Consider the following 126262-nt stretch of genomic DNA (forward strand, 5'->3'; position numbering starts at 1 on the left):
GTTTGTGCAGATATTCTTCAGTTGTGCATGCTGTTAGGTCTGGGTGGCTGATGTCAGACGACCTTGCAGGTGAATAGACTTGATGTGGTGCTCCTGAGCTGGTGTGATTACATGTGATTCGTGGTTGTGTTGCTGGTTGGATGTACTGCCATATTCACAGAAAAGAAAATGGAGATGGTAGTGAAATGAATGTTCAGTTCATGCTGCAGTCAACATGCTGACGGCACACTCGATCAAGACTGCTGTTTAATCAGCATCTTGATATGCCACATCTTGTAATTGGATGGATTATCTAGGAGAAAAGAGAAGCGCTCACTAACACTGATTTTAACAAATTCGTGAGCCAAATTTGAGAGAAATAAGTCTTCTGTGTGCATAAAAAAGTTTTAGATTTTTGTTTCAACTTGTGAAAAATGGGAGCAAAAACAAAAGTGTTGCGTTAATATTTTTGTTCAGTGTATATCTTTGGGCTTTGGACTGTTGGTTGAACAAAACAAGCAAATTCAAGGTAATCAGCTTTTGCTCTGGGAGTTCATGATAGGGCAGATTTTTTTGACATTTATAAGCATCAAAGTCTAATGAAAAAAATGTCAAATTTGGAAACTGTAATGAGCTGTAGCACTATGTTCTTGATATGTTCCTTAATGGCAAGCTTCACGATGAGTCCAGTGGGGTGCGGCACGTGAGGAGGATGTTTCACCCTGGACGTGGGCTGGGGGGTCCACGAGCCCGCAGGTCTAACATGCACTTCACCAGCAGCACCACAGGGGGGCTCTCCACCAGCCAGAGCTCCTCACAGAGCTCCAACTACAGCAGAGAGGCCATGGACCCCATAGCAGGTCAGTCACACAACACACGCATACACACACGGAGGAGAAGTCATGGTGACATGATACGCCCATGCTGTCATGTATGATACAGGCTCCCTCTGAGGCTCACAGCTGCAGAACAAGAAGCTGTGGAGCCTGATGTGTGCCAGACGACAGCAAACAACCTATATACTTGACATCAGCACAGTGAGGCAGAAGACAAATTCAGTATCTCCCAGCTACAACTGCAGGAGGTCTGACACACAAAACACTGGTGCTCAGTGCTAAACTGAGCGTGTGGCATTTTATCGTATCATTTAATGAGTTGTCTCGATATAAATTGTTTCTCACACATGCATATAAATTAGCTGCAGTAGCGAAGATGTTATACATGCCTCGTCTTGAAAGAAGTGTGGATAACACAGTAATGTGTGGGCAGAGTTGTTGCTGTGGCAATTCCTTGTTTATTCTGTTCCCAATTTTAATCCGGTTCATTGCTTGGCATTCGCCATGTCAGCTCCAGCTGTGCCATAATGAGGGTCTCTGTTCAGTCCGCCTCACAAACAGCCTCCTCACTAATGACCCGCTATACCTGCTGGGCCGTTGACCCAACTGGTCCAGTTATAGCCCAACAGCCCCACTGCTGAGTGGGTGTAACACAGTGAACATGTGAGTAACAGTGCTTTACTTTTGATTATGGATCAGAGGCGGCACAGCAGTCCCACTAGATTCTTGTTCAGCGACATTATAGCTCATAAACACTAGTTTTAAGGGATAAACTATGTGTCCAATTTGACTTATTTTTACGTCCAGTTAAACTAACACATTTTTAAAAAGGTCTTCCACTGTTGCAGCTTTACATTCGGAGTATTTAACTAGTGAAACATAAGTTAATATTCATTATGAGGGAGTAACAGGAAATGCAGTGTGCTACCGTTCAAAAATACATCTACAAAACAAGACATTAGTCATTCTCAGCATTTTTTGGCAGCTGATCAGTTGGAAATATTGCAGGGAGTAGTGGAACAGTCAGGAGCAGCTACAGTGAGCTGTTAGATGAAGAGCTGCAGGCGACAGGCTGCACACCTCCAACTTAGCGATTTACCCAACTCCTTTCACTCTGCCCTGCAGTCAGCAGACTCATGCCGTGTGCGGTGTAAAATCAGATCACGGTTGCTCACAGACTGATGGAAACAAGCCAGTTATTGTTTGACTTCTTTATTAAAACCACAACAGTTTGTTTCACTGCCCCCAGAACTCTGTAACCTGAAGTATTAAATTATATTAACACCAGAAAGTGCAGGTATTGCCAAAAAAACTGACTGAAATCTTTGAAAATGCCACTTGAAAGATTGTTGTGTTTTAATGAGAGCCAACTGTTGGGTGAACTGGCTTTCTGAATAGACTGAGCAGGATTGAATTGACAAAGTCTTTCCTCCTTGTTGTAATCACCATTTCTGACATTAAGCCCTTGTTTTCTTCATCTCATTCCTCCAGAGCTTCTGTCCCAGTTGTCAGGGGTGCGGCGTTCGGCGGGCGGCCAGCTCAGCTCGGGCCCCTCGGCCTCCCAGCTCCAACAGCTTCAGATGCAACTCCAGTTGGAGCGCCAGCAGGCCCAGGCAGCACGTCAGCAGTTAGAGACGGCCCGAAACGCAACTCGGGGCGGGGGCCGGGCCAATGCAATCCTCAATACCAATTCAGCTGCCGCAAACCCCAACCCCAGTGCCAACCATAATACCAACCCCAGCCCCAACCCGGGTCCACCTGAGTCCAACACACAACATACTGCACATAGCTCCCAGTTTTTACTCAGCAGGTGGGACTGTTGCTCATTAGTTTTTGCATCTACTTTAAATGTCTTTACTTTAGAGTCACTTGGATGTTTGACCTTCACTGTGCAGAGTTTATATGTCTGCAAAGGGTAAGTTCAGTATTTTCTAACCTGGGACCTTTTTCCCATGGTGTCTAAGTGACTCACGGGGACAACAATTTCTGAAATTTGTCCAGTGTTGAGCAAGAACGTTTCAGCCGGCGAAACAGGCTTCAAGAAATGACTTGGGGCATGTTGCACCATCAGTGTAAGTCCACTAAAAGTGCTTTTTTTTTTGCGCGACTGACATGCTCAAATTATAATTCCAAGTGTCTGACAATTTATGGAAAGCATCCCCACAGAAAGACCTTTTTATTTAACCAGAAACAGCCCCAAAATCGCCATCACCAAAACCACCAGACTCTGTTTAAGTAAACAGTAATTTTAGTGTGTATGGAGCCAGTCATTTTCACATCTAACTGGGTGAATAAAGGGCTTATTTCAACCAAACCAGAGTTGGTGATTCAGATGTTTTTTCTGAGTTTGTTTTTTTAAGTGTCAACTTTGAGTGACATTTTTCATGATGTTAAAATTACTGTTTATTTAATGGAGTCTGGTGGGTTTGGCAGTAGTGATTTCGGGGCTGTTTCTGGTCTGGCTGCAGCTCTCTCGCTCAATACTGGACTATTTTTAAAAATTGTTGTTCCCATTAGTCACTTAGACAAAAAAACACAGGGAAATAGGGGCCAAGTTAGAAAATACAGAATTTATCCGTAAAGCTGTTCTTATTTTATTCTCCTCTGTTTGATTTTTAATACATGTGTTGTCCTCCAGTTATCCCCTTATCTCATTACTGTTCGACCTCTCTCCCGCAGGCTGAGCGAACCGCGGCTCTCTGAGGCAGAGCGGCAGGCGTGTGAAGCCCAGTGGGCCGACAGGAGCCTGTTTGTGACGGAGCTGCTGCTGTCCACGCTGCTGCCCGACGAGGATGCCTCGGCCTCCTCCTCCGAAGACGAGGATGACTGTCACGGCACGTTGCGGAATTTCGCTGACTTCGAGGCCATGGGCTGTGTTGAGGTCATGACCTTGGACGTGGCGCTGGAGAATCTCAACCTCAAGGAGACGACCCCGGCTACCAAGACGACGAAAACGACGACTAAAACAGCACCTACGAAGAAAGAGCCTCCCGCGCCGCCTCTTTGATGACATGGCCACTCCCTCCCCTCAAACCACCATTGTATGTGGCCGACTGACGAGTCGGGCCCAACTGCCAATGGATGACAAAAAAGACTGCAGTTCTTTTGGCTTTGTTTTATTATTTTTTTTTCTCAGTGATTGTCATTTCAGCTCTGTCGCTCCCCACTCAACCCCATGTTTATTACGTTGTGTACATTGAATAAAAGTAGTGAGACGAGAGAATGTGAAAGCAAGCAAGCGTGGTGGGTGCGTGAGAGAAAGAAAAATAACTATATAAATATATTATAGAAAAATCTATATGAAAGTTGATAATCAATTCCACATAACCCGTGTTTCCTCTAGCAGATGAGCAAAGCGTAGTTAGCCGTTTTAAGAGACAAACACGTCACACACTCACCCAGGGAGAGGAGGCAGACGGAAACCTCTCCGGTAAAAACGCTGCTGTGTATTTATAGTTATTAATTAAAGAAGTGCTTGGATGGTTTACCACAACTTAAGCATGAGCTTAAATCACCATGTGCCCATTTTTAACTGCACAGTCACAAGATGGGGAGGTCTTTCTCTTTTGTTCAGACACCTGACTAACTGTAAATTAACGGTGCTGAGTGCCACACCACTGGCATTTCTACACCACACACACAGACACACACAAACAGACTGATGGCCGCGTTTGGTTACATTCATGTCCAGTCTCAACCACCCCTCCCCCTTGTGTGACATCACCTGTTTTGGGTCATGTGACCTTGCTTTATATCGACTGTGGGCACTTTGGTTTTGAATTGCATATCCAGTGTCCATTTGTGCACACTACAGATGCTCTACATAAAGGCGTGACACAACTCGGAGGCAAAGAGAGATGAAACGATCTCTTCAGTGTGACCATTTTCAGGCCTTTTCTAACATGGAAGAAACACGACCTGGTCTTCACACGGTTGTTTTTATTTTTGTTTCTCTTTGTTTTTCCTCTCTCTCTTTACATGGAAGACCAGACGCTACTTTCTCAAGCTTCCCGTGATCTGAAAATTAATCTTCTCTCCATTACTCATGAATGCAAAGATTACTCATCATGTGACTTGAAGGAGAGAATCCTGTATTGCTCTTTCCATTAATTTCTCTCAGTCAAAAAGATCTTTGTATGCCTCCACTGCTACCTGAAGAAATGCAATGTATGTTTTTGGCTCAGCGAACAAGCCAAATCACAGGGTAAACCTTTCAGTTTGGAGGACAATAAAAATGTTTTGGATGGAAATTAACTAACCCAATCCTGCTCTCTGGTTTGTGTTTTTACTTTTCTTTTTTTCTTTCTCAGTTGCTAACTTCTTGGTGAGCATGTACAGCATATGGTAAAAATAAACACCTATCTTACAGGTCCAATTCAATCTCAATTAGTGTTGTCATCTCCTGATGCATGTCCTCATTCACAGCAGCTGTGTGACATCAGATTAACACGCTGCACTATATTAAGTACAGGTGACTATAACAGATAGCTCTTACACTTCCTAAAATCTCTCTGCTCATCGTCCTGTGACAGTCTAGCCACTGTATTCATCTGGAATATGAGAAGAGAGGAGGTGATCAAAGTGTTTACATGGTCATCTGACTCCCTTGAGTCTGTTGAGAGCAATCAGCTTAACAAGCGGCTGCAAGTGGTGCAGTAATTAATTGCGGCCTTTCTTGCCCTGGGTTTCGCCTTGCAGAGACCGTCCTCACTCAGTGCTCTAGTTAGCTAGGGCCTCATGGAGACTGAAGGGAAAACCTGCAGGCCTGAGAGAAGTGCCTCACTAATATAATGTGTAGATGCAGCAGATGATTACATGACATCTTTCAATTTGTTATACTGTATACAAGGACAGCAGAAACTACTTTGGTTTCTTAATGGTCATTTTAGAGGCTGTATTTTGTTGTGCTGTTTAACTGGAGGCTGCTGACGAGCCTACCCTCCCTGTGTAAATTGGAAACACCTGTCAGCATAATGCACTACAGTTCAGCAGCACCACAAACTGCAGCCTCCAAACTGATCACACAGTTAAATCAGCACCTCAACGTTCATGAAGATAGGGGTTTTGCAGAACTGTTGTATTTGACTGCCTTAGTTTTAGCTGTGTAATATAAACTCACCTGAGTTAAAAATATGTGTACAGATGAGCGGGGTACTCACTGGTGTATTTTACGTCACAGAACAAAACGTAAGTCTTATAAGTTTGTGTTGAACACAGACATTACTTACTGAGTTTTAGGACTCATTCCTGCACTACTCTGTTGATTCAGATTTCTCTCTAAAACTGAGTTCCCTCTGAGGTGACTGAGCTCAGCCTTAGAGATAGGGCAAGGAGCTCAGAGTAGAGCTGCTGCTCCTTAGAGGTGGTGTCAGAGGTGCTCTGGGCACTGGGAACACCTCGGGGTCCCCCAGGAGGAGCTGGAAAGCATTGCTGGGGAGAGGGATGTCTGGGGTGCTTTGCTTGGCCTGCTGCTGCTGCAACCTGGCCCTAGATAAGCGGATGAAAATGGAAGGATGGATGGATGAGATTTTGGCTCTCCACTTCCATCTTCAAAACACCAAATCCTTTTGGAAAAAAGGTGTTCATCACTGTAGTAGAGTTTCAGAGTCTTGTAGAGTTAATGCCAAGGTGTACTGCAGCTGTTCTGGTGGCACATGGTGGCCCAGCACCTTACTAAAGGTATATTTACTTCTATACGTACACACTGTGCACTGCTTTTTAGAGCTTAAAACCTCAGGCATCTTCTTCTGATTGTGTTTTACTGCCAGTATAACACAAAATATGCTATTTAATTTTAGCTAGACTTTGAAAACATGCTGGAGGATAGATTTCACTTTAAGAGACCTGCTTTCAGCAACATGCAGATTCTCCCTCCATGAGAAAAATCTGTCTCAAATGGTTGTGAATGTCACTCAGAAACAAGGAGGTTGGTATAATTACATTTGCTACATGCTGCAAATTACTGAATGTTAAAGTTAAAAACCTCAGGATGGCTTTAAGTGGACGTTCTGTTGTCAATTAGGTTGCACACAAGAGCCACAAATAAAGAAATCAAGCTGAAGAAATACCTTTCACAAAGCATGAACAACATCCCTGTTAAGTGAAACACTGCAAACCCCCCGTGGCTTCAGGGAGCTTATGGTTTCCATTTCTTGTTCTTGGTTACTGATTTGACCAACGTGAAATGGAAACCATTATCCCATTGAACATAAATGGTGTCACTTGCTGTGTGCCAGCATCAAACCAGCATTTTTCAGGGTCACTGTAGAGACTTCTTAAATTAAAGCCAGCACAGACAGCCACAGCGCTGGGAACTTAAAAGTGCAATGTGTGCCAAGTCACTGAATTATCATCTGAGCCCCAAAACCCTAAATAACAGCAGCCTGAAAAGATCTGGCACGTTCATTCAGTCTTTAAAGAGGTCGGTTGCTGTAGGAAACCAGATGCATGCAAAGTAGGGGGGAAATGAGCAGAGACACAACCACAACACTTAATGTATTGGGGCACAGCAGTGTATAGTTACACACAGATATATAGCTGCAAAACAAAAACTCAATATTGGATGTACACAGTGAATATTTAAATAAGAAGACTGCTTGTTTCTTGTTAAAGTAAAGGAATATTTCACTGTATCATGAAGAATGGGATAGTTTATAAACATTTAGCCATTGACTATGGTGTTGAGAAAGTGGGATTTCATCACATCAGTCAAACCAGCATGAGACACTGGGGTAACAAGGTATTTCTGTACATACCAACACAGTGCAGCACCAGCACTTCAAGTACTAATTTACATATATTAATATCTTAATAGCATCCCTCTTGACTACATATCTGCCATGCAGCCTTTAAGATATTGAAATGCTCCCCCATATGTTAAAAAGAAGATTAAATCAAAGGAGGAACACTGGCAGTTCCTGGCAAACTGCATGACACACACATCCTGATAGCTTTGTCATTGTATACAGTGGCGTATGGTAGTTAAAACAGGGTGTCTACAGATATAACTGAGTTAAATTAAAAACTTTTTAAGACCATCTTATGTGAAACTTAAGACCAAATCTGCAATGGAAACACACATTATGTGTGTGTTATGTGTAAGTACTCTTTCCAAGTTAACACACTGATGTCAGTTCAAAATGAACAGTACAGAAAAATGACAACAATTGGGTGAGTGTAATTTTAATGTGTTTAATATTAAAAGAAAACAAAATTGTCATTGGGTCTGTCAGGCTTGGGAAATTTTTGCGGTAATGTGACTGAAAATATTTAAGATTCATTGAATCTGAATTTAAGACAATTTAGGACTTTTTAAGGCCTTACATTAATAAAACTTCATTTTAAGGACCTGTAGACACCCTGTACGATGGGCTCCAGTGCACGCTATCAGGCACATATCGTCCCATCACATGATCAGAGACCTTACACTGGAAGGCATCAACATACATATTACCCAGCAGTCATTATTACATATCTGTATATGACAAAGCAAATAAGAAATACGGGAAATTATTAATTTAATCTCACATTTTTGATAGTTTATTTATAGTTAAAGAATAAGCATATAATTTTGTTATGGATGTCACTGACTGTATGTTGATAAAAAAAAAGCTAGATTTTTATCATCTTGCTTGTTTATCTTGAAGCAGTGATACTCAGCTTATGGCCTGTGGACCAAATATGGCCCACGATAAGGTGCTGGGAGGCCAGTCAGTCTTTTTTTTAATTCATGATGAAAATGAATTGATTGACACTAAGAATTTTTGGTTGAATTTTTGATGTAAATAAGGAGCCAGGGTGCATAAAAAGCATCAGAGGGGAGGGGAGGATCTGTATGTCCTGAGTACACCTGACCTGTGCGGGGTTGCTGTGACTGCATTTGCCCTTTGGCAAAGATGAGTAGGGACAGCAAAGATCAAAAGGTTTTAAGATATTATATACTGGAAACTTCAGTTAGTAGCTTGGGCTATTATTTGCTTAAATCACTGAACTCAACAGGCTTATATTCAGGACAGGCGTCTATATATATATTGGACAGGCCTTTAAATTCTTTTAGGCAAAACTGCTGCTCATTGAAGTTGAGAAATACAATCAAATCGTTTATTTGAATCAGCATGAATAAAATATGCATAAAATTAGGCTTGGAATAACATCAGTTATGTGTTAGTGCACTTGTTTTACCCAGCATACCTCCTGTTGCTATGCAGAAGTGACCTTTGGACAATGCAAGTTGAGTTTCTGTGTTTTAAAGGATGTAATAAAGCAGTAAAAGCATCATGTCTTCAACTCACACACATCTTTCTTAAAAATAAGACACAACTCAGTGAAGTTTAGGTATTCTTTGTAATTTTAATTCCCATAATTTAGTTTAAATGCAGACATTTCTTTCACTAAAATCTTAAATAAAACATTACAGTACGATATATGCAAATCAGAAGAGCTTTAAGATTTTTGTAGAAGCAGGCTACAGTTTCTTTTGATTTTTTTAAATTCATTTATTTATTTATTTATCATTTTATATTTTTTTAAACTTTTGAAGGACCGGACAGTTAAATAGCAGTTAAACAGTAAAAAGACAACACAGAGCTGTTTAAAGCCTGCAGGCCAGCCAAGGAGCACATTCTATTACACAACAGACCAGAAAACTAGAGACAGCACGCCACATCCAGATGAAGGTCTGAACTGATGCCCCTCCACCTGTGTGTGTGAGGTGGCGCTTGGTTCCGTACAAACAGGAGAGGGCGCTATTACACCAGGGCAGGTGGAGCTACACGACCACAGAGTGACAGCGATGTAGTTGCACCTTCACAAGAGACAGCTTGTATTGCACATTCAGGGAGAAAGAAATGGCACCTTTCTGTTTCCCTACTTTTTCTCTACGGAGAGGTCACGAGACGGTTTGAATGCGGTAGAAGCACAGTAACTCCCTCAATGGCAATCACACCATTGGTCAATGGATACTGGTCAGCTGAAACGGACTGGTCTAACATGCTGTCCCTCTCTATAGGGAGGGAAAGTGTCAGACTGCGCCATCTAGTGGCTGCGCTCATACATAACCCCTTATTTATTTAGATGACATTACTTTTACTGGCACAGTTACTGGAATTATTGGCTTTTGGGATACAATATTAACTAAAAATGTATCAATAAATTTTCCTTTTTATCTATAATTGAGAATATAATGAGGTCTGCTCATTTAAAAAGGCCCTGTAAAACTTATTTTCTCAATCACAGTCTTACTATGAGCAATTGTGTCCAAAATGAGTACACATTTTCTGCACGTTACAACAGATTTCATCACTTTACATGACAGATTAATGTGTTTTTGTGCTTTTCACACTGGTTTAAAGTGGTGATGTCACATATTTCCATGCACCAATCAGAAGCATTTGAATAAACATGAGTTTTCAAATGTTAAAGCTCCCAAACTTTCATTTTAATTATAATTACTTAAAGTTATAAAGACATAAGTCAGATTTCAGGGCTTTAATACACAAATAATAATGCTGCTTTAATATCTGCCGTGCAGCATTGGTTGCTTTATTAAAATTTGATGAGACATTCTGAGCCGTCACTATCAGATATGTTTAACGCCGTCACCAGAAGACCATTCTCACTTTCCCTCCCTATCTTGAGCAGTGCATCCCTTTTGGCCTATCAGGACTGAGAATGCATGGAAAAACAAAAAAATGAGAGTGTGAGTTACACGAGGGCGGCCCTGCAGAGCACGGTGACGCAGCACGACGATGATGTCTGAAGCTGGCTGACCTCAGTCCAGTTCACCTCATAATCCAACATGAGGGGAGTGGGTTCAGACTCATGTGATTGCTCACTTAACTTGCATCAGCGTCTTCTGTCCATATTCTAAATCAAATATAATTTTAATCATTATAATAAACACATTTGGATTTGCTGGCATTCAACAACAAGGTTTAAACTGTGCACTTGTGGCTAAGACTCATGGGAGCTGTAGTTTTTCTCCACCAAGGAGGTTTTTGGTTCAGTTTGTCTGTTTGGCAGGATTACAGCAAAACTACTAACCCAAATTTTATGAAACTTGGTGGAAGGGTGTCGCATGGACCAAGAAAGGGCCCATTAAAATTTGGAGTGGATTCACAAATTATTTTCACTTTGGTTTACACTGCAAGAAAGGGAATCTGGCCTTGGAATAAATGCCATATATCTTAAAATCCAGTAGATGGTTTAGAATATGAACAAAGAAAGAAGCTACTTTTTTAACTTTCCTGTTCAGTTTAGCTTATTGCCCTCTGTAAAACAATAAAATGTGCATTTTATATTAAAGTTAGCTAAACTCGCTCGCTTTGAAGACAACAGGGACTCATCTGATCTTCTACAGGCTGTAGATATTTTGGGAAACAAGGCTCAACCTCTTTTCCGAGACTTTAAAGTTCATTTCCTCCATCTTTGCTGTACCACAGTACAAAGAGCATTTGAACACACCGGCCCTGCGCAGCCCCCTGTGCAACACACACCCTGTGGAAGAATGAAAGGGAATGAGCTTCAAGAGTGGTTACCTGCCAAAACAAGGAAACAAAAGTCCTCATAGTCCAGTTATCAGTTACCAAGTTTTAAGATTTAAAGTTTCTCTGCTACAGAGATATTTTGCTTCTAGATTTTCGCCTCCAGTGAGCAGTCGTCCTGGTTTTAGCAAGATACCATCCTGCTCTCACAGCTCATGATCGAAAGCAGTAGGGAAACAAAATTACAAAGTGTTTTACATCTAAAATTCAAAAATAAAAATGGTAATTTAAAAATCTGATCTATTGGCAACCGACACATCAATCTACATGTTAGAAGAACACACTGGGCTTACAGGAAGTGTGGCACATGGCACCAGTGAGGCGAGACACTCTTGTCATAAGTTTCTCAGTATCACAGAGATCTTAGAACAGCTAGTCCCTGTTTTCCAGTTTCCCAATCGACCCCCACAGTGTGTCCTCCAAAGTGTCTGGAAGCTCACCCAGGTTAAAACTAAGATATGGTAGAAAAATATATAGTCTTGATGAAATTTCTCTAAGTCATTCTCTTCATTACTGAATTGCACCCATACATGTAGTGTTAACGCATTGTAGTAGCAGTGTAAAGTGACAGGGATCATGATTAGCACTACTGCTACGACAAAAAACAAGTCACCGCGCGCACACTTGCTCTCGCTCTCGTTCTCTCTCTCTAGACACTTCAGGTTTTTTTTTTTTACTTGCACTTAAAAATTCATGGTTAATATTTTGTCTTTCATTGGCATCATTAGGCAACAGTTATTTTTTTTCTCTACAATATGGTTACGATGTAAACACCACAGTACTTAATTATTTTACTGTATCTGCACAAAGTAAAACACAATGTTACAAGGCAAGTGGCTACTTAAGCATAGATTTGTTCATGAGAAAACAAAAAAATGAAATTAGGAAACACACCACAAGAACAAGAAAACAAAACAAAAACCTTGCAACACCTGGCATCGAGTTTGTTCAAATAAAAAAAGCTTTGTTCATCTACAGGTCGGCTGACCCTGTTAAAAAGCTGGTGATGATCAGTACTATCCCCGCCCCCGATACCATCTCGTTTGAACATCATGATCCTAAGACAGAAGTCTTGTGATATTTTCCTGACATGAGCGACCTCGAAGCCTCCAACTGGGCTCCGATTCCACCCTCAACTTGACCCTATGATATCTACCTAACCTTCAGCACTTATTGAAACACAGGTGATCAATAGACTAAATGCTTCTACACTTCAAACAATAACCAGCCCATTTTTTTGAGGAGCTACACGTGTGGCCGGGGTTGAATCCCCCCGTCGTTCCACCTCTGCATAACTGGCTGAGTTATAATACAACATGTTCTGATATGACACATAATCGCCGTCTGACTCGACAAGGCTGACCAGGGGTGTGAGACCGAGGCTCAGGGCTACAGACACAGATGGACCCTGGAATAAGACTTGTAATCCGAGCGGCGAAACAGGGCAGGAGATCTGAAATGACCCGAACGTGGACAGTGTAGAGGTCTGTCATTGGCAGGGAGCCTTCAATATGAGGAAACGACTCCAGTAGCTGAGCTCTTTATATGAAAACAAAGGCAAACGGATGAAGATATGTGAACGTTTCATGGGACTTTATGAGTGTGTTTTTGTCTCTGTTCAGTTTAGTGTTTTGGCTTCTGCTGCACATTAACCTCCTCATACTCTCAGGCCTTGTTCAGACTGCCAGCCAAAATCATTTCGTTTAAAATTGCATCCAGATTGATTTAAGGAAGTGTGGTCAGCAACAAACCACACGAATGTGACTTCTGCAAATCTGATCCGAAACTCATTTGAAGGTGGTTTGCAATGCCATTCCACTCGGATTTCTACAGATGCATCTCAGTCGGGACACTGTGGATGCTCGGATCGGATTTCAAAGTGTCTCTAAATGCAACACAAGATGACAACATCAAATCCAGAGTGAGGCGCTGGGCTAAGTTCAACACAAGGCGCAACAGTCAGAGGACAGACATCGATATTAACTGTCCAGAGGGCGAATTGATGGACCTCCACTTCTCATGCTTCCATGTTGGACAGCCGCATCATCAGGGTTGCTATGTAGCTCCTGATGCCTACGTCATTACCACAGCAACCAGTGCAGATAGATTGGTGATGTCTGGACACAAAAATCCGATCAGATGACTTGAAAAGTGCAGACAGTTAGTGTCAAGATCTAAATTGAGAAACGAATCTGATTTGCCTGCAGTCTGAGCGTGGCCTAAATCTCTTAAATGTCGCCATCTGAATTAGGGCCGGGCAATATATTGATATTATATCGATATCGGGATATGAGACTAGATATTGGCTTAGATTTTGGATATCGTAATATCTTAAGTGTTGTCTTTTCCTTTGTTTTAAAGGCTGCATTACAGACTATTCTAGCTGCTCTATAATTTAGATCCACATTACTGATGATTATTATATTTTGTGAAAGCACCGATGGTCAACTCTACAATAAATCGCAATATCAATATAGAGGTATCTGGTCAAAAAATATTGTGATATTTGATTTTCTCCGTATCGCCCAGCCCTAATTTAAAGTATTTTCTCAAGGGGGAAACCTTTAACTTAAAAACTACTGAAAAATACTGTTGAATTCACTGATCCGATAAAATCCTTAAGATTCTGTTTCCTCTGTTGAGAACGGGTCCATTACTTTAAATCTAAATACTGTTTTCTGATCAATATACTTCTGCCAACCTCCCAAAACAGCAGCTTGTCACTTATGTGTGTTCTTAGTGTGTGTATGTGTGTGTACTGGGATGAACCACACTTTATATTATGACATCATGAAGAGGTTAAGAGCCCCCCCTCCCTTACTATGTTAAAAACAACCCATGACCCCCCCTCCCGCCCCCCCGAACTCTTTAAGGACAGTATTTACAGTACAAATTACAGTATATTACATCATTAAAAAATATGAGATCCATCTCTAAAAACATACAGGAGCTCTTGACAAAAATCAACTCTTTAGCAAATCAGGTTTCTGTGGTATCATGTGGACGATAAAAAAAAAAAAAAAAAAAAAAAAAAAGCAGAGTGACAGTCCCACCACCCCTCTCTGAGGCGTCCTTTCTGTTTGGCCCTAGTTGTACCTGGCTAGCATGTTAAAGGTGACATGATGGATGGGTTGGTTTACCACACGCACATCTTTTCTTCTTTTTTTTTGTAAATTTAAAGCAAGCTGCAATACAACAAATCACACTCAATCCAATACAACAATATGTACAGGGTTTTTTTTTCTGGCATTTTGGAACAATATTAATGAGCACTTGACTGACGTTGCTGCCTGAGACTGGAGGCAGAACGATCAAGTTTTACTGCAGTTTAGGTGTGCAGGATTAACCGTTTGATTTTTAGTCGTGTGCTGTCTTTTTTTTTTTTTTTTTAAGTCATGATTTTTTAAATTTTTTTTTATGAAGAGACAGAAAATGGCCGCCACTGTTTCTCAAACAAACATAATTCTTGTTAAGAGTTACTGGAAATCTCCTTATTATTGTCATATGTACAGCAGATTGAATGGTACGGTGAACACGTTGGTTACACGCCTTCTTATGCACCCCAAAAAAAGAGAATAAATAAAAACCGATCAGAAACTCGAATGAGTCAAAAAAAGATCTCTGGACTACGGAGCCAGGCAGCATATGAACCAACCCTCCTCACATCCACAGTACAACCAAGTCCATCTGTAACCTCTGCAGCTTCCTTGCTTCATCTCTTCCACATCACCCTTTCTCCCTCTTCATTTCCTTTCATCTGCACCCCTGACACTCGAGCTATGATTTTTACCCAAGTTTCCCTCTCTCTTTCTTTCTTCCTTTCTTTCTTTCTTTCTTTGACTCTCTCCTCCTCCTCTTGTTCTCCCTCCCAGCCGTGCGCCCTCAGACGTAGGGCAGGATGCCGTAGACGAACAGGGCCATGATGGCGGCGCTGAACAGGCCAGCCACAGGCACTGTGACGAACCACGCCAGGAAGATGTTCCTGAAGAGGCGCCAGTCCACCGCCTTCTGGGAGCGGATCCAACCAACAGCCACAACTGAGCCCACCTGGAGGCCGCAGCCAGGGAGGGAGAAAGAAAACAATCAGCAGCAGCAGAGAACAAAATATTTAAAGTTGGCAGAGTCAAAGAGGCTGTGAAGAGCTGCAGGTTGTTCAGGCTTTTCTTGTGCTGAACATTTCAGATAATGTCAGTTTGTTTTTATAGGCATCTGTGTTCCTGCCTACTTCTTATATATACACTGAATGTTTAGCCATAGTACTTGACAGGTGTGTGAACTTATGTTTGTTGCCTGGCTTTGCCACAGAGAGTATTTTTTTTTTTACAAACTTAAAGGGTACCTTTGGTATTTTCAATCTGGACCCTAATTTCACATATTTTTGCGGTTAGGTGACATTTGGGAATTGGGATTTTGAAATTGGTCCATTATTGAGTGACAGGGTTGCAACTGGCAGTGGGCAACACTTGGGGCATTTGTGCACCGTCAATTTACATCCATTTAAAGTGCTTGTTTGTGTCACTGACAGGCTCAGATAAATATTCTAAGTGTCTGACAACATCATGGAAAGGATCCCAACAAAATAAAACTCACAAAAACCACCTTAGTTTGTCTCTTCAATTACCAAGGCACAAAGGCACGAAAGTAGCGCCCAGCCCCCGACCTTGTATTTTCCAGGCGGTTAAAGGTGTGGCATTTGTATGGCCCCTAATTTCCAGGGCTGGTACCTGCAGTTATTCCACAGGCTAGTTAATAACATGTCAGACAGGAAATCCAAAGTGTGGGATTTGCCTATCATTCGTCAACTACAAACATCACGCATCATCTGAAACATGGAAGTAGGTACATGCCTATTAGCCACTTAGCACAATCATTACTGCTTTGCCGACAGCGTCATTAACAGGCGGCTCGCTCAGTGTGTGACGTGCACTTGTAGATAAAATATAGGCCTATATTAATGAAGGTTCATTAGTACGGTTTTGTATTTCTCTGTAATGTAGCACAGTGTTAACAATGTTACTGATACTATTCTTTCTCACACCTTCAACTCAAACCATTGTGTTGCCCCACCCAAAATATATCATTTAATAATTAAATTAATATCGTAAACATGCGGACGACTAGTCGACTAATGACTCTAAATGACGACTATTTGTTGACTAGGAACATTCTTAGTCGGGAGCAGCCCTAGTTGAAATAAAAAAAATAAAATATGCTAAAATTACACACTAAAATTACTATTTATTTATCTAAATGGAGCCTGGTGGGTTTGGTGATGGCATTTTTGGGCTGTTTCTGGTCGAACAAAAAGGATCTTACTCTTTAACAAAAAGGCCAGCCTCTGTAGGAATTTTCTCCATAATGTTTTCAGACACCTATAATAACAATGTGAGCCTGTCAGTGGCAAAAACAAGCACTTCTAGTGGACGTACACTGCATTGCAGACTGTTTTTCCACTGCCGTCTGCAGCGCCCACCTCAATACTGGACCAATTTCCAAAGTTGTTGCTCCTATTAGTCACTGTGACACAAAATTATGGGAAAATAGGGTCAAAATACAAAATACAGAACTTACCCTTTAGTTAAAAGTATGGAAATTATATTATCAGCAAATGTATTTAAAGTATCAAAAAAAATACTCAGAGAACAATTTCATATATTTTTAGGACTCTAATCTATAGGAATGTATATCTTGTGATGATAACACTTGAGTAAATGTACTTAGTTACATTCCCCCACTGATTATAGTTGAGCAGGTCAAAAAGATCTACATGTCAAGTACAAAAAAAAACAGGTGAATATCTAAACAGAAAAGCCTGTAAACAACCGTCAGCTCCTCAAGAACAGTGTTAGTCAGAGCAAGCCTTTATAAAATTACTACGACCTAAGTTTAGTTCTTGGTTGTTGATGTCTGAAATCAGCAGTTCTGGTGAATAAGTATTTTTTGTTAGAGTTTTTTTTTAGCTAATTTCATAATTTCTGCTGATGTCAGACATCCACAAACGAACTCTTCTCTCACCTTCTTTCAAGTCTTTAAATCCAAGTAGTACTGAATGAGAATTAATTTTGGAGAAGACACATTTCAGACAGCTCAGTGTGCTGGAGTGGCATGTGCAGTGACTGGTTCCAGCTCTGTTTGTGACGCTGCAGGTGGGCGGGAGTTAGACTGTGCCTGCTCTTATACGGCCAGGGAAACACGAGATGCCTTCTGTCACACTCACGACTAAATGTGGAAGGTCAACAGAGACCAGTGTCGTTTGTGGTCGATAATTCAGTCTTACTCAAAGTTACACTGGTGCCAGGCTGCACAAAAATATCTTTAGGGAAGGAAATGATGTAGGCTGACTGTCTTTTTCTTCATTTGGATAATTAGCATTATTCTAAAAGCCTGTGAGGAGCAATACCTTAACTTTGTGATCAAGATGTCTGTTTAAAGCCTATTGTAGTATTTCAGGCATGCAGCAGCAAAGCCTGAACTCAGCATGACCTCCATGTTTGTGCTGCTGACTGCCTGCAGAGCTCTTGAAACAATGAGTCACTGCACATAATCTCACCAGGGCTGGGCATCAATTCAGTTTGATCTGCACAGAAGTAAAGGAGCCAAGTAACATAAAAGAAAACGGATGAACTGAATGGATGCCCGTCACTGCTCAGACACACTCACACTCTCTCTGGGAGATGTTTACAGATGTTGTCGGCTACTTTCCGAAAAACTTCAACGCCACTTCAAACTGACCTTTAATTAATTAGTTTATCTTTAAAACTCTGATTTCGTCCGACAACATCTGCGCATCTGCCTGACACAGTCGCTAAATCAAATCACCACCACAACAATATGCCTCTAACCATCAGTAGATTTAGCTTTTGTGGCATAGCAGGTAATTATCCAAGGTTTTAGGGAAGCGAATAGGGTATGTGGAGGTGAGAAGTGAAGATAGGGCATGGGTGATGAGGATGTTGTTTAGATAAATTGATCACCAGCAATTAAATACCAGTTTTGAGTCTTGTGCAGTTTCCCTTCAGCAGACTGATTTTAAAATATTAATCTAATGTTTAAACATGATGCAGCTAGTATGTAGTTAAATTGTATCCCTCGTTTTGACCTGTGTCACCATGTGTAACTTTCCCTCTTCCAATACAAGCTACCAATTTGAAGGTGTCCGTTAGATATGTGGCTACAGCTAGCAGCCAGTTAGCTTAGCACAGAGACTGTAAATAGGGGAAAGTTACAAAATGTGCCTCCAAGCACCTTTACACCTCACTAATTGACGGCTTGTTTAATCCGTACAAAAACTGAAGTGTAAAAATGATTTCACGGGGGGTTATGTATGCGCCACACAATTTCATGGCCGAGAGCAGTAACTTCCTCAGGTCTCCACTGGTTGCCTGGAAACTGCTCAGACCCAATGAAGAGTCTGGCACATAACATCCCTGAAAGGATGTTTTTAGCAATCTTTTTGTATGGATTAACCAAATGACAGAGCTCAAGGTTGGTCTTAATGGAAATTCTGTTCCGTCAAAAAAGGAATCTGACTACAGAAAAATGTCATACTTCAAATCTAATTAGGAAAAAAATGTGAAAAATTTGGCTACATGAAAAAAGGGGAAAGAAATAGAAAACAAAAATCTCAGAATGCTACATCCTTGGGAATCTCTCTGCTTTCAAAAATACAGTTCAACAGTTTTAAACTTGTGATATGCTGCTCTGTATCTAATAAGCTTGCATCAAATTAAAATTTTTCATACATACGTCTTTTTAGGAAAAACCTTGAGGGTTTGCCGACTGGAGGAAAACTGCAGGTTAGGTCAAAACAGCAACTTCGGGAGTTGTGATTGGCTTTGGCAATTGACAGCTACAGGTGAAGCCATGAAGTGGCTTCACTACCAATGACACCAATACCTTGCAGTGGGTGGAGCTTATTGGGATGCCCACATTTGATGCAACAAGCACTGTTAGCGCACTCATTACTTCAATGCAAAATCCGCTGTGAAGACAGATGAGTGGAGAGACATAGAGAAAGATGGAGAGGGAGAGGTAAAAAAAGTGGAAAACAAGTGTGGCAGGTGGGGTCGGGGGAGGAGGAGGCTGGTGGTGGGGGGTGGGGACGGGGCAGGGTGGGGGGAGTCTGCTTGCAGCCAAGCACAGGAGGGTGGAGGACCCACACACCAAACCATGCCAGTGCTGAGAGGGCAAAATGGAAGAGAGATGGTGGAAATGAAACAGAGCATGAGACCCCATGTTGATGGAGAGGGGTTGGGGCTGGAGGGGTCCGTCGTGTCTTCCAATGTGCCTGGATCCAATGTTCCTGAAAAGAAACAGGGGAGAGGGGCTGCACACGGCTGCCTGGGGCTGTCCGCAGCGGGCTGGGCACGGCTCAGATTGTTTGATTGTCTTTTGATGCAGTGAAAGGAATCTGAACTTTGCTCACACAACCAGGGAACAGCCATTGACTCAGATTGTCTGTCATAAATATGGTCATAAACGAGATTATCTGACTGCAAGACTATTTGATTTGGACTAAAGTGGTGTGTGTGTTTCCAACCCGAAGCCCTGGGTGGCAGTGTGAGCTCCCTGTCCCCTGGAAATGCCTGTGAGGGAGTTGAGAGGCCAGCTGGAGGCCCACTCAGTCATACCTTGCAGTGCGTGGTACTGACAGGGATTCCGATATTGGAAGCTAACACGACTGTGAGTGCAGAAGCCAGTTCAATAGTGAATCCACTGTGGAGGAGGGAGGGAGGGGAGAGGAGGAGGGGGAGGGAACAAAGAGACATCCTTCATTGTAATGTCTGGGATGTGCTGCTGATGGCACGGTCCACGTTAACAGAAATACCACAGTTAGGACATTCAACAGCTCTTTAAAGTACCCTCAACACACACACACAGGAAGCAAAGTATACAGTAATCATACTCTTATCTCTCTCTGAAACACACACACACACACACACACACACACACACACACAAAAAGACAGCATTTCTATCAGGTCCTAAGTATGGTTACATGTGTTGCACAGTTGTGTGTGTTTCTGCCTTGTGCTGACTAGGAGACACTTCATCTGACGCCATGCTCTGTTTCCAGAACATAATTCGCACTTTGATACCAGACGCACTAGAAGAGAAAATGATTTTTAGACATCTAACCCCGCCATCCCATCATTTGCCCACTCCCTTGGGATGTTAAGTTAAAGACTGTAGTTGAGTTATTAAGACAGAACAAGAGAGAAAAATGAAGAGAAACTGAGTGAGAAAGCAACTTGACACTGAATAACTAGCTGCTGCTTCTTTAATTGAAATTACGTGCTAAATAAAAAAAATATAGCAGCAAATGAAACTATCAGCGACACTGAGGTAAGGATCTGGGCACAGACACTGTTCAGACTTAATCAGTCATGAACAGCGAGGGCCAATAACTTTCACAGCAGTGTTCTGACGATTTGTCTTGAGCCAATCTTGAAAATCACTTGAACCCATCTGTAAGAGGCCGTTTGTCCTCACTGCGTGTGAAAAAATAATTAAGACTGGTGCATGATGTCCTGGCAGGCTGGAAGGTTCAAGACGGTGACCAGGGAATGGCAAAGTTGGTTTAAATCTGGCTGGGGATATTTGCTGTATCTCTCTCTCTCTCTCTACTCATTTCCTGCCAGGTCTTCACTGAATACTCTCGAGCAAAGTCAGACAAAAATCATCAAAAATGTCACCAAGACCAAGTCATAACCGGACCAGACAAGACAAGACAAGACCAAGATTTTGAGGAGTGGAGAGTAAGTCAAGGCCAAAGTATGAGCCCAACACTACGTTACACACGATAAAATGTGGAACATGCAAACCATAGGCACTTTGCAAACTGATCTGACAGATCCACATTCCCATAGAAACACCTACAGAAACCAAATGAGGATTCTTCTTCACAAGTGCATCATGAGAAAATGTCTTGATAAAATAATCAAAAGGCCATGCAGGGGTGATTTTATATGTGGGAATCTTTCTTTTATTATCTGTGAGGAGTGGAAATCAACTTAACCATCTCCCAATGCTCATTTTTCTACAGACTATTTAGTGACATCTCTTGAAATTAGTCCTTTTTGTCCGAGACCAAGACAAGACTGAGTAAAAGTGCAGTCAACACTGAGACAAGACCTTCAATAAGTGGCCCTGAAACTCATCATCCGTGTGTAACTTTGATCAGAAACTGTGAATGGGGCTTTTGATTTTCTAATTTTCCTACTGCGACGAGTCCAACTATCCTCTGTGAAAAAGGCCAGACGATCAGCAAATAGCAGTCTTTCTGAAGACAGGTCATATTTTGTCACCAGAGCAGAGCAGAGCAGACGCCACTCAATCCACCTCTAACTCCTACTGTAAACATTTGTGGAGCGGGCCAATTATATAAGTGTGCCACACGGGATGAGCTCATCACAAAGAGACGTGGCGAGGCCAGTTAGCCCTGAGGCAGCGTGTCTCTGAGACAGTTCAACAGCAGCGCTGGCCAGAATGATGAAAATCCATATTTCAAGTTTCAAGTAAAAACAGTTTCACTGCTGCGACACACTGAAGTGTTCAAGTGTCCTCTGCGCCTGCGAGAATATATGCTCAGCCACAGTGCTCTGACACACAACTCCACCTACACACCCACACAGACACACTCTGCTGTCCTTGCCCCCAAAACAAACTTCTTTGTCAGACTGATGCATGGAAACAGACACTGGAGGAAAGAGAGCTTTAGAACAGTGAACCAGAGCAAATTTGTCTTTGAGTCCTGGCAAAAGCCTAAGCTGGTGATGGAAAGAGGGTGATTAAGAACGAAAAAAAGGAGGCACACAGCAAGAGAGAGGGGGCAAAAGAAGGAGAAATGAAGAAAGAGGGAGAAGTAATGAGAGCGAGAACAATCGCGGGGCTTTGGGGGGAAGAGAGGGAAAGATTTAGAAGTGAGACGGCGATAAAAAACAAGACATAAAAATGCAGCGAGGAGAAAATGGGAAGGAATGAAGGAAGGGAAAGAGTGAGGGCAAGGAGGAGAAGAAGAGGGTTAACCGCAAAAATAGAGATTTACAGGAGGGCAATAGAAAAAGAAGGAGGAGGACGGAGGGGGAAAAAGAAAAGTGAAAAAGAAGGAGTCAGGCTGGCGTCCCTCCCTGCGGTTGGAGAAGAGAGGCCAGGGTTCCCACTGTGGCTTTGCCCCTCCCTCACCCTTCCTGCTCTACTTCTCTTCATCCAGTATGCCAAACAACTTCCTGTTACCCTGTGTGATGTTCCTGCCAGGCAACAGAGTACACACACACACACACACACACACACACACACACAAAACTGGCTGGAACAATTAGACCTTAATATACGTGCACGCACACATACAGTACATTCACCACATAACGACCTGCAGGCACAAAGCCGAGCTTTCTCCAGCTGACATGATACACACAAACATCCCTAAGGTATGCATGCACACACACTCTTCAGCTAGCGCGTGGGAGGACGAGGGGACAGCAAGAGAAGGATACAGAAAGAGAGAGATCGATCTCAAGGACAGAGGAGCAGCGGTAGTTAAGGATGCGTGATGTCCGCTGCTTAGGTTGTGGGACGAAGTGTACCCTCAGGCTTTATGTGCTGTGGTCCAAAAGACTACTTATTTATTCATGTTTATTATATAATAAGTCAAAGGGTAAAGGAGGAATGTAGAGTCTATGGCTCCTACTTCATTCTCTATGCAAAGGGCTATTAAAGAGAAAATTAATGCAGATGATTTATGCACAGAGCAGTAGAGAATTAGTTCTGGAGAAGTTTAAGTTCAAGTATGACTGTGTGACTGCTGTCTAAATTATATTATTCAATTAAGAGATTGTGATATATTGATTATTAAAGGAACAGTGTGCAGGATATAGTGGCATCTAGTGGTGAGGATTGCAGATTGCAACCAGCTAAAACTTCTTCCAGTTAGAATTCCCTCAGTGTTCATTGCTCAGGAGGTTTTTACCACGAGCCAAATTATCCGCAGAGGTCTCCTCCTCTCATAAACAATCAGACCAGGTGATTAAAACCAGTAAAAACACTGAATAAAACAGTTTAACGTTACAAATCTGTGCGATGTCTGTCGTGCCAATCTATGCGACAGTGTTGGAGAAACAGATGTGCCGCTAGCTCAGCTCCCGCTAAAGTGTGCTCACTTTTTTTCTGATCCTTTCAGGGGGGGTTTTACCAGGAGTCGAATTATCCGCTGCTAAATCCAACATGAAAACACACACATCTAAAGCCATTATTTGGTTTATGCGTTCTGACTGATTCTCATTTTCAGGTGATTATACACTATATACTATACATTACACACACAAGAAAATTCAATTATATCCCCCCTAAATCCTACACACTGGACCTTTAAATAGATTAACATAGGTTTTCCCCATAGATGTAAAAACAGGAGAGAAAATATCCTTTTAAAAAAGTCTGCCCTGTGGTTGAGAAATATTATAATTCACATTTATGCTTTTCCAGGTGCAGCTGTCAGAGAAAACCCAAGTGCAACACTGCAATCACAGTAAAATGTGTTTTGCCTGCAGCTGCAGCTCTATTTGGGAAGTCGACAGTGGTTAATTAGTGCACGCTGGAGACAAACACCCTTGATTAGTCAGATAAATTTACTGTACCTGTAGACAGGGAGCATTCGAGGCAACAGGGCAGGTGCTTTAAATGTGACTGTGCTGCCATGTGGATTCATCAATGTCAGCTGAATAATGTGTTCAGTAACATTTAACAGCCTTATTTACGACATTGTGTGTGCACATCAACACTTACCCGGACGGCTGTTGAACTGGGCGGACCTGTGTGTGTCGGCATGCCGAGGCTTTTTGGAACAAGATGGAAAGTTCACCTCCGCCTCTCTCTCATCAGAAATTTTCTTTTTCACTCATTTTTATAATACAAACACAGACACACACACACACCATTCTACCCACTCTCCCATTGGGGGCTTTCTCACCTTGAGGGGGTGATGGGAGTCAGGTCTTTGCCCATGGTCTGGATGACGCGGCGGCCCCACACCCACAGACCGGCGCAGATGCCTAAACCACCGTAAAACAGCAGCCAGATGGGAGTGGCAGCATCCTGCATCACACCGCCCTGGTCGTAAATCATCCACAGCGCCACCAGGGGCCCGATGGCATTACTGCGAAGGTGAGAAAACAGATTATGGCCTCAGGCAGCTCTTCAAGTATTTATGCTCGGCTGAACATCAAGGACAAAATGATGTAGCAGAAAAAAGCTGGTGCAGAAAAATTACCTGCGTGTAATCTAATCAGACAAAAAGCTTCAGGAATAGCAAAATATATGATCAATAATATGACAAGTGTCTTTATGGGATGTTGCGTATTCTGTGAGCAGCAGGAGGCAGCACCTGACATCGTTGCCTCCGTGGGCGAAGGAGCCGAAGCAGGCGGTGAGGATCTGTAGGAAGTGGAAGAGCAAGAACACCTCAGGCTTATCCTTCTCCTCATGGTCCTCCTCGGCCAAGTCGTCCAGAGGCATCGGAGCTGGAGCCCCTTCTTCTTCCACCCCCTCCAGCTCCGTGGCCAGCTTCATCTCCACCCCACCTTCCTCTGCCTCGATCTCAGCCTCCGCCACAGCGTTACAGTACGACGAGTAGCTGTCGTAGCGTACCCTCTTCTTGGAGTAGGACACACTGTTGCTCCTGCCGCCTCCCTCTCCTACCAGCTTTTCACTGTCATCGCGTGACTCTGTGCGCATGAGCGGCTGGACGGGCATGCCACATATGGCTGCTGTGTAGCAGGTGTAGCTGTTGTTGCGCCGCAGCAGGCGATAATTGTTGTCTGGCGGGCCGGCGTTGGAGCCGGAGCGATCGCTGTCATCCATGCGGCCCAGGTGGATTTTGTGAAGCAGGTCTTTGTACAGGCCTGAGTCCTTGTGCACTGTGTGGTACACCTGGCCATCGCTGCGCATGTGGCCGTCGAAGCTGAAGCTGCCATTAGAGATGGGTGACTTGAGGCAGCCGTTGGTCATTGAGTGGGTCCGGCCTAAAGGAGAGCAGACGAAGAGGTGATGCACAGTGTTTATGACTTAAGGAGAAGCTGGATTTCTAAATTTGGCACTGTAAAAGGGACACTTCTGTATTTTTCAGCCCTGATGTAGTGACCAAAGTGACTCATGGGCCACTGAAGTGTCTTTTAGTTTAACCAGAAACACCCAAAATTGCCATCGTCAAACCCACCAGACTCCATTCTTACTCTTTATTAAAAAGGTTAATCTCTGTGCGGATCCTTTCCATAATGTTGTCAGACACTTAGAATAATAATCTGATCCCATCAGTGGCAAAACAAGCACTTTAATGGATGTAAACTGGTAGTGCACAATTCCTCTGAGTGGTTACACTGCAGCCTGTTTCACTGCTGCTGGCTGCAGCCCTCTCGCTCAATACTGGACCAATTTAAAAAATTGCTCCCATTAGTCACTTAGACACTAAAACATGGGAAAATAGGGTCCAGGTTGAAAAATACATAAGGTTCTCTTTCAGGCCAAGAGGGATCAATCAAGGAAAATATAAAGGAATGGTCATGATGACAGTGACAGCGTTGGAGGAGCCAGAGTTTGGTGTCAGTTCGAAGTCATTGGGGCAGGCACTGCAAATAACACTTTAAGCCACCATATATTTATCGTTTCAACTTTGAAAATCCTTCCACCAGAGTAAGTATCACATTTCAAAATGTCAGTGAGCATCGTGTTGTGTGTGTGTTTTAATCTGTTGGAGGGATTTTTCAGTCAAAGTTGAAAGAACGGAGATATGATAGGATAAAGTGTGATTTGCAGTACCCGCCCAATTGACTTCAATAGAACTGACACCAAACTCTGGCTGCTCGAACGCTGTCACTGTCATTATATTTTCCTTGAGATCAGTGAGGAACTAGACTTGCAGCCATTTTTAGAGGGTTCAGTTCATTCTTTTTTTTTTTTAGGCTAAAAATGTCCTTTTTTTGTACTGAAAATTTGAAACTAAATCTTTTTAACTCAATGATGGGTTAAGAATTAATTATTGGATTTTAGTTGCAATTCAAAATTCTCTTGTAGAGTCACCAGACAGATCAGTCAATTGTAAATAAAGAACTAGAATCAGGGTGGCTGCAGACATTTTGGAAATGAAGCATGTTATACTAGAGAAGAGCTGTGCAACTTGTTTTTCATTGAATTACAACAAAAAAAGTTGTGCGACCTCATGCTCATTAAAGTCATTTCAATCACCATTAATGTTACAGTTTAGCTTAGTCCAAGTTTTCTTTCTAAAAATAATAATAATCCAAGTTTACCGTACACCCTGCCATTTGGCAGGACGTTGCCTCCATTAGCCAGGCTGGTGAGCTCTCCGCTGGAGTCACGGGTGTTTCGATCACTGCTGCCCCCGGTAAGCGGCAACACGGCCTCATCTGTGCCCTTGGCCCCTGGTAGCTCTTTAAAGACAGGGCTCTCCTCCTCCTCTTCAGGTATCTTGTCCAGACTCTCGTCAGAGATCCTGGACAGAGCCTGCTCCTTCTTTAAACGACCTGGAGGACATTAAGTGAGTTTAGAGAGCATCCCGAAAAGTGCTAATCAGAAGAAAAACATCACAATTGTATTTACATGTTGGGCTTATATTTTCATGTGTCATTTACAGTATGATAGTGAAACATACAAAATTCAAATGCTGATAGAAAAAACTGAGGCTTTGCTGAAAAGTATCTGGGTGATTTCCAATTAGGGCAAGCTGATGAAATCTGGAGTTTCATAAGTAAATCACTCATTTGGCACAAAGATCAATTGTTTTCAATATTATTTTTTCATGCATGTTTTTGCTGAAACTGCATCGATCCTCTGCATTAATATCAAGTATAATCATAATAAGAAAAAGTCTGGTTTCAGGTCACAAACAGAAAACTATGCAGCAACATTCCACAAACACAATGAAAGCCATCAGCTGATCCAAACTAATCCCAGTGCTGACAGACCTGACGCCCCTCCGACTCCTCAAACCGCCAACAGCCACAAAACAAACACATGAACTCAGTTATCGCCTGCCTCACCTTGCTGGATGCAGTAATATCCAGATTAGGACCGATAACATCACCGATAAGCATCACAGGCATTCAGAGGTCATGACACGTTGAGCAACAGGTCAAGTCTGCCGTGCCCGTGTGCAGGGTCAGAGGAAACGTTCGAGAAACATTTCATCTATTTTAAGCCTTGATGTGGATGTTACCGCTTCAATAACAGCACTTTTTCATTTAGTTTGTGGTTGATAAATCCACAAAGACCGTGTAATATTATCTTTGTTTTATAATTTCATATCAGGATTAATCATGTCTTTGGGAATATGACAGGCATCTCTATCTATAAAGATTTAGTGGAGTGATGACGTCCTGGGCAGATAAGTCAAACTACTTCTGTGTGTGTTGTAATCCAAACTTCTCTGTTCTTTGTTGTGACAGACAGTCCGGCTGCAAGTACATGGTGGTGCATGGGAGTCCCTGTGTGTGTGTGTGTGTGTGTGTATCCCACTGGCTAGCTAATCATCACCTCTCGGCGGGGCACTCATACTGATCACTCTGCCCCAACCCACGGTGGTGGAACGGTGTTGCAGAAGCCTAACGCCCACCCTCTAGTTGCCCCACCATTAACTCTGTCAGCACTGTTGCCACCGTTAGCACCATTAGCATGGTTAGCTGCTAGCCTCCAGCTACACCAGTCTCCATGTTGAGAACTGTTTGCAGACAACTTGAACCAGACTGGTGATGCAATCACTCCAGCCGCAATAAAGCAATCTGCTACTTAAGGCGAATGTTTTGCCAGGGGTGTAAAGTGAGAGACTAATGGCCCCTTCCCTCCTTTCTACCCCCCTACTTCCAGCCACCTTGCTCTGACCATACTCATCTTCAAACTCAGCCTTCATTTTGGTCTTAAGTTTTGTGACTGCATCTTGGTCGGGTGCAACAAAATCAGTCTACAGGGAGACAAACATATAAACACCTGGCTTCTGTGGTAGTTCCTGCTACAATAGATGCGTCCAAGACCACATTTTGCCGTGATGACACACACACACACACAGACTCACAAGGTAAAAACAATACCAGTCGTTGTGACGTTGTCGCAGCTCTGCATGTCTTACACAGCTTTGGCTTGCTGCAGTAAACAGAAGCTCTCATTTATCCTGCATGACATTAAGTTAAATTTAACAGACAGGCTGCTTTGCTTATGTCCAGCACTCTCTCAGATATTCCACCAACTGCTCTTTCCACTGTTGTATTTAATGTGTTGTGTGTTTTAAACGCCGTCTGCTTCGCTGCAGGCCGATTTTCCCATTAGGGAAACAATTCCTAACGTTGATCTGAAAGCTTTCTACACTGCGGGCTATGATCTTAACCCCTTGCATCTGGCCAAATAGCCGTACGCCTAAAATAAATCTGAGTGTCTAAGGAAAGCAACTGGAGCACTACACAGAGTTCAGAGGGTTTCTTTAGTGGCTTTAGTGGCTCTGGCAGAGGCCAGCCAGAAAACACATCCGCTGGCATTGCTCGCTGGGTGTCAGAGCACAGAGTGTGCAAACGGAGGCTGAGGCTCTCTTGTAAGGCCCGGGTGAGAGTGTCAGGCTTTCACATGGCGTGAGAACGACTGGACACACACACAGACACACACACGCAGATACCTACTTGCTATTTTCCTCCTCATCCAGGGACAGACGAATATCCAGACCAAAGCTGCACAGATCAGCGACTCAGCTAAAGTGATGAGGAAAATGGCCCACACTGGCAGCATCTCTAACCCGAGCACTGCAATTAATGAACACACACACACACACACATGGGTGTAAGAAAATAACACCTTGCAGGTAGTTTCCAAGTATTATAATCAACTTATACTCTTGTCACACCTTTGAAAGGAATTTGCAGCAAGCAAACGACATTGGCACGGTGAGCCGTTACGACTGACACGATAATTTGATCGTACATTGGTGTCAGACTGAATAAACTAACATAATAATCTCTTTTAGAAATAACTGCCCTGCAGCACTTACATGGGGCTCCAGTGTACAAGATGGAGAATGTGTTGATCCCAATGGTGGTGGCATAGAAGAGGGGCAGCGCTCGCAGGCCGTTGGGGACAGAGTCATCCTATAGAGCAAAAACACAGATGGATTTTTAGTACAGTTGTTAATATGATGATGAAAGAGTTAAAGCTTATGCTTGACTGATGGGTCATTCTAACTGTTAATTAATCTTTAGTTTAATTTCATGGTGATATGATGTGTTCACATTGTGTCATTTGTTTTAGAAAATCCAAGCAAATTTCTAAAAAAAAAAAAAAAAAAAATTTACATGCGAATGTTTCAAGTCAGCCTTTGTGCCAAATTTAAGAACATTCCCTCAAGATGTTGAGATATCGCGTTTGCAAGAATGAGACAGACAAGGTCACAGTGACCTTGACCTTAGACCACAAAATTCTAATCTGTTTATTCTTAAGTCCAAGGCAGACTTTGCGCCAAATTTAAGAACATTCCCTCAAGATTAGGGATGCACCGAATATTCGGTAACCGAATACATTCGGCCGAATATTGCAAAAAAACACACATTCGGTATTCAGTGGAATAAGTTAAAAGCAAGGCCGAATAATAGCGGCATTTTGATAACGCAATCAAACGGCATGCCGTGACGGGCGGAATAAAATGTCAGCAGTGTGGCGATCCGTCCCTCACTGCACTTGCATTTGTGACTAAAAATAGTTTTGAGCGAGCAAAATAGGCTTAAATCATTCAGCACGCTGTGTGAGCAGCCTACAGATTTCAACCAGCAGCAGAAAGGAAAGGCGAATCCCACCGATTGTGGGTTGAACGGGGGTCATAGACACAGACAGTAACGTTAATGTATTCCTGTCAAATACGGCGGCCATTGGCTTACCAGGCGACGGAGAAGTCGGTTCCAATAATATCCTCTTCTTGGTGTCATGACTGTCCAGTAGTACCTGAACAGCCGAGCCGTGGCGGCACACAGGTATGTGACGTGTCAGAGGAGAAACGAGCCTTTCACATTTCTCTCTTTCTGGCAGTAACGGCCCACAGACCTCACCGCACTTTAGGGACTGTTCATTACTTATGAAGGGACTTGTCAGGGGAGGAGGGTGGCTGGTTGATTTTTATTTTATTATTTTATTTTGATCCCCCCTATGTTCATCACTTATTGATGCTGTTTTTGAAGTATGAATAAGTTAATAAGTAATTTATTCCATTGAAATATCATTGATGTATTATAGAAAAGTGATTTATCTTTTCATAAATGACAAAAGGCACATCTGCCTCATTTTCGCTGTGGTATGGTGATACTACTCAGAACCATGGTATTTTCATTGGTATCGCACAGTAGGTCCCAATTTTGGTACCGTGACAACACTAATCGGCCACAAATTTCAGCTTCGGCCACAAATTTTCATTTCAGTGCATCCCTACTCAAGATGTTCTTGAGATATCACGTTCACAAGAACGAGACAGACAAGGTCACCTTGACCTTTGAACACCATAAACTAATCAGTTCATTGCTCAGTCCAAGTGGATATTGGTGCCAAATTGGAAGACATTCCCTTGAGGCGTTCTGGAGATACAAGGATGGGACATACGTACAACCTGAAAATATAATGCCTCTGGCTATGGCTAGTGCTAGCATGGAGGAATAAACATGGCAAATATTCTCGAAACTTCAGCTTCTTAAATGTGAGGATTTGCTTTTTTGTCATATATGTATTAAAGTGAATCTGTCTGGGCTTCAGACTGATGTCAGATAAAAGCAGGGTATTTGAAGATGTCGCTTTTGGAACCTAAAATTTCCTTTTTTTCTGACATTTTACAGACAAAACAATTTTAAAAAGTTTAGGCAGATTAATCAATAATAAAATCAGTCATTACTTGCATCCTCATCAGTACTGGGACAAACTGTGCCGCTACTGTAATACAGATGTTGACTACATTTGTTGCCTGGTCCTTCAACTTTAAACTCTCTATTTCATGTCAAAGATGATCCAAATTATATGCGAGCATCAAATACAAACAGGGTCATTCATTAACAAGTTCACTTCAGATCTCCCATGATTGTAAAACAGGACGGTAAAGTGTTTCTGTGATTGATCACTGATCGGCCTTCTTACAGTGTTTATTGTGTTTTTGTTACTTATTGCTGACATCTAATAAAACCATAACTTCCCAATGAGGTCAGAAGTTTGGCTCAGGTCAGCTCAAAGGTGATGAAATCCACAACAGATTGTGATCAGGTTAAACTAGAACAATATGACTGACCTGATGACACTATGATTCACCTGTAAAACATTGATTTGTTTGTCCTTATATTACACCCTCCTATTGCTCAACCATAATCTTAAAAAGTAATTAATCTCAACACAGCACACATGACATAAAGATGAATTATTCCTGATGCAAATAGCCTGCAGAGACAGAGATGAACTCATCCCGAGTTTGACCCAGCTACAGAGCAACAAATCGTCCTATGAGTCATTCAAACATAATCCTGCAGTCGTGACCTCAGGATGAGCCGCAACACTTTTCTCTTCCTGGTCTGCCAGAGATCGGCTGTTACGTAACAACAGATCTGACGGTGTTGCCAAATCAAATGGATTTTTATCTGGGCTGAAGTTCGTTGGACAGGTGTGTGTGTACACGTGCACGTCTGTGTCTAGATTCTTGTTTTTAAGCTCGACCCACTCTGACTGTCCACTTCACGGACAGTCGTAAAACAGTATTTTTTTATTACTCTGTATTCCAGTGCCCTGATTTAAAAGCTTACGACCCACATGTTTATAAGATTAAAATATTATTGAACCAGTAATACAAATAAGAAGCTATGAATTCATTGAGTTGGGGATTGGGTTTATTTGTGTTTGTGTGAGTGGGTGAGTAAGAACAACAGTGCAGTAATGTGAGTCTACCTTGTTGAGGATGAAGTGTCTGATGAGCAGGAAGAGGAGTCCAGACATGAGTCCAGAGAGCAGGGGGGAGATGAACCATGATGCCACTGGAGAGGGAGGAGAACAGAGCAGCACTCACATTACAATCACCCATTGACACACAGGGTCCCCACACATCTTCATGGGAAACTTCCACATTTTAAAACAGACTGTTGTACTGAATTGGAAAGACAGAAACAACCTCTCAACATCCCGGTGACATCATCTACTCTCTCAGTACATTTCAATAAGAAGACAAATAGCATTTCACAGATGTTTGGCTCCATTCATTACCACTTATCTACCCTAGTAACATATACATACAACACATACACACTCTTACCCTGGTAACTACCTCCTCCTACTGCTGCTGACACTGATGCCCCCACCTACACATTCATCAACTATAGAGAAGCCAGCCCTCAACATCTGCCAGACCTGCCTTTTCCAGGTCTTCCATGACTGTGGGAAGCATCGTGAGGCAGCAATGACTGTTACAACTGTCTTTTCTTCCCTTTGTTTTTCCTGCCATGACTCATCTGTACTTATGCAATATCCTAAACCTCCCCGAAGTACCTTTAACTCTTAAGGAACAGGCATGGACTTTTATTTTGCAGGTTAAGGAAGCAACAGCCAGAGTTTTCTCCTCTATCTGAGAGAAAGTCTTTCACTTAAAGTATGTCTTGAGGCTGCACTGCACGCTGGTCTGTTGAGACTCCTAATGGTGAGGAAATTGGTAACTCTGCCTCCTCTAATATGGATTACTGGCTGTGTAAAATGGTCGAGGGAGTCATCCTCGCCGAAAACAGACTGATGATTACAGTCAGTGTTTTGCAGAGCTAAAAACCTCTGCTGTAGCTGTGCTGGAAATATCTCAGTGTGGCAATATTAAGTTTATATTCTGGCAATGTTCAAAAGTAAAGTGGCATTTTATTTATGTGAAGATTGTTGTCTGTGTGTGAACATCTCAGATATACATATGCAGGCATGAGGATATACAGTGAACATTGCAAACACACACACAAACACAAACTAGTCCTTACCGATCTTGACAAGCTGCATCCACTGTACGCCTTTGGTGCCGATGGCCACCATGGAGAAGCCGATGGTGGCGCCAACAATGCAGTGAGTTCCAGAGATGGGCAGTTTGAGGAAGGAGGCGATTAGCTGCCACACTGCCGACCCTGGGATCAGAACAGACAAGAAGCTCAGATGTTTTTCATATTTAATTATTTCCCACGAGTAAAAGCTTTCAACTAGACAAATAATAATATATATATATTTGTTGCATCATTGTGCTTTTTCTTTCTCTAAATATAAAGCACAAAAAAAAATTCATACTGCGCTGTAATTTGTCATTTTTAAAAGATTTTTTGTGGCATTTTTGCCTTTATTTGACAAATGTCGAAATGAGACAGAGGGAGACAAGTATGACACGCAACAACAATCCCAAGCAGGGATGAGAATTGAGAACCAGTTCCAGCGAAAAACCAACTCCAAATTGTGGGATCCTTCAGAATTAACCAGAACCATGAGACATGATCACATCACTCCAGTTTTAGCCTCATTTCACTGGCTCCCAGTATGCTAAAATAGATTTTGACATTTTACTTGATTACATTTAAGGCTCTTCATGGTCTCTCTCTCAGCTATATCTCTGACCTCTTAGTAACGTACACGCCAGGACGTACACTAGGTCCTCTGGCAGAGGTCTTTTGTTTGTTCCAGACGTCTGGCTGAAAACTAAAGGGGACAGAGTGTTTGATTTCAGGGCAAAGAGGCTCTGGGACAGTCTGCCTGAGAAAATCAGGTCGGCCGAAGTCCCTTCTTAAAACCTACTTTTGTCGGAAAGCCTTTCCTGATTTTACTTGGGTTTCAAGTTCAGTTAAACTGTCTTATTTTCTCAGTTGTACATTGCGAAAAACAAAAAAGACTTCAGACTTATGTGTCCAACAACAAGAAGTCATGGCTGAGAGGAAGAAAGAAACAAAGAATGATGACAACAGTGCAGCTTGTAATGTCTCTGAAATGATCATTTCAAGTGACGGTGGATGCAACACGGGCTTATTTATGAGTGCCACTGCTTCCCAGCAAGTCTGTTACCGAGGGTGAATATCTTAGTTTATGATAATGCTGAAAATCTTACCAATTCCCATTCCTAGTCTCAGGTTAGAATCAAACTTGGGACGTTGAAGTTATACAGCACGCACTGTAACCACTCAGCTACCAGACCACTCTGTGTCATTTTTGTGTGCAAAAACTTAAAGTAGTGACATTGTGCTACTACTTGCGGCGTTCTTCACTGGATTGAAGCTTTTTAAGATGACAGCACGTGACATCGTACGTGCTTTCTGATCTTCTAAATTATTGTTTTAGGTTTGAGTTGTTTGTAAAGGTCGGCACAGGTGAACCTGTATTTTAAGTATCAGTATAATGTGAAAACAGCAGACACATTAACCTCCATGAGCAGACTAGTTTCCAAAAAATGGAAAAAAGAACACACACACAGGTATACTATAAACATAATCACACAAAATGCTTTGATCTAAAATTGCTTAATGAGATACAGTAACTGCAGTGCTTTTAACACGTGGGATTATACATCTTTAACAAAGGCGTATTCTGAGATGCAGTGAAGCCTACTGCAAAACTGCATTTGCAGACAGGCGCTCATAATGACAAACAACAGAGAATAACACTTCATTTATCAAGACAAAAACCCCATAGGGTCTGTGAAACAATATTTTCCCACATGCCAATTTATTCTCAGGCAGCAGAGTCCATTATTTGAATAATAGGACCTCAGTGACTCATTGTCAGGCTCGGACATTTTTTCAAAGCCCTAAATTAGACACTGACATATACAGCAAATACTGCATTGTGCTGTTTCTGTGAATTCCAGCGAGCAAAGTGAAAGTATTCTGCTTTTATCTCATCAATTCAAGAAGTAAAAACTTCTCATTATGTAAAAACAATAAGGCGGTGAAAAAGCGTTTCCTGTTTGAGATTAAAAAAAAAACTGTTCAGTGTTTCCCCAACATTCACTCCCAGCAGCACATCACACCTGACTTTTCAGTGAAACGGGAATCCCCTGTGCATAATGTCGCCTTATTTATCACCATTTCCCAGCAGTCACTCTGTCATTAAAATGGCATTGTCTCAGCAGGAGCTCCATTGTTTCCTGCTCTGCACCATTCATTTACTGAGGTAATGTAATGTTGGTGTGTAAAACTGCTGTTTATACACAACAATTCGTGCTTGTGCTTCATTGTAGATGTGTTTTAATGCGAAGAACAATGACAGGCCTTTCTCTGGAAGTGTTTACAATGATGCAGCGTTAGTTAATGCTTCACATCTTAAGGTTTATCTGGGAGTAAATTAAACTTGTTTTCACAGTGTTGCTTTGAAACTTTGCAAGAACAAAACAAATTTCACAACATTTCTTATGAATCCAAAAAAAGATAAGTGGTTAAAAAAACAAGTGCAGATGTTCCTGAAATGAACTTTTACCAACTAAGACAAAAACAGACTCTGCTATAGTTGTTATTTAGCAGCTTAGTTTGGGTTTCTGAGCAAAAGGAAAAACAGTTAAAGCCACAAACAGGTTAGATGAATGGAGGCATTTTCATGTAGCATGTAACATGTGATCCTATGGACATGTGGGGTTAGTGAGGCTGCGGCGTGGACTCTGATCACAGCAGCTCAGAGCATTTCAGAGCTGTTTGTGAGGTCTAGATCTAGATTCACTATCTGTAATCTTCCAGGAGAATGTGTGAATGTTACATGTATTAAAACAGACATGCTACTCTTTCTGTCCTTGGATCAGGATATGAAAATAAAAACCTGAGTTGAAGCAAAGTTGCCCAGCAGGTGTTTACAGGAGAAAACAAGCATGTATTCAAATTGCTATTAAACATGCAAAGCGGAGGGAACAGCAGAACCTTCTGCGAGGTAACTCAAATAAATTAAAATACATGTTAGAGCTAAAATGGTAATTTGATTTATTCATTAGTCGATAATCTGAAAATTAGGCGGCAACAGTTTGGATAATTGTTTATTTGTTGCATTTGCATATAAATGCCAACATTAACATCCAGCTTCCTAAATGTGAGCATTTTCTGCCTTACTTTGTTTTCTATCATCGTGAATTGAATATCTTTGGGTTTTGGAGTGTTGTTTGGACAAAACAAACAATTAGAAAAGGTCAGCTTCAGCTGCAGGAGCTTCAGATAGACAGTTTGCACCATTCATTCGTTGCAGTCCTAATATCCCTCTATCCATAATGCTCCAAATACCATCAACATCAGCGTTTACCTCGAGAGATATTTCTCTTTCTCTGCACACACTTCAAAATGTTCACATCTAAACTGTGGTACTCACAGAGGTTTCTTTTGATATATATATTTCATAGCTGCATCTGACAATTATTATCATCATCAGATCACTCTGTTCATTATAGTTATGACAGCTTCTTGTGAAAAATTAATGTCTCATTCTGTCCGACCAGCAGTCCTACACCCAAAGATATTCAGTTTACAATGGCGTCAAATAGAGAAACAAATCAGCAAATCTTCACATTTTGCCCAACTGATGTTTCTGTTACAAAACAAAGCTATTATTGCATCTAAAACCTTTTCTCACTTGTTATCACCAGTCTGTTTCACTTCATGATGGAGCAAAGAAGCAGCAATAACTCATGTGTCAAAAGTGGGACAGACATTACAACTACATGACTTACTGGATTAAGGCTGCAACCAACGTTTATTTACATCATTAATTAATTTGTTTATAGTTTATTTCGACTGACTGACTAATGATTTTGCCAATAAAATGATGGAAAATTATGGAAAATGGCCACTCTGATTCCCAAGAGCCCATGTTAGAAGTGTTGTCAAACATATTTATTTATTGATATTTACTGATTTTGAATATTTGAAATAGTTTCAATGCTCATTTTTGCAGTATCAATACACTGGTACCAGCCAAGCTCTGTCGCTCTGTCTTACTGTTAATGTTTACTACAGTCATTGTACTGTTCTCTGCTACTAACCAAAACATTTTATAGACTTGTTATATTTATCTTTTAATACAAATTTTACATTTTATGCCATCAATGTAAATGTTTCCCTGTGGTATCATATCTGATCTTGAATATCAATATTTTTGTCAAAGTACTGCATCAAAGTTATAAATTCCAGTATCATAGCATCTTCAAACTGCATGTTTTGTCCGACTAACAGTCCAAAACTCACAGATATTCAGTTTAAAATCATATATGACAAAGAAAAGCAGCAATTTCTCACAACTGTGATGCTGAAATCAGAGAATGTTTGATATTTTTCCTTGAAAAATGAACAATTGATTGATAAAATTCTGTGATAGATGTAAAATTTAGTCCGACTTACCGAACATGGCGCTGACCTCCCCTGCCATGAGCACAGGCACGGTATCGTTGTACAGGCTGACGTCTATGATGCCCTTTCGAATTGTCTCGCCCACTTTGGCCCCCAGCAGCATTGAGCCCAGTGTCTCAAAGATCGATGCCAGGATGCAGGCCTGCTTCAAAGTGACCACGCCGGACCCCACCGCTGTACCAAAGGAATTGGCCACATCATTGGCACCCACTGAAAAAGCCAGTATGAAGGCAATGATGAAGCCAAGGATCACCATCCACAGATACGCCTCCAGATCCATCTTGATGTGACTTCACGGGAAAAAATCCAAGTGGAGAAAAACAAAGAACTAGCTTAAATATTCTTTTTTTGAAAAAAAAAAAAAAAAAGTGCTCTGTGCGCTTTTAGCGGAGGACTTAAGGTAAGTCCGCTCCTTTTCTTCGTCCCCTGGTTATAAAGAGTTCGAGGGGAGAAGCACAGCCGCTAACTAAGCGTCTGAAGCTCAGTCCAAAGATTGGAGACTAGTGATGGTGGGTGCAGGGAGCATTCCATAGCTTAGTGTGAGGCAGCGAGTCTGCACGATCCTTCACCTGCCAGAGAAACGAGAGAGAAGAGACACAGACACAGATTACTATCATGAGCCATGATGACTCTTTTTTAACTGCAGCCACATCTGACAACACCTCCCTGAGACTTCCTCAGAAAACCTAAAACAAAGGAGGGGAGGGACCTTTTGGGAGAGAGAGGAGGAGCACTTGTGAAGACAACCCCCCTAGCCTCCCAAAAAACCGTGAAGGATTCAGGATGGATGATGCCAATGAAGAACTGGCTTTGATGAAACAGGGCACAGTGTACTCCAGTGGGGAAAGCTGAGGACATCTCAGATAGCCACAATAGGACATCACAGTCTGCACTTCAAAGAAATCAAATCAAACCGTTGAGGAGGGCCTGCTGTTAGCGCTGCTGATACTATAAAAAGACCACAGTATCCAGAGTGAGATATGAGCAATGCTCCCAACATTAGAGCACATTGTTAACACCTTATCCCCAACACAACAGGGCGGCTGATGTCTCTGCCAAACCTGATTTTATTTCACAGGTTTTCTCTTTGCCACACGTCCAGATAGCCTCTGACAGGAATATATAATTTACTGATTATTAGACCACCAGAATATTTCAGCCATTATCACTTTCATGTCTGACACAGAGATGCCAAAACCGATAACTGGCAGAATTACCAAGGATATTAAAATGTTTTACATCACAGTATCCTGAAATGCCCTGAAGCAGCGTGATCGTGCTGATCGTACTGAAAAAGAAACGAGAACCAAGAGACAGTTTCAGTTTCACAGCCTGGTGGATGTTTGCATGGCAAATTGCATTCTAATCTTTGCTTATTCAGCTTCTGCATGACTGCAGCGGTGCTCGCTGGGCGACAGTCAAAGGTGCACGCCAGTTTAGTAACAAGCTTTGGAGAACAAGTTCAAACAAAATCGAAGGCTTTGCTGCAGTACAAAATGAAAAAAAAAAAAACCTCAGTGCATGGATTTAAGTTGAGACTGCAATGCAGTAAGAACATCAGCAGTGTTGTTTTACTGCTGCGAGAGTCATTAAAGTGCACTTTTTGGGGAGGGGGAGTTAGGTAAACTGATATTACAGAAGAAAACTGTAACTTCAGCATCTTTCCAAAACAATAAGCTTTACAGCCTTAGAATTTTAAGGCTTAAATCACCTAACTGAAGATCTCTACGGATCTTGAGGGGACATTTCTATGTAAATTAGCAAACCTGCTGCTCATTTACAACCTTAACTACTGTGACATTCACTAATTAAGAGGTAACCTAAAAATGAAGGGATGACAAGAGATTTCAAATGCAACTGACTGTAAATTACAGCTACTGAAAATCAGCAGGAGTCTCTTGTGACTGGATCAGTGGTTTGAGCTGAAATGATTAGTTGAGTTACAGAAAAGCTTTGCTAACTGGTTGGTAATTGGTGCTAATTAGTTTCACATCATTGTAACTGTAATATCTTTTGGTTTAGACTTGGCTGAGCAAAAAAAAAAAAAAGGCATTTGAAGGCGTCATCTTTGTCTTTAGGAGATTGTAACATTTAATTTTCCTAAGTTTTGTCAGAGATGTGGACTCCAGTCACAATTTGATGACTTTAGACTTGACAAAATGAAAAAAGACTTGCAATTTGACTTGGACTTTAACACCAGTGACCCATAAATTCACTTGGACCTGAGCCTTTTGACTTGAAGACACTTGATAACCTCACTGAAGTCTAAGTAAAAGTATGCTAGCACTTCAGTCCCTGTTACTAGCCCGGTGTGGCTACACATTTTGGCAAATAAAGGCCTGTCTCAATTAGAAACCTGGTCTGATTACCATGCAGTTCATTTTTCTTTGGATATATAAAACCAGGTTGTTAGCCACCTTGAATTATGTGTCCATTCCTCAGTTACCCTGCAAGTTATTCATATTACCTTAGTCCGTAAGGGTTTTCAGATCAAAAGAATCAAAAGGGTTTTTCATAAAAGTAATACTCATACTGGTTTAAATAACCAATTTGATTGTGTTGCTGAGTAACAGTTTTGTGTGAAAGGAACTAAAGGCCTGTTCCAAATATAGGCCTGTTGATTTTAGTGATTTAAGCAAATAATAGCCTGGGCTATTAATTTAAGTTTAACGGTATTCCAAAATTCTTGAATCAATTAATACTATTCATTTCCAGCAAGCCTACACTTAATCATCCAGATCCACTTTGTCTGAGGCAATCCGACAGTCGGTAATCCGATGACTTAGTTAACGTACAAAAACTGCACGGTGGTCAACAAAAAAGGAACTGCAGTAAGCTAAACATGTGGGTCAAAAATTTAAGACTGAGACATAAAAACTTCCAACAAACTTGTTTTGACAAATAAATACAAAATTTAAAAAGCATTCATGACTTTTGCAAATGTAATATATCATTAGTCTGTTGTTCAATGGCATTACATTTGGCAAAGAGCGCATTACAACCTGTTTAGGACTCTAAAGATAAAGATCAGTCTTGACTTGTGACTTACTTGAGACTTGCAAAACAAGATCTTGGTCTCATTTCTGTTTTTTGTAGATTAAATTATTCATCAATAGTTAGTAGTTTAGCCCTGATAAAATATTAAGAGTGATGAGTTCATCAGATAGGTCGAACACATCGGGCAAACAGCTTCCCACGTCCCTGTAAACCTCCACAAGGCTTATTTACATCGCAGCAATGACAACATGCTTTTGAAACGGATGATGAGGCCACCAACACTGCAGCCTCTGGTGGTCCCTGAGAAACCTCTACACCACAAATGACTTGGTCTGGGTTCTTTCTCCTCTTTTTCTTTTGTCTCTGCCACATAATCAAAGTCATTTCATTGGGGGTTAAAGGCAGCGCATTTCCTTCTATGGTTAAGCCAATTGTTAATGGGGAGCATTAAATGTAAACAGCTTGCAGGCCGGACTAGCACATTCTCTCGGCATGAACCGGCTGTGTGCTCCTCATCGCGTGGGGGCAGGCAGCTCCTTTCTAAATATCCTGCGGCAAGTTATGGCTCCCTCCTCCCGACCAAGAACTCCATCTGGAACAGTTGAGGTCACGTCCTGCTATCCTTTATCCTTTGTTGAACCACAACAAACACATTAAGAGATGATAATAATTCGTCTTTTGATCACGTCTGCGTAAGACCGCCATTTAATCGGGATGTAGTAAAGTGACACTCAAAATTATTATTGTCAATAGTTAAAGTCTGATTTTTCCTCAGACACTCAACAGATCCCAGGACAGTTCTTTTCTATATAGATGGAAAGAGAGCTCAGAGGTTGCTGAATCTCAAAAAGACTGAGTAAAAATGATGTGATCCTTCGCTGATCCCTGAGGGGAAATTCTCTTTTCACCTGCTTCCCTCCAGAGAGAGATCAGAGCGTAGGATCAGAGCGAAAGGATCACAGCCCCTGGACTTAAAACTTCAGAGTGCTCAGACAGAAATCTGAGACTCATTGACTGAAAGTCCATAAACTGAAGTCATGAACTCACGTCCATCAAGACAATTGCTACTAAAAGGTTAAAACTAAGTTAATAATTCATGGCCAAACATAACAACCCTTGGTAGGGTCTCTATCTGAAGCTCTGAAATTCAATTGATTCCTTAAGTGCTTCGTGTCACGTTAATTTGGCTCTTAAGTAGAGTGGTTTATCGGAAACTTTAAAATGCTGTTTCATTGAGTATGCACTGATAGGCAGGCATTTTCAGACTTTTAAGTCACCCACATCATTTTATTTCTTCACCTCAATTCATAATCTCTTCATTTGAATTGTCTTTTTGTTGGAAAACCTTTTGAGAAGAGCAGAGTAAATACCACAATTGAGAGTCACTCCACTGACAGCAGCAGACCTTCAAGGACAAACAGAAAACGCTCTCAAATGTTTAATCCGGGGAAACACCTCCGCCACAAGAGCACCACATTCAAATATGGCCCTCCGTCATGCAGACACCAACCAGAGACTCCTCAGGGGAAACAGTCAAACTAGACACCAGAGAAAGCAGAGAGCACATCGTTCAAGCGTGAGGAGGAAAGATGAGCATGAGTGACTCAAGTGTGGGTGTGTGCGCCCAAGTATCGGGCGTTTTTAATAAGGTCTGCAATTTTCTAAACAGGGAAGCTCGACATGACAGCTGCAGCTGACGCCCGGTCCATCCTGAAGACCTCGTCCTGCTGTGAACACATGAACACCAGCTCACATGCCGCCGCTCCCAGTTGTGCACATAAAAACTGTTTTCTCCAGAGTGATGTAGTCTGGCGGTAACCTGTGGAGTCCTCTCACTGACTGCTGTGCTACAGAGGATTCAAACAGCTCCTCAGTCCTCCAGGAATGTTAAAAAAGTCACTCCAGCTTCAGCTTTTGTCAGGGTTACAGGATACGATCAGTATATAAAGTGAAACTAATATGACTGCCTGGGGGCCCACAGACCAATCACACAGCCCTGTGTTGTACACATCAACCTTCACCCTAATTATCTGTGAAATTTTGAGATTAATAGTTTTCTCTTTCTCGGGGAAATTAATAGGGTTTTTGATATGGTTCTATGAAAGCTAAAGTGCCTCAGTAACCTCCAGATTTGGAAAAATATAATAATTAAAAAGCTAAAATTAACCCAGTGCCTGTAGGTAAATCTTCTCTGCATTAAAATTATTTTAAGTATTATAGAAGCAGTGCAGGCCATGAGGGGCCAGTGCCTCCTTAAAGGCAACGGCAGAAGTATTTCTAATATTTAGGAAGCAAAAAGTAGATATTTTGGAAAATGTACTTATTTGCTTTCTTGCTTTCAGTGATGCCACTGTCATGCTGCACTGTAAATGAGAAACTACAGCCAGCAGCTTCTAGGCTTAGCTTAGCATGACAGCTGGAAACAGGGAAACAGCTAGCCTGGCTCTGTCCAAAGCTAAGATAAGGTAACCAGTACAGGTGGAACGATACATTGATCTGGATCGATATCGATTCAATGATCAACGACCCAATATCAATGATGCAAAGTGAAAGCATTCATACATATCATCTTTAAGATACAACTTTAGTTTGAAATTCCCATAGCACATCTGCTTCATCATTTCCATCCAACCAGTGCAAGCATCTTCGCACCAGGTAGCCGAGGAAAAACAATGAGGATATTTACTGATATGATCTCGTATCGTTCACAGGCCACAGAGTCGTATCGTGGCAGACTTTGTGATATTGGCAAATATTATTTATTACCATACAGACATGAGGAGTGGTATCTATCTTCTCATCTAACTCCTTTAACATGTATGTCATCCAGGAGGACAGGAAACCCGCACAAAAAACAGAAATACTGCAACCTCCCACATGAGGAGCTCTAATTAATCCTGGTGGGGTTCAGGTTGGTTAAATATGCACAATAGGTTGCCGATGCCAATATGTGACCAATAACCGATGACATATTGACATATTCCCTTTTTTTTCCCCTACCTAATTTTAGCTATCGTCAGGTCTCTTCTGTAGTGGAATTGACATAATATTATGCATGTATATTCTAATCACGATGGCCCATTAGCCGATGGATACCAATGACGTGCCCATATTATGTTGCATCCCAATCAAATATTCTATTTAAATCTACTGTATTTAAACAGCTTGCAATTTTTCCATGCTTTTTATGTACACAAAATTGAACATGATGGACTGCACCTCCTCCTCCAAATGTGGTGACTGCAGAGACACAGCAAAAACTGGCGTTTCTTGGACATCCCTTTCATCTGCAGACCGCTCAGCCACCAACCTATGGACATTCTCCAGACTGCCAAATATAACCACGAGCAGGCTGCATTCACATCCAAGCTGTGAGACGCTGTCGACAAGAAGCTGGCACTCTGCGAGGAATCCTCCAAACTGTCCTCAAAAGTACACCACACTTCCAAAACAAACACCTGTCTGCTGCTCTTAACATCTGCTGTGTTCGCTGCCAGGTTTGAAAACACATCACGGTTTGAACGTGGAATACACAGCCTGGGAATGTTTGTACACTCTCACAGATGAGAAGGTATATGACCTTATGACCTTGAATAGCAAATCCAGCCATGTTGTGCTACATAAAGCAACCGTTCAGAGAGCGCAGTCTAAGATTTATGGGTGTGATGCAAGTTAAACAGGGCTCTAATGAAATGGGTTTCTTGCCAATAGACTGGCTGTATTATCTTCAGTATGCAAGAGGAGTCCTCAGCATCTCAGGCTACACCATCAAGCTGTGTGACTAGTGAGTGTTAACACTGCTCCACTGAATGATTCATCGGGACCTTGAAACTTCTAAGAGTTCAAGCGTTTTGAAAGCAACACATTATAAAAGACTAAAATACATTAAAAAAACGAGTTGCATAAAATGTTATACAACCTGCGTGAAGGTTATCGCTTCTCTTGCCGTCTTTATTTCTCTGTGCCAATCACAAAATCATCAAGACTAGCAGATATTGAGCGTGTCGTGTGTTTACTCTCCGCTGCTTATATTTGTAATATACCTTGAAGGATTATTACACCCAGAAATAGAATTTGGTAACATCTGCTCAGTCAGGGTTGCCAATAAGAAAACAAGCAGAGGCAGCAGTATAATAATGCCGATTCACCGGCGGAGACCATAATGGCTTTTTGCTACCTGGGTGAGAATGCACAACATGATTATGCCGCTGGTCATTGGGATGCAGAAAAATGAGCCGGAGATGAAACAGTAATGTTGAATTTTATTTGAAAACCTGGCAGCAATGATTACTTTACCCGAGGGAAGGAATGGCTTTTGTGCTCAATAAAATAATTCAAGAGAGTTGTTTGAGATGATGTGCAGGCAACTCACTAACCGGGGGACAGAGTATGTCTTGAATATTTGGGGAACTTAATGCGTAGTTATCAACTGCTGAAAAGGAATTTCATGGTTGATTATGATTTCTGATACACAGCAAAATAAGGGTTCGCTTAAAAGACCGGCGCTGCGCATTTTTATAAAGATGACGGACCCACTTTGTTTCCTTTTCGAGGGGCAGCAGCTCTGACTTTATCTTTCTGGAGGCATCTGAATCACAGCAAGATTACTGTGAGTCAAAAACTATACTACGACAAAGTTCAGCTGTGATAAACACTGGAGATGATCAATGGATCAGGCTAAAGTGTGAAACAAACAGCTTCTCTTCTCAGCTCCGGTGAAGATTTTATCACGTCCTACACAAAAATGTGTCGCGACTGTTGTCCAAGGTGCTGAACCCGAGACCACCGGGGACGCAGGAGCCGTCTGAAGTGACTGCTATTGTTCGCACTTTGATATACTTTACGACTCCAGGAGATATTTGACTTTATGTAAGAAACATATCTAACAACATTATAGTGTGAATACTTTAGATTATACTACCTGAGCAATTTCAGATGTTCATGATAGCGATGTGTGCATTTAGTCGACTAGCTAATTAAATGTGCTACACTATTAATTAAAATTATAATTATTTTCTGCAATTGCGTTCACCCAATAATTAATTTATTTATTTTAATTTAATTTATTTTCCTCAATGTCATTTGGTGACTTTTATTCAGTGAGTTGTTGTCGTGCTTTGTAGGATAATGTGAAATGTTCATGACCGCACTTTTCAGCAGCATTAAAAATAAAATTTGATTTTTGAAAAATGTGATTAACAATTTCAAAATAATCTTATATTTCATGCGACATTTTGTCATACAATGTTTGACTTTATAGATTGAATTGCGCTAAATTTTGACTGTTTTCTGAGTGTTTTCTTACTTTTCAGACTAGTTGACTAGTTTGAGTTTAAACTTCCATTAATAAGTTGAACATTTCTTGTTTATGATAGGACTTTAACTGACAAATCATATGTGTTTTGCTGTTGTTTAAGTGAAAAAGTGCAGCTTTGTGAGGTCGTACATGGGCGCAGGATTGCTTTGAGGTTAATGCTAATGCCAGTAAACTCACACCAACACTCAAATGACTCAACTCTAACATTAAACCTGTTATTAACAGTTCAGTAATGCTAGCTTTGTGATGCTAACAGTTAGCCCTGCCACTGTGAGTGTGCAGCCAGGGTGTCTCCCACAACTGTCCCCAGCACAGAGCTCACACTCCTGCAGCAGGAACAGTAGCCCCTTTTACACTGCCAGATTTTCGGCGAATGTTGGGCTGTTTTGCTGGCGAGCTGCGAGCATTTAGTCGGACTGGCGAATTGATCCAAGGTGCCCAATTTTCTGCCGCGTAGGGGTAGACATATTGGCAAAACCTTTTTGGTTTAAAAAGAACGAGGCAGCCTTCCGCCACGGGAGAGGCTGTTGATGACTTGTGGGAGGAGCTGTTGATGACGCCGCACGTGTGACCCACTGGCGGTGGGCGGTGACGCAAACCTACTACACTACAGTAAAGTTGAGAAACTGGGGAGACAAAGAATTGTGCGCCCTCCTTGTCCTCGCAAATGAAGAGGCCATTAACCGGCAGATGACGGGGACGGTGAAGAACGGGGCGGCTTACAAGAGAATCGCCGAAGGACTGACCAGCCGCGGCTTCCCTCCCATGTCACTGTTTACGTCACATGCTGAGCTACACGTTTTGTTACTTGCTCATGCCCCCCATTGCCCCGAAAAAGGCACATCCTGTATAAACAAAAGTAGGCAGGCGGCATTTTGCTGCACTCCCTGATTTTGTTTGTATACTGGCAATGCTGATCGAAGACTGATTGGGCTTTCCTGCAAATTTGCACAATTCCTGTTTAAAATGGACTAGTGCTTGTGTCATGATAAGCAGAGAGTAAGTGGGGGGGGGCCTAACTAAGACAGCATTTCCTTTGACCTCTCTACTGGCCCTATAAAATAGCCTAGGTAATTTATTTGACTGTAAAATCCAACACATTGCTGGTTAAATATATATGCACATAATGGTGTGTGTGTGCACTTCATTACTAGTAAGTAGCGTGCACTGGGGTCTATTGTAATTACCTTACACCACTGACTTAAGTTTTCCTTTGTGACTTGTTGAATACTCCATCTCCCACTATTCACACCATGTCTCACTGCATTCAGCTTCATGTCATCTTCTAATTTTGCCAATTACTCAGTGAAGATAAAAGACAGCCTTTCCTATCTGTAAGTGGCTGTTGCTCAGGAGGTAGAGCAAGTCGTACACTAGTCATTAATGGCTCAAAGCTCTGCTCCTCCTGTCCACCTCTTGCTGAAGTGTAGCTTAACAAGTCAACACTGACCCCTAAATTGCTCCCAATAGGCAGGCCCTTGTCTTGGCATAGCAGCAGTGTGTGAGAGAGGCAAACTGTAAAGTACTGTGTCTGCTAAGGTAAAAAGGAACAATACAAGTGCAGTGCGTTTCCCATTCACCATCTTATTCTCAGCTTGAAATGAACTGCTGTCCTTTTTTTCAAAAGCTACCCTAAATAAAAACACTTGAAAGTGGCATCAACTATGAGGCAACATACTCTTGAGGATTATTTCTGGCAGACACTGTTTCTTCCTGTGGGTGTCAGGTGGTAAAACAGTACACACATAATGAGGGCACTGACACAAAAACACACAACATGGGCAAACAAGACTGAATTAGGTCTTCGAGTTATTGATGCTGGGATGTTAAATAAGGGTGTCTTAGAGGACACAGTCAGGATTTTAAAGGGGAAGTTGTGCAATACATGATGAGAATATTAACAGTTTTTTGACAATTAAGTGAAGAGCATATCCAGCATCGCAACCTGAGCGGAGCGTTTTACCTGTTACAGCACTGACCTTTTGATGCATGACTCTAAAGGGAAACTACTTACTGCCATCACTTCTCTAACTGTTTGCTGTCGCTGCCGTACAGTGCTCATTAATCTGCCTGAGATGCCACTGCACCACAGCCACAGCTGGTGCAAAACACTGTGTCACGAGCTACAGTCTGCATTGACACGCGGCTGCACTATCCACGCACTGATTCAACTCTCCCCCCCCTCCTCCTCTCATCAACTTACCCTTCATCTCTAGGCACTAGCTGAAAGGACCAGAGCTAGAACATGCACGCAGCGTCAGATGATGACTCACAGCAGCATCATAACCAGTGCAGGCTAATTGTTACACCTGAAGCATACGCAGCTGCAGTCCGTGCCTCCAAGGACACCGGGTTGCTCACATCTACCAGATGGCTTATAAAGTTAACAAAACAGAGAGGTATGTTTAAGACAAAAGAACGGACACAAACAGACAAGTAGGCCTGAAATCAACTCCACTCACCTTCATGTCTCCTCACATCAGTGGAGGGTGAGAAAGTGGTGGAGATGAATGAATGTCAAAGACAAAATGACAGTATGAGGGAGAAAAACACACAGACTGAGAGGAATGGCAGGCTGGAGAAGAAAAAAGAATGGACCGGGAATAAAACCGGGGGGTGAGCACGTGATATGATGGGAAATAAAATTATGAGGAGAGAGTGGAGGAGAACAGGTGATGACAGGAGGAGAGGAGTGAAAGGAAGGAGGGAATCAGCAGGTTGTGGTGGTGTTGCAGGAGAGAGAAGGAGGGAGCTAACAGAGAGAGAGCAGCACAGCCAGCTGAGTCTAGACTGCCTCTTAAAAGGAAAGTATCCGCATTCACAGCACACGCCGTCCAATGACGAATGCCGGAGAGGCTGAGGTGCGCCGCTGACTGGCTGTCTGTGTGCAGAGAGGATGGACAGATGGAGAGGAGGCAGCCAATGACTGCGGAGGAGGATAACCAAACGAGGGGAAGAGGAGAGGGAGGGGAGGGGAAGCTGTGTGTGGATGTGTTGTGCAGCCGGAGAAAAGCATGCCGACGGATCAAGGGCATTCGGAGCACTAGCATTCCCTTGGTTACTCTGGTCAATATAATAAGCACCTTTCGGCACCTAAATACCGACACACATGTCCAGAAGGAGAGCAACAGTGTGAGCTCTGGATTGCACAATCATCTGTGATGCTTGTTACTGCATATGATGAAATGAGCTGAGCCACTTTGGGCCGTTTTTCTTGGTAACACAGAGCCCCGTCACACACACTAGCTCAACACTGTCATCTGGCCTCGATCCACTGATCACTTTCTCTGCCACAATCGTCCCTTTCAAAAGACACGCTGGACAGTATGTCTTTATGTGACTTGGTTTCAGCAGGCAGAGACGGCGGCTCTCGTCGACACAATGAAGAGTGCGGATCAGATCCACTGCAGGCTCAAAGCATACCCAACGTCTACGTCAACCTCAATTAATTAGCTGTTTGGCCTTAAATGTGTTATTTAGTCCACAACCTTGAGATATTCATAGTGGAGAGAAGAAAGTTTTTTTTTAACTAATCAATTGAAAATAACTGTCATATTTGCTGAAGCTATCACTATATTCTGAAAGAAGTACATGAGACAGTCGGCAATAAAATTCTGTCCCTCCTCCTCTTCCTGCTGCTTCTGAAAACATTAACTGGAATCAGACCACAGCGAGGTCAGGGAGGGACTATCAATCAGAGCTGAGGTGTCTCTAACGCAGCTGTCAGTCATGTCATTCGCTCTGTAAACTGCAGTCAAACAGTCAAACTAGGCAGCTCTGATCAAATATGAATCAAGGTTCTGTTACTGCATTGCCTGTTTCTCACCTTAAATGTTTTCAGAAACATGTTTTAGTGCACTGTTTAGCTGTAAAATGAGAAAATTCCCATTTTACAGCTAAACACTGCACTAAAATGTGCTTTTGAAAACACTTGAGGCAAGAAATAGGCAATACAGGAACAGTCCTCATCCGTATTTAATCAGTGCTGCCTAGTTTGACAGTTTGCCTGCAGTTAATGAGCGGTGACTGACATGATTGACAGCTGTGTTAGAGGCTCCTCGGCACTGACTGTTTATTTTCGTTCATGTGCATTAAGGCCATTAGAAGTTAGGGATGGACAATATTGGATTTTTTGATGATATTCAATATGCCAATACATAACAACCTTTTTGGCTGATAACCAATACCAAAATCAATGTATCCACTTTTTTCCCCATCTAATATTAGTATTCATCAAGTTTCTTCTATTGTGATAATAACATCATATTATGCATGTAAACTCCTATTGTGAGGGCCCACCAGCAGATGAAGACTTGAAATACAATGCTTTTCAATGTATGTTATGTTAATCCATTTTGCAAAATAGGAAAAAACATATTGGCCAATTCATTTTAAAGTTGATGTTGGCTTTTACTTATAATGTATCGATATTATCAGCATGTTGCCTGATTCCTATGACGTGCCAATATTATCGTGCATTCCTATTAGAAATGCTACAATGCAAATAGAGTAGGCAAAAAATATTATTTTTTCTGAGTATCTGTCTCATTGAGTGCTGTGTGAACGACAGTTTCAGCCAACATGAGAACAGTTATTTTTTAAATAAAAGTTGCCGACTGTAGCTTTAATCGCTGCAGCTCTATCCTCAACCCCCTCTATTAATGCTACAAGAAGCACGGCAAGACAGATACTACACACTACCTCAGACATTTTGACAGGCCTTTCTAGTGAGGTAGTCTGTGAGAGATAAGACAAGAGAAAAAGGGCTCTACAGGAAAAAAATAATAATATCACAATATTATTGACCAAATACATACATACACATACACATCGTGACATCACTGTAGGGTTAACTGTTGGTGTTTTTAAAGAATATTTAGGAGATTTTTACTAAATAATCATCAGTAATGTGGATCTAATGACTACGTGGGTAAAGGCCAATAATAGTACAGCTGGAAATTACATCACTTTAATGTAATACAGCCATTAAACCCAAGAAAAGACAACACTTACAATATTACAATATCCAAAATCTGAGACAATATCTAGTTTTATGTCACAGTCCATATAATACTGATATATTGCCGAGCCCTAGTTGAAGCTGTTCGCTCCTAACTATGATTGGAGCACAATACTCAAATTCTTCTACAAATTTTTCAAGTCTGTTTCTTGCTCGACCTGCACATAATCCTGTTTTGACTATATACACTTAAAATCATTACTCACGTACACCACTGAAGCTAAGGCAAAGTCTGGCGCCTCCGGTTCAGTTCAGGTCCTGTTCCCTTCGTTCTCACATACTGTGGAAAGACTACACTCGGGCTGATAAATTCATTTGTCCGGTGCCGTTCAGAGGTCGGATCTTGTGTTTGTTTGAGTTCCTGTGGCTTTCTGCTCTATTGTCTCTCACTCATTCTCTCCCTTTCTGTGCCCCCCCAACTGGCCCTGCCTGCTAAAAAGCCTATCTGCGTCAGCTGCACCTGCTGCCTCTGACTCTGTGCTTCGCAGCGGGGAGGCGCTCTCTCCTAGAACCAAAAACACACACATACACAGACACACTCTGTACAGTGTTGAGATCAGTCAGCCTCCATGAACAGGAGGGGGGTCGTTTAAGAATGACAACAACAGCGTGCATGACTGCGAAGAGCATGTCGCCCTCAACACTGTCTTCAAAGGCTCCTCACACACAGACACACACACATTTCCATAAATCCTCTCACTCATTCTATTTTCTCTCCGCCGCCGTGGGTCTGCATTGCAGCACTAAATCAGGTTGTCAAGAGGCAAGTAACTCTGGTAATCCTTCAGATTGCTTCTGACGGCCATTACAAGCACACAGGCAATCTGTCAAAAAAGGAAAAAGAAAGAAGTGGGCTTGAAGCTAAATCATTAGTTTTCAGTGCTTTTTGGCTGATTTTCCCTGATAGCTATGAGTTATCCTCATCCCACTGTCTCCTCACCATCACTTAAGTCCCAAGGCTGCAGTGAAACATCTCAGGACTTGAAACTAAATCGCCTCTTAACTTCATGCTTTATGAATATTCATTGTCCCTTGGCAAGTTTATTTAAGTTTCACACAAGAACAGACAACATGCTGTGACTTCATTAGTTTCAAATCTAATTTGGGGGGTGAACAGTGTGTGTTAAGCCCCTTTCTACCGAGCAGTACGGTTCAGTTCAGTTCGATACGCATTTTTCCTGTTTCCACTGTGAACAGTTGTGGATGGTATCAATGGAACTGTTCCGTACCACCCTCATTTCTGGTCCCCCCTCTGTTGGGGTACCTAGCACACAGATCTGGTACTAAAAGGTGGAGCTGTGAACACTGCAGTCTGTTGACTGGTCAATAGAGGACGGTCACTGTGCTCAGGGCTGAGCTGTGGCTGGTTTTGTAACCACTGTTCATACCATGGTGAGTTTTACATAAGTAAACTACAACTATAAAAATAAAGGATGTTTTGCTCTCTCTCACAGCAGCTGTAGACTGAGAAAAAAAACTGAATTCACTGGGTCAACTGCCGGCAACTTTTAAGGTGGAACGTTTACTTGTAATGTTACTCAATGCATGAGTTGATGTGAATCCATCAACGCACCTTAAATTTCAATATGACAACTTTGACAATTACTTTGGTTGTTTTTTGTGTCTCTCTTGGATGACACAGACTTGTAGTAATGAGTGGATCTCCAAACGTTTAAAAATATATATATCAATTTCATCCGAATTATGTGAACTGCGTATATTCTAATCCTCGCTTGGAGGAAAAAAAGCATCGTGGAGTGTCGTTCCTGTGGGCGATGGCCGGCTGCGCTTGCTTGAGAAGGACTTAAAGCACAAAGCCGCTATTTTTAAATATCCTATTGAGAGAGATGCTCACTGCAGCCTGAGAATGTTGGCGACCAATCTCGTTCTGCAGACAATAAACGAGACATCTGCAACGAAAAACAGTGAATGGAGCAGTGAGTGACAACAAGTCCGCCCACATTTAAGGGTACAGTTTACGGTGGTAACACTAAATGGACCTACCATGTCTGAAGGGTTACTTTTGGTTCCAAATGTACCATACCAAACGTGTTTGGTGGCTTTAATGTTTCAAAACAATGGACTAAAATACAGTAAGTACAAGCTGAGAACTACTGCTTTCATGTAGAATTTAAAATTTGAGAAAAACATCATAGTATACTGTAGATAAGTTGTTGACTAAATAGCCCTGTTTTGTGTCACTGGCACTCTCAGCACTGCCGACAGAGACAAACAGCAATAAATCACTCAGTAACTATCAGTATCGATGCAGCAGAAACAAAGATAGCTTTTATCATTCCACACTGACTTGTCGAACTTGATCGCAACTAGCTCTGACATTATGCACACATGGGAAACAACACTCTCATGAGATCGAGGTGGACACAGTTTTTAGAGCCAGGCACTGCAGTTGCTTTACACTGACTGCTAGATCCAGGGCATGATAGGAAACGCCTAGCTTTCACATGATCAAAGAGCTGATTGGCTCTTAGTTTTGCCCACAAACACGACCGAAAACCCATCTTTTTTGTGTAAATGTATTATTCAATGCTAGATTGTAGACCAGGGTTGGGGCCCCTTTTACAAATTGACAAGAGGCCAGGAGCTGGTCCCAGCAACTCCACACAGGTCAGGTGTACACAGTGGCATTTCTAGGATTTTAGGACATTGGAGATTTAGCCCATACCTCTGTCAAAGGGTCCAGGGGATCCTCATCCTCCCCTGGCTGGAGCCTATCCCAGGGCTGACGCAGATGATATTCATGCTCACATTCACACCTACGCACAATGTAGTAGTGGTTAGCACTGTCGCTAACCAGTGCACCACTGCAAATGGTAGGGGAGGCCGCATTTGGCCCATGGGCTGTACGTAGAATGTCACTGTTGTAGAATCGTAGTCTCCAGTTTTGCAGATAAAACCTTTGTTGCACAACATATCTTGTGTGGTTGATAACAATAATAAAACAATAATAATAAGAAAGATAAAGGTTATAACGTGGTCTACAAACCACAGGTAGCCTACAGATGGATCTAACAGGATGAAAATATTTCTGTGACTTCCTGTTTATTCTTCAAAGGCTGCTGGAAACTGACTTTACCCCCTGCTGCCGCCTGATCTCGTCCACTTTCCAGGCGAGACGCAGCTCATCTAGAACAAGCCTATTCTTCTTTATATTAGAAGCCTGGCGCCTACATTACCCACAATGCAAATCAGCCGCCAATAGTGTCTTTTTAAGACTTGGGTTTGTTATGCTAACAGCAGCTAATGTAGCCTGGAGCTGCTTGCATCGAGTATATATCAGGAGAGGGCTACAGAGGTCTGGTAACCTTTCTAATTCCACATCCCCAAATTCCTCATTTTATTTTCAAACTTGTAGCCTTCTGCCACCACTGGCGCCAATTATCAGATTCCGAGCTGCTCCCCTTAGAGCGCCATACAACATTTCCTCACACACGCAGTAATGCTCCCCACGACCTGTAAACAGACTTGTAAAATCTGCACACATCTATTCAATTACATTCCCAGTCTACCAATTTATTATCCACTTTATACACATAATATCCCATCACTGTTCCTAATGAGATCTCTGCCACATTAGTGTTTGCGGCCTAGATGTCAAAGACTTTGCCACTCCATCAACTTTGATACTTCCTCTGTGGATTAAAATGGAGGCTGGCGAGCAGCCTTCTTCGAACCAGCTTCAACGGATGATAAAACCAGAGAAATGTCAGCCTCACCTTCCATCGACTGGACACATATCTGAGCCTTTAGTAACACTAAAGCAGGCTGCGTTACAACAGCAAACAATCGAGCCCCCCTCTGGCAGTGTTGAGTAAGCCTTATGTTTAAATACTCTTAAGGTCAGCTCTCTCTGGTTTCAGTGGAGACTGTGCACGGGTTTGACTCCCTCACCCTGAAATGGCAAAGTGGCTGAAGCGGCTCCTCCCTGTCCGAGCGTCTGTAACAAGTGTTTGAAGTCACTAGGACAAACACACTGTGTCCTGACACTGTTTGTGTTTGTCTAGAAAAGAATCATAAAAGGACAGTTGTTTACAGAAACACAATGCGAACAGCAAAATACATTTTACACAGATATGATTGATGATACTGATTGAACATTTAGAGAGACCTGAAAATTCATGGCTTTAACAAGCAGTCTTTTACCAGTAAGTTATTAAATCTGGAAATGATTCTGTAGAAATGTCCAGCTGAGCTCACACATAAACACACACACACACACACACACACACACACACACACACACAATGCATAAAACCCACCCAGGCTAAAATAGCAGCAACACAAAGGATGCAGTGCCCGAAATAAGACTTTTAGGCCAGCAGAAACTATTAGTCACCTCTGAGAATAAACCATGCTCACAACAGGGATCCTAATTGACCAATCAAAATGTGCCCCAAAGATGAATACAAAGCCAACTACTTTATTACTAACAGTAAGGGGCCCTGTTTTGTTGGCTAGCCTTCACATCTTAGGACTACCAACACAATAAGCCTTGTTACATACCAACAATAGCAGCTTTTTGAGGCTCTAGTCCGGCTTTCTTCTCTTTCTGCCATCTGCCTCCATGTTCTTGGGTGTAGGAGTCATCTTATCCTTGACCCTCTCCCTATTTTCCTCACCCCCCCCTCCCGCACTCAGCTTTAGCTGGACAGTTCCAGTTCTCTTCCACGAATCGGCGTAGGTGCCCAGCAGCAAAGCCTGCCCCCTTCACCCCTGTGCTTCCTCCTCTGCTCAACCCCTCCCAATCTCTCCTCATCTTAGGTGTGGAAGTGGAGAAATGTTGATCTGGCTCTGTGCTCGCGAGGCCCTGCCAGGACCTCCAACCTACCTGCCTCTTTCTCAACTGCTGAGACTGGTAATCTACTGTTGGCATGCTCTCTGGTATTAAAATGTGTTACTGGGGCAAAGTGGGTGCCGGTATTAGTGAGTGCTGGAAACAAGGCACAAAAAGGGCAAGGGAGACTGTGAGAAAGGAGAGGTACCAACATGACTAATGATGTTTTCGGCTACGTCTGCACTAATGGGGATGAATGCATTGTGTCCACTCTGTTTTGGCCTTGTGTCCACACCACTCTGCAGACTGTCTGATGAAATCTTAAGGAAAAGTGTTTGGTCTTGTTTGAGCAACAACAAAGATAACCTTTTTGAAAAAGCTGACATGTGACAATTATGTGACTACCCTCTGTTACATGATCCATCTGAGAATGTGGACGAGCTTTAAAAAGGAAAAATGGGGCTGAAAATAATGCAAACACTCAATCGTAAACTTTCATTTCATAAACATAAAGTATAAATATCCTTTTAAACACCTACCGTCTGGAGACACCATAGTTTTAAGGCTTCAGTTATACTTATTTAATACGGCTTTTGACTCTGATTTACAGAAAGATTACCATAAAAAACACAACTCCAGGTCCTCCTATTTTAAAAATGACTAAAGGACAAGAGTCTATTCAATTTCTACGTATGTTACGTGTTCATATTCATGTGTTTTTTTTTTATAGTAGTAGCAGTTGAGGACAGTTCTACATAGTGCTAGCTTGCTAAAAGCGGAACAGCAGGTGGTAAAAGGTTAAGGTATTAGATACACAAACAGAGTTTAATGTATCTGCATTGGTGTGGACGTAAGTATACAGTGTTTGCGGACAGATTTCGGGAGCTAAGGATTAAAAAAAACAAGCTGGTACACCAATAGCAGATATTTTTCATGCATACTATGCTATGAAAATGCATGTTTGTTTCTAGTTTGATGGACATTTGTGACCTTGGATGGCTGCGTCCCCACATGTGTGGTTAAAAGATGAGGACAGGAGGGGGAAAGAGAGAGAGAGAGAGAGAGAGAGAGAGAGAGAGAGAAAGCGAGAGAACGCCCCTCCTAAGCTGGATCTAGTGGCCTGTGCCCTCCTGCTCTTAATCCTGGCTTCCAGCACATGACCCAGCTAACAGAATTATGGAGTGCTTTGATTAGACCTGCTGCTGCGCGCATGTAGTGGGAGACGTGACGGGGATGGTGGAGGGGACATGGGGTCCTTTGCCTCTGCTACCACTGCTTCTGCACTGACACATACCTATTCACACACACACACACGCGGCATTAACCATACATTTGACCTCAGCGTCCATAGCCTACACACAGCGGAAGAAAAGACACGAGGCCGGCCGGATTAGGCCTGCGAGTCAGTGAGTCAGCGGATTACCCCTGTACTGTTATTCTAGGTGAAAACTAAGAGTAAAGTGGGAAAACGTGCTGCTGGCATTAGCCGCAGCTGACAGAATGACACTTAAAGCAGTCATAACAGGGGAGGGGAATTTCACATGACGACTTCAGCAGTAGGCCATAATCGCATCAAGGGGTCTCGCAAGGGAGATGTTTATTTTTAAGTTTATGAACTGATGGAAAAAAACAATCTTAAGGCATATTTTTGAGGATGCCAGTGATGGGAAAAAAACATCCTGTACAGGGGCTTGGTACTGAGAGTCTGACTTCTGTCTGGAACAACAAAGAGATGGTGTTTCGTTTTAGCAATATGTCAATTCTCCCTTTTTACGAAGGGAACAAATGCCTTTTTAATTTTTGCTCCGATCACACAATTGCATATTCATGTAAAGCCTAATACATAAAGTTAAAACAAGAAGTCGGCACTATACTTGTGTTTAGATTTCCTGATTTAAATCTTATTTATTTTGTACTATAGTAATGCAAAGTTACAGTTTATCCTCTCTAGGGATGCATGATAATATCTGCACACCATCAGTATCGGCCAATACTGGCCTTAAATTGAAATATCAGAATCAGCCAACATGCTGATAATATCGGTACATCATCGGTATCAGCCAATATAAGCTTTAAAATCAGAATCGACAAACATGCTTTGTCTTAATTTGCTAAATTAATGAACATTACATAGAATAAAAAGTATTGTATTTCACATCATGATGAGTAGCCACGCATTACATGATGTTAATTCCACTACAGAGACTTGACAATCACTAAAATTAGGTAGGGAAAAAAGGGAATATATCGATGTTGGTATTGGTCATCGGTCGAATGAGTTGTTACATATCGGCATATCGGATATTGGCAAAAGAATCTAATATCGTGCATCCCTGATCCTCTCTAAAGTGAAGGCAGTGTTTTACTAACTGTGCTGAAACTGGGTTATATTATTTGGCCTTGTTCAATATGCATTTAATCACTGAATATTGTACGTAGAACTAACAACCTTTTCACTGTGCTCCTGCAACAGCATGACAAAGGGAGTGAAATAAAGCTGGTCAGATTTGAACACAATACTGCAGAGTGTAAACAGTGGGGGAATTCAGCACAGCATGTCTGCCCTGTGGGAGATGAGCTGTATGTTGTTCCCTCTAGGGAATATATTTCTAGAGTACGTCCTTACAATGTTTGCACAACAGTGAATGCTCAAGCAAAAGCAATGAAGGTAAACCACAGAACACAATAACACAAACTTGTGACAGTTTTACAGATTTAAAATCTCTCTGCACACACAGGGAATTTTTGAGGACACAGAGTCAATGTTAAGGTTTTTAAGCCTTTGAAAATATTGTGTTGTGCAACAGCCGCATCCATTCAAGCTGAGAGATTTCTGGACTACGAAAAACTCAGTTTCCCTGGCAAAAGATTGATGGAGATAGACAGTGATGGTTGGGCCAGTGCCTGACATTGAACAAATCTGTGCACCAACAAAAATCACAATCTTGAACTGTGAGCAGAGTAAAAATACAGCCTGGCAGGAGAGTCAGATCCACGCTGCTACAACTGCTACAACTGCTGCTACTCCCTCTGAAGCATGAATGAGTTAATCTCGAAATGACACTGTACGCACTGTGTGACCAGTGTTATCTATCACATGTTTGCCAGTCAGGTTGCACACTTGCAGCACATGGTGCGCACGCACACACGCACACACACACACACACTGTACTTTTCAAACTTGAAAGGACAGGTGCTCATTTTTGCATTCATGTAGCAAGTTTGCAAATCAGGTTAGAATCAGATGCACCTTATGATACAAGTAAAACTTAATGGTTTTGTCCTCCAATACTCAAACAAATGCAATAAAGTCACTTAATTAAATTTTATTCTGTCCGTCGACTGAAATGCTTGCCTTAACACCACCACCACTATAGACTATTAAACAAAATGCTTTAATACAGCTGTTGCAATGACTCCAGGGAGAGATATTTTGGGGCACAGCATCGTCTGAGGCTGTGTGTGGCATGTGCTACTTTCTTTGTGCCTGGGTGCTGTCGCAGCATGCGCGACGCTGAAAGAAACTCATTGTGACAAGTGGTCTGCTGGTGTTCCGGTGATGGAGGGGAGATGGGGAGGAGGGTGGGGTTGCCTGGGTCACCTCTAATCCTGCTGGGATAAATCATTTCCTTGAGACGTTCCTATCCATCGCGTCAAATCAGAACACCGTCTCGCCCCACCAGGAGGGGGCACACTGATGCTCAAACCCCGTCGTTTCTCTGGCGTTGCATTAGAATTTTAAATGCGTTTACTATAAAGGCCATTTAAAGCCTAAATGCTCCATGTGCAGCGTTTGGCACAGCAAGAGGTCACTGCTGTCACTTTCAGTTTGCCTTACTGCACCTCCTGTAAGCTGCAAGCTGCACTTGTTTTCACTGAAAACTTGCTGAGTTATACAGTTGCCCCTACGAAAGTAATTCACTATTTCATACATGCTTGTATATTTTATTTCCCCACCGACATGACTTTATAATGATCCAGTCATTGCCGCTGTATGAAACACAGATCCATTACAGCGGGAATGAATATGGAGAGACCACTTTGTGTCTTCAGCTTGATGCATCTTCTCGTCTTACGCACTTACCGCTATGTTTCAATATGCGTCTTCGCTGCTACACATCAGATGATAATGAGGTGCACAATAAAGCTGCAGTGGAACAAATAGTAGGAGCTTCAGATGGTGACAAAACAAATCAGTGGGTGTAGCAGCTCCAGACATTAACGGGGATGTAAGGATATTACTTTACTGCATTTTTTCCCAGACCAATATTGTGGTTTAAATTGGTGTCATAATCTACATATTAAAAACTGCAAGCATCTATTTGTGGTGTACATAAACAACAATTGATGGCGATGTTCCCATGTTTTAATCATTTAGACACGAGTCAACTTCTAAGTAAACCTGCCACTATGTTCAATGTTTCAGATGGGGGCGCTATCCTGTGAGGACTGCACTGAGTTACGGTGGTCAAGCAACAGTATTTGGACAGGCTTATCATAATAAACAACTTGGATCCATATGACTTGGCAGCCCAAAGATGGATTACAGACCTCGATGCACACCCAGACACTGCAAACTATCTTGTTTTTGGACTGAGTATATGCACTTTGTAAACAGAAGTAACAGAGCGTGAACCTCAGAGACAGTACCCCCGTCTCACACAGCACGACGTACCTTCACATTCTCTATTAGCGATGTCACAATAAGAGATTCTGATATCACAATTAGTGTCTGAGGAAATATCACGCTTTCCTGGTTTCCATGGTTCAGCTCTTTGGCTTGTTTTAAAAGGGAGCATATTTTATGGACTTGGCAAAGGACTCTTCAACAGTTGGTCGTGCAGCAGGATCAGAGGTAATTACAGGTTTAAAGCAAATTAAAAAATAAGATAATTAGCTTAATCCATGACAAGGAGAGAGAGTGGGGGCTAGAGCAGACTTAATTTAAGAATATTTCTAATATAGCTAATGAACTCATATTTATCATCATCAACTATATCCAGTTAGTTTTTATAATATAACAATTGACTACTTAAAAATCACTTATAATGGAAAATTGGCAATGGCCTGTCCTCCTCAACTGATATACCCACAAGGTCTCTAGGGTGAACTGTAACAGGTTGTGAAATACTCCTGGGAGTTTATGATTATCGGATAGTGGATGATTATCTCCAAGAAGTTGGAACGTACCCCTTTGCAGTCACGTTTTGAAAGCACCCTTTGCATGCTGAAGATCCATCTTTCACAACAACTCCCTGGTCATTTTGTAGATATCCAAAATGCTCCCACACTGCCAATTTACGGCGCTTCTTTTTCTTGCAAATACAAGGCTAGAATATCAGCTCCTTCTGACGTTCTTACAGCTCTTCTTCAGGCTTCACGCTTCAGGTGAGTGGATCCACTCTCTCACACACAAAACCACCCGACGCACTTGTTGAGTGACTTGCGAGGTTCGTTTTCACGGGGCGAAATGCATTAATCAGGACACCGTAGATAATGTAGCTTCTACAATTCATATGGTTATGAAACCATGATGTTATGTAACAGCGGCTGTGGCAAAAACAGGTTAATCCCGACATCCCTACTAATAAAAATAATGTCAAACTATTTGAAAGTCACATTCGACAATGTGTGTTGACACTTGACGACAGTTTACAGTTCTGCTCTTCAGCTACTTCAGCTTACGTTAGCTTCACAGACTGACAAGGGCAAACTGCTTCACAGCCCCAAATCCTGGAGGTGTCAATTCGACGATTGTGAGTTGTTGAGCTTAAAACAATGGGTACATTTACATGCACACTAATTTTCTCCTATTATTCTGAATATGACAATATATTGAATGAAATACAGGTCATGTATCCGAAAGTAGCATATTCTGACGTGGTATTATTTGGGCTGTAATAGCATTATTTGGATATGTATACAGTACTTCTGGAATATGCTTCTCATTTGGGGTTTTTACCGCACTTTACGACACACAGCATCTTGCCTGTTTATGGTCGGTTTTGTGCGTTGTCATGGATATGCTGGACGCAAACCAACTTGCCAACAGTTTGCAGCACTGGTGTGGAAATGCCTGCCCCAAAGAAAAGCTAACATTTCTGGTCGGAGGGAGAAACACACCTACTTTTAAACATTATGAATGTCTTGGATAGCAACATTTTTTGGATATGCGCAAGTATCATAACATCGAGGCTGTGTGCACACCGTCAAACAAGTCTGCCAATAGAAAGAGCCCTTTTAAAAATCCTATTTTGATGCAAAGGAGCAAAATGACAAGTGGCTTCAGACGTCCTACTGTTCTATATTTTGATGTGATAAACGGCATGTTAGGCACATTAATTGGAGTGTGCATGGCTGCATGTAAATGGGAATATTGGTGGAATATTCATTTTCATAATAATAAAAGGCAAAAACTGGAAAATATTTATGCATAAAAACGTGGTGAGTGACACCAATTGCATGGAAGTTTGACTGGGAGATTCATATGTCTGCCCATCAGCTATCTGTCGCTATAACTGCCCAGCTAACTGCTAGCTTTATATAGCTTCATGCATACACAACCTCATTAGCCTGAAACATTCTTTAGTCCTTAAACTTTCACTTTGCAGCTCATTAAAACATTTTAATCATGTATGCACTCCTACAAATCTTAAATTTCAATACAAAAATGTATTCAATAATGATTCAGCCTCAGTCAGAAGGCAGAAAATTCACCCTATCATATATTTTGCAAGTCACAAACAGAAGTGTTTATGTGAAAAGATTATGTTGACAGGTTTGTTGACCACAGTTCAGACTGAAGCCGGTTATGCCTTCTCGGTATTACTGGCCGGTGGTGGGGGTCACTCACTGAAGAGCCACAGCTGTGCTGGAATGTGTGAAACATTATGAAGATGTCATCACCTGTTCAGCGCAGGGAACCCTGGATATTTTCAACTATACTTAATCCTTGTCTCCCGCAGGTTTAAAGGCCTGACATTACCCTAGAAAAGCATCTTAGCCGAAGGACCTTTTTATTCCGCACACACTCCACTTTCAGTGTTTTCCCCAGGGGTTCTTGTAGTACAGAAGTATTTTTGGTGCCAGTGCATTTTCCAGGCTCCGTTCCAAAAACTGTGCTCATTTCTCTGTTTGGACTGCCACAGATCTAAAGAGGGCCGATTATACAATTTACCATTATTAAAAAGGAGGGAAACTAGACCTTATAAGATCACTAATCATATCTTCCACTCAGTTTGAATACGCTGATTAATTCCCCTTTAAAAAGGAAAAACCCTCTAATGCCGTGTTATTCAGGCTCAGCTTGTTACAGCGTACATGATTCAGCACAGCCATCCTGTGTGATCACAATAGTATTTCCTCAACACTGTACAATTAAATGTCTTGTAAATGAAACCACAGACGTAATTTACTTCTGCAGTGCATTAGTGTTTGAACTTTCACATTATTGGACAAATCCGTTACAGTAATAAATTTGGTCTGTGCCTGAGATGTTATATACAAAGTATGAGGTGTTGCCTTAACTGATCACACTTATTGGATGTTTGAGGGTCAGTATCGCTTCTTAGATTTCTCCATAATGTAACCAAACATCTACTTTACACAGGGAAACTTCTATTATATAGTGTGTTGATACAGAGACACCAAGATGACTGCATACCATTGCAGAAACCATGTACGTGGTGATGCTGAGAATGTGTGGACAAGTTAAGTTTACCATGTCAATCACATCAGCTAATGCTGCTGACCAGCACACTGAAAAAATCCTGGGTTATCAATACCATAGTAAAAAGTGCAAGCATGTCAGCAAAGATCTTCAGTTACAGTCCGGACATGCAGGAGTGCTGAGGGTGCTTAAGGGTTTTATTTCTGATTGAGAAGATAACTAAACTGTCAAATGACATGTCACAGTGATTATATAGTAACCCGTTTAAGTGTTGAGGTGACAATTAAGTATTTAGAAAGTCTGATTTTTAAATTATTTGTTCAGTAACTAAGCCAGAACTCGACACTATCACTATCACCTGATCTCTTGAGGTCCTGTCCAGACAGATGTGCGCCATACCTTCATTTCACTCTTATCTTAATCTGTCGTTTACATTCATTCATGCCATTGTTCCACCTTGCTTGTTCCCACCTACATAAGGTGGCCCTCTGGGTAGATACCACTGAACCCTCACTGACAAACTGCCCCCACCTCGCAGGCCTCGCTGCTTTCTGAGGTGTCACATATCCACCACTTGCTCTTGTTGCTAAAGGCAGTGGGGAGGAGGAATGATTTGGCTAGAAATAGCCAGTGTCACATGAGTGTGTGCAGTGACCAGTCAGCCAGCTGCTCATCCTTACATGGAGCCCGGCCTCATCCGTACAATCGAATGCAAACAGGCGGTTACACTATCAACACAACAGTGTGGACCTGCGCAGACAGGTCGATCATTCATCTCCTGGGACTTGTCCCACCCTTCACTGCACTTAGAGGAGAGCGGAGTTAAAAAGGACACGTGAGCTCAGCCCACACCTGTTTAAACATTAGGATTTCTACGTACTTTCATGACAACAAAAGAAACTTCATAGCTCCGTTCCCCATCAGAGATAAATGAAAAACACATGCCTTGTTTATGCCTGTACAATTAATTGAGAAAATATCTACACATAAGTAGTTGACGTTTAAACTAAAATCACAAAACTGTCTCCATCAAACTCCATTTTTTTCCCAAGACAGCTTCCAGCACAGTGGAATTACCAGTCTTTAAAGGTCTTCTATGGGAAATTCAGACTGTAAGTTGTCTGCACACATTTTCAACAGCAGCTAATGGTGCTAACTCTACAGTGCTAAACAGTGGCAACAGTGCTGACACAGCTAACAGTATAACCAAGGGGGGAAACTGAAGGGTGGGTGCCACACTTCTGCAATGACGGCATCTCCAGTCAGTGGTAATCACTAGGGTTGGGTAATGGTCACATTTGAACCAACACCAGTACCAGTACCAGTACCTGTACCTGTACCGGTACCTTTTTTCAGTCCCTCAGTCCTGTCTCTGATGTATAACAAAAATGTATTTTATGAACAAGCTACAGGGATGACATAGTAGACTACAAAGCAGTTCTCCTGCTCGGCTTTTTTCTAAACTATCGCGGTAGATAAGCACTGCAGTGATAGTTTTGGTTCTCTGGGAAGTTAACGGAGCAGCCATGCAGCTTCATCGCTAGTTTCCAAGCTTCAGAGCACCTCTGGAGTTAAACCTAGTGGCTCTGCAAAACTCCACGGCCGGCCTCGGAGCTCCCTGACTGGCCTCCAGCCTTTAGGGCACTTTGCAGCACATCCGCCTCTTGTCTAAACCTGGCGTTCTTAGCGCTCTTACATTTCAACATTCGGCACAGATAGATTTAACAGGAATAAGTACTCTATTGCACTGACGTAATTGGGTCAATACCAAGCACTAGTAACCACAGTATAAGCGCGGTGCAGAGTGGCTGTGATGAGCTAGCCAGTGCCACACATGCACTTACATGCATGCGTGGCTGGACTGGTTTACAACAAACCACAGAACCACAAACCACAGATCACACACACAGGATACCATGACTTCATTCTCTGCTTAAGATGCTATTACTCACTATATCTTTACATAACAAATAGCGGTTCACCGCTACATTAATGCTCTGGATGTCCCATACATTTAAGGCCAAACCGTTCATGAGCGAGGTGGGACTTGCTATATGGAAATCTGGAGGCAATCTGTAAGTAACAGACGCATAGATTTGTATCCACCAGACACAAAAATAACTACATGTGTCGCTGAAATGACCCGACAGACCATCCCGAATGCCAAGAATAACTCTTCCCAAGCTTCTCTCAGTATTTCCAATAGTGCTTTGCCATCAGAAGTTTTCCTAAACCTCAAACTGACCCCAGGCCTTAGTGGCAAAAATGACTCATTAAAGTCAGGCAAGCCCTGGGTGCTGCTGAACAAATGTACTTGAGAAAGAAGAACAGGAAAATAATGTCCATTCTACCTCCCATAAATAAAAGCACAATGCCTCACAGTTCAGCAGTAAGCCTGTCATTAGCATAGTTAACACCAGGCCAGCACCCAAACAAGAGACGCTCTGTGTGACAGCGCTTTGATACGGACCCTGCCGCTTACAGAAGGCCACCAGAAACACTACAGAACGGCTCTCATGACCCGAGTGGAGAGGACAAACACAGCCAAAAACACACAACAGGTCAAAGAAAACCATGCAAATGCCATGAGCAGTCACACATTACCTAGGAGTAATAAATGACTAATTGTTTGTTTACAAATTGGTATGGGTTTCCTTTTTATGAGAGTAATCTAGAGACTTTGTATTTAAGGAGGCCATAACTTAAAGAATAGAGGTTTTCCTGTATGCGTCACCCTTGCCAATTTAAGTGAGGGTCTCTCGCTTCAAAGCAACCAAGAGGGGGGAACTACCGGGAAGCCTATGGCCGCCAGCGTGATTAAATAACTGAGTCAATGCTGACTTTAAATGCTGATATTTGTCAAGAAGACAGAAGAAACCTTCAAAAATACCGCAATCGTTCAGTGAAGACATGTCGGTAAAGAATCTGAGCATTATGAGCTATTAAGGCTCACTTTAGGGTCAAAGAAGAATGCAGGCCTACGTGACAGCGGTAACAGGAGGACAGAAGACTATTATGGGATGCCAGCATTTTTATCGGTTGTACGCTTGCCACTAGACAGGAGTTCCCTGAAACCAGCTGCATACATATACATGTGTGCAAACCACAAATATTTAAGTGTATAAATGCAGCCTCAAGTATTTCTGAATCCAGGCAACTTAGATCTGGTTGAATACTGAGAAACAAACACTAAAGCTGTGGTTGTAAAGTAGTCTAATTAAGAGCTGAAATGGTTTTGATTATTTCCCCGAGCTTTACTGGTGCCCTGACCCTGGAGCAGCGCTGAAATTAAATCATCAAGAGGCCCACGGAAATGTGATGTCTGAAAAAACTGCTGCTCTGAAGTTTGTTTTCAGCATCTTTCTCCATCACTGTCTGACGGCAGCTTCCTAATGTGCGCTCTTCCCGGTTTCCTTGAACAACAACACTATCAAACCTCTCACGCCAACCTTTCCTGCTCTCTTTTGTCCGCTGCGCTCGTTTTGACCCGCCACATGAAAAGACACGTTATCAGCGCCTCATGATCAATAACCTGCTTAACCAGTTCCTCAGCACTAACATGGATTAAGCAATACTGTTACAAGCAGACAGACACGCAGCATGAATCGGATTCCCACTCTATCTGTGCTATCATGTGATGTTGCCATGGCGAAGGAGGGCTCAGACATAACAGTGTGATTGTGCTCCGAGGGCGAAGTGGGCCGATCAGAGAGACAGACTGTTCTCTGACTGTGACACCAAAGGCCCTGGTGCCAACTGCCTTTCCGCCCACAGAGACAAGAGTCACACCCACTGGCAGAAGGGCCAGCCTGCACGGGGCCCTACCGTCATGGAAACCAGAAGCCACTCCTGTGCATTTTCCATACATTGCTTTTTCTCACGTTAATCCACAAGAGCAAGGTCGTTTTTTTGGTTTTTTTTTTGTTCCACTTCTAAATGCTAAAGCCGTCTGTAGTGTAGCATCAGCTGGGCTAACAGCTTTTATGCTACGCTGTAGGGCAGCAACTAACAATTATATTCATTACTAATGTATCTGCCAATTACTTATTGATTCATCAGCTAACTGTTCAGTCTAAATAAGACATGAATACAGGTCTGTGAGACTAAGGAAAATATTTTCAACATTCCTTTACTGAACAAACTGAACACAAAAGGAACCAAAAGAAAGACTAGACTAGAAGCTAAATCAAAAAATACCTGAGTGTAACATCGCAGTCTTTCATGATGCGTTTACTGGCAAGTTAACAATGCAATGACAAGAAAACATTGTGCAGCCCTAACACAAACTCCACCTGATGATGATGTACTGGACAAATTAAACATTTGACTTGATGATGGCACTACAGGGAAAATTAAGGGATCAGTCGGATGTGATCCATCCTGAAGGGAGCAAGTATGTCTGAATCTTTCAAGGCAATCCATCCAACAGCTGTCGACACATTTCACTCAAACCCACAAATGTCAACCTCATGGTGGTGACAGAAAAAAAGAATGGGAAAGCTGCACACTCTGATGTATTTATTTCAATCAACGTTTTGACACTCTGTCTTCCTCAGCATAAAATACAGCAGTCACTCAAATGGCATGTAACTGGGACAGGTGCTCTGAATCACAGCAATCAACTCTAGAGGCCAATCTCAGGGAGGCCTGAGACAAAATAAGTCAGCTACAAGCAAAGTCAGAGGATCACCAAAGCCATTACGACTCATCCTCTGGGGATCATGCAGGTCAGTACAAAATGTCCTCCTAATCCATCTGATAATTGTCGAGATATTTCAGTCTGGACCAAAGTAGTGGACTGACAGACATTGCCTTTCCTAGGGGCCATACCACTCGCATGGCTAAAAATGTCAACAAAAACAGAGAAAATCCCCATCAGAATTTCTGGGAGCAAAGGGTGAAGTCTTTGTTTTGCCTGACAAACAGTACAGAGCTAAAACCAGACCCATGCATTAGATGATAAGAGGCGAGACACTGCAGTGCAAGAACATGGCTCCTAAAGGCATGTTAGATTTAAGACTTTTTAATGCCACATGAGATTAAACTGAAGACCAATTTCACCATAGCTAATTGAAGAAAGCAATTACTTAGGGTTGGAGACATTTTGGCCTAATTGTTTATTGTAACACAAAACATGACTTTTGCCTTGTGGCGGAGACAAGGGCAGAGCAGAACTGGGAAATACCTGACATCTGTTAGTGAGTTTTCTTTGTGTTTCTCACTCCACATATGGGATTCCAACCCCTTCATTCCCATTGTGCCAAGATTGAAAAACATTTTGCATAAAATACACTCAGCCTCGAGTGCATTGCCATGCACCAGTTTCAGCCCTGTTGGGAAATCTTGGTTTAAAAAGTCAGTGTAGTTGAATTTGCACTTCCCCATGTTGTCCAAGTACAATGACAGCTAGCTAGCAATCGGTAGATCCTCTGCTTTGAGCATCCCACCTGAAAACAAAATGTGGGGGTTGTTTATCTGTTGATGTTCATGCAAGAGGCCTTCAGTTTTTTTTTCATTTTTTAGATCAAATGTTACCAATTATTTTTTGCGATTTTACAACGTTAGGAAAAAATGGTCCAAAGTGTTTTCCTCTCGAATACCTGACACGTTTGCTTCACTCCACGAAGGTACGATTCATTAAAATATGGACTCCATACGTCCATACTTGAGGAAAAAATGGTCCATTAAATCCTATTTCCCATGTCCGAACATTTTTAAGACTTTTAAAAGGATTGATTCAGCACATTTTAATTCCAAATAAAGCCTTATTTTTTGGTTAATAGACGTTTTGAGAATCCATGGGATCCCTGAGGAATGCCAAAAATACGTTTGAGGTTATTTGGAAACAGTGTCTCCATGACCGAGTTTGTCCGTCAAACTAAAATAAGATAGCAGTACTAGCCACAAAACTGAGTACTGTTCAAGCTATATCTAAAACACATGTCTAAGATAAACAAGAAGAGGCAGACAGCATATATTTGGACATTTGTGTGTGATTTCAGTTCTTAAATACTAAATTGTCGCTACTTTTTCTATCGACTAACTGGTTACTGAATATACTGTTCCAATTCTTTGTCCCTGATTATGAAAATATGGCTTTTGAACCGCGAACTATGCACTGCCTCAGTGATAAAACACTGCACATAAAGTCTTTGCGTAAAAGGTACACCCTGCGTTGACGGAGGCTGTGAAGTAATGTTTTGTGACCTGCCTGCTCACAAAGGACATTCTCGCCACTCAGTGAGAGGCCTTGGGTGAATTTAACATTGACCTGGAACTAAAGGTGGAGTCATAGATGGCAGAAAGTTCTTAGAAACCGAAGCTGCCTGTGCACGTGTACCGAGAAAGCACACCTCCATGAAAACTGGTCTGACTCCGCTCTCTCAGCTCTGTGTTGAACATGAAAACATTACACAATGTACACATACCTCCCTTCCTCCACTGACAGCTACCTTCAACACAGAACCTCCAAAACACAGGCTTAAGCTGCCTGACTTAACTGCTGTTTAAATATGCACTGCTCTGTGTCTGCTATGAAGCATTCGGATTTATGGGTTAGCATAAAAGAGAGGCTCTATTGACGGTGTGGTCTAAGCTGCGGCTGCACCCTGCCGCCACGGAACTGCCAATTTAGTGTGAATCACTCTGCCTCGATTGTTTTTTTTTCCCAAAAGGATTACACTCACAAAGGGCAGGTCAAAGTACAGTCAACATATAAATTGAATCTGTCCCCACTGTGTCTGTGAACCCACCTTAATTCCACAAGGTAGTGATAGAAAATTTTAATTAAGGCTCAGTCAAAAGGAGGGCAACAACGGTAACATTAGTGTTTTTTCCTCTCTACCAAAGCTGCCTGATGAGACAGCATCACTGCAGCGACGCTTCCTGAGGTTCAGCACACAAGTCTGACTCAAATGTTTCTTGGAAAGCGAAACAGGTGGCTTCAAATGCAAAACAGGAGATTAAAGTGTGTGGGTGCAAGAACTTTGAATTTTCATAAAGCCCTTCAAGAGTGCCACAAGATTAAAATGTGTATGAAGGGTGCGAGGAGCTGCAAAAGTAATCTAAGGCCATTTAATTTCTTCATAGACAGGTGGGTTTCTAAGCAATGCACGGATCATAGGAGAGGGAGAGGCTGTCGTTGCGGTCCTTATCACACGAGCTGGTCAACAGAAGCCCCAGATTGTGCACTCATGTGTTCACCCGAGCATAAAAGGTGTGTAAAAACAGGGAAGTTATTAATCAGCCTATCTTATCATAATGCGATTTCATATCTTCCTTATAATCTTTATGGCTAGACAAGATACAGCAATCACTGCGAGTGTGTGTTTCCTCAGGTTTACGAGCACCCGCTGTGTAAAAGCACTGATGTTACAGTGTCTCAGCAACGCTTTAAAGAGAGACAACTGACAGAAAAACATGTCAGGCGGCGCACCAGCATTCTTCTTTTTCTTCTCTCTCACTCTCTTATCGTAATATGCAGATTAATCATTAACTCGCAAAACCTATTCTGGCTGCATGATTGCTGTGTACTTCCACTGCCCATAGGATAAGATACGTTTAGTGTGGGTTAGGGCACATGTAAAGAATAATCTGATGATTGCGTTTGACATATTCCAGTTGGGATAAGAAGGGCGGTCAAAATAACAGGAACATGTGACAATATAATGTGATTTCTAACAATAAAGGCGCAGACTCTTTCAGGTGAGCTAGAGGTCACCCCGAGTCACATCACCCTTTATGGCAGATTGTGTAGGCTCTACATTACAGCAGCAAAACGTTACTAAATACATCTATTTCACTGCTATACCAGAGTGCAAGTTTGAGGTACTTGTGCTTTACTAAAGCATTTCCATTTTGTGCTTTCTTCATTCTCCATTCAACTACGTTTTAGATGGTAATATTTAGAGATGTTCTGACTCCATTCCTGTCTTCCTCATAACGATGTTTGTGTATCAGCCGATACCAAGTACTGATCCAATATCACTGCATTAAAAATAAATCAACAGCTGTATAATACTAACCCTTAAAAAAAGCCTTGCATACTGTACATGTTGCCTTTTTACTGGTGTCAATATTGCTGACATTTTGCAAATGGCTAACATTGAATGATTTACCGAATGTCAATCTTTTGTTTCGTCGCTCTTAGACAGTAGTTAAGTGGCTGCACCGTGCAACTTCCTGTAGGCTACTGTTTTACACAGAGAACAGATTTCAGGGAAAACTGACATTTTATCCGAGTGTGAAACTACTTTTGGAGCCTATCCCAACTGACACTGGGCGATAGGCCACCCTGGACAGGTCACCAGACTATCACAGGGCTAACAAATACAGACAGACAACCATTCACGCTCATACCTACGGGTCTACCTACCTATTTAGCGTCACCAATTAACCTATCCTGCATGTTGGAAGCCAGAGTACCGGCCCATGCTGAAGGCCCATGTTCCCCCACCCTAGGTTCGAACCCCCCAACTTCTTGCTGTGTGGCGACAATGCTAACCACTCTACCACCGTGCCGCCCGACTTTCTACTGATTGTATTTTATTCTATTATTAGTTTTTAAATGTTCAAAATAAATATATCAAATCAAATGGTGTCAAATCAGGTTTTACAGACTACCGTACTCGCCAATACCAGATCCAGCATTTTAGGCAGCATAGAAGGCATTTCCAATACTAGTAATGGAACAACACTAGTAATACTGTACTTTTTACTCCACTACATGTGTTTGACAGCATAATTAGTTACTTTACACATTAATATTTTACTTAAAGAAACATGATGAACCTAAAAAATATAATACACTGTTATAGTGAATTACCCAACACTACATAGCAGTAGTCAGTAGTTATAATGGCACCACCTACGTCAGCTACAACAGCAAAATTCACATCCACAATAATAATCTAATAGTAAAACATCTGCATTGGGTACTTTTACTTTTGCTAAAAAGACGGTCTTCAGTAACATTCTCATCACTTTTTACAGTGTGGTATTCCTATTTGTACTATAGTACTTTATCTGAATACTTATTTTGCAGTGTCTTCCTGTTATTCTTTCCACCCCTCTGTGTATGTTCCAGTGTTTGTGATTTTTCTTTCTTGTTGGAAAACAGTTATCTGTGATGTGACAAAGGAAGAGGCTCGCCCTGAACAAGCAGGTGGGACCTCAGAGGCAGGAACATACTGAACTGTCTGGCTTCACATTGCAGATATATTTATATCTGTAGGTGAGCAGATCAGGTTTGTTTCCATGTGTTTGCCTGGCTGGCACTGAAACAAAGAGCCCGTCAAGGTAGACACACCAGCAGCAACGTGACAATGACGGCTCAGTGAAGTGACCCGAGGCACTTGAGAGATGTTTGGGAAAGGCTAGTCCCAACTTCTTATTCTTTTTGGGCAATGAGGCGGTAGTGGCAGCGCACAGTGCGCATGCCCAGTTGTCGACCCGCCTTGTCGTCAAACAGTGTGTGAGAAGGCTCAACAGAGTGAAATGAACTCGCGTGATTAACAGCGATGTGATTAGATGCTCGCTGGAAGCTGCGCTCTGAGCCAAGTGCTCGCCTTTTTTTGGCTTCTCTAGTTTCCCACACTGGTTCAGACCGGTGAATACACCACTACCACCACCACCACACTGTGAGCTGGTGCTATCGGATGTGTGGTCTCGCACACACACGTGTAGCAGCTCCATTGACTCGCTTAGTTGCGTGAGCAGTGGCAACAATATCACCAGCGTGTTTTAACAAAATGTGGTGAAATGCAACATTCACAGTGTTTCCTGTCCACGCGAGGCTTTAAAGTGCGTGGCTACGAGCTGCAGCAGCTGATTTAAACACAGAGGAATTTCTATTTTACGCTGTGTTCACACTTACCAGGCCCGGTTCCTCCTTAAACGCAGCACGCACGGACGCTCACCACAAAGAAATGCGCACGGAAAGTGACCAAACAAGACACAAACCCCGTCGACAGAGGAGGGAAAAAGACGCACGGGTAATGTGTTTTTTTCTGTCAGACAAAATGTACTTACCAACGAAATAGGACACCACAAGGGGGGAAATGTGCCGTTGCTCTCTCTCCGCCTCCACGCCTCTATCGCTGCCTGTATTTTCCCAGAACCGTTTCTCCGTGGGTTGCGTCGAAAATGTCACAGATTCCAGCAGTGGCCGTCGCCCCCCCGGAATGGTTGCCCTCGACTCGGAGGAGTCATGCGACCATGTTGCCGTGAATGTCGCCTGCTGCTGCTCTCATCCGGGCGTTTGGTATTAAGCCGTCGTCTGAGCACTGCTGAGGATGACAGCTATGGGATGAAGGAGGGAGGGAGGGGGGTAGCGTGCGTGAGACAGGGAGGGGGGAGTGAGAGGAGTAGTGGTCAGTCGGTTGAGGGCATGCTGACACCATATAGGGGGAGAGGGGGGGATACAATTAATATTATTAATGTGTTAAGGCAAAAAAAGTAAAAAAAAAAAAAAAAAAAAAAAAGAATGCATTTACGCACGTCTTAATCTGATTTTATTATCCATAACGCATCCAAGTGGTCACTATGTAACACCAAAATTAAATTTAATAGCAGGAATATTTGTTCAACTTTGCTTTGAATGACATACTCTCAAAAATCTGTCTCAAAAATCCTTCACGAATAACACTACTTGGTGGATTTTTACGCAAACAAAAGTGACCCAGCCATAAAACAGCACAGTGACTGGGTGTTCTTCAGTAACAAACACACTGTGCTGTTCCCTCCTCACACTTTTATTGTAGATTATTTTTATGGCTGAGACGTGCCGAGCACTGGAATCCGTTTTAGCCAGTCATTTTGGTGGCAAAAATTAAATAAATTATATATATCGGAGGTTGTTGGACCTGTATTTGCCGTGACCTCGCTATTTTTCCACGCCTCATATGTCAAATGTGGTTTGCGTGGGAACATCATGATCACTGGGTCGACGCTAATGTTTAATCCTTTAAAAAATATTGCCAGCTATTATGGCTGTGGCCACGTGCGTAAGGCATAAATGTGTTACGTAACCGGCCCAGCCAGTCAACAACAGTGGGTGGGAGAGAGGAAGGAGGGGTCGTGTGGAGGGTAATTACACCAGACTGAAGTGTATAGAATATAAATACACAAATGCAGTTAGTTTCATTGAAATGCGTAGAATAATTAAACAACCTTGAACTTACCCTTAAGTGGCCTCAAGGTTTCTAAGAAAAAGCCTTATGAAATTTGATGGTTATGCAGCAGCACCTGTGTGTGTGTCATATGAGAAATAATTTCCTTTTTCAGTTGTAAACACACTTGTTGAGACATGACTTTGTTTCCTTCAGCCAGTGTTTAGGGTGTAACAAACGACTCTTACTGACTCTTTATGCGAAAGTTTCACCCATGCCAAGCTTGGCCTACCTTGTTATTCCACACTGGATCTCACAGCCATATGCACCCCCTCAACCTGCACACCACCACAGCTGTAACATACCACAGGACAGCATCAGGAAGTGCTGGTCAGTGTTAACCATCATGTCATTGAGGGGTCTGGGAGCAGATTTAACATACTGATAGAAGTCTTTTAATGCCCATTTATATAGTCAGATATTAAGTTTTCAAACATTTACATATAATTTTTAGAGCCATAAGTTCCCACATCCCACACACTCCATCCCCTGAAGGACTGACCAACACTCACAAGCAGGAAAAAAACTAACAAAATGTCTGACAATCTTCATACAGCATTTTGGTTATCAGCAGCAGGTGTTTAGCATCTTTTTTCAGAATCAGAAATACTTTATTGATCCCCGAGGGGAAATTATTTGTGTTACAGGTGCTCCTTGCAAGAGAGGAAAGATACGTGAAAATATAAGAAATTTAACACGAGTATTTACAAATATATAATTAAAATAAACAGGAATTAAGTATAGAAATGTTCAAAATAGTCCAGGAATCGTTGCCATACTTTATGGGATTTATTAAACAAGCCCTGAGTAGTGCATTTAAGCTTTTGCAGCCTCAACTGAACCATCCCTCACTGTGGATCAGATAAGTAAAGGTAATAACAGTGTAGATGTACTCAGTTACAAGTAAAGTCCTGCATTCATACCGAACCTTCCAGTAAAAGTACCAGCATTAAAATGTACCAAAGTAAAATATTTCTTCAGAAGAATGATCCATTTTAAAATCACAGATATTATATTGCTGAATTAATTAATATACATATTACTTTAATGTTTTTATGTCCAGTATCTAAACTTTGCTTTAAATAACATACCCTCATATCAGAGTTGGAGAGCAGAGGTGACCCAGCCATAACACACAGTACAGTAACTGAGTGTCCCTTTACCTCAAACTCATTGTGCTGTTCCTTCCTCATTCTTTTATTGTGTATTATTTTTACGGGTGAGACGTGCCGAGTGGTGGAATCCTTTTAGGTGAGTCATTTTGTTGGAAAAATTAATATTTTTCTAATTAGCTGGTAAGGGTGGAGCTAATTTTAATTACTTGTGATTCTGCTGGGTGGCGATGACAGTGGTTCTCAGACTTTTTCTGTCATTTCAGGAGCTGAAAAAAGTTCATCGACTCCCACCCCACAAGTTTTTATCAGTCATGAACACTTGGGAAAGCAATTTATAAACAAGGATCCATGTTTAATTTAAGCGAAATAAAGGACAGCATCAGCAAAACTCTTGTTTATTTTCCTTACCTAAATTATATTTTATTTCACTGCATACTTTGTCCCTGTTCATCCATTCCCCACCTGCACTGGCTTTATGCCCCCCAAGAAAAGCCCACCCCATAGTTCGGGCACCAATTACCTATAATAATATATATCATAATTCATTATTTGATTCATATTTTGCATAATTAATCTGAATCTACAGCATACTGAAAGCTTTAAAATACATGTAGTGGAAAGAAGCGTGAAAAAGAAATACTCAAGGAAAGTACAAGTGCCTCTTTACTTGAGTAGACATACTTAGTGACATTCCACCACTGACCCTCACCTTATACCCAGCAGCAATGTACAGTAGGAAGACTAGATTACAGATTAGATTGAGACGACTTGGTAAAAAAAGAAGAGGCCACAGCATAAACCTGGGCTCGAGAGAGATTCAAATCACGACATGCGACACCAAAAACTGCCCACCTTGCTTCCTGGGTCTGTGATTTATATTTACAGAAAGGTTTCCAGAACCTTAGTCCACAACCTGTTACAACCTGGACAGACCAACATCCACTTATTGGGATTGCTGGGGGTTGGTTACACAGTTGACAGGCTGGATCAATTTCTGGATGGAGATGGATGAAGTTTGTCTCTTAAATTGGATTGAACTGTGTCTGACACATATGCAGATTGCATGGATGACTCTCAGGTCTCATCTGTGATCCTCTCATTAAAGTCATCCTCCCATTTTTTTAAAAGACTTTTTTAAGATTTATTTTCTTCGTCCAAGTGCGGCAGCCCTGTTCAGACGCTTGTAAATGTAACTTTTTTCCTCACAGCCGCACTTGTTAATCAAACACTGAAGGGTCAACATCTTGTGCTTCAGATGTACTGTCTGCTCTCTGACAGCCACACAACAAATATCACAGCTTCGTCACAGTTACAGGAAATTGATCCTCTTTGTCTTTGCTTTCCTGGAGTCTTCTCATACCAACCTGAGTATCCATTGGCGACAGTGCTATTTACTGTACAGTCTGTGTTGTTACAATAAACACGTGGATCAGAAACATTTGCAATATTGTTCAGCAGCAGATCGCACGCATGTTACTAGTGACAACCAAACGAAAGTTTCTGGTGTTACGCAATTAACCTATGGACTGGCAAACAGTAAAAGCCATTAATTAAGTACCAGCAACTTAGCTTTTGTCACACGGGAGTACATTCTGTATAAGCCTCCTGTCCAGGCAAGTCTGCTTGGGTGCGGTGTTTACCACATTTTCTGAATACCCTCCCACCACTCAAACAAAACTCTTAATGTGTCCTGTCTGCTATAATCTTTATGGCTTCATAAAATCAATAATTGCTTTGACGTCATCATTCAGAATTATGTGATAGCTGCATGTTTTTTTTCAGAGCTTCATGAATACAAGTTGAGTCCACAGATTTGATCAGCTATTATCACTTTTCTTTTTCTTTACTTAATGCCTTCCTTTACAAATGCTCCTGACTCGACTTTCCTGAACTTTTTAACACCAATATGCGGGAATCCAATTACATAACCCACAGTACTGTGAGTGTTTAGTCCTTCGATGAACAGTTGCCATAGTGTTACTCCCTGTACACACCTCGCTTACACCACTGACTGTAAAGATAGCTGGCTCATGTTAAGTTTGTTAGGTCACACAACTGCCAACATACACAAAGACCCTGCCCCCCGCTTACATTTTCTTCTTATTTTGCCATGTTTGGGACATTATAGGCACAGCGCTCCAGACAACATTTGTATGTGGGTCCCATGTGGGTAATAAGTGTGCTAAAATGGGCCCTTTATGGGATCGCCCGTGGGTTCCATAATGGCGCCATGCCAGTTGCCCACATAGTTGGGTTCAATCAAGTGGGCCCCATGCAGGCTATGTTAGGGCTACCTGGCTACGAAGTGGGTATGGGCACAAAATGCACATCTTATCTATGGCCCACTTGGATAAACCCCCCTCCACCATGTGGGCAGTTGGCATAGGGCCACTGTGGAAGCTGTGGACAATCCCATATAGGGCCAGTGTTTCTGTTCATTTATGACCCATATGGGCCCTACATACAAATGTTGAGTGGGGCTCCGGTGAGGTTGAGACGTTACCTAAAAGTAGTAACCAGGTGGCAGAGTGTAAGCAGCATGCATCTAAGAGGAAGTTACAGAAATCATGGACACAGCAGCAGATTGAACCTGGGATTGGTTTGCACTTTGACTCTGGCTGGTGACACTGTTTACTAAAAGTAACGTGATGTGTTAAATGACTGAGCGTAAAATAAATGTGGGTTATCACGTATAAAACAAGATTTTTATATAGGATGAATTCATAAATTGTGTGGGAGATTTATATAAAATGTTATTTCACATGTGAAACATCCCAAAACCACATATTCCTGTTGGTAAATTAACTGTGAAATTTTACAGTGATACCATAAATTTCATTTGTGATTTTTCTTCTGTGTCTATGCTGAACATCTCTTGTCTTCTGCCCCAGTTTCTCCGCCCAGATTACCTTTGTCAATGACATAAAGTTGACACTGAACATATTAAACACTGACAACAATACCCACATTTCTTGTTTTAATGTTTACACAACTAACAATTGTTTTCATGATAGGGACAGACTGTGGTTTTGATTAAATATTGAGAAAGTAAACAGTAACTTGAAGTGTGAGACTGGACACACATTCCAGTCCCGAGTGTCAAAGTCACATGCTTTGTGCACCCACCCCAGCACTCTTCTCTCAGTTGCATATGAATGTAATTTGAAGGAGACAGGCAGTTGTCTACATGTTTTCCCATGTGCCTGTTAGACCAGCCTGTTGTTCCTTTTTCTTCATCCAGTCAGATATTTAACATACACCTAATTTGTACATTACATTCTGAGGGGACACCTGATGCTTCTTTTCCTCTTTCTGAAATTCCAAGCATTTAAAATGAACCCTACACAGCTCAGTTAATGCACCAAATATTTGCTGCCATCTAGTGGCGGAATAGGAGGTAGCTGTGACACTGCCTGCCTTTCATTTTTTATCATTTCACCATTGGTATTTTTCAGTTATGAAGATTTGATGCAGATGTTTCCACCCTATATTTCATCCCTTTAACTCTGACCTAAAATAATCTTGGTACCCATTCACAGAGCAGGTTGTTGCTTCACATTCCCTTAATCATGACAGAACTAGCAGATTACAATTACATTTATTTTGTAATTTAATTCTGCAACTCCATTACATATAACTAGTTACTCCCCAAAATGTTTAAACATACTACAACTGACAAAATGTATACTATTGTGCATACATATCCTCCAATGCAATCATAGAATGTTATCAGAAAAGGAAAATAGGAAGATGTGTCCTTTAAGTTTGTTATATGTGTACATATGGCTAGTCCCAGGGACTTCCTGAGCTTAATTAGTGACCTTTAGAGATGCTGTTACATGGATTTTGTTACTTTTAGACACAGCCAGGTTAGCTCTCCCTTTAATTTCCCTGTGTTAATGTGGTATGGATCTCCTTGTTTAACTCTCAGCAAGAAGACAAATATGCATATTCCTCAAAAAATTTAAACTTTAATTTTCACAGTTTTTTGTACACTAACACTGTGACTAGTTGTAACCCGTGTGCATTCGGTGGTATCCATGTTTGGATGCTCCATCCAGAAAACCTGTTTCCACTGAGTTATCTTCCTTTCTTTCACACACAGAAATGTATATTCATCAGCTGAGCGGACGGACACAGCAAGTCTTTATATGTGTCTTTTTATGAATTATATGTAAGGATAAAGGTCTGTTTTTTATTCACTTCATTAATCTAATTCTTTTTCACCTTAACTGTGAGTAAATGTATCCAAATATAGGGTAAGATGGGGGATATGCCCAATCAGATTAAGATACCCCCACTAGGGTTGTGAATATAGACAGTTCAGGCAGTGTGGTTGCATTGGGGCCAGTGGGATGGGGGGCCTTGCAAATGATTCAGATCGCCACCTTAGAACTATACCTTTGAATAAACTATATATTTTTTAAAAATGATTCAGTTCAATGAGTAATTTTTTACTTTATTTGATATTGTTGTTATATACAAGTATGCAATGATGATTGTTGGGTAACGTGTGTTGATGATGCCTAAGGTCAAGTCTGTGTGACAAGATGATACCATATAGGAACTACTTGAGGCACAAAATCTATCAGGACTGACAAGCTGAGCACATCTACAAGTCCAGTGAGCAGTCATACCTTCTAAACAGAAAAGTGACAGTAAGAAAGGACAAGAGAGAAACTCACAGGAGGAAAAAGTAGCAAAGCTCCCTAATTAGATTCATTTGGCTTTTGTTATAAACAGTTGCCAGTGGTGCGTACATGTCCGCCTTTTAACTCGTAACTAACTTGCACTGGGGCCCATCATGAGTACCCTACACCACTGGCCCCCACCCCCTTAATTCCTCTCATAACCAATATATGGCACTAGATCTATTCCCAGCACATGTATTGAATTACTATGCTACAGTGAAGTGTGACATTTCATCTGGATTATTTGCATTCTTGAGATTTATTCCACCAGAACCACTTGAGGGTAAACTGAGCTAAGTTTTTGTCACTGAAAAGTAGTGATCTATGTTTTTATATTAAGTTATGCATAAAAAAGCATAAAAGTCTCATAAAGAACAGCTACAGTGTGGAACCTAATGTGAGGTATAATCTAAACAAAAGACAAAGATCCTTGTGTGCACAGTTGCGCTCAGGAACGTCATCATCAGCCTCAAAGACTGGACGGTTTAACACCACCACAGAGGAGGACACAGTTAGTTTGCTGAGTAATTTAGGTGAGAATGAGGTTCACTTCCTGTTTCACTGTTTCGTATATGAAGACATGAAGAATTAACTTCTTGTGCCTGGATTTCTTTGCCAGGCCTGGGATAGAAGGCTGAGTATTCTGTTTCTTGACTGAGTAGTTAAATACTATGTACTTATGACTGTTATTACAATGTCACTCTACTTTACTCTTATTTACAAGACAGGGATTTCTTTGTGTCACTTGGCAATTATGAATCTGTGCGAACAAAAATTTCAATTGGAGTTCCTCAAGGGTCCATTCTTGGGCCTCTTCTGTTCAACATCTATATGCTCCCTCTTGCTCAGATTATGGAATATCATAACATCTCCTACCATACTTATGCAGATGACACACAACTTTACATAACAGTGTCACCAGATGACTACAGTCCTCTACATCTGCTAAATAAGCGCATTGACGAAATCTATACGTGGATGTGCCAGAATTTTCTACAACTAAACACAGACAAAACTGAGATAGTTGTTTTTGGCCCCAAAGAACAAAGATCAATAGTCAGTGCTCACCTTGACGCCATGATGCTAAAACCTACAAATCAAGCCAGAAATATTGGTGTAAATCTGGACTCAGACCTAAATTTCAATAGTCATATTAAGACAATTACTAAATCAGCCTACTACCACCTTAAAAACATAGCAAGAATAAAAGAATTTCTGTCTAAACAAGATACAGAAAAACTTGTTCATGCTTTCATTCTCAGCAGGCTGGACTATTGTAATGGTGTCTTCACAGGCCTGAGTAAAAAATCAATCAGACAACTGCAGCTCGTCCAGAACGCTGCTGCCAGAGTCCTCACCAACACCAAGAGAGTGGAGCATATTACACCAGTGCTTGTCCCCTGGTGTGTTTCTGTTTGGGCCTCAGCAGCCTGTTGTTTTACTTTCTTTTTTGTTGCCTTGTTTTTATTGTTATATTACCATGTTTTTATTGATTGCATGTTTAATTTCTTGATTGTATTTTGTGAATGTAATCTCTGTGAAAGGTGCCATATCAAACATATTTTATTGTTATTGTTTACTATGTACAGTGTGTTCAGTGTGTTCAGTGTGTGTAGCATGTGCAGTGTGTTGTAACTACAGCCTATCACTCATCAGCTGTATTGTCATGTCATGTCTGCATGCCGCCCTGCCCCCTGTCTCCCTGTCTCGCGCGCACCGCACACGCACGACGTACGAACGTCCTACGACACACACACAAACATGGCGGCCTCTGTTTCACCGCTACGCTCCTCCTTCAGGATTTGTAGCCCGCTAACGTTACACCATCACTGCTGCCGGGCCAAACTGCGGGTGCACAGAAAATGCGACAGTCAGAGGAGACACCTTCAGCACTCTGCGAGCAGGTAAACAGCTTCCGGTTGTTTCTGCCTTTTAATGTGCGGTGTTACTTTGCGGCGGGAGGGATGAGATGAGCTCCGCTTCAGCACCGGTGAGGGCGTGTGTACCGTCACGTGTCAGAGGACGGTGATTGACAGCAGCTTTCACCGTTCACGGTAGAGAGGGCAGGTTTAACGGACATACCTTGAGCTGAGGGGGCAATTAGAAGAGTGATTAAAGACACAATGCTGACAGCAAACGTGCCGGCGTTACACAGCTCGGTGGTAGTTAGCTTAATGTCTAATAACACTGCATTCACACACTGATGGTTGCTGCTGCATCCTGAGGTGCATTGGTGCCATTTTAACATGTTTTCACATCATATAAATCAAAAATAGTCTCAGTAACGATACTTAGTTAAATATGTAGCACACAGGCTTCGACTTTGATTCAAAAACACCAACAAAACACGGTCATTTTGCTTCTACCAGCAGGTGTAACGCCTCTGAGGTGCTGCTGTTTAAGCTTAGGGACTGTACTTAATTTATCAGGGGGAGGAGAGGGTGGCTCGACTTGACGTCTTCTTTTTTTTTTCTTTTTTTTTTAATATCTTTACTTGAACCCCCCTGGGTGACAGGGGTAAATTCATGACCCCTCTCCACCATAAATAACTGTATTTTTTTTTTTTTTTTTTTTTAATTACACTTAATTTAGGTATTGGAGCCAATGCATCGAGCAAACAGCACAGAGGGAGTTAAAGTTATTACCAAAACAAATGGCGATTTCTCAATGCCAAATGCAGATTCTTTACAAATTGTATAATTAGGCTACACAAGCTGTGTGTGCACTTCAGCAGAATATGGGTGCATGACAGCCTCTCGTCCTGTCACACAAAACCAACAAAATTTATTAAGCCTACACACAAACGAATTTTGCAAACAGCCAGCATTAGCAACATGTGCATATAATGGTCATTTTCACAAATAAACCATAACATTCACAACAGTGGCAGCAGCAGCCAAACTTATATCAGTAACTTGGCATGGCGGCCACTTGATGTTTCAAAGTTAACAGCTGAAAATAAAATCCTGAACGTAAACAGGATCTAGTTAGTGCAGATGGGTTTTTTTTTCTTTGTGAAATTTTACATGAGATGCAGAATAAAGGTATTTTGATGAAATATCACTAGATTTAGTTGTTTTTCCTGAAGGAAGCGTTTGGTGCAAATGATGTGCTCAAAGACCGTTTGAAAAAAAAAAGAAATGAAATTTTCTATTTTCACTGTTTATGGCTATGATAAATGGTGTAATTTTTGCATTTTTTTTAACAGAGGGTATTTATACAAAATACAACAATTTGAAGTTGTATGTCTTCGGGCTGCATGACATGCAAAAAAAAATCATACTGTGATTATTTAGACAGATATTGTGATTGCGTTATTGTGATTTTAATGGGAATGGTACTTTTTGCATTTTATCTTCACAAAAAAATTCTAAAAATGATGATAATATGATTTTTGCTTGGTTCTGTACCAAAAAGTGCTTCATTTGTAAAGATATATTGTCAAACATTTTACTTTTAAATAAAAATAGGTCCCTCCTTAGTGCTTAAAAGAAATCTGACATGCTTTCCCTGTTTTGCACCCCCCTATCCCTCATAAGTAACAAACAGTCCCTTAGTTAAAAACTGCACATTAACAGTATCTTAAATGAGTACAAAGTACAGCAGACACAAATGTGATTAGGCTCTCATTTTAGTCATAAACCAAAGTATTAGGCAAATTGAAATTTAGACCTGATGGTGGCACTAGATGAAACATTTATGGATCACATAAGTGAGAGCAGTTCCCTCTGTGGAGAACATGCATGTCTTGAAAAATGTCAGTCTAAATCTATCAACCTTGTGCTGGTGTGAGACAAATAGTCAGAGGATTGTCAGTTTAAGTTGGATTAATAATTTGAGGACATTTACTATCTGAACCCAGTTTAATGGAAATTCATCTGATAGTTTTTGAGATTTTTTTTTTTTTACTTTATTGATTTATTTTTGGTCTAAGCTATAAAATACGAGAAAACATTAACATCGTTGACTCTTCAATTTTTATTTATTTATTTATTTTTTTTGTCTGACCGACAGTCCAAAACTTGAAGATATTTCATCAACTATCACATAAGGCTAAGAAAACAAATAAATGTTACCATCTGATAAGCTGAAAACCCTTTAATTACGGACATTTTTTCTTAATCAGTCAATCAGCTTCATCTGATTAATCAACTGATTGCCTCAGCTGTATTTGGAATAATATATTCAATGTCTTTTTAGTTTAATGTCTGTTTTGCAACCTGTGATGTGGTGTGTGTTGTATATGTGCATTTATTTATGTCAAGTTCTGTGTTACCTCTCCAGACACGCGGCTGTGGTGATTTCGGGGACCGAGTTGGCTCGTCAGCTCCACAGAGAAATCCAGCGTGATGTTGAAGAACTGGTAGCTCAGGGCAACATGAGACCCCACCTGGGAGTTGTCTTAGTGGGGGACGACCCAGCCAGTCGCACCTATGTTAAGAACAAGACCCGGGCAGCCAGCATCCTGGGTACGAGCACTGCATGCATTCCTGAACACTGTATACGTAACATGTATCATGCGGATCGACAAACACATCACTGATCTCCCTAATGCGCTTAACATTTCTAGGCATGCATGGACACATACTGTACATACACATGGATTAACATGTTTCTCATAAACACAATCAATGTAATGTAACTAACATGTGCACGACAACATTTTGAACATGGAGTGTGTGTAATGTGTGTGTGCTCTCTCTCTCTAGGTATCTCCAGTGACACAGTGGTGCGGCCTAGCTCGGTCTCCCAGGAGGAGTTGCTGGAGCTGATTGACAAGATGAACCGTGACTGGAGGGTCAGCGGCCTGTTGGTGCAGCTGCCACTTCCTGGTAAACAATGAGTTTTCCTCATTGACATCAAACAAATGAGCTTGTCTGTACAGTTCAGTTTGCAGTCACCACATCTGTATAGTTCTTTCCTAATGTGGGAAAAATATTTGTGGGAGCTGTTTGAAAGCTGGAGCATGGTGGCCTTTAGTTTTCCATCATAATAAAAGTTTGGTGTCTTGGACTCTTACCTATTATTTTTACTTTATTATACATTATATCACTGAGTATCTGTCCTACTCCCCCTCCTGTTTAGAGCATATCAATGAGCGAGCAGTATGTAACGCCATCGCTCCAGAGAAGGATGTGGATGGCTTCCACATTGTGAACATCGGTAAGCTGTGTCTGGACCAGAGATCCATGGTGCCTGCCACGCCTGCAGCTGTTTGGGAGATCATCAAAAGAGCAGGTAAACCGCAAAAGTTTTAATGCTTAATGGAAGCACATTTACAGTAAACTACCTTCCACCAGAAGGAGGAGCTGTATTGTCAGCCTTGTTACATTTAATTTGGCTCAGCAACTCATACTGTGTTTATTCAACGCATCAAACCTCAGCACGTTTGGTCTTCAGTCAGAACACTGTTAAAGTCAACTCACAAGACAAAAGGAAGCTTCAAGTATGTGCCGCTGTCTTTTCATTAGTGACCCACTAGATGGCGCCTAACAATCATTTTCTCACCCGCACTTCAAATCTAAAGGCACTGGACCACTCAGTCATCCTCTTGACCAAGTAAGAATGTAGATATTCTGGCAGTTAAGAATTTGGTCTGAAGCTGAAGTGCCACATGTAAATTAGTTTGAAAATACAGCGTAGCTGCTCTTTGTCACAAACTAGTCTCAGTGTCTTGTATAGTATTGAGTTACACAATATATTGTTGAAAATGTCCAATACAGGGTGTCTGCAGCTCCTCTGGCACCACATAGACCATTTTTTGTCTTTTTTAGGTCAGGGAGTCTTTAGAGGGAGATAGCAGAGTAACAGTAAATGCCACATAGAAGTGGTGTACATAATCTGAAAGCTGGGAACCTGAAGATTAATTTGAGATGCAGCTCATTGTGTGCCATGTTTTTCTACTCATAAATATGTATTAGATATTGTGATTCAATTGTAAGTGTATGGGGCCAAAGAATGTTATGATGGAAGTATAAGATGGCCATTCCCATGCTCTATTATGTCTTATAACATGTTGCAGCAATTTTTGGGTTGATATCATTTGTAACACAGATTTGGTGCTGGATTTAAGTGTTTGATCTCTCAAGAATAGATAAAAATGGTCAAAATCCCTCCAAAAATTTGTCTTAAATTTGGTTAAAAAATGATCTTGAAAACATCTTGAAAAGCATCAAAATTTCTGATACCACTAGACACACTGCAGTAGGAAGGAAACCTTTCTGAATGAAGTGGCCATACCTTGAAAAGGCATATCAAACAAGAAAAACTGATCAGTCATGGGAGCTCCTTTGTTGCTGTACTTATTAAAGCAGGTAGAGGGTGCTGTTGGACATGTTCAGGCAGAGCTAAACATTCAATCAAAATGCACTGCTGATGTGTTTAGCTCAGTGAGTTCAGTTCAGGTGAAAATATTTTTAAACAGTCTGTCAACAAAGGTTTAGAAAGCCAGAGAGAAGAGTTTAAGAGTGTGTTAGAGTGTGTGGGAGCATCCTTGACAATGTTGGAGGCTTTTTAGGTTGAAGTGTTTATGATGATCACGATAGTATTAATAATAAGTGCCCTCTACGTAGGAGTGAGAGACCCTGATGAATGTTTTCATTTTCAGCAATCTGTCAGCTATCAGAGAATTTTTGAGATGCCCATACCAGACTGTGTTGAAGCTGCTTAGGATGCTTCTTGTTGTCCCTTTTAAGAATGTGTTGGAGATGGATGAAGGCTTTTCTCTCTCTCTTTCAGTCTCTGCACTACATGGGTGCACTACTGTGCTTTTTGAGCAGGGAAGACTAGAGATAGTGTAACTGAGATATGAAACTTGCAATTAAAATATGGATTTTATTCATTTATTTTTTTCTTTAGTCAGTTCTTTATGGTTTTATTTATCATTTGTGTGTCGACAGTATCTCAGCTTCCCCAGTGAACATGCTCTATCAATTTAAAAATCAGAAATCCAAGTCTTAAATAGATAGTTCAGATAGTGGGATTGTATTATTTATCTAAAGTTATTGTAGATTGTGGTCAACACGCCCCAGTTTGGAGTAGCAGGTAGGATTGCTGACACAGAAGCTAAGTAATGTACTGCTGCAGAAAGGGGCAGCAGCAAAATGTATTTTAGCCACCTAAGAAACACTTCACCCAAAAAACAATTTAAGTTGTATGCTATAGAGAATATTTTCACCACTTTACACCACCACAGACAGCCCTTCCAACAGGAAGCTGTTAAGAGCTTCAGTTGTCCATCTATGCTGTCGTCAAAGCTGTTATGCCCAGCTCATTTAAGAGCACAACAAAAGAGGGAGAACCACACAGCAACCAATTAGATTAACCAAAAATGTATTTAAGGAATAAGATTTAAGTGCAGATCAGTAATCAGTGGTGTGGTGAAAGGTGTTGGATGTATGAGGTGTATGTGTGTAATCATAAGGAACCAAAAGAGCCAACGTAACACAACCCAAACCAAACCAAACAACGCTGGGGTTGCCTGGAGGCCCCAGCCATCCAGGAAGGAGAGAGGGAGCCATCTTGGAATGGCCATGCCTTTATAGACAAGGCCACAGGTGAGGTGAATCCCCTGACGAGATGGGAGGGAGACAGGCAGGGAGAACCTGGGAAGGGAGGAGCACAGAGAGGCCAGCAAAACACAACATGGCCGAGGCCATCACAAAGCCACCAAACTCCATCACACAAACAGTAATTTTAGCTCACTGAACACAGGAGCTGCTGTTCTACCGCTGCTTTAATCAATTAGACTGTGTTTTGGTATGTCAGAGTCCCAAAAATCACAAAAACAGATCTTAGCGGCAGTAGACCAGCAGCTCCTGAGCTCAGCCACGCTAAACTAGGGGCTGTACCCAAATCAGAATTATGTCTGTTAAATCAGATTTGCTGTTCAATACGAATATTTGACTGTTCTTTTTTGCACATGGTTCAGTGGGACATTCAGTTTAACAGTGACATTCACGTAATATAGTAAAGAAGCTTACTACACTAACAGCAGATCGGAAAACATTTTAAGCCAACACTGGATGTCAAACAAAAGCCACAGACTCATTCATTCATCTTCTAACCGCTTCATCCTCTTGAGGGTCGCGGGGGGGCTGGAGCCTATCCCAGCTGACATTGGGCGAGAGGCAGGGTACACCCTGGATAGGTCGCCAGACTATCGCAAGGCTGACACATAGAGACAGACAACCATTCACGCTCACATTCACACCTACGGACAATTTAGAGTCTCCAATTAACCTAGTCCCCAATCTGCTGTGGGAGGAAGCCGGAGTGCCCGGAGAGAACCCACGCTGACACGGGGAGAACATGCAAACTCCACACAGAAGGGCTCCCACACCCGGGATCGAACCGGCAACCCTCTTGCTGTGAGGCGAGAGTGCTAACCACCACACCACCGTGCCGCCCATAAGCCACAGACTGTATCGTATTAAGTTTCTTTGAGCTGTAAATTTGCCACTTCTAAGCAGAGCGCAGACGATAATGCTATCTTGGAGCCCAACAAGGCAAAGCCTCTTGTCCTCCATGGATGCTGTCTTGGTGGCTGCAGCTGCCTGTATTGAAAGTGAGAAGCGACTGCTTGACTTGAAATCTCAGTCGACTGAGGGGTCTCCGACTGATGATTTCAGTCTCCAACTTTCAGGAGGCAGCCCTGTTTAAAGTACCGTTTTTCTCACTGGAGTCTGGCCTTGAAGAGAGTGATATAACAGCTACAATCGCTGTCTGACAGTACGGTGAAGTATAGCGTACACTTTAACTGGTAGTGGTTAAGTGGGATTTTTTAGGTGGCTAAAATACGTTTTATTGGTGAGCCCTTCACAGCAGTACATTGCTCAGCTTCTGTGTCAATACTTCTGCCTGCTTCCCCAAACTGAAGGCATGCCACCTGACATCCACTGTAGATAATGCACTAACTATGGAAAGAACATAGAGAATTCATGCAAAACATAAAGACCATAAGACCTGAATTGATAAAATTACATTTTTTATTTGCATTTTTGAGGATTATTTAACATATGTAGAGACTGAAAAAGATTAGGTAAAAGGGAAAAAAGAAAATACACAAAACAAACAACAAACAAAAGCATTAGCAGTATCAGGGAATACGTGACAATAGTATAATGATAATGTCTGTCCACTAAGTCACCGAAGCCCCAATAAACCCATACATTTAAATTTAAGTTGGAGGATACATCATATAACAACTAGGTATACTGTAGGTGCACACAGATATCAACACGCATGATACCCACATGCCTCATCATACATGCTCGCACCCATGAATGTGTGTGTACCCAAACATGGACACATAGTTAATTTCTCTGACTAATAAAGAAAACACTTCTGTGCTATCAGTCTCATTACTTCAGCTGTCATATAATCAAAGATCATTGGGAACGTCTTTCATTTATCTCAACCATTTTTTCTACCTTTCTTCAAAAATATGCAAGTGATTTCTAACTTTCATGATAATTTTTTCCATTTCATATATCTCCTTCATAAGATACTTTGATAGATAGACTCTGCACAACATTCATTTATTTAATGTAAACTCCATCAGCAAACTAAAATATCAGTCTATTTAATGTGCATACCATTCCTCCCACTGTTAATCACCTTTAAGACTTTGGTGTTGGCAGACAATACATGTAGTAAATGTCACAGGCGCGACATTGTGGTGCCAGGCTGTGGTGCAGCCGTCAAAACGACTTCCCTCCACATGCCTGTGTCATCAGTCAAAGGTGTTATACAGCCCTGGGCTTTGTGTAATTATCTGTGTTAATTTTCATTTTTTTAATGGAACAATTATGCTCCTTGTGAAGTTGCCCTTTTATCTCACCTGGGCAGCCCAGTCAATCAAGCATAATTAATTGTGAATATTTCCCCCTGAAAAATGTGTTTGTGCAGGTATTGAGACGGTGGGGAAGAATGTGCTGGTTGCTGGCCGCTCTAAAAATGTTGGAATGCCCATCGCTATGTTGCTGCACACCGATCGCAAGCATGAACGCCCCGGGGGTAAGTGTGCATTTGTGCGCGTGCATGTATGCATGTTTATCTGTGTCTGTACAGGTGAGTCAGCAGTGTAATATAATGAGTGCTGCCCTTTGTATGTAGATTAAATTGCACCATCTTGGCTTTCCCTGAAATATAGCTGCTGCTATCGTTGTCAGGATGTGAACAATGAATAAAGGCTTCAATGACTCGTCACCTTTTTTAATCAAACAATAAATGCTGATGCACATCCTGCCGGAGGAGTTCCAAGAGGAAAAACCCAGGGACTGTGCAGGAAGAGCAGGAACAGGGCGAGACTTTTGGCGGACGGATCAAGTGTCCTTATAAGGATGTAGGAAGAAGGGAGGGGTTTTGGACAGGTATTGCATGGAATGTGCTGTTTAGATGAAGCAACAGGATATGTTTGACCTGTCAGAGTATAGCAGTATTACAGGTCACATCAACAAAAGGTGTAAACAACCCAATCACAGCTGCACGCGAACATAATGTGCAACAATCCGTGTAATAACTGTTGTTTTCAGTTGTCAGGGAAGATTGTTTGAAGTTGTTGTAACTGGATGAACTGCTGGAAGGAATGCTTTGAAATAGATGCTTGACATTTTGGGGAATACCCCTATTCTCATTCTGTTTGTGAAGTAGCGGGTCACTTAATAATGACCTTTGCACACAGGAGCGTCACCAGACATAAAGGTCATTAGAGTGAGACATAGCTGTAGTCCCCCCGTCAGTCACATGGAGGCCTGTGTCATGGTTTGCTGGTGAAAGTGTTGGATTTAAACCCACTGGTGGCCTCAACCAGCTATCAGCAATCAAGATTATAACTGACAGATACAAGATAACAAAGTAGAACACCCCTTAAATTTACCGAGCATGTCTGGAAGAGAATAAAGAGGAAGAGATGAACACTGCACCAATGACCTGCCCGTCTCAGTCTCTTAAAGAAGTATTTCACCTCTGGGATGATGGTCTTTTCATAAAACTGGACTGACTATGCAGTAGAAAGACGCACATACTTTTGACATTGGTGCTACATGACCAGAGAAAACAGATAAAGAGGTAGAAAACCTGCAACTACCAAAATGCACTGTGCTGCACTGGACTAATAAATGCTCCAACTGGTAGTTGATGTAATGTGGGTCACTCGTCTGAAAAACCATATTGTGGCCACCTGGTTACAAAGAATCTTGTATTATAGTTCGAATTTGAATTTATTGAAAGGATGGCCCCTGGAGATGTAGCATCTCATTTTCAGGGACACAAATACAAAACAAAAACATACAGACAAAACTGCATTACATAACAAACACTGCAAATGCACAGATACAGATGTCTTGCTCTGCCCTCAGCTGTTGCACAAGAAAATTAGAATTGTATACCGTGACCTGGAATAATTATATAACAGTTTTCAGTTTTCGACATTTTAAAAACATGAAAAAGTTTGGAGATGTGAATATAAAGAAGTCCTGAAGCAGCAGAAAGAGGTAACAGATCTCAAGAAAAGAAGAAAATGGAGCTTTGTATTGGAGTGACCTGTGTCCTGCTTCGTTGAAAATTCTGGGGACAAGGAAAAAGGGATACTGCATATGTCTAAGGGTGCATTCACACCAGGATAGTCCAGGGGACTCGGTAAGATTGGGCTGGGAATGCCGAAAAATGTCACACCTTCGTTTGATTTGGTTCACTTTCACACTGCACTTTTTAAAGTGGACCAAACCACCTGGACAACATCACGCAGTTAGAACAGCTGCTCGTTTGGGGGCAGTATTGCCCGAAACGACCACTGACCAGGAAGAGAAAAAGCATGAGGAAGAGGAAAACCCAGCTCATCGATTTGCCAGGACCAGAAAAGGAAGTCCATCCCCTTCAGCTGGCTTGGTCAACACAAAAACACCAAAATGCACTGTGCTCTACGTCACTTCTGCTCTTTGGTTTCCTAGATAGTCCATTTTCAATTACAACTGAAACGAACCACACCAGGGTTCACTTGCAAGTGAACAGAGACTCCCAGTTTTCAAGCAGACCAGGGTTTGCTCGTTTGGTCCGCACCAGAGTTTGAACGTGTTTTCACACCACTCCAAACAAACCAAACTATCAGTGGAAGTGGACCAGGGTTAATTTAAAGTGGACCAAATAGCGCCAGTGTGAATGCGTCCTAAGTGGATATGAGGAATTATATGGAGTCAAAAACTGTTTCAAATACGAGGGACAGTTGAAATGAACACATATGAAAATGAATTGAACAATTAGACAATTAAACAATAAGGTAGAATATGCTTATGAAAACATTTTAGGCAAGAAATAGGCAACGCAGTAACAGAATATTGGTTTGTACATATCGGCACAGCCTAGAGAGAGAGAAACAGACAGACAGAAGTGGATACAAAACTGGTTCAAAATGGGCAAAGTTCATTAAGTGTCCTGTGCGTCATCCCGGTATGATGCTGCTGGTCCGTTGCCTTTGAAGTATATGGGAGGAACTGCAGGGAAGACTTTCACAAAACAGCCAACGCATCATTTATCATCAACCTACACAGTCGATACCGGCTCCCTTGCTCCTATTAATAATAGTCCTTACGATTTTTAGTAATGTATGAATTTATGTTTCTTAATGTGACATTTCCCCTTTGTTAAATTCTCAGTAGTAGAGAGGGACAGACAACATGATGAAACAGGATGAAATACGCATGAAAGCATGTCAACAAGATACATCTTCAAAGACTCAGACTCGTAACAGATTTTTTGTGCATGGTGGAAATGTGGGCTGTTATGCTTTGCTACTCCTCAGAAGACAGGGATAACCGGATGTGCACGGACACAACAAGCATCTGGTATTACTGTAGCAAATACACTCTGCTAAACTACATTATAATTTAATTTTGGTGTCAGTTCTCTTCTTTTCTTTCTCTCTGTCTCCCTCAAACACACACACACACACACACACACACACACCCGTCCCATAAGGTATGCGGCCCGGAGGTTTGATGTGCCGTGACTTGCCTCTCCTTCCCTCTCATACTTATGTTCCTAGAAGCCCTCTTTGTAAGATCCTCTTTTCCCCGCTCCACACCTGTCCAGCCGGTCACAGTTCAGTTATTACCATGCAGGATGTGCTCACATATTTTAGATAAAGATTAGGATCACTGTCGTCATGCTGCTTTTCCTTCATTGTGTAATAAGTGCATTACCCCACCTCTACCTGGTACATATTGAACTGGAGAACGCACCCCTGCTTTGATGAGTTTAAAGACAATTTCAGGCACAAGAGTGATGTATTAACATAATAAACAGGCAACTATAGTTGATATATTTAACAAGTCTTTAGTTCTACTGATCATTGAGCAAAATCAGGTTTTTTACGGTGGCATGCATTTTTAAATATTTACTGTGGAGTGAATGTCCAGTGCGAGCGATCAATCACCTCCTGATCTGAGTCAGACAGATCAATAAAATTAAACAAATAAAAACTATTACAGGATAGTGGATTCAGTTAGAATTAGATTGGGTTCATTTATTTGTTACCTGTTCTTTTATGTGCAGTTTTATCCATTGTTTAGCTTTTTTTTGTTTGGTTGGTTTTTTTATTTGTTGTGGGTTTGTATTTGATTCTTTTCTGGCTCTCTTTTTTGTCTTTTTTTTTTGAAAGGTGCTTTATATAATTACCTTTTTTCCCCTTGTTCATAACTGTGAAAACTGACAAATCAAATAATGCAGCTGCAAATCACCAAGATGCATAAATTATGAAGATGTACTGGTGTCACGGAGTCCGCTTGTAATGTTCATCAACAAGTTATTAAAAGTTTAAATGTTACTGAATTTTGATTTAATGTTAGTGTTTGAGTTAAAGGAAATTGCACTTAATGAAAAAACAGCAGATAATTAAATACATGGCAGCTGTTTTATAGACTGGAGCTTGTGAGGTTTAGAAAACATTAAACATCTTCAGGTACACAGATGACTGTATGCCCTTATTGAATATGAGGCCTTTTCTGTGTGATATAGTGCCTCTGCCCTTTACCCCAAAAGGTCAAGAGTTCATAAATGTGCGATACGTTTTTCTGACGTTAGCAGGGGTGGTCGTTACTTCAGGCACGCCTCAGGAAGCCCTCAGAAATATGTCATTTTTAGTCAGGGAAACTGTCGATGTGCAGAGTTTTCAGAGGGGCCATTGCTTCAGTTGTAAGCAGTTCCTGTTTAAAAAGATTTTTTTTTTTTTTTTTTTTTTTTACTGCTATAAACACCAGATATGAAATTCAACAGTGGCAGAAATCTGTTTCCTCTCAGGTGACGCCACAGTGACCATTGCCCACAGATGTACACCGAGGGAGCAGCTGAAGGAGCTAACCAGCCTGGCTGACATCATCATTGCAGCTGCAGGTAATTACAACCCAGACACCATAAAGACACACCTGTCTACTAATTTACTGATCATAAACTCATGACCAAAGCGACATATCTGACAAAAGTCTTTCAAGCTGTTTGATGATACAGAGCCATGCACAGGGTTTCAGTCAGCTGTCAGGCTGCAACTAACAGTTATTTTTCAGTGTTGGATAATCTGTAATTAAAGGTCTGGTGTGAAGGATTTAGGGAGATATAATGGCAGACACAATATAGAATAGTCATGTCCTAATTTGAATCTCAAAGATCAGCACTGAGGCTGATCAAGGCATCTTAAACTGACCAGAATCAGCTTTATTCAGCCATAAAGAGCCTGATCTGATCCTTTATTTTATGTCAGCTGGTGGTTCTTCGAAGGTTTCATGCACATCAATGCAACAAGTGCAACCGTCACCAGCTCCCAAACTCTCCGCTGTCTGTCTTGCCTTCACTGCAAGCTCCTCCTTTTCAGCTGCTCTGTTCTGTTCCCGAGTGGTCTTTGCTGCTGCTCTCCCTGCCTTCGGCTTTCCATGTAGGCACATGGAAGGGCAGACAGGTGTGCTCTCTCTGCTTAAGGTTTTCCATGTAAGCACGCAGAAGAGCGGGAAGGTTTGCTCTCTCCGCCTTAGGCTTTCTACGTAGGCGCATAGAAGAGGCTTCCTGCGTAGGCCAGAGGAAAAGCAGAGGGGCCCCAGAACAGAGCCATACCACCAAATCAAATTTTTGCAAATGGAAATAAAGTTTTTTTGAGTAAAGTTTTCCTGACTGAACCACGATTTTGCATTACAAATGAAACAAATTTTACCTTAAGGGAAGTGATTCTGCTTTTTTGTTACTAAAGCAGCTTTAGCCTCAAGAGTTTTCATTTAGTGTCAGATGCTGTTTCATTATGTTGGAAATGCCACAGAGGCAATGATGTTCCTGGTAACGCAACCAGGGGGAATATTGTGAAAGTGTTCACCAGCCCTTTACGTGGAATCGAAATAATCAAAAAGGAAGTTTCAGTATATTTGCCTGTAACTTACCTGTGGTCGCAGATTAACAGTGATGTTTGGCAGCTGGAATGTGAGACTATCAATCAATGCACAGCGAGAGTATCTGTTGAAAGAGTCTTAAGTAACTGTGTATGCCTGAGGGGGTGCCATGTTGTACTCCTTTGTAAAAGACAGGATATTTCCTGATGACTAAAGCAGGTCTTTGGGAAGGGCTCCTGCTTTTCTTTTCATCTAACTGTGAGGTTTGATTCTGTAGAAAGTAAATTGATTCACTGATGAACTCCAGTGATGCAGTGTACAACTGTCAAAAACTGTTTTCATGTCACTTGGGATGCATCTGGGTTTAATGTTGCTGAAAATCAAGTGTGTTGGGGATTTTAGTGTTGTAATTGTAGTTGGTGGGAATCAGGGTGTAGTTTAGTTAGCGTGTCAGTGAGCTCCTCTGATGTCTGTGTGCTTTGTATGACTATTTTCCACAGTTGATACTTAATTATTTGACTCAGACTTAATACCATTGTTAAGTAGCTGTAATTACAGTCTGAGGAGTTCAAATTGACATTTTACTGTCTGCCAACTCTAAAATGGAGTGGATATCAAATTAAAAACATTTTGCTTAATTGTCTCCTTCCTCTGAGACAGTCATCTGAGGTGTTGTCTTATTTTGATGACTTCTAATTTCAAGGTGAAGTGGTAATTTGTCCACAAGAATCTGTGATTCAAAGGAGATGACAAGTATCACTGCAGAAAATATTTGCTATTCAGTGAAACTTATTTGCAGCCTCTTCACATTGCTGTGGTGTTTGGATGTGATGGAGGCTGCAGATTCCTTTTCAAATAACCAAAGTGCTGAAACAATTTTTGAGGTTTTAAACTTCATTGTCCAGCTGTCTGAGTGTCAAGTCAGCATGTTCAGCAGCAGAAGTTAGAGCAAACGTACAGCAGCAAAATGATGCAGGTTTGAAATAAGTGTTTGTAAACATCAATTCTGCAGAAAAATTAAATGTTCGCTGCTCTCCTAACTTCTCTGACTTATTAAATTGGCAGTTTTTGGTAATTGCATTAGTTTTAACTTTGGGTATATGCACTAAAGCACAAGAGAGGCTGGATTCTTTCTTGAAGAGGGGCCGTGTTTTAAAATCTAGTGTGAAGATCTTAATTATTTTAAGTTATATTTTGCTTACAAGGTTTATAGAACTGTATCTCTTTAATGAGATAACTAGAAAACTTGGGTCCACAACCCAATCACCAGGCTTTTGAATGTTTTTGCAAACCACGTACATATTACATTTGCATGTTATGAGGTTTTGGCTTAAAATGCCCTGTTTGGGAGGCACAATCCCAACAAGAAAAGCAGCAATGTCTCAGCAAAAAACAACCATTTTTTGGGCCACTATTGTGTGAGGAAAAGCAGCGTTGTCTCGGTTAAAAACAGCTTCCTTATGTGCCTGAAAAGATGCGTGAAACACAGCCACAAATACTTAAAAAAACAATGCTTTGGGGCTAAAAAGCTGCTGGGAACACACAATGACTTGCTAAATCACAACCATTTTTTTGTTGGTCTCGAACAGTGGTCTGCATTGACATCCCTTGGCAGACATCCCGTGTAGATGACAAGCCATCCACCATTCCCTCCACCTCCCCAAAGTCAGCTTGTACATAATGTCACTTTATAAACGTAGAAATATGTATGGACAGTGCAAATGAAGCGTGGTTATGTGGTTTGCAGAAACACACAATACAAAACATGTTCTTATAGCGGCTGGGCTGGGGTCCAGGTAGTTTATACCCCTCTTCCACCATCATTTAACCGGTTCCTTTAAGGTTTGTGCATCTAATTTTGAACCATTTGGAGCATTTTAGCCAAAAATAAATTAGTTTGCAACCCAAAAAGTTGGTTCCTCTCTGGCACCAAAAAAAATAGCAGGTTTTCTTTGACCTAAAGTGCAAACCCTGACAACATTAGTGGGTGTGTCATATTCTAAAGTTGTATAGAGAGGATGGAGAGGGCAACAATGGAGAAGTCAAGTGAGAAATCATCGGGAAAAAAAGAGTGTGCAGTGGTCTCATTATTTGTTGATCCATGCTTGTTTTTTTGGATAAAACCTAATATCTATAATAACTGAACAAAAACCTGCAGGTAATTAGCGTGTCGTCTTGCCCCTACTGTTCAATTCTGTCGTGAATTGTGCAATGTCGTCAGTTAATGACACATCCTTGTTTACAGTTTCGGTCAAAACTGGTGGAAACATGGGCTGGTTTACTGGATAGCACCAAGATCCCATGAATCCTGAATAGAACCGGTTCAAGAACCAGTTCCGGCCTAAAAAGTTGTTAGAGAGGGGAGGACTGAGGTATTAGTCGGGGCCCGGCAGCTTATTTTTGTCAACAGGTATGACGTGTCCATGGGTTTCAGTGCCATACCTGATCAGCTCATCCCCAAGTAATGACATAATTGAAATAATTTTCTTGGAACGGCTAAAGGAGCTTATGATTGTCATCTTCTAACTGCAAATCCCTCCTTGGTTTCTGTGTACAGGTGTTCCCAGACTGATCACAGCAGATATGGTGAAAGAGGGCGCAGCAGTCATTGACGTCGGCATAAACCGCATCAAGGACCCAAACACGGGAAAACTGCGGCTCATTGGTGACGTGGACTTTGAGGGTAAATAATCAAGCGTTCATTAGAGTTACCTCAGAAAGGAAGATTCAAACTCACTGATCATTTGATATTGTGCCTGTGAAAATATCCACTCTCACTGCAGGAGTACTAACTTGACTGACACACACCTCACAGGTTTCAGGTGACAAATAAATATAGGGTTGCTGAGAGACAGGATCAGTTTACCGTATGTGATGTCGTTCCACAGCAATAAAAGGTCAAACAAAGATATAACCGTCAATCTCAGCTCAGGTTCATTGAGGTCAAAACAGCGTGACTTAACTCCAGGTTATTTGTTTAACTTTTAGGAGTGAAAGAGAAGGCAGGTTTCATCACACCTGTTCCCGGAGGCGTGGGTCCGATGACAGTAGCCATGCTGATGAAGAACACTGTGACCGCTGCCAGAAATGCACTGATGCATTAAACACACACACACACACACACACACACACTGCTTTTACTGAATGACATACAGTGGATGCATACGTACTGTACACACACACACACACACACACACACACACACACACACACACACATACATATACATCCGTAACTTTATTTACACACACTTATTTACACAAACATCAAACACTTTTATTTGAACATCCATGAGCTCAAGACTCCATGCCTGCTGGGAAACTTACTTGACATTTGTTTATATTTTGAATTTGTTCATTTATTTATTTGAATTATTTATTCCAGAGTTCACTTTTTAAGAGTTTAGATTAATATTTTTTCTACTGAAGTTGTTTTGGTTCATTGCTGAACAGTCCAGATTCACTGGAAAAAGAATATTAAATGAAAAACAATGCTGTGCCAGTACTACGATCTCTCAGTCATTCTTTTTTCTGATTTTCAGAGGCCTTTTTGTGGTAATTTGCTTTTAACGGACAGACAGGGAGAGGTATAACATGCACCAAAGATCCTCAGCTGGAATCAAACCCTGGACACTGTGGTTATGAGGTATTAAATCCACAAACTGCCAATTTCCTCTTCCGTTTCTTCCCACACAAAGTGATTTCTCTGCCAGAGAAATTTCCTGCATCATTCAATTCTTTCGGATGTTGAAATCAGGAAATGGAAAGTGAAATGATTCAGATTTTTTTATAGGAGACTGTGGTACTCCTCTCTAGTGAATAACACATTATAAAAGGCTTGTAAGCTGTAATTTAAATTTTTACTAATGGTTATTAAATACTTTACAAATGCTTTATATATTAGTTATGAAAATTAAAAAACAACTTGTGGGTTGCCAGATTGTGGAAAGTCCTTCTCCAGCATGACACTTGTTTTGTTCTTGAGCTCTTTAATTCCTCAGAGAAGGAATTAAATGTACAGCTCTCCTGTACATTTAGTAAGCCTTTAATAATGGCTGAAAAGTGGAAAAATTACAATTCATATTCATATTTACCTGATTATGTTTGTTTCTTTATCACATATATCACTTGAAAAATGAGAATGGGAATTAATTTTATGACTTAAAGGGACAGTTCACCCCAAATCAAAAACATATTTGTCCTCTTACCTGTAGTGTTATTTATCATTGTAGACTGTTTTGGTGTGAGTTGCTGAGAGTTGGAGATAGTGGCTGTAGAGATGTCTGCCTTCTCTTGAATATAATGGAACTAGATGGCACTCAGTTTGTGGTGCTCACACTGCCAAAAAATACATTTGAGGGACTCAACAGCAATGTCTCCTTCCAGAATTCATGACCCGGTCATTCAACATAATCTACAGACCTTGTTGTGAGCAGTTTCATGTAGGAACTATTTTATTTCTACCGAACTACACCCACCAACAACCTGGCCTCATTTCAAAGTCGTCAAATACTGGTGCTTGGGCAGTGACTTCAGCGTCAGACACAGACGAACAAGCCATAGAGACAGAGCGAAACGAGGCCCGCTTTCCCCTCACACTTGCCCCCTTCATTTCCAGCCTGTTGAGTTTTCCCTAAGTTCAAATGCCGAAAAGTTGCTGTGTGGTGGGCTGCACGGCCAGTAAGGCTAAAAACCCAGAGCTTAGCTTTTATCAGCTGCCGAGCAGAAAAACAGAACCTTGTAGAAGACAAAAGTGGATACAGGCAATAAAACGTGAGGCTTCAACAGGGAAGAAATTGTGGGATCCTGACACTCAGTATGCCGATGTGTGCAGCAGGAGGGTTTGACAGCACTTTGTCAAACCCTCCAAATGTATTTTTCAGAGTAACAGTAAACTGTATGTATGTATGTTAAGCTAAAAAATTGACAGTATGAATGCAACCTCTGTTATAATTGTGTCCAGCGCTCCGCGATTCAAGCAGTCCATTCCAGCGGTCCACTCTAGCACTTCTATCAATCTACCAGCATGTAGAGGCATATCTCAAAACAACAACGTGTGCCGGCAGGAGCAGGCTGACGGCTGAGTATGCTGAAATGCTCATCTTCTTAAAAAAGAATCTCCACATCAGGCTCGGACTGCAGTAAGGGGAGAATATGGAGATGGGGGAGTAGCGGTCAATTTAGTTAACTGACTGATTTCTGCTCATGTTTTTTCCAAGACGAGCAAGGTAAGAAGAAGGGACACTGAGGTAGACCGGCAATATTAAGCTTATCAATATACCGTTGCCTCTCTGGTAGGCATAGCATGCTAAAATAATCCTTTGCCATCTTATTATTAGCTAATTATTAGCTAGCTATAGCTAATAATTTTAGCTAGCTAGCTAGCAATCCAGTCGTGGAGACTTGAAAGCGCGGCTGCGGAGGCAGAATGACAGCGAACGAGCGAAGAAGTGGAGGGGAAAAGCGGGTGTCACTTCCCCTTTGGGGGTGTGGCTTTCAGATTATGATGCGTTGCGCTCTGTCTCTATTCTCTCACGGTGTGAAACAGCGCCAACAACTTAAGGGAGCAAAAAGTCTGAGCAGGGTGGGTAGGAGGGGTGGTGGTGTTTGCATCCCAAGTGAGTGTAAAGCTAAACCCTTGTATTTTTATCTTCAAGTAATCAGTTGTTGTTGAATTAAAAAACATCAATTTGCGGTGCTGTACCAGTGTAGTACGTTTATTCTGACAGAGACTGTGTGCAAATTGTACATTTCCTGTGAAAATGGAAGTGTATTTTGAAAAGACACAAAGCGTGTAACAGGCTGAAGTTTACACGGCATCCCAAAACCTCATCAACAGACGAACCCAGGCTACCTTGCATGATATATGTAAACGTGGAAAGCCCACAACCAAGCAACAATATGTCACGAGGTTGGAGTGAGAATGTGTTGCCACCAGCCATATCACCAGAATTGCCATGCAGAAGGAAGTGTGCATCTACTCATGGACAAGAGGCTTCATGCTTGTGACAGCCTGAGATGTAAATATTAATGGCATCCTCCTCGGAGGAGCTGTAACATTTGCATACTCAGTGGTGTAGGTGACTTACAGTAGTAGTAGATGTACGCTTCCTTCTGCCCAGTGATGCGCTTTGAGCACCACAAGCTGAGTGCCATCTAGTTCCATCATATTGACGAGAAGGCAGACATCTCTACAGCCGATATCTCCAACACTCAGCAGCTCACACTAAAACAATCTACACTGATAAATAGCACTACAGGTAAGAGGAAAGATGAGTGTTTTGATTTTGGGGTGAACTGTCCCTTTAAGCATAGAATTTGGCAAGTGGTTGATCTTAAAAGACAAAACAAGTGTCGAGGCAAACCAGAACTTATTAATAGTGTACGACTGGTCTATTAAACATTAGCAAATGATTTTTAAGCATTGATAAATATATTATTACAGCACATAAACCCTTTTATAGAGGCTGCCTTAGAAAGTGACACTGAGATAGAATAAAATAAACAAAATAAGATCAGGAGGCTTATTTGTGTTCTCTACGCTGGATATCCAAACTCAGCTTCCATTGAGTAAAGAATGTTTCACTTCATATTTACAGCACCTGTTCTCTATGTTTCAGTCCTCACTTCACTTGTCATACAGAAAGTTAAAGACACACACAAACACAAAGAAAATCCTGTAAAATGTTCTTTCTATAATCATCCCTCTGAAGAAACTGAGGCTTTCACAACACCTGTAATCATCAGTGAAGCGACCTGTCAAAACTGCAAGAGGCATTTGAGTGAAACTACAAATCAAACAACTGCGTGGGTTCACAGAACTTCCAAGGAAGAAGCCACATTTAAGGAGCCCCAGGGCAATCATGTGACCCCAGCACCACCATCATCAGATTTGCCTCTGCATGCAGGGAGCCGGCGCACATAAAGGAAGTGATGCAAATAGATTTTTTGAAAAGGAAATGCCTCTCACTTTTCACTTTTCGGTTCATTGATTGGCATTTTTTTGAGGGGGCTCGGAGCATATAAACTCAGCAGAAGCCGGCTGGTGATCACACAGAAGGAGTTGAGCTGAGAACATCAGACATAACGCCGACAGACGACAAGATGTTTGCACATAGACAGACATACCTGGGGAAGGGTAAGTTTTGTTATGCGGTGTCAGATTTGAAAAGAGTAGAATTCGGCGAGTTTGTAGTTTGCTTAGATTAGTTAAAAGGTGCTTTAACACTTGTAACAGTACTATTCAAATGTGGTGTTTTGGTAATGTTGATCTTTTCTTAAAAGTAAAAAAAAAAGGCAATAACTTTAGACCAAAGCCGAGCAACATTTTTCTCATATTTGTGATCACTACATTGCAGGCATGAGTAAAAGAATCACATAAAAACAAGATAATAAAAATCTTGACTTGGAAACAACAGGTTTTGCAGCACCACAAGGGAAAGAAGAGAAGCGAGAGTAAAATCTAATAATCTAAATCCATATTTTCGGTCATTTCCAGCCTTCCTGCTGCTTCTCCTGATCACAGCAGGACGATCCGCAATGCTGAGTAACAACCTCCCAACCACAGCAACTCCCACTGTGTCGATCTCATCTCTGACCACACAGCTCAACAACAGTAAGTGTCGTCAATGCAATCTGGTTTTTGTGTCACTTGTGTTTTATCAGTAATTTAGCTGACGTTTACAGAGCCCCAAAGTTATGGAAATGTTAATTTATCTATTGCATCTTGTGCAAAAACGTAGAAATCTGTGTGGGGAACAGTAGTCTCTACGGGGGCCCAGTGGTGCCACTCAACAATCAATTAATGAATGAATTAAATGATAAATAATTGACAGCAGTATAGGTGCCACCTCCTGCTGCCATTTGCCAGAAGCAACTGACAAATGCAAAATGTAATAATCACTCATTCCTACAATTTATTTTTGTTTTTATGAAATAAATTAATCAATAAATTGCAGAATAATAAGGTAAAAAAAGAAACACGTTAAAAAATGCATATTTTGTTCATTTGGTTTTGATTTTAAATCCGTCATGTATCGATCATTAGTTGATTATTTAGGGCACAAATGAGCCCCCATACTTTTGTGTTAAAGAGTTTATAATTGCTGACGAAGCTTCTCTCTCTGTGTCTCTCTGCAGGCAGTATGGAGGAACCTCGGGTCGAGCGCTCACACAGATCCTGCAGAAGTGAACATGCAAAGTACTGTGAAAATGGTGGAGAGTGCATGTACCCTCAAGACAGCGACGAACCCTCTTGCATGTAAGACATGCTATGCAGCACACATTTTTTAAGCCTGTGCCTCCTGAATATGTTCTAGTTATGATCAGCACCTCTTATCGTCATGCGCATGTTGGTTCGTGTTCACCTCTGGAATGCACTCACATATTTTGTCTGTGTGGTCTGCAGCTGCACGTCCTCGTACAGCGGGCAACGTTGCCTGTTCTACAGTGATCACGCTCGCACTCTGCCTGAGCTGGAGCAACTGATCGGCATCATTTTTGGGGTGGCCATGTTCATCATCGTCCTGGGCATCTTAAGTTACTGCTTTGTCTATAAGAGGTGAGTATCTGCAGGCGTCCTCCACACAGTGCTGGAGTTTTATGAAGGAATAAGGGCACGTTAGGAGCAGAGGAATTGTAGTATTAAAGCCTCAAAACATTTGGCATTTGGCACTCTGGACATATTCCGTTTGTCTCTCCCTGCCAAGTGAACTCCCTGTAATGAATCAGCCAAAAATGTTCAAGAGATCACTCATTAAGTCATGGCAAAGTCCTCTGGGATTTCTTCCCACCATCAGACAAAATGACAAATTCGCAATGTTTCTTTTTTTCAGTCTTGAGGTTGTTTACCCTCTTAAATTATAAAATAAATACTTTTCAAATGCATTGGTGTATGTACAGTTAGGATATGAACTATGTGTAAAAAAAACATCTAATATTATAGATTAAACTATCAAACGGTGTAGAAAGCGATGAAATAGCTTCACCTCAACCATTACAAAATGTAAGCACATATTCAATGTAGTCAGTTACTGAATACAAATTATACGGCAATTTTTATAATTAGTACTTGTAATCCATTGAATTACAAAAAAAAATTTAATCTGAATATTTCTGAATTCCTACAAAAAAAAAAAAAAGAGTCTTGTTTAAAAATGTCTTGAATTGTTACCAAGAACAAGTTCTAATTCAGATGATCTTTTTTTCCAGGTGTAAAAAATCAGCACCGCTAATAAAATCTGCAGCGTCCGAGACGTCAGTGTGACCTCCTGCAACTCATCTGTTTATCATCATCTTCACCGCTGTCATCACCATTATCACTGTTCATTAAACACAAACCATAACATTTCATCACACTGAATAATCCACAGCATTGGAAATGATCTACAAAGCACTTATGAGACTGTATTGGATATTTGATGTGTGTAAAGAAGACCACTATTTAACATCATTCAAACAATTGAGGAAAAACTAAACTGTGTCTATTCATGTCAAACAGGTTCAGATATGATTCACTAAATTATCCGTGAAAGAATGAGAGAGAACAGATGACTATTTATTGTAATGTAGCAATTAACTTATTTCAAGTGTTCAACTTTTTTATTTAAAATTTTGTAATAAATTCAGAAAATTAATGTGTATGTGTTGCTTGAATTTTTGTGGGTAAAATGTAAATAAACACACACACACACACACACGGCTCAAGGAGCATTTTCAATTTAGCAGGAGATAATGTTGCTGTTTGGGGGTGGGGGTTTGAAAATAAATTGCAAAGGTGACTCGTGATGTCCCTAATTTGACACAAATGTCAAATTCATGCATTACTTCCTTGAAGGGATAATGACCATTGATGCACAAACTGTACAAGAGTCTTCTGTCGACCCTAAAGGCTTACACACCAAACAGTGCACATGCACAAACAGCAGATCTGAGATCAGAGTTTATGGAGTGGATAACGTAAAACAGGAGTGTTCAAGGGAGGGGAATATACAATCATATGTTTTGATCTGCTACGCTGTTAATGACGAAGAAACATTTTGCAACTGATTAAAATCTGCTTAAACAAACAACAAAGAAAGTTACATGCTACAGAGAGCATGTATCAACACACATCTGTTAAAATCACATCAGTGAAGTCACCATGCAAGGGACCACCATGCGTTTCTATTATAATAAATTATATGTGAATATTCTGTGAAATATCAGTTTAAACAGTAAACTTGTTCAGCAGTTTTGGGGTCATTTTATGACTTTATTTTTTTTAAGAATAAGGAAAGATTAAAAAAAAATAATGAGTCATTACTGAGCTTAAATATTCTTATTTCATTACTTTACATTATAAACAAAATCAAAGGGTAATAATCAAAACTGTAAGTATCTAAAGGAATATCACAGGTAACCTTTAATTAGGATTCCAAACTAAGGGCAGGCAGTGCGGTTGCACTGGAGCTCATGAGGTGGGGGGCCCAAAGAGAGAGTGGGTCCTCCAACAATGAATTGGGTGGACAGTGGGTCCTTATGAGTTTGAAAATATGCCTGTGTTCAAAGAACAACTCATGTTAAATTAAAAACAGTGTCATATATGTCCTTAAAAATTTAAACCCATCTCTGTCATGTTTAACTTTTCTTTTTGTACAATAGTCAGTGGCATCTATAAAAAATGTTATGCTTATTCAATAACTATAAATCAACTATTCAATTTGTTAAATTAATAATTTCTTATTTTCTTTGGTATTTTTTGTTGTATACAAATATGCAGTGATGATTGCTGACTAATATGTATGTTGATGCTATCTAGTGTCAAGTCTCGGATCATATGACGAGACAATATGAGCATGACAACATGGGGCCCATCATAACTATCTTACGCCATTGCTCCAAACTATGTGCTTAACCCACATTTGTCTGCACTGGTGGAAAGTAACTATAAGAGTGACTAAGTACATTTACTCAACACCGCACTTAGAAACAGTTTTGAAGTACTTGAACTTTACTCGAGTATTTCCATTTTATGCTACTTTATAGGGGAGTGTGGAGCACAACCTAACGGGGTAAATTGTAACATGGACGTTTTATGTGGTTACACAGGGTCGATCCTTTCAAGCTTCCGGCCAGTTGACCACAATACCACCAAACCCACAAAATTCCACAAAGATTAGACGTGTTTCAGCTGAGTTCAGTAACAAAGAGCGTTTTCAGCCAGCATAGGTACATTTCTTTGTCATACTTGTTTTGCAATTACTGAGCTGTCTATGTCAGTCACCGGATCCAACCATATGTCATCTTAACTACTGCCCTGTTGCCTAAAATATATCATTATTTTGAGCTATGTTACCAACATCCAGCAGGTGTTACCTACAGCTAAGCTTCCTATAGTGCACTTTATCTATTTTGCACTCCTTCTTTGCAAACTAATGTTCAGTTTGAACTAATGTGCTTAATTGAATGAGGTATACTTTGTGTTTGTCATATGTCAGGTATGTTATTGACACACAGTTTCACAGTCTTGCAAATATTCATACATTTGACATCTGTATCCAACCCATGCACATCTATCAGTCCAACTACTGAATATCGATGATAGACTAACAGATGGATGGATACCTGTACGGATACCTATGGAGACTTTTCATGTATATAGATAAAATTGTATTGAATGAATTGTGTTGAACAGACTTTTCAAGCAACCCTTACAACTAACCCTAAATATACAGTATATAAAAATCTCCACATTGACTCTTTTTGAATGGAGGACTTAAATTTGTAGAGTATTTTTACATTGTAGTTTGACTTTTTCTCAAGTAAAGGATCCAAATTCTTCTTCCACCACTTTCTGTTAAATAAATAAATAAAAAAGCCCATCTGTGATAGAGGGATGACAGGAGCAGCTCCTCCTTGTTTTTTTCCTCTCGGTAAAACCGTGCCTTCAGGGTCTCTCTTTTTATTTGGACCTTTGAAGTGTTAAATTGTCTAAATTACAGGAGTCTGTCACCACACCCAGGCCGCAGGATTGAGTCCGTCAGGATCTGCCAGAGGAGGTATCGCTTGCCCCCCTTTATCTAATAGTTATTTTGGCAAATCGGAAGTGTCTTTAATCCACACTGCTCCTCACCTGAGAGCCCACCGAGCGAGCCTCCTGTCAACGACCTGTCGGCTCTGAGATGGGGAACAGCAAACCCTCCGCGCTCCTCTCACTAATCGGTAAGTTCTGTTTTTTTTTAGTGTTTGATACAAAGTCAAGTTCACATACTTATTTGAGGTGTGGATTAGAGCTGGGGGGATTCAGGTGTGAACTCAGTTTGAAGTTATTACTGTTAAAGCAGAGCTGAGATCAGGTCAGAAACACGACAGGTAATCCACCTACAGCTAAACTCAGCAAAGCACAGACACCAGAAAAGACATTAAAGCTACTTAGATAAAAACTAACTGAGAACATTTACGCAAATACTTTATTAAAATGCACTTCTGAGGTAGACTACTGTTACTATTTTACAGTGCAAACAGGCAAATAAATAGTAAAAGAGAGCACATCTTATAACAACAGTAGTGTTCCTGATACAGTCATCCTGTGTTCATTGCCTGTATGGCACAGGGAATAAAGGACTTCTTATATTTGTTCTGACTGGCTCTATGGATCTTAAATCGACACCCAGACAGAAGCAGCTCAAACTCTGAGTGTAACAGAAGTGAGGAATTGGCAATTATATGTTTAGCCTTCCTGTGTACAGCACTGTCAGATAGTGCTGACTTGCTTCTGTGACTTACCTCTAATGTTAATGACAATGGAGAGCTTGTTTTTGCTCCTTGCACTCAGGTTGCCACTATGCTGTAATGTTAAATGATAAAATGCTTTTAACCAGGATTCTCTATGCTATTGGAAGTATGTGTTGGCTAACAGTGAAGCTCTTCAGCTTCCTGATTAAAAACAGGTGCTGATTGGATCTCTTGGAAATGCTCTCTGAGTTTCCATTAAAAGTTACTGTCTGATCAATAGTTGTGACCAAGTACCTGAATTGTTCCACTTTTCCACAGGCTGGTTATTAAATATGATGACAGGGAGGATATGACTGGTACCATTTATAAGTTCTTTTGTTTTGGCCTCATCATCTCCACTTTTCTTGTCATGAAGTAAGCCTCTTCATACATGGCATTATCTTCAGGAGAAGACTAACCAGAGCAAAATGATTTGCATATTCATACAGCTTGACATTATTCATTTTATTTGTATAAATGGAAAACAGTAGTGGTGAGAGCACACAGCCCTGCAGTGCCCCAGTATTTAAAACAAGCTTGTCTGAGTAGACCCATTCATTTAAACCCTCTGAGGACATTCAGTTAAAAAAAAACAGTTTCATATTTAATGAATAAGACCACCATTGACGTTCATCTTAAAAAGTCAATCTAAAAGAGTGTTGATTTGCATCATGTTAAAATCAGAGCTAAAATCATTAAAAAGTACATGAGCAAATGATTTTGGTTGTTGTAGGTGTCTTGCTATATGGTCCGCTATGGTGAGAATAGCATCCTCTGTCCCCCTGTGTGATTTTTAAGTAACTTACAGGGGGTCGAGCTGATCCCCTACAGAGGACTTAAGATGGATGCTGACCACTCCCTCCATACACTTAGCTAAGGGTGCTTTTACACCTGCCCTGTTTGGTTTGGTTCAGTCGAACTCAAGTTAGTTTGCCCCCTAAGTGCAGTTAATTTGGGCAGGTGTGAACACAGCAATCACACTCAGGTGTGCACATTCTTGAGGAGAAGAACTCTGGTGCGGTTCATTTGTGGTGAGAACATGTTCCGATCTCGATCTGAACCAAATGCAGTCACATGACACATTGTTTGGGTTAACCATGAGCATGTTACAGTCCTGGAGGATTATTAATGTGCACCTCCTCCTGTACTGCCTTAATATGCACATTCAGCACATCCAATGCATCAAAACATTGTTTTCTAGTTGGAGCTGCGCCTCGTTTTCAAACTGTATGGTTTGACTAAAATGAACAATGACAGCAATATAGTCCACGATGAGCAGCGCTAAAATCAACCTGCGTAGTTGTCCCTCCATTGTGACATTAGAAAGTGTCACATTTATCTCGCAAGTGTACTCTTCTTCAACGTCTTTTTTACTTCCTGGATTTTCCTGCATGGAAATTCTGACCAATCAAGAGCAGCTTTCTCTCTCAAGGCATTTGATCTGATCCGCTTGTAAATGCTGCCGTGAGAACACGAACCAACTCTAGGCAATTGTACAGCTTTGTAACAAAATTAGTCCCTGATTCGGACCAAAGCAAGACAACTCTAGGTCTGAAAGCACCATACGAGTGAAGTGAGTTGAACTGGTCTAAAATCTTTAGGAGACAGTAGATTTTGTTCTGTGAGTATGGAAAAAACCAACTGTTTGGCAGTCAACTGAGTGACAGGCCCTGTAAGCTGGTCAGAGCACACTTTAAGTACTCTCAGACCTCATCAGGTCCTGGGGCTTTGTTGGGTCTGGTTTTGACAGTTGAATAGTTTCGTAGCTACCTATCTGCTTGCCAACGGTGCTGCAGCCTATCCTTGGGTCTTTCACATCAAACCTTCTATAACAGATGTTCAGATCATTAACAAACTGACCACAATCTACAGTATTCACACTTGGCTTTTTTTTTTTTACCTTCCCTGCCCATCATCCTGTTAAGCCCCTCCTATGCTCGCTTTGCATTCCTTGTACAAAACCTTTACTCAAGTATTTACATTTTATGCTACTTTATATTTTTACTCTGTTACTTTAGGCTGAACTATTGTACTTTTCTTTGTCATTTTATGAAATACAAAAAATTGTTGAAGATTAAACCAACAGTAGTCCACATAAGATGGTTTAAATTAGTTGCATTTTGACAAACTGATGCACCAGTCTTGATGATCCAATAATGTCTAATAACACTCACAGGTGCCATTTTTCCTGCAAAATGAATAGTCATACTTTTGATATTTTCAGTACATTTAGCTGGCGGTACTTCTGTATTTTCATTAACCCTAAGTAATATTTTAAATGCAGGACTAGTACTTTTACTAGAGTATTTTCCCATTTTGGAACTGCAACTTTTACTTAAATAAACAATCTAAATACTTAACCTTGAACTTTTACTCATCCCCATTGACTCCACTACATTTATCTGACAACTAATTACTGTTTTTGCTTTGCAGTTTTCAGTGTGGTGACAGATCGTTTACTCAAGTACCAAGAAGTAACAAAAATGCTCCATTGGATGTAAAAGCTGTAGACTTAAAAATGTGCTTAGGTAAAAGTATTTAAGTACCAATAAAATAACCAGTACCAATAAAATATCCTCTGAGTATCAAAAGTAAAATTAACGTACTCATTTAGCAGCAGAATGGTCCTAAAATTTTATATTATATGTTAAACCACAGGATTATTATTACTTGTGCATTACATGCATGCATAGTTTGTCAAGACAGTGCTTCTACTTTCCATCATGCTATTTTATACTTATTCTCCACTACATTTCAAAGCGAAATATGACACTTTTTACATTACATTTTATGGACAGCAGCTAGATCAAAACCTACAAAAGATATGACCACCTGATAAAACTGTATGTATTGTTATGTACACAATAATTTAAGTTACCTCAACCAGTTGTATTAAAATGCTAATAAGTATTAATCCACTAATTTTAAACAACGGGTCCGTCCCGTGTGTAATGATATTCTTTTACTTTTAATAATTCAAGTGTAAAGTACTGAAAAGATTGCCCTGAGTGGAAGTTTTTGGAGTCAGGTGAGGGCCTTTGCCACATACCTGTGTTAATCAGTTGACGCACATGCTGAGCTCAGAGCCTGAGGGATGCTGAAGGATGTTGGCAATTAAACCGTGAATGGAAGATTTATTATTTGAAAGCACATGCGGTCTGATTAAATCTGTCATTTGCTTGTTGTTCAGGGTTATTCCTCTCTATAAAAAGTCATAGAACATTCAAGCTTGTATAAACTGTTGCGTACCCAAAAGTGGAGGAGGTACTCAGATGCCTTGCTGAGGTGAATGTACCAGTATTACAATGCTTCAAACTATGCCGCTCTAGGTACCTCTGTAGTGTCAGTTTTGGATGCATAGGGACAGTGTGTTAGCTTCTGCTCATTACATATATAGCAGGCCACCAGGAACACTGCTTGGCCTTGTTTCCAGTTTTTCCCAGTGGCCAAACCCCCCCCCCCCCCCCCCAAAAAAAACCCTGCGGCCCAAAAAGTATTTTCCCTGTAGACTGCCATTATAAAAGAGACATCTATTTAACTGTTGACCAGACACCTTGAACTGCAAACAAGGTCAGTTATGACTCTTTGTATTATGAGTTTTGATCCATGGACGTTTTATAGCCTATGTTTAAAACCTTCCTCGAGCTGAAAAAAGCGATTTAAAAATCTGTGATGTCATCACACAACCCTGTGTCACTCCGAAATCACCGAAATCTGGCGCTTGGGCAGTGACTTCCAACATCAGACACCAACAAAATAGCTGTCCTTTCACGGCCCTTTCGGCATGATATGTGGCCAACCCAGCGGGGTCAGGGGGAAACGCGGTGGGACAAGAACGAAAATTAAGGCTGTGAAAGTCCGAGTAGGATGAGTGGGAGGGTGGTTAGATGAATCCAACAACCACCGACTTTCACCCAAGAAGCCAGTGTTCACTAAAGCCAAACCCTGTTCTTTTGTTGCCTAAACCCAACCATGTGTGTGTGTGTTGGCCAAACATAACCACATGGGTTTGTTGTTGAAGGAAAAACGACATAACCTGTATCTTGAAAAGAAACAATGCATGTAACAGGCGGAGCTTGACATGGTGGGGGCTATTTAGAGTCACCAATTGACCTAATCTGCATGAGTACCCAGAGAAACCCCACACTGACACGGGGAGAACATGCAATCTCTGTGCAAAAGGGCTCCCCCACCCTGGGTTTGAACCAGTAACCCTCTTGGTGTGAGGAGACAATGCTTACCACTGCGCCACCGTGCCACAAAAATGTTGTAAACTGAAAAACAACCAGTAATTATAGTGGAAAATACTAGGGGAAAAAGTACATTTCCCTGTGAAGTGCAGTGGAGAGAACAAGTACCTCAAAACAGTGCTCAAGCGCAGTACTTGAGTAAATGTACTCACATTCTGACATCACAACAACTGCAAGTCATCATATGAATGCTAATTTTTCATTTGGATTTTTTTTCTTTTGCCTCCTGAAATAAACCACTTTAGAATTTTGTAGTAATTTCTATGCAACTGCCGCTTTTATTCCTCCCTTTGTTTATTTACACTGTGTATTAATGGGCTATCCATCATGATAGGAGTTTACCTGCACTGATAACCATCCCTCATTTAGCTCCTCTTGATTATCAGTGTCAGATAAAGTAGGCTTACTATGCGCTGCTCACCTTTACCCTACATTTATTTATATTTGTATGAACCAGTTCAGTGTTGCATATTAAACTTTTCACAAAGCCAAAGGTTGCGCAAACTGTTGGAAAAGTACTGTTGTAACTCCCGTCCAAATTAAAGCGAGGGAGATGGGTGGATAGAACCAGCTTCTGCCAGATTACAGTGAGTCAGTGACTAATGATATAAATGGGTTGATTGGACAGTAATTAATTGGTAATACAGCAAAGTTGCTTCGTCAATACTTCCAGCTCGAGTGCACTATGTACTTTACACCCATCAGCCACGTCAGGAACACCCAACAACCAGGCTGCGTCCTCTCACAGAAAACAGAGGAAAATATCTCTGCAGCCATAACAACAGACAGGAACAGAAACCCAGAGAAGGCGCCATGGCCAGGCTTTTATAGCGAGTATAACCAGATTCATAACCAGTCATAACCAGACACATCGTGCATCCAGGTTCATGTGTTTTTTTTTTTTTCCCTCTCCCATCTGCAGGAATGTGGGCGTCTGCTAATGCAGTGCATTATAAAGCTGTGCAGGCTGGTACAGGCATGTGGGGCCGGGCAACACGGGCCACACCACATCATCATGTCCCAGTTGGCAAAGTTTACACAGAGAAACTTGGCAGGGAATTGCACGTTTCTTGCCAAAAGATATATTTATGATCTTTGAATTTTTTCTTGATGCTGGTGTGGCGTCTTATCAAAACACGGTAAACAAACAATCACTGTGGAGTCCATTCTGAATGGACTGCCCTCAAGTGATGCAGTATCATGTCAAGTTTGTAAAAATCACACTTAAATATTTCTTACTCATGTTGAATTTCCAGCACAGAGCTTTTGCCATTGCCTGATGTAGAGTGAGTGAATAATGGACAGTGCTCATATGGGAACAAACTAGCTTGATGGCATGGAATTCATTTGATGTTAGAAATTAAATGCGAAAAAATATGTTAACCAAAATGTCTAAAAATCAAGTTAAGTAATTTGTCTGGACCCCCAAAAGAGTCCCAGGATCATGATCTGAGATAATGAAAAAACTGTTTTCTGGTTTTCTCTAATCCAGTGGTTCCCATCTGGTGGATCGTGGTCCAAAAGTGGGTCACGGGTCCATTCTGAATGGACCGCAAGTGACTCGTGAATGTGTCAAGTTTGTAAAAATCACACTTAAATTTTGAAGTACAGTGAATTTCCAGCACAGAGCTTTTGCCATTGCCTGATGTAGAGTGAGTGAATAATGGACAGTTAACAAAGACAGCAAACTAGCTTGATGGCATGGCCAAATGCAATTATGACGCTGAATATTAAACTTTGTGGACCTTAAAATAATGACTAAGGAGAAAACTGGACCCCGTGGCTGGACCAATTGGGAACCACTGCTCTAACAGTTCATTTTTCCTTGTGAAATATTAGATAAATACCTTTTCAGGCCACTTAAATAATTGAAATTAGACAATTTGAGAAAAGAAGATCACTTTTCCAAACAGATCACAGCTCATAAGTCACATTTATTTTCAGAGGATACCTGCCGAAAAGGTTGGTAGCCACATAACATAACAACAACCTACACAGGGCTGGTAAAACTCAATACCCATACAAAGCTGACCGAATGACCTTTAATCCAGTGTAATTAATGAGACCAAAATTCTCTTTTCAACAGGTGTCATGTTGCTCTGGCCGTATGTTCTCACCAAGAGCGTCTCGTCCAGACTGCAGACTCCAGACAGCTCCTCTCTCTCTGCAGGTATTCACCCACACAAATGTAACAAATCACTTTATTTGTGAAGTACAGTATAAAAAACATGCATGTCTTTGAAATACTATAAAAAAACCATAATTCAAAGTGTTGAAATGCATTTGGAGAACTAGAACTTTTTGCATTTAGTATCATGTGTTTTATTTTTGGTGCAGCACGGCATAAAGAGTGTTGTAACACTGATGAACTCTGCAGTAGTACAGCAAAAACATATTTTTCCTCTCACCCGTAGTGCTGTTTATCAGTCCAGATTGTTTTGGTGTGAGTTGCAGAGCGTTGAAGATATCGTAGAGATGTCTGCCTTCTCTCCAATATTTTGGTGTTCAAAGCGCCAAGAGAAAAAAACTCAACAACAATGTGTCTTTCCAGAATTTATGACCTGGTTGCTCAAGATAATCCACAGACCTTGTTGTGAGCAGTTTCATGTAGAGCTATTTTCTTTCTACCGAAGTACACCCACCAACCGTATCACTGCCCTGAAGGAAGTGTGCATTTACTCATGGACAAGAGACTTGAGCTCAAGAGAGTGTGAGATGTTAACATCAATGGTGTCTTCCATTCCCAAGCTGTAACATTAGCTAGCTCAGTGGTGCTAGGTGAGCTAGCAGTAGACGCACGCCTCCATCTGCGTCTCCAAATGCTCGTCCTATCATGCTAGGGCACACGGTGATGTCATCAAATGTCTCAATCCCCCAAATATTTAATTTACTTTAATGTAAGACTTAAAAAGCAACAACTTTTAGCATTTCAGAACCACCACTGGTTTGACAGTTTTGCTTGAAAAATAATTGAAATGACTATTAGCTGCAGATTTATTTCCTTTAGATCGACTAATTGTTGCAGTTCTAAAACAAATATTGCATATAAAAATTGAGTTTTGGTGGTTAAGAAGATGTTACTGATTCTGCACTCTCACATCCCAATAATGGCAATTTTATTACTGCAAAAAAATGGAACAATGCAAACACAGTTGAGGTAATAAATACCTGTCACAGTGGTAGCTTAATACTCAGATTTGGGGATTAGTCAACGAGACCAGAGGGTGTCTAAACACCTGCTGTCTGCTTGATGTGTCTAAATATGTATTCCCTCTCAGTGTAAATGATGCAGTTTCCTGTGAAAAGATTTCCATCAGCTGTCTTGTTGTTGGTGTTTCAGGACAGGGAGAAGAGCGCCCTCATGTGGTGAAGCGATCAACACAGAACTGCGACAGCACTTTTGACAGCTACTGCATGAACAACGGCCAGTGCATGCTGCTGGTGGACATCAATGAGCACCACTGCAAGTACGATCATGATCCTATGTGTGCGTCTGTGTGTGTGTGTCTGCTAGTTTTAATTATCAGGTGTGATCATGCATGACTCGTCTCTTTGTGTTGCAGGTGTGAGAGGGGCTTCTACGGCCCCAGGTGTAGCAACCCGGAGCTCGTTGTTCAGCCAATGGGAGAAGAGCAGATTATTGTGACCGTTTTCTGTGTGAGTCTGCTGATTATAGGTCTGGCTGGAGCTCTCTACTTCTGCTGCAAATGGTAAGGATTTAGTCAGTGAGTGAGTGAGTGAGTATGTGTGTGTGTGTGTGTGTGTGTGTGTGTGTGTGTGTGTGTGTGTGTTTGCAAGAGTAATGACTTTTCATGTAACTTAACTGTTTGTAATGGTATGATGTTGATGTGGCTTGCTGATAGCAATAGATGCATTGTAAGGATGAAGCTGGCCAACTTCCAAAACACTTTTTTAAATGAAAACATTACATTTTCAATTCTTTAATTGACTTCCTTCAAATGCTCACCTTTCATTCCTCATGCCGTATCTCCACAGTATCCTTCAATGGCAGAAAACAATCAGAAACCCAGATAAAGTGTTTAGATGCTGCAGTCTGTTGGATAACTCCAGCTAGCATATCCAGGTTTCTCAAAACAGAATATTCATACACCAAAATCCCAATCATATCCAGTAGTTACTGGAAGAATGGCTAAGATCAATATTTGTAAAAAACAATGTTTAAAATAACTGTGAAAACAGCGGGACAATGTAAAAGTGGTTGCTCCTGGTGACGAACCTAGAGAGACTTAACACCTGAATCTGCTGCTTCCCTTGACTTAATGGAGCTTTACAGTGAGTTTGAACTCACACTAACTGTTGTGATTCATTCCTACGGCTCTCACTCAGTACGTTTACATGGACAGTTTAATTCCACTTTTAATCGGAATGAACAGCCATTCCGATTGAAAAATGGTCATTCCGATTGAAAATTAAATCCGATTAAAGGAGATGGTTTATTCCGTTTGTCATTCCGAATGAAAGAATTTTGTGTGCATGTTTACACTCATTCCTCTTTAAGTTCATTCCGGTCTTTCTGCGCATGCTCTTTTCCTTGCCCTTCTGGTGCAATGACGTATATAGCGCGCATAGCAACGGGCTGCATAGCAACGGGCTGAGCTAGAGCAGTCGGACTTGTTGCACTCACCGGTTTCCATTCGCCACAGCACGGTCTTCTGCCTCCCTTCTCCTGCACAACAGATGAAGCATTAGCAGAACAAGGTTGTTGTCGTACTGCTGCTTCAAGAATATAAGCAAAACACGCCTGAAAAAGGCACTAATAACGGCGTCGTCAAACATCTTGTTATCCGGAGCGAGGACTACAGTGTTTTCTTCCGGTAAACGTAAACATGTAACATCCGCCCCGCCTCCTATCCAATCAGAAACCTTCCCTGACCCAAACCTTGCGCAGACCTGAATAAAGGCGATTGAACTGATCTCCCGTGTAAACCCTCATTCGGAATGAATATTTCCCATGTAAACTACCTGGAAGCACTTTAATTCTGAATGATTTCATTCAGATTTATTTCATCCCGAATGACAAGCCATCATGTAACTGTAGCCATTGTGTCGTTTACAGCTGCAGCAGGCAAAAAAAAGCTGTAAAAATCCACTGTATGCTACCTACCTAGCACCAAACAGCTGTGAGACACAGTAAGCAACAAGCTGGTGAACATAGTGAAGGATTTAGTAGCTAAAAAGTCGGATTTTTTCCTCAGAAGTTGGTGGAGACCAAAGGCGGAGCTAAAAGATAGTGAATACTGGACAGTAACACGACTCCAAATGAAAGCAAATGTTGCTCTGTAACTGCTGGATGTGTAAATGAGCAATTCTTTGTGAACAAGTTCGCCTTATCAGCTTGTAAGATGATGATATGTAAATGTTGTGTTTTGAGGTACTTGAGTATTTCCATTTTCTGTAACGTAATATTCAACCCAATCTCACTCCGAAGTATCGAAATCCACGTTGACATCAGATAAGAACAAAAGTTAAGGCAGTGAAAGTCCGAACAGGGCGTGCAGGAGTGGTGGTGGATGGGTCTAACAAACACTAACATGGTGTTCGCATTCCGCCAGATTCTAAAGCCAAACCTTTTTCTTTTTTCCAAAACCTAACCACATGTTTTTGTTGCCCAAACCTAACCACATGCGTCAATGCAGGTTGTTGTACTGACGTAGCGCGTTTATTTTAGAGACAGTATGTAAACAGTGAATTTCCTGTGAGAATGGAAGTGTATTTTGAAAGAAAACAATGCATGCAACAGATAGAACTTGACATGGCGTCACAGAATGTCAACAACCAACACACCCAGGGTACCTTGCACGTCATATCTGGAGTCCATGATCAGATGTCGATATGTGAGAATGTGTTGTAATGGGCTACTTGTACTCCACAACATGTTAAAACTAAATATAGAACTGTAGCACTATAATACTGAATTACTGCACCATTTTTAACTGATGTAGGAGTTGCTCTGTAGATTAACATTTTACATGCTGGATGCCACAGTAGCTCACTGCGTAGAGTGTGTATCAGTAAGGCTGAGTCCTTACCACAGTGGCTTGAGTTCAAGTCTGGGCCAGGGCCCTTTGCTGCAGGTCTTCTCACATCTCTCCCCTTTCATACCTGTCTCTCACTATCAAATGAACATGAAAATGTCAAAAAATATCTTTTTACACACTTTTAACATTTTACACACTCCACACACTGGAGTCCTAACTTTCTTATTCTAGACTTTCAGAACTCCATAAATAACTTAACAAGATGAATTTTCAAAGTAGTTAAAGTTGGCTCCACCTTGACCGGCTAACAAAATGCTAAAGTGCTGCTCACATGTTAATGCACAGGTAATAATAATCCATTGGCTTTGTTGCCTCTTTTGACTCCTGTTGCTTCTCTAAAATGTCATTTTTTAATGCTACGAAACATAGCTTGTTTTCAGGTTCTTGTTAAATGAAAATTGAATTTTGCCTAATTTAAGTTTTTAAAAAAGTTTTTAAACTTTATATGCCTCTGTGCCAGCGATAGCCTTGGCTGGAGGCATTATGTTTTCGGGTTGTTTGTCTGCCCATCCACCTGTCCACCAGTCTAGCTGTACACCAGTCCCATTCTCATGAATGTAATGCCTTAGCCTTGAAGGAATTTCTTCAAATTGGACTCTTCCTGGACTCAAGAAAGAAATGATCAGATTTGGGTGGTCATAGGTCAAGGGCATTGTGACCTCATCTATCTTATCCTAGTGACTGTGATATCTCAAGATGCCTTGTGGAATTTTTTTCTAATTTGGCACGAGTGTTTCGCGTGGATGAATTTACTAGATTTTAGTGGTCAAAAGTCAAAAACCAAGGTCACTGTTACCTTGCATCCACGTCATTCTTGTGAATGTGATATCTTGAGAACACTTCGAGAAAACTTCTTCACATTTGGCACAAACACCCACTTTGAGTCAAGGATGAACTGATTTGAATTTGGTGGTCAGTGGTCAAAGCTCAAGGTCACTGTGACCTTGTCTGTTGCATTCTCATGAATGTGATATCTCAAGAACACCTGGAGGGAATTTCTTCAAATTTGGCATTTCTTCACTGGTGTACAACCGTAGATTCTAGTTCGCTGATGCATTTAGTTTCTGGTAACATGCAAATAAAGTGTGATCATAGACTTGAGATCATGACTCAGACACAACGGCTGTCATCATGTAAAACCTGCAGGTGTACCTTGGGTTTCAAATCAAGCCCCTCGTGACGTAAAGTCTGCCTCAACATCCTGTTCTGTTTCATGCAGAGACACGTCAAACCACAGACAATGATTATTATCTCAAAGACATTTCTTTGGACATTTAAACTGGGTCACCGTGCAGTTTTCATTTCCTCACATGGCTTTTCATTTAAAGATGGTAGAAAACAGCGTCAATAATTTGATTAGCACATATTTTGAAATAAGTAAGTGATGATCTGTGTTATTTTTTTACAGGTATAAGAAAAACACACGCCAGCAGAAGCGGCAGGGTTACAAAGGAGTCCAGACAGCTTAGACGCACACCCACTACATCCGCCGCTGGAAAAGGCAAACCCAGTTTTCTACAAGAAAATTTCAACATACCTGACGAGCTTTCACTCAGTTTCTGGTTAACTGGACGTCACACGGCTTTGGATCACTTTACCAGGCAGGCAGATTGGCACAGAGAGATTAAGATGATGACAAAGAAGCAGCTTTTGTTGTTTCCAGTAGCGCTGGGTCTCATGTTTCAGCACCTGCTGCCCTCATGTTTGAAAAGATGAATGGTTAAAGACTCAAAGGGGTGACAGTGATGGTGGGTCAAGGGAAAAGGATTGCTGAACATCTCTGACCCTGCATACTTTTAGAAATTTAGGCCTGCGTTTGTTAAACAAGAGGTAAACCTAAAAATTACATGTGCCCCGTTAATGTGTGACTGACGTAAAGATTTCAAAGAGCTCATTTTGAGGTGCAGCGAGGTTGCAGATCAAAGAGAACAAAAAATAAAACTTACTGAAAATAAAGTCTTCACCACTGAGCAGCCTTCTGTCTCCCTACAGTACAGTCCCACACTGTTTTACACTATTTTAATTTATACCTAACACTTCTGCCTGGTTTAGTTTGTATTTATTGTTGCTTTCTTGTCTTTTGTTTCTTTGATGAATATTTTAAAAAGCCATTATTGTCTATAAACAGCAGTGTGACAGTTCTGTGTTTTATAATGTGCTCAGACAGTTTTCTTACCGGTATTTTGATAATTTATTACAAAGTATTATTGTATACACTGGAATCTTGTCTTGCTTTGGAAGCTCTGTTACAGCCACAAAAATGAACTTAATTTTTTTTAACTCTTCTATAAATTTCTTTTTCTGTTTCATTGTTGCTGTCTGAAGGGTACAGCCGAGAGTCTTCACATTCTTCTCTAATATTTACACAGTTTTCACATATTTCTTCCATGTGATCAATAGTTCCCTTGACAAAAAATATCTCTGTCCTGGTTTTTTTCACACATGACATTTTCGCAATAGCAGTATTAGCTGGAAAACGTGTTTAATAAAACATCAATTAAAGCAAGCGCATTTCGAACTTACAACTTGTGCTCCTTCATTTAAACACTGACTTTTAACTTTGCAGATCTTCTCTGGTCTTCAGATCTTCCACACAAGTGTGAATTTTGTTTTTCGAACTGTATTAATACCGAGTGCATGTTCACAGACGGTTTTGCTACCGTCTACTGAGTAACAGTAAGTAAAAGTCAATCATGTTATAAATAAAAAAAGTTTCCAAATGTAACTGTGGTGTCTTTATTTTGAGCTATACATAGGAAGTCAGGGTGTAGCTTTATGTATACTGAAAGCCTCAGAAGATCTTGTTCACAGTGTGCATCATGACAGGTGTAATTACTTTGATGAGTAACAGCTGTGTGTGATTGACAGCTCCAGTGCTCTGCTCCTGTGAGCCGTCGTTAGTGTCACTAGTTCCACCTGTGTGTTGCCTGCTGTGACAAGTCAAAATGTGTACAGTGATAAGGATCACACACAGAACCAAAGACACTGCAAAGAAACCTTTTATAAGATGTGCATTTGATTCAGGAATTAATTCTTATAGTTTGTGATAATATGACAGGAAACAGAGCTCAATGGTTTAGAGAAGACATGTATCCTTTAAAGTTGATCCATATTTTGTGCAAATGCATACAGTCATATTCCCAGTCCAGTCAGCCCAGTTTTTCTTACTGAGACATTGCTGCTTTTCCTGTGGTGACTGTGCCTCTGAAACTGGGTATCTGAAGCCAAAACACGTCTTTTCCTAACCATAACCAAGTGGTTTGTCAGAATGGAAGAATCTGTATAAAAATCAGACAGCAGAGTCACCTTTACTGACCCCTTTTTTTTTTTAAACAAGGTATTTTTTATTGGTAATTCAATGAAAATGTACAGAGTGTTAATAAACAAACACAAAACCAATAAGGAAAAAAAAAAACACCCACCCATCAACTCAGGAACAAACAGGGAAAGCCAGACCAGAAAGAGAAACATTTTTAAAAAGTTAATAGATGATAGAAAGAATAAATAGATGACTAAAAAAGATTTTAAAAAAGGGGAAAATGATGACATTAATTAACTTGTATGGCATACGTAGGGGAGTGTAGCATCTTTCATTACAGTTTTTCAGCTCCCATATATGCCACAAAAGTTAAAAATGGTTGCCAGGTGGCAAAGAAGCATGCAGTTGATCCTTTAATAAATTTTTCCAATGCAATGTCCATATGTAGGAGGTGAAGAGTCCTTCCATTTACACAGAATGAGCCTTCTGGTGAGATCTGAGCAGAAAGAGACAATGTCGATTTGGTTTGGGCTCTACTTAAACTAGCATCTAGAGGAGTTACTCCGAATACTGCCATGGACATAGGTGGGGCAACCAGCCGTCCAAACATTGTTGAAAAAGTTTTAAAAATGAAATCCCAGAAATGAAATTGTTTTGGACATAACCAGAACATGTGACATAGAGTGGCTGAAGACTGAATCCAATTTCACTTTTACCCTTCGTTTTTAATCTGATTTGTGAAAGGCAAGTACTGCAAAGGACTTTGTAAAGGCTTTTGCAGCCCACTCGCCTGGAGAAAATGCTGGCAATGTACGTTACTGCAAACCAGGGATATTACAATTGATACTAATCATATCACCACCTCTAAGAAGTTCTGATCAGGCTACATGTATATGAGCTGACTTTGTCATTGGGAGGTGGAGGGCATGGTGGATGGCATGACACTCACAGGTGCAACAGCTGTCGCGCTGCAGACCACTGCTTGAGACCAACAAACAACAAAACTGAGCGAGATGAGTGATTGTTCCACCTGAACTGGGTATTTTAGTCCAAAACATGATCTTTTCTTAACCATAAGCAGGTGGTTTTTGTGTCGAAAGACATCCACACATTAACCACAGCACTGTTGAAACATAAAGTTTAAACATATCCTCTAAATAATAATGTACAACAGTTACATATCCATGGTTTGCAGAGAAATGCAATGCTGACATTTATTTTGGTAACTGGTGTTAATTAAAACATGTCAGCTATCTGATTGCAAGATCACGCTTCACTTATACAACACAAAGAAATAAGAATGTTTGTGCGGCAGTCAGCGTCTGACCCACTGAGCACAGTGTCCGGTGTCGAGTTAATCTCTAACACCATTTTACTCCCTGTACCCTCATTAGTGCTTCAACCAGAGTCAACGAGCCATTTTAACATCTGACTGAAGCATCTTTATGTCTTCTGTATGCTAATCAACAGCAATGAACACACATAAACATTAACTTACCTCATCTATTTAAGACGTACTTAAAAACACATAAGCATGCACGCACACACACGGACCCACAAACACACCCGCTCAGTTGCATCTGAAATCTCTACATCGTGCTCCCTCTGTGTAACTGTTATTACTTATTGCATAAGTCGTAGTACAGTAGGTTGCTCATGCAGTGAGTAATGTGGGTTGTGAAGGCCCCATTAAGTTGCATCCTAGTATGTCCTTTAAGAAAACAAAAAGTTCCACGTGTACCACGTACACATTTGTTTTGCAGCTCATGGCTGGTTCATGTTATGTTTTCACTGTTACTTTTGTTTGCCATGCTAGCAGTAGGCTTCAAGGGGCGGAAACATATTGGTTCATTAGCCTGGAATATCTCAACAGCTGTTGGATGGACCACCATGAAATACAGTCGTGATCAGCAGAGGATGAAACAGAATGACTTTGGTGATCCCTATTTGTCTTAGTGCTACCAAAATGTAAAGGTTTCCTCTGATCCAGTGAAGTATATCAACATATACATAAATTGGCGCAAACTTTAGTATAGACATTCCCAGAGGAGGAATCCTAATGATCTTCCTCACCCGGCATCATCATGAGGTTAGAATTTATTCTTTGTCTCGACAACCTTTGGTTTCTTTGCCATTACATTTGGTACAGACATTTGAGGTCCGCTAAGGATGAACTATAACACCCCCTGACCTTTCCTCCAGCACCATCATGTCAACATTTTCTTTGTCCAATACTTTGGTTTGGTGGTCCCTTCAGTCCAAACTGCCCTTTTTTATTCATTTGGTATTAGCAAATAGCACGCTTAAATACTAAACTAAGATGGTAAACGTTGATATGTTAGCATGCTGATATTAGCTAAAAAAGAATAAGAGAAAAGAATGAGCGACTAACCCTGGATACAGTGTCAGGGAAAGGGCCGCACAAGAGACTCACAGCAGCCAAGTGGCAAACTACCAGTTTAGCTTTCTGCTAACTTGAATAGGGATGAAAATGGTTTAATTGGTGGCTTTTCTAGACAATGAAATGTTACTAGATCTAATGGATCAAATCCTGAGGGTGAGAGTCATTTCACAGGGGCCATGGTGCTCCAAAAAATGTATCGGTTGATATACAGATGTCTCTTTCACATTGTAAGTCTATGGGAAAAATTTGTTTTGGTTAGCCTATAGAAAAAAAGTGTTGCACACTCTGGCTCCATATGCATTTCTTTTTATCTTGATGATATTTCAGCCCTTAGGCTGATCTTGAAGATGGCCCAAAGGCCAAAACGTCATCAAAATAAAAGAAATGCATATGGAGCCAGAGCGTGCGACACTTGCTTCCTATAATCAAGTCTACTGCCAGTGATCAGCACCTTGTTACAGTTTTTGGTGTGGGTTACTCTTATATTAAAAAAAAGTTTTGGGAGGCCTAATGTCATCACGTTGTGACTGAGAAGCTGTAATCCCTATTAGGCGGCTACGTTAAATACGCTTCAAAGCGCGATCATGTTCCTGGGTGCTCGGACAGCTTCTCAAAATTGAAGCCAAATCATCTTGATTGCCCCCTGGCTGCTGGCTGCAGTGCCATAGATCATAAACCACTCGACTCCATGTTAGCAGATGAGACATGGGACAAACTAAAAGATCAAAGAGATGGTTTCTGTCATTTTAGGTAGTTCTTATCACACTGATTTATGTTCTAGTGTTCATTTTTCTCATAACTTTGGTTTTAATTTAGTTATTTGATGCTATTAAAAGGCGGTTTGATGTCATGATTGACAGCTGTGTGTGTCAGTCGGTGTTTTCGTGATCAAACCTTGCGGGTGGGTGTATGGGTGGGAACTTGATACCGCAGCTCCACACCCTGATCGCTAATGTGCAAACTCTGGCTCCAAATGGTGCCACCAACTTATACTTAACTTGCTTAACTTAGACCTATTGTCCTCGTTCATTGACACTTTTTGTGCCATCTAGAGGTGGTAGGAGCACAATACAGTAATCACGGTAAAAACAAGATGGCAGCCATCCCTGCCAAGTCAGTCTGCAGCCGATCCCGACACAAAAGTGGACAAGGTCCGAAACCTGATCAGATTTTAAAGTTATTTATGATTAATGATGTTTGTAGTTTTATATGGCAACAAATTTGACCAAATTTAGCAACGGTAACAAGATAAGACACTGTCAGTTAAGAAGTACTCGTTTGAAGACACCAGGATTTTAGTATTGTCTTGTTTGAGGACATTGGGACTTTATTATCATTGACAGTGTTTAGTGTTTTTATACTTGTCAAGTCGTACTAATCCCAAATAGCTTGGAGAAATTAACGTGCATACCAAACAAAAGTTCAGGGATATGGATGATATAAATCTGGGCAATCAGTTTAAAAGGTTAATCGCTGAGACCAAACACAAATTACAGTTTAATCCCAACAGATACTGAGGTTGTAACCATTTCTTGCCAATGCATGATTCAAAGTTTTATCCAAATAGATACGGTTGTATTTGTGTATCAAAAATATTCCCTCCTTCGCGCCATTAGCCATGTAGCAGCGTGTGTTTACAGTGGGCGTCTGTTATGAGGAGCT

General features: G+C 41.3%; 5 protein-coding genes across 10 annotated transcripts in view; 4 read left to right on the top strand and 1 right to left on the bottom strand.

Moving 5' to 3' along the window:
* Window positions 1-5078, top strand: part of LOC125890410 (E3 ubiquitin-protein ligase KCMF1-like) — a 14717-nt gene extending 9639 nt beyond the window's left edge. Inside the window, exons 5-7 of the mRNA XM_049579034.1 lie at window positions 659-839; window positions 2307-2625; window positions 3495-5078. Of these exons, the coding sequence (XP_049434991.1) occupies window positions 659-839; window positions 2307-2625; window positions 3495-3822 (828 nt within the window). The 3' untranslated portion in view covers window positions 3823-5078. The remainder of the gene's footprint in view (window positions 1-658; window positions 840-2306; window positions 2626-3494) is intronic.
* Window positions 5079-14720: 9642 nt separating this feature from the next.
* Window positions 14721-73857, bottom strand: slc20a2 (solute carrier family 20 member 2). Of its 5 annotated transcripts, none has more exons than XM_049579027.1 (11): window positions 73567-73857; window positions 37731-38308; window positions 33369-33509; window positions 32308-32393; window positions 29396-29492; window positions 29031-29150; window positions 26658-26891; window positions 24737-25373; window positions 24323-24508; window positions 19987-20071; window positions 14721-15403 (listed from the first exon to the last, which is right to left on the bottom strand). In XM_049579027.1, the coding sequence occupies exons 2-11, from the start codon at window positions 38017-38019 to the stop codon at window positions 15239-15241; spliced, it is 2040 nt and encodes a 679-aa protein (XP_049434984.1). In that variant the 5' UTR covers window positions 38020-38308; window positions 73567-73857; the 3' UTR covers window positions 14721-15238. The 5 variants fall into 5 exon arrangements, with proteins under 5 accessions (XP_049434984.1, XP_049434985.1, XP_049434988.1 ...); XM_049579028.1 differs by lacking the exon at window positions 73567-73857 and adding an exon at window positions 73412-73545; XM_049579031.1 differs by lacking the exon at window positions 73567-73857 and adding an exon at window positions 55598-55693.
* An 8414-nt stretch (window positions 73858-82271) lies between these two features.
* Window positions 82272-102722, top strand: LOC125890414 (bifunctional methylenetetrahydrofolate dehydrogenase/cyclohydrolase 2, mitochondrial-like). 2 transcript variants are annotated; one of them, XR_007449551.1, is made up of 9 exons: window positions 82272-82415; window positions 84796-84980; window positions 85221-85343; window positions 85597-85749; window positions 90421-90528; window positions 94807-94899; window positions 98434-98559; window positions 98865-99521; window positions 102589-102722. XR_007449551.1 is itself a non-coding variant. In XM_049579039.1 (8 exons), the coding sequence occupies exons 1-8, from the start codon at window positions 82273-82275 to the stop codon at window positions 98978-98980; spliced, it is 1047 nt and encodes a 348-aa protein (XP_049434996.1). In that variant the 5' UTR covers window position 82272; the 3' UTR covers window positions 98981-99557. The 2 variants fall into 2 exon arrangements, 1 of the variants encoding a protein (XP_049434996.1); XM_049579039.1 differs by lacking the exon at window positions 102589-102722 and having other exon boundaries at window positions 98865-99557.
* Window positions 102723-102886: 164 nt separating this feature from the next.
* Window positions 102887-105510, top strand: epgn (epithelial mitogen homolog (mouse)). The gene is made up of 5 exons (XM_049579045.1): window positions 102887-103013; window positions 103374-103490; window positions 104015-104135; window positions 104283-104435; window positions 105086-105510. The coding sequence occupies exons 1-5, from the start codon at window positions 102980-102982 to the stop codon at window positions 105138-105140; spliced, it is 480 nt and encodes a 159-aa protein (XP_049435002.1). The 5' UTR covers window positions 102887-102979; the 3' UTR covers window positions 105141-105510.
* Window positions 105511-107785: 2275 nt separating this feature from the next.
* Window positions 107786-121662, top strand: LOC125890421 (proepiregulin-like). Its single transcript, XM_049579046.1, has 5 exons — window positions 107786-108076; window positions 114965-115048; window positions 116219-116345; window positions 116442-116588; window positions 120346-121662. The coding sequence occupies exons 1-5, from the start codon at window positions 108037-108039 to the stop codon at window positions 120404-120406; spliced, it is 459 nt and encodes a 152-aa protein (XP_049435003.1). The 5' UTR covers window positions 107786-108036; the 3' UTR covers window positions 120407-121662.
* The last annotated feature ends 4600 nt before the right edge of the window (window positions 121663-126262 follow it).

Source organism: Epinephelus fuscoguttatus, linkage group LG6 (assembly GCF_011397635.1).
Source record: "Epinephelus fuscoguttatus linkage group LG6, E.fuscoguttatus.final_Chr_v1".
Taxonomy (NCBI): domain Eukaryota; kingdom Metazoa; phylum Chordata; class Actinopteri; order Perciformes; family Serranidae; genus Epinephelus; species Epinephelus fuscoguttatus.

What these genes read in the sequence shown, in the direction of transcription:
- slc20a2 (XM_049579027.1), bottom strand. Translation starts at nt 38,019, where the DNA reads ATGGATCTGGAGGCGTATCTGTGGATGGTGATCCTTGGCTTCATCATT. An exon ending in GCCAAATGGCAGGGTGTACG is followed by an intron (nt 25,374 to 26,657) that starts GTAAACTTGGAT and finishes GCTCTCCTTTAG; the next exon opens with GCCGGACCCACTCAATGACC. An exon ending in CACGGAGGCAACGATGTCAG is followed by an intron (nt 24,509 to 24,736) that starts GTGCTGCCTCCT and finishes TCACCTTCGCAG; the next exon opens with TAATGCCATCGGGCCCCTGG.
- LOC125890414 (XM_049579039.1), top strand. Translation starts at nt 82,273, where the DNA reads ATGGCGGCCTCTGTTTCACCGCTACGCTCCTCCTTCAGGATTTGTAGC. An exon ending in CAAGCATGAACGCCCCGGGG is followed by an intron (nt 90,529 to 94,806) that starts GTAAGTGTGCAT and finishes GTTTCCTCTCAG; the next exon opens with GTGACGCCACAGTGACCATT. An exon ending in CATCATCATTGCAGCTGCAG is followed by an intron (nt 94,900 to 98,433) that starts GTAATTACAACC and finishes TTCTGTGTACAG; the next exon opens with GTGTTCCCAGACTGATCACA.
- epgn (XM_049579045.1), top strand. Translation starts at nt 102,980, where the DNA reads ATGTTTGCACATAGACAGACATACCTGGGGAAGG. An exon ending in GACCACACAGCTCAACAACA is followed by an intron (nt 103,491 to 104,014) that starts GTAAGTGTCGTC and finishes GTCTCTCTGCAG; the next exon opens with GCAGTATGGAGGAACCTCGG. An exon ending in TACTGCTTTGTCTATAAGAG is followed by an intron (nt 104,436 to 105,085) that starts GTGAGTATCTGC and finishes CTTTTTTTCCAG; the next exon opens with GTGTAAAAAATCAGCACCGC.
- LOC125890421 (XM_049579046.1), top strand. Translation starts at nt 108,037, where the DNA reads ATGGGGAACAGCAAACCCTCCGCGCTCCTCTCACTAATCG. An exon ending in CAGCTCCTCTCTCTCTGCAG is followed by an intron (nt 115,049 to 116,218) that starts GTATTCACCCAC and finishes TTGGTGTTTCAG; the next exon opens with GACAGGGAGAAGAGCGCCCT. An exon ending in ATCAATGAGCACCACTGCAA is followed by an intron (nt 116,346 to 116,441) that starts GTACGATCATGA and finishes TTTGTGTTGCAG; the next exon opens with GTGTGAGAGGGGCTTCTACG.